The sequence below is a fragment of the Podarcis gaigeae genome, assembly GCF_964106915.1.
Source record: "Podarcis gaigeae genome assembly, chromosome: 9".
Lineage (NCBI taxonomy): Eukaryota > Metazoa > Chordata > Lepidosauria > Squamata > Lacertidae > Podarcis > Podarcis gaigeae.
The window spans coordinates 66557006-66693169 of NC_139685.1; the positions used below are offsets into that span (position 1 = coordinate 66557006).

At 44.3% G+C, this 136164-nt stretch overlaps 1 long non-coding RNA gene across 1 annotated transcript; it reads right to left on the bottom strand.

Annotated features, from left to right (window-relative positions):
* Positions 1–49828: 49828 nt before the first annotated feature.
* On the bottom strand, positions 49829–121223 carry LOC310852918. The gene is made up of 3 exons (XR_014568434.1): positions 121087–121223; positions 120797–121042; positions 49829–49912 (listed from the first exon to the last, which is right to left on the bottom strand). It is a non-coding gene; the product is annotated as an uncharacterized lncRNA (long non-coding RNA).
* Between the last annotated feature and the right edge of the window lie 14941 nt (positions 121224–136164).

Below are 136164 nucleotides of genomic sequence, written 5' to 3' on the forward strand. Positions count from 1 at the left end.
GGTCCATCCAACATGAGTCCTGCTCAGAGTAAACCCAATGTAATGAATGAACACGAGCAACCCAGGTCTATTAATCTTGGGGGTCTCGTGTGAGAAGAGCTCATTTGGATGCAACCCAATCAAGATAATGTAAACAGAAATGCATCACGCCATAGCTGGGAAGGTAGTGTGTGTGCCTCTTCAGTCTGATCTTGAGGTGCTGATGGGAGACCTCAAGAACTTTGCTCTCCTCTCTTAGAGGTTGTAAATTTAAGATGGGCTTGACCCAGACGGCTCTTCAAAGAAAGGATGTCGGACACATGGCCACCCTATTGATAGTTCAACTACAAAATCTAAGAGGCTGGGAATATCACTAAGAAACCGCTGAGATCAGAGAGAAGCTTCTGAAAATGATGCTGTTCAGAAATACAATTCAGTTCTCTTAATGCCCCTTGCTAGATGTGAGGGCCAATGATCTCACAAGTGCTGCATTACGGCATAGGTTGTTGTTTACCTCTTTCCTCTGGGTAGCCTTCGCAGTAAATATTTCCACGTAATGGAGACAAAAACCTCTCTCTGTTTTCCTGCCTGATTTCAGCACACTGGTGACTTTTCAATGTTACAATGGATGAAAAAGATCCTTATTCCTTCTTGCGATGCTCAGTTCAGCTCAATTCAGAACAAAAAGGGCATGAAAGGATTTCTGTAATTTCTCACTCACCACCATGGACATTATTTTATTGTTGAAAAAGGGATGTCCACTAGTCTAATCCAGGCTCAGTTCAGACCAGCTCCAGAGGTCAATATAGTGACATTGGTAGTTCCTGGCCACTCAACAAGCAGTTGAGCAAGCAAACAGGTGGCAGCTATAAGGAGCAACAGCCGATGAGCAGAGCACTTAACCTAAAGTACTTCTTCACTATATTCAGGCTATAGAATTTGCTCCTGTAAGAAGCAGTGATGGCCACCAATGAGGTTGGCTTCAAAGAGGATTAGACAAATTCATGGAGGATGAGAATATCAATGCAGGGTGTCGAGAAAGACAAAATGCTGGGGCTAAACAAATCATGGTCTCTGATTCCGATATATATCCTAAACCAGAGACTATGGTTTGTTTCTCCTGAGTGCTGGTGGGGAGGAGCAAACCGGTTGTGATCAGTTCACGCATGGTAAGCTATACTTCATAGTTTACTGGGATGTGCAAATGTGTCCACCATAAAACTGCCTTTTCCTGGATCATACAATATGCCCATCTTTTATTGGGTTGCCTACTCTCAAGCATCTCAGGCACATGATCCTTCACATCACCTGCTACCTAACCTAGCGTTGCCATATTTCACAAAGTGAAAATCTGGACACAAAGTTTTTGAGTTTTGCCATACGTCAGGATTTTCCCAGACGTTACAGCACTGTTTCCAAAGGCCCATTTCCAGTTATGTCCGGGAAATTACGGGCATATGGTAAGCCTAACCTAACCTTTATAAGTGAAGATGCCTGAGATTGATTCCTGGAAGGACTTTGTGTGTGCAGAGCTTCTGCCAGTGAACTATGGTGCCTCCATAGGCCTGAATGATTCCTTGGAGACCAGGTGGCTCAGCGGTTGAGCATCTGCTTTGCCTTCAGAAGGTTCCAGGTTCAATCCCCATAGCACCTCCAGGTTGGGCTAGGAGAGACTTCTGGCTGAAACCCTGGAGAGTCACTGCTGAGCTAGATGAACCAATGGTCTGAGTTGGTGTAAGGCAGCTTCCTGTGTTGCGTGGCGAGTTCTCGCCCCCACCAGTGGAAATAATGACACATGACACAATTATTAAGGTAAATAAGGCCACAACTTTATTGGTTACAGGTGAGGAGCAGTATTGGCTTAGGCATTGGCCCTAACAGACTATATCCGACTTCAGCTCATCCACTTGAAGTCCAGGAAGGGTTAACCACCAGTAGGGGGAGTCCTGCTGATGCACATCAACTAGGAACTCCCCCGGGGTCACCACTAGGGGGCATGCCTTAGGCCCTCACCTCCCCAGGCTTCGGACAGGGCCACGCCCCCTGGAATCCTTTATCGGACTACCCTTCAATATGCGTGGCAGGTGATGGCGCTACCTCCCCTCTTCCATCTACAGAACAATACCAATGCCAATACCCAGAAAGTTGTGACGATTTGCTACTAGGTAGGCAAAAACCAAGTGGCAGGTGCCAATTTGCCAAGTGGAAAAATTCCTACCTGGCCCCTCAACGGCGACCAACCAAGGTCCATAGCAAGATCAAGGAACAAAAACCTTATAGGGCAGGAGGGTGGGAAAAGCAGGAACAGCTGGGATGCGGCAAAGAGGGAGATCCCTGGTCGCGTCCTCGTTTAAATCAGGCAGGCCACACCCCCTGAGCCAGCCGATTGGCTGGCCAGGGGATGACAAGGCTGGGAATCCCCGCCAATTGCACAGCGGCTGGTTCCAGCTGCCACGCACGTGTCTGGGCCTTGATGCCTGCAACCCCACCTCCTCCGTAGGGCAGAAGTGGCTTTCCTCGGGAACAGTGAGCTAGGGAAGCCAATGGAGTAGAGAAGCCAAAAGAGATGTGGGTTGGAATCCATTTATTGACTTGGAATTAACCATCCACATATTGGGCTGCACTGCTCTAAAGGTAAAGGTAAAGGGACCCCTGACCATTAGGTCCAATCGTGGCCGACTCTGGGGTTGCAGTGCTCATCTTGCTTTATTGGCTGAGGGAGCCGGCGTACAGCTTCCGGGTCATGTGGCCGGCGTAGAGGTTCCGGGTCATGTGAACCAGAGCAGCACACGGAAATGCCTTTTACCTTCCCGCCAGAGCAGTACCTATTTATCTACTTGCACTTTGACGTGCTTTCAAACTGCTAGGTTGGCAGGAGCAGGGACCGAGCAACGGGCGCTCACCCCATCGCAGGGATTTGAACCACCGACCTTCTGATCAGCAAGTCCTAGGCTCTGTGGTTTAACCCACAGCACCAATTGGGCTGCACCGCTCTAGTATCACATAATCCTCTCTGGGGTTAACAGTGGCGTGTCTCCCTCCCCTTCCCCAGGCTTGAGCATCCTTTCCTCTTCGCCCTTCCACAGAAATTGGACAGAAATGCTGGTGGATGTCAGCCGCTGAAAGGCGAGATCGCCGGCTGCAGTGGAGGTGGCAGGGCTCTGAGCCATGCCAGGAGCAACTGATGCATAAAATCATTCAACGTGAAGGGCCGGGCAACAGTGCCTAGACTTATCTGGGAGTTTAATCAGAGAGAATAATTGCAAAAGAAAAGGATGGAGACGGCAGAAGGCTGCAAAGTTATGTGTTTGACCTTTTTATAACTCGCCCTCCCCCGCTTGCTCCATCTCTTCCCCCTGACCGGATTAAACAAAAGAGAGAGGAGAGGCAATTTCAGTGCATCAATGCAGCTGCTATCAAATGAGTATACACTTATTCCTCCCTAGCCTTACTTTATTTTCTTTTTAAAAGGCATGCAGATGAAGTCAGAGGGGCTGATGGACATGAACCTGACACTTAAATGGGATTCCTATTCCAGACAGCTGCCTGTCCCTTAGGACTTAGAAAAAAGAGAAGTGTTGCTAGACTGCAGGAGAATTCTGGCTATCCAGTAGTCAATTGAACTTCTTCTCCATCTTCTCAATTTATTTGCCACACCTTCAAACCAATAGCCTAAGCCTTTTCAGATTTAGGACCCACCTTTAGCCCAAATGTGCAATTAATATGATCTGCATGGGTCATTATTTCACCATATATTTGTGTGTCGATTAACCGCTGCTGGAACAATCACCAGGGGTTTCTGGGACATATTTATTTATTTATACCCCGCCCATCTGGCTGGGTATAATACTGTATAATGTATACATATAATATAATAAAACATCAAACATTAAAAACTTCCCTAAACAGGGCTGCCTTCAGATGTCTTCTAAAAGTCAGATAGTTGTTTATTTCCTTGACTTCTGATGGGAGGGTGTTCCACAGGGTGGGCGCCACTACCGAGAAGCCTCTCTGCCTGGTTCCCTGTAAGCTCACTTTTCGCAGTGAGGGAACCGCCAGAAGGCCCTTGGCGCTGGACCTCAGTGTCTGGGCTGAACGATGGGGATGGAAATGCTCCTTCAGGTATACTGGGCTGAGGCTGTTCAGGGCTTTAAAGGTCAGCACCAACACTTTGAATTGGGCCCAGAAACGTGGTGGGAGCCAATGTAGGTCTTTCAGGACCAGTGTTATATGGTCTTGGAGGCCATTCCCAGTCACCAGTCTAGTTGTAGTTTCCAAGTGACCTTCAAAGGTAGCATTGCAGTAGTCCAAACGGGAGATAACCAGAGCATGCACCACTCTAGCGAAACAGTCTGCGGGCAGGTTGGGTCTCAGCCTGCATACCAGATGGGGCTGGTAGACAGCTGCCCTGGACACAGAATTAACCTGTGTCTCCATGGACAGCTGCAGGTCCAAAATGACTCCCAGGTTGCGCACCTGGTGCTTCAGGGGCACAGTTACCCCATTCAGGACCAGGGAGTCCCCCACACCTGCCCATCCACAAAACAGTACTTCTGTCTTGTCAGGATTCAACCTCAATCCGTTAGCTGCCATCCATCCTCCAACTGCCTCCAGACATTCACACAGGATATTCACCGCCTTCACTGATTCTGATTTAAAAGAGAGGCAGTGACCATTTTGTGCAGAGGTTCTGTTTCTGACTAAGGAGTGCATTGGTGCCTGCACCACCCCAGTCCAGCTCACTCAGAGTGCTGGACCAAAAAATAGGACATCCAGGGATCTAATCAAAAGCTGGGATGGCTTCTGTCATTCTGGGGTGTCTGCTTAAAATGGGATGGTTGAGTAGGGTTGCCATACTTCAAAAAGTAAAAACCAAGACACCTCAAAGGTTGTTGAGCTCTTTTCTTCACAAAAAAGGGGGGGGGTTTCGGTTGTCTTGTCTAAGATCCAGGACAAAACGCCACCTTTCGGAAATTCCCCACGGACATCAATTCTGCCTTTGAAATGCCAGTAATGTCTGGGGAAATCCAGACACATGACAGCCGTATGGTTGAGAGGTATAGGACTATTGGAAACTCTAGTGGCAGCCATTGCTAGCATTGGGCAGAATGAAGCAGCCATCTCAGGTAGCGGATCCTGAAGGATGGTCATGTGGCCAGATCTGTGCCCCTTAGGAGAGCATGCTGTCCTCAGGTTCAGTGGAGAGCACTGACCCTTTGCTAGTAAGAGTCAGCTGCCAGTCTGGATTCACACCTAAAATGGGGTGGTGAGGAGGCAGTCTCTTGTCCTTAGTCACAAATAGCAAAATGTATTGGGTCAATCCTGTTACCATACCCAGAATCCCAGCGCTGACTGGAGGGCCAATATATATATAAATATATTTTTGAAGAGGGGTCCAGAGCAGGTGTCGGTAGTTGACACTGCTGGGGTACCAGGACATTAGCAGCTGCCCAACGATGCCCAGGTCTGAATATTGCACTAGTTGCCTAGTAACAGCCACCCACTTTCTGACTGTGCTTCTCGTGTTCTAAAGAGTGGTCCACAAATCTTTACAGATTAATATTTTCCTTGCTAAATCCGGGACCATATATTATTCCACCAAATCAAAAACAGTACGTTCCAAAACCCATTTAAAGGGTGACGAGCCCCTGGCTTGATCGAAGCCAGGCAATTTCTGGGGAAGGTTTTCACCTGGCTGAAGATTCAGCCATTAATAGAGAAGTTAATGAAAACATGGCCAAAAAAATAGGCCTGAGCCGTGAGTCAGCGTCAGAGAGCTTTGTACGCTGAATAATTGATCGCTTTCATCAGTCTGGGGGCATGCAAGAGAAAACACTTTAGATAACAAAAATGCATTTATTTATTTGTGTCTAAGAAGAACATTTACACAAAGTACGGGCATGAAAATAGGAACCAAGTATTTGGAATGTGGTGAAAGCTAAGAGGGAAGGAAATTTAACATGTTATCAGCTGAATACTGAGTTGCACCTGACAGACCCATCCACCACTTGCTTGCTGGGAGATTATATTTATTCATTTAAATAATTGTGACCACATACTAGTGCTAGTTTTGTGGAAGGCCCTGGCATCCATATTGAAAAGGATCAGGTAACAGGTGATGTAAATGTCTTATGTCCCAGAGACCCAGTGCCGGCCAGAGTATAGGCAATATTAAGCTAGCTAGTAAGAAAGCATCTTAAAAAGCAGAGACATCACCTTGCCAACAAAGGCCCTTATAGTTAAAGCTATGGTTTTCCCAGCAGTGATGTATGGAAGTGAGAGATGGACCATAAAGAAGGCTGATCACCAAAGAATTGATGCTTTTGAATTATGGTGCTGGAGGAGACTCTTGAGAGTCCCATGGACTGCAAGAAGAGCAAACCTCTCCATTCTGAAGGAAATCAGCCCTGAGTGCTCACTGGAAGGACAGATCCTGAAGCTGAGGCTCCAATACTTTGGCCACCTCATGAGAAGAGAAGACTCCCTGGAAAAGACCCTGATGTTGGGAAAGATGGAGGGCACAAGGAGAAGGGGACGACAGAGGATGAGATGGTTGGACAGTGTTCTTGAAGCTACCAGCATGAGTTTGACCAAACTGCGGGAGGCAGTGGAAAACAGGAGTGCCTGGCGTGCTCTGGTCCATGGGGTCACGAAGAGTCGAACACGACTAAACGACTAAACAACAACAAAGTAAAAAAGCAGTCCTCTGTTTGAAGGGCTGACTAGTCTGGTTTAAACGTAAATATAATGCATCCTAAGAAGGGGAGAGCAGAGCAGGGGCCTTGAAGATGCACATCAGCAGTTAGCAGCTGGACAACAGACTCACCTGCTCCAAGTCTTCCCTAGAGCACAGAAGCAGCTCTCCAGGTAAGGTGGGTCACAGTTGCTTACTGGGAGGGAAAGGCTGGAACGATGCAAGAGAGATGGATTGGCTGTGCCATTTTATCTGCAGCGCACAGGGCTCTCTGCTGACTTGCCCTAACAACACCCAGGCCTTAACCTACTACATTTCCCATGATTCTTTGGGGGAAGCCATGGCTGTCCAAAGTGGTATGATACTTCTGTAAGTGTATAGTGCAGATGGGGCCTATAGCTGTATAAAAACCAAACATTTTAAGTTCAGGACTTCTAAAAATAAAAATAATCATGGGAACTGTAGTGCATTAACAGTTTTGGTAGTTGTAGCTATGTGAAGGGTAAACTGCAGTTTCCAGGAATCTTTGGAGGAAAGTCACTTGCTTTAAATGCCTGGTGTGTTGTAACCTAAGTATATATTGTATATAGATGTCTTTTCTTATAAATTTAATTGCATTTATACAGATTCCACTGAGCTTTTTTGTACAAAGTTCAATAGATCACCTGCTACCTCTTATCGGCTTATTATCCAAGAACCTTTAAAATATTATTTATTGAATTCTGTAAAATAAAATAAAATCACATTTATTGAAATTTCTTTCTTTCCTTCTCCCTTTCTCTTTCTCCGTCTTTCTCTGTAACAACTTTGAAAGAGAAAAGGGGAGAAAGGAATGCTTGGAGGAATGATTAAATGCCTCTAGATTTACACAGTGAAATATGGACAGTTTAAATGTCTGAGCTATTTGCTTCTTTTCATCCCCTGGACATTTTCAAACACCCCATGCTGCTCTAAGATTAATGGAGTACCGAATGCTTTTAGCTTGCTCAGAGTACCAAGGAGAGCGGATCGCCACCGAATCTGTATTTGCCAAAGCAAAGTGAATATCTCATTAATGTATGATTAATAGCCATTTGCGAAGTGATTAATTAGTCATTTTGACAGTAAATTTAGCCATAGAACATGCCTTTGCCAGGCTACCAATTCACATTTAAAGGTAGGTTGGTGAAATGGAGGGGGGGAGTAAGGAAATTCCCCAATCAATGAAAAAAAAGAGAGAAGTCTTTACATATTCTGGTCTTGTTTGATTTCATCTGATTTGCCTTAAAGAACAAGTCACCAGAATGGAAGCTCTCTTTCATGATTGATGGCACCTCTTTCTATCTGCAAGCTGCAAATACAGAACAGGATATTTTCTTTTCTCCTTAGACCTTATTGGTACAAGAGTTATTTCCACTTTGCCGCCGAATTGATTTGCAACACAGGCATATGAGTTTGTATATATTGCTCATCCTCCCATCACAAAGTATAAGTCAGCAAGTCTCCTGGAGAGTGATGGATGTGGGGAGGGGTGGAGAAAGCCCATTGTCTGATATCATTGGCTGGCATAATGGCCATTATCTTTTGAAAATAGAGAAGAGTGTCAGGTTCAGCCAATTGTCTGTTATTGTTGTTGTTTAGTCGTTTAGTCGTGTCTGACTCTTCGTGACCCCATGGACCAGAGCACGCCAGGCACTCCTGTCTTCCACTGCCTCCCGTAGTTTGGTCAAACTCATGTTGGTAGCAGTTCAAAAGCACGTCAAAGTGCAAGTAGATAAATAGGTACTGCTCCAGCGGGAAGGTAAATGGCGTTTCCGTGCGCTGCTCTGGTTTCGCCAGAAGCGGCTTAGTCATGCTGGCTACATGACCCGGAAAAACTGTCTGTGGACAAACGCTGACTCCCTCAGCCTGTAAAGCGAGATGAGCACCGCAACCCCAGAGTCATCTGCAACTGGACTTAACTGTTAGGGGTCCTTTACCTTTAATATTGTCTAAAGGTAAAATTTGCATGTTTGTTTCTGCCCATTTTTGCCATCTGCCCCCACCACCACTGATACGTGTCGTCCCACCAAAGTTTGCCCAGATGGGAATGTGGTCCCTAGACCGAAAGTGGGCAGCAGTGATACTTTCTAGTAATTTTCAAGGAATCAATTTTTAATAGTGGCTGGGGAAACCCAGCCAGGTGGGCGGGGTATAAATAAATAAATTTATTATGATTATGATTATGATTATGATTATGATTATGATTATGATTATGATTATGATTATGATTATTATTATTATTTATTTCCAACTGAATGGATGGGCAGAGCCCCCCATGGCTCTGTGGAGAAAACTCAAATATACTGCTCGAGCTCCACTTTCCAAATTTATCCTTGCCCCTAATAACACCATGAGTTATAAATAATATGTTAATTTTGCTTAAATATCACATCCCTTACCTACTGGCTTCAAATGCCTTTTTCTCAGAGGAAAAATATATCCAGCTGGATCACGTTTCAATATTTCAAAAGAAGGTTCCTCCCCACCCCACGCCCGCCGAAAGCATATTTGGCTAAGAATGGCACAAGGCAGACAGAGCTGTGTTTCCACCGTTTGAAGTGCTCCATAATATTTATCTCAGCTGGCAGTCCTCTGGGGCACTCGGGTTGCTGTATTTCTTTTAATACACTGCAAATGGTTTATATCAGATTTCCATATTACAATATCTGCGAGATCCTGTTGAGCCCAACATGAAAACAAGCAGTTGCAGTTAATAGAGTCATAGCAGTGGTGGATGGGAAAGGCTTGGGGGGGCAAGAGAACCCCGTCACTCTCATGAAATGCTCCCTATTTTGTTTTCTGAATGCTCTATACTTTATTTATTTAGCTAGGACACAAGCCAGCCAAAGCTGAGCACTCTGAAGTTTCATTGATTTCAATTGCAGGATTGGAAGGATGTGATAGGTATTAGCAATAGGATATCTTAATTTTATTTTATCTTCTGCAGATCCATGTACCTGCGTTAACACAAAGTACAACTGTTTGTGCCTGTCTTTAAAGCTCAGGGCTTGCACATAAAGAGCCCCAGTGAAAGAGTTTAAATCCCATTGTTAGGCAGGTTTAACTGAAGCATAGGAATGACTTTTTAGACCTTTTTAATACCTTGCAGCTCCTTAAGCTGGCCCCCGTTCCCCTCTTTTCAATAAAACAGACCACAGACTGTAAGGTAAGTTTAAATGCTTTATTTACAGTATCTAGGTCTCAGACTTGCATTTTCCTTAGTAGGCATTGTTATGTACTGAAGTTCTCACCCTGGGCCAGCAGGGCGATACTGTAGATAGTTATGCAAATAAGGGATCGAAAGTGACGTTCAGTGATTGGATAGTTTTAGAAAATTGTTACAGTTACGTTGTACTGGAGCTCTATATAAGCAGGATGACTGAACCCTTCAGTTCAGTTCTGTTCCAGCTTACAAATAAAGAGCTGCTTTGGAGAAATCGCTGTGTCGTCTGCTATGTGTACCCACTATTTAACAGGCACGGCAAAATTCTGGTAAATGTTCTAAGTTGTAAAAATACATAGCAAGGCGGCCTCAGGTACATATCTAAGGCAGAGAGCTAAGTGGAATCATGACTGCCTCCATCTTCTGCAGTGCGAGAGCAGGAGACAAAGAGAAAGAGAAAGAGAAAGGGGGCAGGAATCAAATCTTACTTCCTCCCTCCTTGGGGAAGAGGGGATGTGACATCACAGAGCCTACTCTAGTAGTTTAGAACACTGCAGTCCTTAACTCCTTCACATACTAACTATCATTATTAGGTTTGACTGTGAATCTCCCATAAGATGTGCTTCATTCTCTCACTAGTGGCACCCGCCCTGTGGAACACCCTCCCACCAGATGTCAAAGGAAAAAACAACTACCAGACTTTTAGAAGACATCTGAAGGCAGCCCTGTTTAGGGAAGCTTTTAATATATGAAGGACTATTGTATTTTAATATTTTGTTGGAAGCTGCCCAGTGTGGCTGGGGAAACCCAGCAAGATGGGCGGGGTAGAAATAAGAAATAAATTATTATTATTATTATTATTATTATTAGTCAATAGGTGTTTTAGTTTATAGTAGGTGCAGGGAATTGCCAGTTTGGGAAAAGTTTGTATCCATTCCAGGTGAGATGTCGTCTTAATCAGTGCTAATCAGTGCAATCTTTCCCAAAATCAGCACCAATGGCAGTGCCATTTCTCTACCAATGTTAGATGAGGCAAGGTGCATGGTGGTGGCAGAGCAAGTGGTGGCGGGAGCAGTGGCAGGGCAAAGCAGCACTTCCTGCTTCACCCCAAGTAGCCCCTGTTGATGAGCATCCTTGTGAAAAGTCAATAGTCTTGTGAGTGCTCTGGGAAATCTGGGACCTGAATGCACACTTTGTGGGTTAGAACTGGGTAGCCTCCATTGGCTCATAGGAAGGAGAATGCTTTCCTTTCATGGCCAAAGGGAGTAATACTTCTGAATACCAGTTGCTGGAAATAATAATAATAATAATAATAATAACAACAATAATAATAATAATAATAATAATAATAATAATAATAATAATAATAATAATAATTTCTTTATACCCCACCCATCTGGCTGGACTTCCCCAGCCACTCTGGGCGGCTTCCAAAATAATATTAAAATACAGTAACGTACCAAACATTAAAAGCTTCCCTAAACATGGCTGCCTTCAGATGTCTTCTAAAAGTCTGGTAGTTGTTTTTCTCTTTGACATCTAGTGGGAGGGCGTTCCAGAGGGCGGGTGCCACTACCGAGAAGGCCCTCTGCCTGTTTCCCTGTAGCTTAGCTTCTCTCAATGAGTGAACTGCCAGAAGGCCCTCGGCGCTGGACCTCAGTGTCTGGGCTGAATGATGGGGGTGGAGACGCTCCTTCAGGTATACTGGGCCGAGGCCATTTAGGGCTTTAAAGGTCAGCACCAACACTTTGAATTGTGCTCGGAAACGTACTGGGAGCCAATGTAGGTCTTTCAAGACTGGTGTTATGTGGTCTCATCAGCCGCTCCCAGTCAAACCACAGGTTGGGTGAGGACTGTTGTGTTTAGGTCCTGGTTGCCTGTTTCCTACAGTTGGCCGCTGTGAGAATAGGATGCTGGACTAGATGGACCCTTGGCCTGATCCAGCAGACTCTTTTCTTATATTGTTAGGAGATTCATAAGCATTTAGCTTGACACATAATTTAATTTGACACATTTCCATCTTCACAGAAGCCTGTTTTGCTCCAGCTCATTGAAGCCAGCCGGATTCCATGCACACACACACACCACCCCTCATCCAAGTTTCCCTATTCAAAGAGTATCTGAGTGGGAAATTTATGGAACACTCTTAGAATGTTTTTCTTCGTCATAATTAAAATGCATCACTAAGTCTTAGCCAGCCTTCAGGGAATTTGAAGAATTAAACACCATATTTTTACTTTCTCAAGGCAGTAAACATTATATGAATTAGTACATTGTCTCAACCGTTGGCAACGTTTTGCAAAGTTCACCCTCAAAGTCCATTAATTTTTCAAATATATAATATAAGCCCCCAAATCTTAGCATATGCACCTAACATACATATGCGTAGGAAAATGTGATCAATAAAATCCAACGTTTGTAGCCAACTAAGTTCTACTCAGAGTAAACCCACTGAAATTAATGAAGCTAAGTTAAGCGTGCTTATTAATTACAATGGGTTTACTCTGAGTATGACTAGCATTGGATACAACCCCAAATATTGCCAGCCCCATACATTTAAAGCAGCCACTCAACTTCATAGTGTCAAATCCTTCAACTTATCAGTCCAGATCTTTAGGGTGCAAAGTGATAAGCTCTGCAAAAAATGAGGGGTCCCAAAACTGTTGGTAGGGTGGGAGCTTAAGGTGGACTAATATTAAACTTCAAAGTATTTGTTTATTTATGGCATTAATCCTCTGCTCTTTATTCAAAAAGTCTCTTGGTGAGACTTAATGGTATCCGTATTAAGATTGTCCCTGCCCTCAGACTTCATATCTAGAAATATATGGCATGCAAGGAAAAAGGAATGTGAGGGAGGAGGGAAAAGCAAGCTCAAGCTCTTAAAGTTACAGTTCTTACTATAATGCAGTTAAGAGCAGCAATATTCCAAAGGGTACTAACCGTACCAGCCAGAAAGTTGATGGATGTCACAGAATATTGATGGATGTTGAACCAGGCCGGCCCAAGACATTTTGGCACCTGAGGCAAACAACAAAATGATGTTCCACCCACCAGGGAAGAAGGACTGAGTGAGGACTTACACCAGGAACATGCAGCAAATGAAGATCTACTTTGGGAACAAGGGGTGGGATGCAGCAGCAGCAGAATCGGGTGATGCATTCCTTAGAGGCAGGATCTGCTGTCCATGTGGATCCTGCGGCCTGAGGCGGTCACCTCACTTTGCCTCATGGGTGGGCCAGCCCTGGTGTCAAAAAATTGTATGTCAAAGAATGGATGCCATAGAACAGTAGAAGTCTTCCACTTGCGACACTGTCTCCTGATCTCTCTCCCTCTCTGCTCACTAGCTCAACTTGGCTCCTTCATGACAAAACTCTGCTCCCAAGCCATAGCAAACAAGAAGGTGGAAACAGGTAGAATTGAACATAAGCTTGGAAAAATGAGAAACAGAGAAGAACCAAAATGGGCAGGTTCACCCATCCCTAGGTGGGGCTGTTCACCTGTCCCCTCCCAATCTGAAGGCTGCTCAGGCTCCCCCTCAACTGCTATTTGTTTAACAACAACAAAACACGTGTGTGAACTGCATTTGTGTAATTATTGCCACATCAGTGCTCAATAATGAAACAATGAAACAGCTTCTATATACCGAGCTAGTAGAATGCATGAGGGTGGATTACAACAATGCAAATAGGCAATGTTAAAATGAGCTAAGACAATTTACAATTGGAAAAACTTGGTGGGTCCTAAAATGTATGTATCTCAGGTGTCAAAGGTTCAGGTTAAAGCAGCGCATTTTAAGCACACAGCAAAACCTACACAATAAAGGTGCCAAGTGCATCTCAGCAGGGAGGGAATTCCACAGTTTAGGGGCTTCTGCAGTCAGTTGAATGTCCTGTCCAAGCCTCCACCTATTCAACTTCTGAGAGCGGTGGAGATACCAAGAGGTTCACACCCAAGAGGGTCTACAACTCTACATGGAAGAAGGTGGCCTTTCATGTTTTTGGGGAGCCAAGCCAAGCCATTTAGGGCTTTAAGCACCAAGGTGAGCCCTTTGCATGGGGTCAAGAAATGAACTGGCAACCGCTGGAGCTGCCTTATGTAGGTTCTAAAGGGCTGCTGTGTTTTGGACCATCTGAAGTAACTCTGAAAGCTGCTTAAACAAACCCAGTGGGGAAATGACACAACTGGTGGAGAGAAGCAAAAGAAGATGGGAGCGTGATATGTCTGGCCTTTGTTTTCTATCTCAATTCTCCTTCCAGAGCCATGTGAGATTAGAAGTAGAAGCTGTGGCAGGAAGCTGTCAACTAGCAAGGAAAGACATCTCTGTGCAACTGAAGGTTTCACAGAGACATTTGAGATGGGTTTCAAGAACTGGGATAAGATAGAATGAGACATCTGAGACTGAACTCCTCTGAGCTGTCTGATTACTTCTGCAATAACTGGCTGGCTTCACTTCAGAATTTCTCTAGCTGGGAGCAGACTCTGTTATATCCTTCAAGTACCACCACTATATAAATGCAATAGCATTATAAAAGTACAGACAGATAACTACACCTGTGCATATTAATGAAATGTTAACATTCCCTAGCGGTTCTGAATGCAAAATAAGCATTCTTGACTGTTCAGAGGCTGCTTAATGTTGCAACTGAGGGATATTCAGATTTACCTTGAAGTTAAGCCCTAAAAAATAAACCCACAGTATCCCAGCTGCAAAAGAAATCCATGAAGTTCTAAAGAAGGCAGTTGGTTTTCATTTAGCTTTCACATCTCTAGGCACAGCTGCATCCCTTTCTTATCCTATGCGGATAGGAAAATGTTCAATATTGAGTTCAATCTACAATTAACTACATGCTAATCTAAGAGCTAAGAGCAAATCCATAATTCAGCACACTTGGGAATTAGTAGTCAGTGAACCCTGCGTGGCATGATTTTGTCTTGCAAGTTCAAGAACAGGTATGAAATAAAATCTAAAACATTGTGTGTTCCTAATTTTTTGTGAGTATCCATGTTTTGTGAATTGAGCCCTTTCTGTGCTAGGGTGTTTTAGTGCTGCTCAGACATTTCTTTTATGCAAGCAGATAGAAGTCAAAGTCAAACTGAGATTCCACATGGTAGTAAGTATAATAGGTTGTTTTTTTCCAACCAGAACTCAGTTCTGGCACCTCCCAGGTAGGCACCATTGCCATTCTAAGGAGGTGTTCATTGTGAGTTCTGGCACCTCTTTTTCTAGAAAAATATCACTGACTATAGTCTTCATAAAAATCCTGCAGTACCCATTATCACTGGGATCATCCTTAATTTATTTGTTCAGAAGTAAATTCTATTCAATTCCAAAACACAAAGGTCTCCCATTTGAAATTGGCCTTTTAATTCCCATCATTTCCTGTTCCCATTGGACCATGTCATTATTGAAATTGGCCCTTTGATCATTCTTTTCCTGTTTCCTGTCGTCCACTGACCTTTTCCTTGCTTGTTTCCTCATTGCAGTCAAAACAATCACTCATTTATTGCATTGTATTAAAAATACAACGCAGTGTAGTTATGGTTTACCGGACTGTTTCCATTTCTACATTCAAAATTTAACACACAAAATAAATGAGATTATTAAAGGGGATGGGACTGACTATAGGGTAAGGGATAGAGATATGGCAATTCTGATTCACCCAGGGAATGAAGGGCAAAAAATACAGGAGGTTAATAGGGCATCACTCCACAGATTATACCTCCCATGAGGTGCATCAGTAGAACTTTGTCAGTCAGCATGAGACAAGCTGCCACAACAATTCCATGCAAAGTCAGAAAAATCACCCCAAACCCTCTCCACCAAACCCCAGGCCTTAAGCTCCTTCAGATCTTGTTGGATTTCAACTTCCATCACTCCCAGCTAGCATGATCAATGGTTAGGGCAATGGAAGTTGTACATCAACAACATCTGGAGGGCCACAGGTTCTCCATCTTTGCCCTAAAGCAGCCTTTCTCAACCTGTGGGTCCCCAGATGTTGTTGAACTACAACTCCCATCACCCCTAGCTAGCAAGGCCAGAGCTCAGGGATGGTGGGAGTCGTAGTCCAACAACATCTGGGGACCCACAGGTTGAGAAAGGCTGCCTAAAGAAAGCAGTGGGTTGGCAGCAATGTCACCTGGATTCTCTGCAATAACTAAGTGAGCAAATTACAGCAGTTCCAAAGCAAAAAGTGAGTGTTCCTGCAGCATTCATTGGCCACATCCATCCTTGTCATCTAGAGACCAGTGTTTCCCAAACTTGGGTCTCCAGCTGTTTTTGGACTCCCATCATCCCTAGCTAGCAGGACCATTAGTCAGGGATGATGGGAAATGTAGTTGAGAAACAGCTGGAGACCCAAGTTTGGGAAACACTGATATAGACTGAGTGCCTTAACAGGGAAAGCTGTGAATATGCTCTGCACATGCTCTCTGGCACTTTCTTTCCAGGTCTCCCCCCAGCACCGGAAAAGAAAAGCATTCCCCTCAGAGGCAAATGATGTCTACAGATGTTCAGAGGGACTGAGATCAAGCTGCCAGCGTTTTTGTAAAGACAGGAAGGAAAACCTTTAACTGCAAATAAGTGCAATCATTACCCAGAATCCCTGGGTAACTTTGACCTGAGAGAAGTGTTTTTTTTTGTTTTGTTTTGTTTTTTTGCTTAAGACAAAATGCGCCTTGAGCATGGCAAAAAGAACCATCAGAAAAGCCCCTAAGATGTGCAGGATGTCCATTCGTTGAAAACCTGCAAGACATACTGCAATCTATTCTCGATGGGAAGATTTACTGGATTGCTGCAGTGACAGCACAATAGAGTCTTTCAGTTCAAATGCAAATAATTTTGGAACAACACTATTCAGATAAAGGGCATCTCTGTATTATAAATGCAGCCATGCCAGAGGGAGATCATGTTACAACATGATTAAATTGCTCGTGCGGTTTGAGGACATTCCTCCTTCAAATGAATGTTTGCTTAATATATATTTTGAAATTCATTTAGAATTCTTACTTTTGAGGAATGGGAGAAACAACACATCGCTTAAAGATTTTGGCCAGAGTAAGGTGACCTGAAACCCATTTATTTTAATGGTGTTAAAAACACCTAGTTACAGTCTGAATTATGGTCAGTGCTTTTTTCCTGGGGGCACTCAAGGGTACACAGTACCGGAAATCCCCCCCCCCCAGAAGAAAAACACTGGTTAAAAATGTGGCACTTGGTTTAACAACTTCATGGTGAGTGCTAGCACCTCTGTTTCTAGAAGAAAAGCACTGATTAAGATCATTGTGCACCAGACAGCAAAATATCTTGGGCCTGGCCTGAGGGTTACCTTAGTGGTTTACCAGCGGCACTGCTCCAATGCCATACAAACAGTGCCGAGATCCTCTGCGCACGGCTGTAGCAACAACGGAGGGATCCCAGTGTCGGTATCTCCGCTCAGCCAAGCTCATAAAGCTCATTTTCTCCCCCCCGAGTCTTTGGAATCGCCTCCCGACATATAACGACCCGAGCCTTTGATAAGGCTCCAAGGCACGTTCTATTCAGCAGAGTTTCCAGCACAGGAAAGAGACGAGAGGTTTGGGCTACATTGTAAAGAGTTTATTTCTAAGCTACGCAGACAGAAAAGACATCCTCTCTCTATGAAAGCAGAGAGCAACTGAACAAAGGAACAAAGGAAACAGGAAACCACTAACGTCACATCCCGTCTCCCCTCCTGTGAGACTTCCAATAGCCTGGAAGGTCTCTGGAATGTAAACAGAGTCCTGTGACTCCAAGCAGCTGCAGTCATAAGAACAGAAACTAACACCCAGCACCATCCGTACGGTGCTGGAGTGCCACTGCCGGCAAACAGCTATACAGCACGTGTGCAGTGGCGCTATGTACAGCGCATGTGTGCGACGCCGCACATGCGTTGTACTTAGCAGTTTGCCGCCGGCACTGGGATCCTCTGCTCATGGCTGCAGCTGCAAACGGAGGATCCTCCACATGCGGCTGCGGTGGTGCGATGGCTGCTCACACCGCTGCGAGCCCCCGCCAGGTGACTTCTTGTCACCCCTGCAGACATGGAACCCGGGTGCACCACCCCCCTGCCCCCCTGTTGCAACACCACTGTATCTGTGCCAATGATGTCGGATGATACTGAGCACCATGTCCCAGAAACTCTGTACTTTCTGCATGCACTCCTGCGGCGAAGGAAATAATGTTGTGGAGTGAGTACAAAGGTGGTTTCTGACATTAAATCATGCAAGAGAACCAGAAGCCCAAATGGTATATTCCTCCTGTTCCTGATGAAATGCACAAGCTGTCCCCACATTCTGGTCATCCTACTGCAGCGATAGAGATGCAGTTTGGACTGTGGACATTTCAAACAAGCATACAAACATAAGAAGGTAAGTAAGAGACTGCTGTATCAGGCCAATGGCCCATCTAGTCCAGCATGCTGTTCAAGCACTGCCAGGAGTTGTTTCCTTTTGCTTTCCAATGTATTTCTTACGAATAAAAATAAAATCAGTGTGGTGCTGGCAAATTTTTATTCTGCAAGTTCAAGAAGGCCTGGAAACGATGCCTTCTGAGGAATGGCTAAGGGAGCTGGGCATGTTTAGCCTGGAGAAGAGGAGGTTAAGGGGTGATATGATAGCCATGTTCAAATATATAAAAGGATGTCACATAGAGGAGGGAGAAAGGTTGTTTTCTGCTGCTCCAGAGAAGCGGACACAGAGCAATGGATCCAAACTACAAGAAAGAAGATTCCACCTAAACATTAGGAAGAACTTCCTGACAGTTAAGAGCTGTTCGACAGTGGAATTTGCTGCCAAGGAGTGTGGTGGAGTCTCCTTCTTTGGAGGTCTTTAAGCAGAGGCTTGACAACCATATGTCAGGAGGGCTCTGATGGTGTTTCCTGCTTGGCAGGGGGTTGGACTCGATGATCCTTGTGGTCTCTTCCAACTCTATGATTCTATGATTCTAAGAACATGAGCTGAACCTGTCACCTTGGCCTGCTGACCATGAAGAAACATTTGCAGCCAGAAGAAGAAGAAGAAGAAGAAGAAGAAGAAGAATAGTTTGTTTATACCCATTTGGCTGGGCTACTCTGGGCGGCTTCCAACAAAATATTAAAATACCGTAATGCATTAAACATTAAAAGCTTCCCTAAACAGGGCTGCCTTCAGATGTCTTCTGAAAGTCCATCCAGGCCCCATTAACCCTATCCAACTTTCCCTGCTCTGAGTATCTAGTGGAAATGAAAGGAGGCTCTGCTTTCTTGCAGAAAACAGATTGCCACATTCATTCAACATTTAGCAAAGGGCCGTATCGTCTGGCCAGTGATGCTTTTCTTAAAGAGAACCTTGCAGTTATAAATACAGGCCAGCGATGCAGCTTGTTCACGAAAAAACATTACACAGCAGCAAGTTCTTTTCCAGCGTAATAAGCCGTATCTTAACCAGGTCCCTGAACTGTGCCAAAAGCCTGGACACATCCAGTAGACTTCTGGGTAGAAGCTTAAAAGAATCCTCAATAGGCAGGAATAAAACCCTGCCTGCCTGAGATTGCATGCATCCTCACAGCATCAGCAGCTGCTTTCTTCTTCAGATGGCAAAGCAGTAAATCTGGGACAGCTGCTCTCCATGCACAGTGCAAAGAGGAAGGGGCTACGCTCGAAAATGCAAGCTGAAAAGTCAGGTGCTGACCAGCACCAAATTACCATCCACCTTCAAACGTTACATCAGTATCATTCCTCTTGTTATTGTAAAAGAAATCAGCCATCCTGTCCCCGCTTCCACTGCCATGTGTTGTTTCGAAAAGATGAACATGAACTGGCAGGAGGTCCCAGGTTCAGTGACTGACATCTCCAGATACAAGAGATGGTCATCTTAAACAGTGGGCAGCTGAGCCGGTCAGTGAAGACCAGCGTTTCCCAAACTTGGGTCTCCAACTGGTTTTGGACTACAATTCCCATCATTCCTGACCACTGATCCTGCTAGCTAGGGATGATGGGAGCTGTAGTCCAAAAACAGCTGGAGACCCAAGTTTGGGAAACCCTGGTATAGGCAGTACAATGGTACCTCAGGTTACATATGCTTCAGGTTACATACACTTCGGGTTACAGACTCCACTAACCCAGAAATAGTACCTCGGGTTAAGAACTTTGCTTCAGGATGAGAAGAGAAATCATGCTCCAGTGGCACGGCGACGGCAGGAGGCCTCATTAGCTAAAGTGGTGCTTCAGGTTAAAAACAGTTTCAGGTTAAGAACGGACCTCCAGAACGAATTAAGTACTTAACCCGAGGTACCACTGTACTGAGCTTGATGGACCAGTGGAATGATTCAGGGATTCAGGAATGCTGTACATCTTTGGTTGCAAATCCTACATTGAAGAAGGAGGTCAACTGGATTACCTCCAAGTTCTTTTCCATCTCCATGATGCTGTAGCTACAGGAGGCCTTCTAGCTAGATATGCCATTACTTGGGACTCGCTTGCCATGTTCATAACTTGATCTTTGTTCCTGAGCTGCAGCTTGGTCAGGGTGAGGGCCAACAGGTCTGTCCCCAGTTACACCTCTCCCCTCGTACATTCATTTATACCGAAATCAAAGGTGGATCTAGGGGACTCTGACTGGTGCAGTTGCACCGGGCACAGAACTTTTGGGGCACCACCAGCTAACACCAAAACTATGACTTCCAACAGAAGGTGAAAGGTGGGGGTGCCAGATGTTGGTGTCACAGAGGGTGCCACTGAAATTTGAGACACCAAGGTCTACCACTGCCTAAATGAACGCATGAAAAGTATCATTATAGCAGACCTTCCAAGCGTCCCTATTTTCCAGGGACAGTCCTGGATTTATAGAAACTGTCCCGGTTTCTGATTTGATCCTGGAATATCCCACTTTTCCTTGGAATGCCCCCATTTTCATTGGAGAAATGTTGGAGGGTGTGGAGTTCTGCAACCCCGAGCCAAGGAGATAAGGAACTATACAAGCTTTAGAAGACATCTGAAGGCAGCCCTGTATAGGGAAGTTTTTTCATATTTAATGTTTTGTTGTGTTTTTATATACGTTGGAAGTTGCCCAGTGTGGTTCAGGCAACCCAATCAGATGGGCAGGGTATAAGTAATAAAATTATTACTCTTATTATGGAATAGGAAGTCCCTATTTTCATTGGAGAAATGTTAGAGAGCATATTATAGGGGTGCTGAACTTCAGACTAGGGACCTAAATGTAGCATCAGGGTCTCCCTATTCAGCCTTCCCTTGACCAGGCCCCTCCGAGTCACACCCCTCAGTGACCCTGCTCCACACCCTCTTGAGTGTTTTTGCCTAGCTGGATTATGTCTTTGCACTGGGACCATCGCTATTGTTTACCAGAGTGGAGGCTGCAAAGTATTGTGCATAGAAACCTCTGACTTTTGCAGGACTGGAATGTAGCCTACTGAGGGGGCCACTAGGTGGCGCATCGGAAGATGGCTGACAATAACATTTCTCCGACCCACACGAGGTAATTTGGAGGCTATGATGGGGGTAATTAGCCTCCTTAACCCCCCCAGGATTGTGGGGGGGGGACAGCCCTTGCCTGCTGTGCCCTATACCACCCCCGAATTTGTGGGGGTGGGCGCACTAGGCACAAAGCCCTCCTGTGGGATTCTGGCACTCCTGGACGCCGTCCCTGATTTGTGCCGCTAGTTGCAAGGATCTTCAAAAGAAACAATTTGGACGAGATTAATTGCACATGCTTCAAGGAAAAAGGGGAGTAAAGACTGCTGACAGAAGAGATCTCTGATAACAAGACAAGAATAAAATACGAGAAGATACGCCAAGATACAGTACAACAAATGACTGAGGGGGGAGGGGGGGAAAACCTGCCTTCCCTTTTTTCATGTGATTTAACAAGAATCCCCTGCCCTAATGAGTCAGAAATTAAGGACTTAAGCTGTGGATTTAAGGCTGTGTGGAGATAAACTTTCGATCCAAAGCAATGTTTCAAGATGAAGCTGGAAAGCTAAGAGTTTTGGAATGACGCAGTTAAAAATGCCGTCGCCATTTTGGGAGGTATTGTTGGAGCTCTTGGGTCTGGGAGGAGAAAGAGAGAAATAGAGTTGTTTACATATCGTGGATCAACTCCTCGGTGGGACTTAAGAGTGACAATGCCAAATTTATGATGGAAAGAGTGATGTTATCTACGAAGGAGATATATGGAAACCATCTGGACTTAGTGGAGGAACGGGAAATCCACACAGGATTATTATACTTGCTTATCGGCTTAAGGAGACTAACAGAAGAGATTGTAAAGGAAAAAGAGAAATTATATGAACAAGATATGATGTGGAAACACCAAGATAAGACTGGATAGAATTATGAACTTTGTCTGGACTGATTGGGACTGATTTGGACATTAACGCAGTAATAAGAAGATGATCTGAATCCCCCTTTGGATCTTGAAGTATGGGTTCCCCCAACAAAATTTTAAAATTTGGCTTTGTAATTTGGAATTTATGCGATGTGATTTAATTTGATGTGATTGGCCAGTTAATAAAAAAAAATTTTAAAAAAGGAATGTAGCCTACTGAAAAAAAGTAGAGTAGCCCCACCCATTGCCCCATCCTCTTTTTTTTAACCTGTAGCCCCCTGCCCATCAGTGGCCTGCAGACCCCGGAAGCCTCCTCATGAGAGAATGTGGCTCTCTGTGTGCAAAAGTTCCCCCACTCCTGTTCTTAAAAAGTTTTCATTCTATTCTGCCTTGGTCAGACCATTCCTGGAGTACAGCATTACCTCGGGTTACATACGCTTCAGGTTACATATGCTTCAGGTTACAGACTCCGCTCACCCAGAAATAGTGCTTCAGGTTAAGAACTTTGCTTCAGGATGAGAACAGAAATCGTGCTCCGGCAGCGCAGCAGCAGCAGGAGGCCCCATTAGCTAAAGTGGTGCTTTAAGTTAAGAACAGTTTCAGATTAAGTACGGACCTCTGGAACTAATTAAGTACTTAACCCGAGGTACCACTGTATTGTGTTCAGTTCTGGGCACCACAATTGGATATTGGATATTGACATGCTGCAACCTGAGCAGAGGATGGTGACCAAGATGATCAAGGGTCTGGAAACCAAGCCTTATGAGGAATGGTTGAAGGAGTTGGATATCTTTAGCCTGGAAAAGAGAGGATGTGAGAGGAGATATGATAGCCATCTTCAAATAGTTACGGACTGTCACATGGAGGATGGAGCAAGCATGTTTTCTCCTGCTCTGGAAGGTGGTACTCGAATCAATGGATTCAAGTTACAAGAAAGGAGATTCTTTTCTTTCTTTCTTTCTTTCTTCCTTCCTTCCTTCCTTCCTTCCTTCCTTCCTTCCTTCCTTCCTTCCTTCCTTCCTTGTTCCTTTTTTAGTCTTTAAGCCTCTACAAAAATTCTTTATTGCTTTTGAACTAATTTTCTTTTATATATATATATATATATATATATATATATATATATATGCAGGTTTTGGTGTCCTCGGGTGTCTTCCCGTGTAAAAGTTGGGGTGTCTAGGCGACGTTTCGACGAGGTCTCACTCGTCATCTTCAGGCTGGTGCTTTCGGCTTCTTGTTACTGGAACAGAGCGGGATCTCAATGTTTGAGTTCCTATAAATACTGTAGAGGGGGTGTGGTGTCTAGCCTCCAATGTTCTGGGCAGAGAGGAAGTTCCCAGGCTAGTGTGCCTTTTCTTCTTTTGTTCCTTAATTACTTGAGAGATACCTTGAGTGATTTCTTGAGTGATATCCTGAGTACCACTTAGGTGGGTCATTAGGTGTGGATTAGTTGCTAAAGTCTTTGTGTCTTGACCTCTTGAACTTTGTGAAGAGTTTTCCTGAGAAGATGGTTGTATTGCACTTAGTTGTGCTTTGGCTTGGCTTCGTGTATAGGGGCGAGCTGTGGTTTTGTGGCTTGTGTCAGCCAGATCTGTGTAGGGATTGCAGGGGGGTGCAGCATCCGGAGGTGCCACCATGGACTGGCTACTGGATGGTGTCAGTAATTCATCTGTGGAGAGGGTCTGGGTTTGGGTCTGGTGTGGTTGATTGGTGTTGGCGTTCTGTGTGCCTCTGGATCTGGTGTCAGTTTTTGTGGGGAGGGCTAATTTCCAGATGTCTGGCAAGCGGGATGTGTCGTCACGCTTGTTCATGTTGTGAGGGTGTTTCTCTATCTCGATGGCTTCCATGATTATTCTCTTGTGGTGATGTTCCGTATTAAAGAGCAATTTGGAATCTGCAAAATTAATTTCGTGTCCTGTTTCTTTCATGTGTTGGAAAAGAGAGGAAGTTTTTTCTTCTTTTTTGACGGCATTCTTGTGTTCTGCGATACGTGCATTTATTCGTCTGTTTGTTTGTCCAATGTACGTGGCTGGGCAGACTTTGCAGGGTATTTCATAGATCCCTTGGTTTTCCAACTGGATTTTATCCTTGGGGTTTCTGAGGATATTGGCTATTTTTTGGTTGGTGCAAAAGGCTGTTTTGATATTGTGTTTATGGAGGATTTTGCTAATTTTATCTGTAGTGCCCTTGATATAAGGAAGGAGGGCCATGCCATTGTTTTCTTCTGTGTCTTGGTTTTTGGGGGGTGTTTCCTTTTGGATTAGCTTCGTAATCCTGTTTTGCTGGTATCCATTGGCAATTAACACATTTGAGAGATTCTGTAACTCAGTTGTCAAGTGGTCTTTGTCAGCCAGGCGTTTGGTTCTGGAGATGAGAGTCTTGGCTACGGAGTTTATTTGTGCAGGGTGGTGGTGTGATTGTGCATGTAAGTAGCGGTTGGTGTGTGTTTTTTTCAGACCCAAACCCAGACCCTCTCCACAGATGAATTACTGACACCATCCAGTAGCCAGTCCATGGTGGCACCTCCGGATGCTGCACCCCCCTGCAATCCCTACACAGATCTGGCTGACACAAGCCACAAAACCACAGCTCGCCCCTATACACGAAGCCAAGCCAAAGCACAACTAAGTGCAATACAACCATCTTCTCAGGAAAACTCTTCACAAAGTTCAAGAGGTCAAGACACAAAGACTTTAGCAACTAATCCACACCTAATGACCCACCTAAGTGGTACTCAGGATATCACTCAAGAAATCACTCAAGGTATCTCTCAAGTAATTAAGGAACAAAAGAAGAAAAGGCACACTAGCCTGGGAACTTCCTCTCTGCCCAGAACATTGGAGGCTAGACACCACACCCCCTCTACAGTATTTATAGGAACTCAAACATTGAGATCCCGCTCTGTTCCAGTAACAAGAAGCCGAAAGCACCAGCCTGAAGATGACGAGTGAGACCTCGTCGAAACGTCGCCTAGACACCCCAACTTTTACACGGGAAGACACCCGAGGACACCAAAACCTGCATTCCTGTACCCGTGAAAATCTACGAAAGCAAATATATATATATATATATATATATATATATATATATATATATTTGTATTAGTTTTTAACATATCATTTTCAACAATAATTAAACATACTTTTACATCTTATACAATTTTTTTGACTTCCATCAATCACATCTGAAAATTTTCCAATCTATTCACTTAATATGCATATCTTACTTTCGCTATTACATTTAAACTCATAACTAATATCTCTCGTCTTTCTCTACTTTGTGATGTTTCATAAATTTCTCCTTACAAAACTTCTTGTAGTCCTACTAGCGTAATTTGTTGATTACAGTTGCTCTTCAAATAGTTCTTATATTTCTTCCAGTCTTCTGTGAATCTCTGGTCCCGCAGGTTTCGAATCCCTCCTGTCATTTTATCTAATTCTGCGTAGTCCATTAATTTTGTCTGTCATTCTTCTTTCGTCGGAATTTCTTCTTGCTTCGATTTCCAAGAAAGGAGATTCTGACTAAACTGAGATTCTATGACTTTGCACAACTCAGTTCCTGGCAAGGCCAGAGTTCTACTCCACCATTCCCTGTCAGATATTCCCATTGACATTCATCCCGCTCCGTGATCGTGACATATGTCTTTCCAGATGTTTAGGTTTTATCTCGCTCCTTTTAGCCATTTTTATCAGGGTCCATTGTCACAAACAGCGTCATAAATCCTTTCCCTTCTCTGCATCCAGCATCACTGAAGAAGCTCTGATAAGCATAACGCTCAAGATATATTAAGCCAGCCAAATAAATGCAACCGGAGCCCTTTTCTTCCTCCTCGCTGCTTGTAGGGGAGGCGCTATTATTTTTAATCCTGTGATTAATATGAGCCGGCACTACTGTATGGATTTATTATTGACCATATGCTCATTAATTGCCATTGCTTCCCCCCAAGTTGCCACCCTGAACATCTGCAGCCTGAGCGTGTGGCTCCTTCTTCCGTTGGCTTCGGGACGCCACACAAACCGCCTCTCCGATGGACACCGTGTCGGAGAGATGGCTGCAGAAACGTTCTCTCCAAAGGGCGATTAAAGGAAAACAAGGGGGAAAGGCATGTTCTAAACCCAAACAAGGGAGAGGGAATCGTAATCCACGATGTTTCTCATCTGTTCCAGCTGGAGTGATTTTTTAATTGCAGGCTGCTACCGAGGCACCTCAAAAACAGCAGCTGTTGACAAAGGTCTAGGAGAGAGAGGGAGAGACAGCATTAACTGTTAGGTTTCGGTACGCCATAGAGCCAGTAGACAATCCTGAAAACCATGGGGAGAAGGGCAATAGGGCTAAACCGAGCTTCTCAGAGGGGATTTGGGCCAGTATAGCTTGTCATGTCGTAAGTGTTATATGGGTGAAAACAGGTGACTTCTCTTCTCAAAACCCTTAAAGATACAGGACCGTTCCCTAAGGAGGGATAATATTATTATTATTATTATTATTATTATTATTATTATTATTATTATTATTATATTACCCCACCAATCTGACTGGGTTTCCCCAGCCACTCTGGGCGGTTCCCAACAGAATATTAAAAACATGGTAAAACATCAAACATTAAAAAACTTCCCTGAACAGGGCTGCCTTCAGATGTCTTCTAAAAGTCAGATAGTTGTTTATTTCCTTGACATCAGATGGGAGGGTGTTCCACAGGGTGGGTGCCACTACCAAGAAGGCCCTCTGCCTGGTTTCCTGTAACCTCAGTTCTCGCAGTAAGGGAACCGCCAGAAGGCCCTCGGCGCTGGACCTCAGTGTCTGGGCTGAAGGATGGGGGTGGAGACGCTCCTTCAGGTATACTAGGCCGAGGTCATTGGGGGCCTTAAGCTCAGCACCAACACAGAAAACGGGCCTTGCTTTCTGTATGGAGAATGTGGAGACCTTGCATATGAGTGTCCCCAGCCCTACCATTAGGTAATGTGAGAGGGCCATCTCAGATGGTGGATGGTAGGAGCGGCACTGGCACAGCTCCTTGGCCATCCTCGGACAGCTGCTTCCCAGCCCAACTCCATCCATATAAGTTGCAGGAACACTTGTGTGTATTTGGTGGCTCCACACACCACCAGCAGCTACTGCTTTTCTGGATTTCTGCTTTAAATTGTGACTCCCCTCCCAGATTTTTAGTAAGTGTTTGCTTCCACCCCTTGGAATTTGACCTTGCACTTTGTGGAGCCTGATTGGTCCTCTGATATAGGCCAGAGCTTAGGGCGAGGAAGCAAGCTGGGAGACGGCTTGAATGCAAGGTGAGGAAAGATCCAAATGAATGCAACCAAACACTGGTAAGGGCTTCTTACCGAGCCTACCTAGTGGCAGTGAAGGCAGCAAAGAAGGTATGCTGTACTTTGCTGCCTCCATTGCATCCTCATTTTGTTGTCCGTCAGAGCTTTCTCAGGTTCTCCAGGGCCTTTTACAGGCTGGCCCAAATGAGGTAATAGAACCAACAGTAGCTTGCTGTGACTTGTTTGCAAAGCATTATGAGGATAAAAGTGCTTGCATCCACCAAGACCTTGACTCTGCTCTTCTAGCAGATAAATCTCACGGGGTGTCCAGAGCACAATCTAGTCCTGTTGTGTTGGATGAGTTTCAATTGGTAAGGCTCAAGGATGTAGACTGGGACGCGGGTGGCTCTGTGGGTTAAACCACAGAGCCTAGGACTTGCCAATCAGAAGGTCGGCAGTTTGAATCCCCGTGACGGGGTGAGCTTGAAAGCATGTCAAAGTGCAAGTAGATAAATAGGTAACACTCCGGCGGGAAGGTAAATGGCATTTCCATGCACTGCTCTGGTTCGCCAGCAGCGGCTTAGTCATGCTGGCCACATGACTCGAAAGCTGTACGCCGGCTCCCTCAGCCAGTAAAGCAAGATGAGCGCCACAACCCCAGAGTCAGCCACAATTGGACCTAATGGTCAGGGGTCCCTTTACCTTTAAGGTTGTAGATAACGTGCTTGGATCAGTCAGGGCACCCACTTGCGCTCTAGAACCTTGCCCCTCTTGGCTTATAAAAACCAGCAGGGAAGGAACAGCTGTTAACATTTTTCTTAAGTATTTTGTGGTTTTATATCTTGATTTTATTCTGTGAACTGCCATGAGACCCCCGGGTATAGAGCGGTATATCAATTAATCAATCAATCAATCAAATAAATAAATAAATAAATAAATAAATTGGACTCCATCTCAGGTCCTAGCCTTGGTCCCTACAGAGAGTTGAAAATGAAGCAATCAGTTAAAGGAAGTATGAACAAGAATGGGCAAAAATCAAAAGGAAGGAAGAAAGGAAGAATTGTTGTTTATTATATTTTTCTTTTAAGAATTTTTTTTGCGCTGGATTACTTTTTAAAAATAAAAACCCAGATTAAAAAGTCCAGACACTCCTTGTCTTTGATTTTTGGCAACTATTCAGATGGTAACAAAGGGTGAGATTCCACTAAGCTTCACTCAGAGTAAACCCATTGAAATGAATGGCCCTAAGTCCATTAATCATGTTCATTAATTTCAGCGGGGTCTACTCCTGAGCACAACTTCGTTGAACAACACCCACTGTTCTGCTGAAAAAACAAAACCTCTAGTAAGTAGAAGCTCTTTGTGACAAGGCGGGCGGTAATTTTATATGCAGATGAGATTAATAAATTAAGGACATTTGCCTGCATATAAATGAGAAGACAGCCAATTTATATCCCTAATCATAACTTTGATCTTCTTCTCCCCACAAACTTTTGCTAGGAATATTTTTCATGCAGACAGGTTTCCTCTCCAAAAGCCTGCTTTAAAAAAAGGGGGGAGAGAATATAGATGCTTTGAATATTCGTCACCCAATTATTTATAGCCATTGTCTAAAAAAGGGCTAATCTTTTCATGCTGTCAATGAGTGAGGAGGAAAGGCTTGGTATATATACCTCTCTCCAGCTGTATTTGTTTAGCTTAACAAAAGTGGAGGTGGCGGTTTGAGGGTGGGCCAAGAAGATATTAGAATTTATGAGGTTAAAAAAGGAAAGTAATCTAAAGGGAATCGGAGGTGAGAATATCTGCTCCAAGTGGGGATATCTGGGTGGGAACGGTGATGGCAAGAATGATTTAACTTTGACATATCAGTGAACAAAGCTGAATTTCCCAGGTTTTTCCTCTTTTTCTATTCCCCCACCGCCTGCCAGGCTGCTGGTTTGGTTCAATTTTTGAATGAATTAACTTTAATTGTGTTTTTACAGGGATAGATTTGCATCCTAATCGCACATTTTCCAGCCACTCGAAAGGGTGTTCTGGTGGGAGAGTGGCCTTTATAAGTATATAAGACATATGAAATACACATGAATATGTCATAGAATCATAAAATTGGAAGGGACCCTGGGGTCATCTAGTCCAACCCCTGCAATGCATAAATCTCAGCTAAAGCATCTATGGCGATGGACCTCCACATATTTGGGGGAAAGGGAGATACCGTCAAGAAATCTCTTTACATTTTCTAATTCCTAACCAATAAAAATACTTAGCGCTGCGCAATCCTGTGCCTGCATACTTAGAAGCTGTGTGCTCCTTGAATAGATATTATATGCTGACTGGCTTTATGCCGTATTAGATTCAATGACTTGTATTGTCTTATAGTTCCCTTTTTTGTAAGCCATACCAACAGCCTTTTCTTATTGGGTGACACATCATCCAATCAATCCATAAAGTACTGTCTCTACTTAATGATAATATTAAGTAGATATTTAATTATTTCTACCACTGTGAGAAACAGGATACTGGACTAGATGGGCCTTTGGCTGGATTCAGTGAGTCTCTTTCTTATTTATATATTTTTAAAGTTCTTATTATTTATCTGCTTTTTCTTGATCTACACCACAAATCTAAATTTCATTTCAAGTCAGTTAATTGAAATTGAATTGAAATACTTTATTGTCACTTGTACAACTTGTATACAGTGAGATTACACGAGCACCCCCCACTCAGCTCTCTTAGTCTTAATTCCTCTCATTTACTGATGCACACCCACCAAACTCAAAAGTCAGTTGCCCTGTTGTTATCTTTTCATTCAGCAGCCTAACAGCCCATGGATAGAAGCTGTTCTTTACCCTGTTGGTTCAGCTAATCATGCTTCTATATCTTCTGCCTGAGGGCAGGAGATCAAGAAAGTGCCGGCCAGGGTGTGATTCATCCCTGAGAATTTTCCTCACTCTCCTGAAGCAACGTTCTTCCACTATTTCATCCAGTGGATTCATGGGACAGCCCATAATATCTTGTGCTGTATTCACCACCCTCTGTAGGCACTTCCTATCAGTTGATGTCAAACCAGCGTATCACACTGTGATGCAGTATGAAAGGACACTTTCTATTGTGGACCTTTTAATGCGTCGTAGTTTCATGGAAGAAACCCTGGGCATGGTGACTTTGTGGAAGTTGTGCATCAGAGATGCCTACACCTTCCTTGCTCTCCATTTTTCGGTTAAATTTTCCATTTTTGCCCTCAGGCAAAAATTATTGAGGCGGCTAGAAAAAGAGCAGCACAACAAAGTCCACGATGAAATTTAAAAGAGAATGAAAGGCTGCAAAGAGACAAAGCAATGTTTTCTCTATTGCACAGACAGGCAACCAATAAACACACCATATAGCTATGGGAAAAGAAAGGGAAGCTTCGGTTCTTTGGTGAAATTTGACTGGCAATGTCAGGAATGGAAGACCAGCACCATCATTTTTCTGCGCTTACGGCTCACTTTCAACAGACATTTGAGCACAGCCTGCCTCCTGCCAGACTCGTTGCATATCTGTGCTGGAAGATGCCCAAAATGATAATAAACCATTAGCCACATGTCTTCCAAATCAGAGTCACGCAGATTAATGGGATCACTCACCCTTCTTTCTTGCTTTTAATATCCTGTTCCTGTCCTTTACAGATGACTTTTAGACTCCCTCTGTATTATGTTATCTTGTGTTAATACGATAGAGCTCACCGGGATTTTGTCTCTCCCTCTTTCCCTCTAGCATTTGCAGGCAGAGACACTGAGAATGCTGTCCTTTGAGACATAGGAAACCAACACTTCACATTTCAAAGGGAAATGTAGCATGCACCACTAGCTGGGTAGTGCAGACCTTGGCAAAGAATGGGGCCCAAAGTTTATACCTTCAAGCCCCTCTGCTTGCAAGGGGGTGGGAGTTAGCATTTGTATGGCCTTAACTCTCTCGGTGAAACCGATGGAAGTTAGCATAAACATCAGGCGGTGTGGAAACTACCAGTCCTAGTGACTCCTTACACCTGGGATGCAGCACATGCGGATGACAACATCTCAGGTGTGTGAAGCAACAGGCCAGGTTTTCCTCAGTGCATCTTGGGGACAATGCTAATGTTATGTACTGAAGTTCTCACCATGGGCCAGCAGGGGGATACGGCAGATAGTTTTCACTCAGGTCCACATATGCAAATAAAGGATCAAAAGTGACGTTCAGTGATTAAATAGTTACAGAAAATGGTTACTGTTGCGTTCTAGTGGAGCTCTATATAAGCAGGCTGGCTGAACCCTTCAGTTCAGTTCTGTTCTGGCCTGTGAATAAACAAGAGCTGTTTGAAGAATTGCTGCGTTGTCTGATATGTTCACCCACAACTTAACAGCTAAGGCCTTGGCTACCCCCAGAAAACGATGTTTCCCAGGGTTCTTGATTTTGGGGATTTGAGGCACCAATGCTTAAAATCGAACAGAAAATAACATTTTGGGAGAAATGGCGCTCAGATCATAATATGACTGAGCATCACAAAATGAGCAAGTTCTGTTCGGAGCCAGTTATGTGCCATCCCAATCTCTGAGTGGTGAGAGACACCAGGGGTTACAAGTGCTTTTCTCATGGTTTGGTTTCCTTGCATTGACGGTCAGTGGAAAATATAGTTTTATTTACACAACCTGGGCATAGGGACGCGGGTGGCGCTGTGGTCTAAACCACTGAGCCGATCAGGCTTGCCGATCGGAAGCTTGGCGGTTTGAATCCCCGTGACAGGGTGAGCTCCCGTTGCTCGGTCCCAGCTCCTGCCAACCTAGCACGAAAGCACATCAAGTGCAAGTACAGTAGTACCTCGGGTTAAGAACTTACTTCGTTCTTGAGGTCCGTTCTTTACCTGAAACTGTTCTTAACCTGAAGTACCACTTTAGCTAATGGGGCCTCCTGCTGCCGCCACCACGCAATTTCTGTTCTCATCCTGAAGCAAAGTTCTCAACACGAGGTACTATTTCTGGGTTAGCGGAGTCTGTAACCTGAAGCATCTGTAACCCGAGGTACCACTGTAGATAAATAGGTACTGCTCCAGCAGTAAATAAACGGCGTTTCCGTGCGCTGCTCTGGTTTCGCCAGAAGCGGCTTAGTCATGCTGGCCACATGACCCGGTAAAACTGTCTGCGGACAAACATCGGCTCCCTTGGCCAGTAAAGCAAGATGAGCACCACAACCCCAGAGGGGTCCTTTACCTTTACCTTTTACAACCTGGGCATAAAGTGGAGGGGCACACAGCAGTAACATCCCAACAGAACTTGCTTCTCTGTTAGGTTTCCAGAGAAGCCTCCAAATCACACCTTTGGATCCAGTGCAGAAGAAGACATGTCTCTTGTCTCCAGCTTCCAACATCAGCCAACTCACACAAACATTATGCTACTGTTTTTCTATCTACCAGCCCGGTGAGGGGGTGAGCGAAAGACCATCCATTTGTTTCTATGGCAACGGAGTACGTTGTTTTAAGATGCAGGTGTTGGATACATAACTGAGTGACTAAGGGCATTGCCTTGAGAAGGATATTAGTTTGACCTGTTCACCAGGTTCTCTCCTATACATTCCAGCCTCACAGAAACAGGATTGCAGGTTTGGAAGGGGCCCAGGGTTTCATCCAGACTGATCCCCCACAAACGCATAGCAATCCTGACATCAGTGATAACCGTATGGGTAATTGAAACAGAGACACTCCTGTTCTTATAAACCTCTGTTCTCAAACTAACAGGGAAGGGAAGTTTTTAATGTCTGGTGTTTTATTGCATTTTTTATATTATGTTGGGAGCCGCCCAGAGTGGCTGGGGAAACCCAGCCAGATGGGCAGCGTATAAATAATAAATTATTATTATTATTATTATTATTATTATTATTATTATTATTATTATTGTTGTTGTTGTTGTTATTGTTATTATTATTATTATTATTATTATTATTATTATTATTATTATTATATGCCACCCTACAACTATTTCAGATCGTTAAAGGCTCCAGGAAGATTCAGGACAGACAAAAAGAAAAGGTCCCCCCCCCCCCCAAAAAAAGTACATCATTATACTATGGATTTTCTATCACAAGGTGTAATGCTAGCCACTAACTGTTAAGTGTAATTGTTTAATTGTACATTAAACATTGAAATGGAAAATAACTCTGTATTACTGCTAAATGCATAGCATGGAAACTTTCAGTGAAGCTAAACAAAGGAGTTGGAGAGAGCTTAACAGACTGGCAATTAACTTAGAATGTATCTCTGCTATTCTGTCACAAGGTGTTTAACTTTAGATCACAAGGGGAGTATTCAGTTGCAAATCTCCATTTTGTGTGAGCAGGTCTGTGTTCTCTCTCAAGCACCATAAAAGAAAGGTGTGCTAATGATCTCTCTCTCCAGGAGAGAACGCAGCCTCAGGCTGTTAGTAAAGCTTTTGAACCATATTTTTGGACTGGGCAATTTTTATTTCAACAAGACTCAGTTTTTTTGTCCATCCTATTGCTTCCAAACATGCAATGTTAATAACTGGAATACTAACTTGGATGGTTTTTAAAGAGTCTTACACAGATTCATGGAGGATAGGGCAATGAATGGCAACTAGCCACTATGACCGTTCCAGACCCACAGTTGGAGGCAGTAAGCTTCTGAATACCAGTTGTTGGTGTTAAGTTGTGGGTGAAAATATCAGACGACACAGCGATTCTTCAAACAGCTCTTCTTTATTCAGAGGCCAGAACAGAACTGAACTGAAGGGCTCAGTCAGCCTGCTTATATAGAGCTCCAGTACCTTGTTACTGTAACCACTTTCTAAAACTATCCAATCACTGAACGTCACTTTCGATCCTTCATTTGCATAACAATCTACAGTATCCATCCAATCACTGAATGTCACTTTCGATCCTTCATTTGCATAACTATCTACAGTATCCCCCTACTGGCCCAGGGTGAGAACTTCAGTACATAACAGTTGGGGATTCCAACTTTGGAGAATGCTACTGTACTCGGGTCTCACTTGCAGGATTCACACAGATATCTGGATGGCTACTGTGAGAAGGAGGGTATTGGATTAAATGAGTCTTCGGCTCAATCCAGTGGGTCTCTTCCCAGGTTCTTATTTGATGAGCGAATTTATTCCATGTTCTAAGAAACAAAAGAACAATGCAGGCAGTTAACCGTGCTGGCAGCACGACAAGATCTCCCCCGATAATTTTCATTTCCTAAGCTCTTTTGGAGCTTGAGCAATTTTTGTAACTTCATAGACTTTTGCCATTTGTCTGAAGCTATTATCTCACCTTCATGTTACCAAAAGGGGCTTTGGAGCAAAGCAAAACAGGAGGGGGAAAGAAGCCAGTAAGATCTAATCAGAATTTATTGCCATAGATATAGAATGCTCATGCATTCCTCCCTCCTCCATTCTTTTTTTATTAAATTTAAAAACTTGAGCGGTACAATGGAGATCAAAAGGTGGTCCGTTAGCAGACTGCTGCACCATAGTTCTCATATGATAAAAAGCCTTTCCTACTAATTTGTTGGGAAAATGGGTGGCTCTTCATGGCTGAAGCAGGGCAAGAAAACTTTTCTTAATATTACACTTAGGACTGTTAATCTCTTTACACGGAAGAGCGGGGAGCGTCAAGCTGTATACCTGAACCTCAGCCCCAGGCATACTGCAATCTCATTCTCTCTGCCAGAGTAATCCCATCGCTCTCACAAAGGGCAGGACTTTAAGACTGCCTAGTCAGCAGAAAGCCCAAAGTTTTTGAGGAGTTCATTTGACTAGCAGGGAAAATACCAGCGGAACAACCAACCTCACAGTCCCAGGGAGGAGCTCGCTTGAGATCAGTACAGTGGTACCTCGGGTTAAGTACTTAATTCGTTCCGGAGGTCTGTTCTTAACCTGAAACTGATCTTAACCTGAGGTACCACTTTAGTTAATGGGGCCTCCTGCTGCCGCCACACAATTTCTGTTCTCATCTGGAAGCAAAGTTCTTAACCCGAGGTACTATTTCTGGGCTAGCGGAGTCTGTAACCTGAAGCGTATGTAACCCGAGGTACCACTGTATCTGGGAGGTCTGCTTCCTGCTGGAGACCTGAGGCAACTGACCTGACTCCACCCCACTTATGAGTCACAAAAAAGCGAACAAAAGAAGGCACCGATTTGCAAAAATGAAATAAAATGCTAATTTATGTTGATAGATGCAAATTTAAACATAATAGCTGTCATTTAAATAGAAACAAAATAAATCTCACCAGTGCTTTTTTCGGGGAGGGATGCAGGGGTACGCATACCCCTAAACATTTTGTGAATCTAAGTTTGGCCTCATTGAGGGGCAGTATTTCAATATCAGTAGGAAAATGAGAGTACCCCTAAACATTATTTTAGGGGAGAAAGCACTGCATCTCACCATAGTGGTGTAGATTGGGACCAGGTAGATGAAGCTGGATAGCTCAGTTGGGAGAACATTATTATTATTATTATTATTATTATTATTATTATTATTATTTATACCCTGCCCATCTGGCTGGGTTTCCCCAGCCACTCTGGCTGGCTTACAGCACATAAAAATTGGTAAAACAAGAACATGAGACTCTTGATCCCAGGGTTGTGGATTTGAGCCCTATGTTGGGTGAAAAATTCCTGCATTGCAAGGGGCTGGACTAGATGACCCTCGTGACCCCTTCCAATCAATTCTATGATTCTATGACTTGTGTGGCATGCCCAGTCTGCAGTCCAGGCACTAACTACTTATATACAGGCTCTTCTCCTGAACTCCTTTCTTAGGTTTATTTGCCTTTAAACCAGACTTTTATATGCCTGTTGTCTTTGTCCATGGGTCCATATAGTAAAAGCTATGGTTTTCCCAGTAGTGATGTATGGAAGTGAGATCTGGACCATAAAGAAGGCTGATCACCCAAGAATTGATGCTTTTGAATTCTGGTGCTGGAGGAGACTCTTGAGAGTCCCATGGACTGCAAGAAGATCAAACCTATCCATTCTTTAGGAAATCAGCCCTGAGTGCTCACTGGAAGGACAGATCCTGAAGCTGAGGCTCCAATACTTTGGCCACCTCATGAGAAGAGAGGACTCCCTGGAAAAGACCCTGATGTTGGGAAAGATGGAGGGCACAAGGAGAAGGGGATGACAGAGGACGAGATGGTTTGATAGTGTTCTCGAAGCTACCAGCATGAGTTTAACTAAACTGTGGGAGGCAGTGGAAGACAGAAGTGCCTGGCGTGCTCTGGTCCATGGAGTCACGAAGAGTCGGACACAACTAAATGACTAAACAACAACAACAAACCAGACTTTCACTGGGCAGCTATTCAAATGGAGAACACCTTAAAAAGAGGATTGTCCTCTGCACCATCAAACACAGGAGTTTCCTCTGTAAAGTAGGACACATGGCTACACTACCCATCACCTACCATAGGGGCGTGGGTGCTGCTGTGGTCTAAACCACTGAGCCTCTTGGGCTTGCCGATCGGAATGTCGGCGGTTCGAATCCCTATGATGGCGTGAGCTCCTGTTGCTCTGTCCCAGCTTCTGCCAACCTAACAGTTCAAAAGCATATCAGTGCTTGTAGATAAATAGGAACAGTTGTGACGGAAAGGTTAACGGTATTTCCGTGCACTCTGACACTCGTCATGGTGTCCTATTGCACCAGAAGCAGTTTAGTCCTGCTGGCCACATGACCCGGAAAGCTGTCTGTGGACAAATGCCGGCTCCCTCGGCCTGAAGCAAGATGAGCGCTGCAACCCCATAGTTGCCTTTGACTGGACTTAACCATGCAGGGGTCCTTTACTTTCTTACCTTTTACCTACCATTGTCATATTCATTATAAACTGCTTTGACTCTCTTTGTGGAAATAAGGGGTTTACAAAAATCCCTTTGTTAAATGTGGTGGAACTTGCTTCCAGGTAAACTTGTAAGGAATTCAGCTGAGACAGAAGGATCTGCCCCTATTAGTTTTCTGAGCTTCTCATTTTTCTGTGGCTGCTTTTTAGTTCTCATATTATTATACATTTGGCTTCAAATGTGAATGGAATGGGATTTCTCTCCCATTTTTAAGGCCAGATGCCTCTATATGAACACATGCAGCCAGTCTTGAAAGGAGTAGATATGTCCTAATGTGCATTTCAGCAGACAGCAGAAAGTGAGGTGCATTATGGGATAATAAAGCTCACCTTGGAGGGAGCTAATGCTTAATTAAAAGGCCAAAAACTGCAATAAATGCACTAATGAGATGAAATCTCTCTAATTTCTAAACCTTATGGAGCCAAAGTGTCGGGCTGAGTTTTAATTAATAGAGTTCTATATGGGTTTCTCAGAAATAACAATAAAACATTCAAGAAATAAATCTTGTCATTTTGAATAAAATTTGTCATGCCTATATTTTGACTCCTACCTTTATTAATAAAAGCGTTTCATTGTTTGTGGCTATAAGTATGCGCTCTTTCAAGGAGAAAGATATATTCCTGCCATTGCTGCACTCCGTGTTTTACATCAATTTATTATTATTATTCATTTCTTGTAATTGGTGCATGCTCTAGTTATCTCCCACTTGGACTACTGCAATGCGCTCTACATGGGGCTACCTTTGAAGGTGACCCGGAAACTGCAATTAATCCAGAATGTGGCAGCTTGACTGGTGACTGGGAGTGGCCGCCGGGACCACATAACACCGGTTCTGAGAGATCTGCATTGGCTCCCAGTATGTTTCCAAGCACAAGTCAAAGTGTTGGTGCTGACCTTTAAAGCCCTAAACGGCCTTGGTCCTATATACCTGAAGGAGCGTCTACACCCCCATCTTTCAGCCCAGACACTGAGATCCAGCACTGAGGGCCTTCTGGCGGTTCCCTCATTGTGAGAAGTGACATTACAGGGAACCAGACAGAGGACCGTCTCAGTAGTGGCACCCACCCTGTGGAACGCCCTCCCTTCAGATGTGAACAGGTAAACTTCCTGGGGACGGACTTCCTCCGCATGTGACCAGAGGTGGGTGTGGCCTCACCTGTGCAGGTAAATGATAAAAACACAGGGCAGCCAGCCATTCTCTCTCTTGCTCTCTTGCTCTCTCTGCCATCACTTTTCGAAGAAGCAAGATGCCCTCTTGGCTCTCAGCCAAGAGAGGACAAAGGGACTATCTTCCTACAAGATAGATTCTGAATGTATGTAACCTTTTTAAAGCTGTCTGCCTTCTGGGATCATATTGTGAACAGAACGTGAGTAAACTCTTTTATACTTTTATAAAGACTGTGTCGTGTCTTGTATTTTAAGAGGGAATAAAGGGGAAATTATCAGAGTAATTATTATAGAGGTTCTGGCGAACCTGTGCACACGTTACCGTTGCGAACTTAAAGGGGAATGTTATAAACTCTGCTGATATTTTGGGAACTTGTTAGCACAAATTGGATTAGGATATAATCTCACAATATATCCTCTCCTGCACCCCTAAACATTCCCACACCAATGACTCTCAGGAGGACCCTTAACAAGCTCCAGTTCCCAGGATTCTTTGGGGGAAGCCAGTTGAATGTGGTATAAAGGTAAAGGGACCCCTGACCATTAGGTCCAGTCATGACCGACTCTTGGGTTACAGCGCTCATCTTGCTTTATTGGCCGCGGGAGCCGGCATACAGCTTCCGGGTCATGTGGCCAGCATGACTAAGCTGCTTCTGGCGAACCAGAGCAGCACATGGAAATGCCGTTTACCTTCCCGCCGGAGTGGTACCTATTTATCTACTTGCACTTTGACATGCTTTCGAACTTCTAGGTTGGCAGGAGCAGGGACTGAGCAACGGGAGCTCACCCCGTCACAGGGATTCAAACCGCCGACCTCCTGATCAGCAAGTCCTAGGCTCTGTGGTTTAACCCACAGCGCCACCCATGTCCCTTTTGAAAATGGTATAATAGTGCTTTAAACAGAAGGTGCCGGCATGGCGTCCATCCCCATTCAATGAGCACAGAGTCCTTACTAGGGGGTTTGCTGCCCAGGGCATGTTTCCCAAAGAAATGTTTGCAGACCTTGAGGTTTCCCTTGGCTTGCTGTTGAGACTTACGTCTTCTAAGTGGGTGGTGATGGTTTGACTACATATTTGTCGGCACCCACAGCCTGGACCCTGGAAACAGGGAGTGATTGAGATAATCAAACTCAGCTAAGGTCTGTTGCCACCAACCAGTCTGGATGTTTTGTTCCTGCTGCCCCTCATTCTTTGTGTTCTCAGCAAAGCAGTCTTCAGTCACTTACAGCTAGCGTGATAAGGCAGGTGCTTATGCTGTTTGGCTTTTTTTCTTTCCTTTTTTTGCAGTCCAGCCAAATCAAATGCGCCCAGACACCGCTTCCTCAGATGCCCACGTCCCATTTAAACTGGGAGAAAGCAAAGAAACCGGGATATTGTCTCATCATGCATTCTAAATCAGCCCGTGTAGAAAATAATGGGGAGTTAATCAGATCACTGAAACTCTAATTCACTCGGTATTGATTGGGCCGATTCCTAATGGGACGGCAGACCAATTTCAAATTACAGTAAGCCTACTTATCCTAGAATACCAATGACCAGCCTTGAAGAAGAGCTGGAGCAGATCATGAGGTCTGCTCGCATTAGAGAGCTGCCTCGATAGAATGCCGGGGTGCATAATATGATGCGGCATTTAGCTAATTAATAGGAGATTGATGAAAGGTGCCATTTGGAGGCTGCAATCTCCTTTGAACAAAGCATGGACGTGGGGGGGGGGGGAATCAGTGCTCACGTCAGAAACACAGGAGAGGCTTAGGGCAGGAAAAAAAGAAAGAAAATACAGTGGAAGCTAATGGAAGGTAATGCAATTAAATGGGGCTTTTAATTATATTAATCAGAGGCTTCATCACCCAACTCTAATGCATGAAGCATTTAACTCCTTTCATTTGAACCTTCCCACACAGTCTCTCTCCTTCTCTGTCTGCAGGTTTTTCGTTTGGCAGCAGAAGAAATAAATTGGACCATTTTATTAGTGGTGGAGGCAATCTATACAAATTCTTTTTCTTATTTGTGCTAAGATAGGAAAATAAAAGGCCAGTGGTGAGGGAGCAGCATAAAGAGGTTTTACTGGCCTGTTCCCAAAGCAGTTTGGCAGGATTAGAGCATCGTCTGTCCAGATCCTTCACATACCTTCTGGAACAGCAGTAGGCCAGCAATGGCCAACCTATATAGCCCTAGGGGTGCCCACAGCCCTTGACCCAGTATTTTTGTGATTCGCAAGGGGTGGAAAACTCAATCCACATTGGGCTGCAGCCCAGCCCCCCAAAAGGTAACCTTGGAAGGGATGTGGCAATAAAAGTAGTCCACCCCTTTCCTAGGAGTTGATCCAAAATCTGTTCCAAATTCTGAACACCAAGATGCAAGATTATAAATAATATGGCACCATTAAGTTAGTCGGAAGGAATATGAAGATAAGTGGAAATATAAGAAAAGATAAATTTTGGATAAATATTATGCTAAAATTAAGCTTTTAAGGTCTGGGTAAAGTTATCTAAAATTAGGGACACAATATTGGGAAATTATAAAATAAGAATTGTAACAAGGTGATAAATTGCTGGGTAAAGTTTGATAAACTTGGAACGCAGGAACGAGAGACGCGAGGAAGTCCAAAGAAGTGAAGAAAATATGGCTATTGTAAAGTTATAGGTTATTTTGTTTGTTTTTTCTATTGTATTAAGAAAATCTTTAATAAATATCTTATAAAAAAACAAATTCTGAACATCAAGTTATGGAATTCTTACTAACGTTTGAATAGCAGTTCTGATGTATACTCAGAATCAACAATGATATACAGTGGTACCTCTAGTTTAATCCATTTTGGGGTGCTGTTCGCACCCCAAAAAATCCACAACTAGAGCACCTCTTCTGCACATGTGCACGGCACAATTGAGTGCTTCTGCGCGTGCGCAAAGCACGCAGATAGCTTCTGCATATGTGCAGGTGGCAAACCTGGAAGTAAACACTTCCAAGTTTGACACGTTCGTAAGCTGAAAGTCCATAACAAGAGCAGAAAGCGACACGAAGTATGACTGTATAGGCTGTGATACACATGCAAGGGACTTACGTCATGAGATTTTCACTCCTTTCTGTTCTATCTATCTATCATCTATCTATGATCTATCTATCTATGTAGATACAAACCATGCAAATTTTTTAAAAAAGAAACAAATGCAAATTGCCTGATGTACGTCATCTGGACATTGTCCAGGCAAAATTAAGCATACCAGTCTTTCTGTCGACTTCAACAGAAGTTATTTAAGCAAATGCTTGATGCAATCCATGGGAAACTAAACGTGTTCAGCTTTGGCTTTATCACGCCCTTGCCATTTTCATAGTGATTCAAAATGCTTCACCAGGAGCGGATGAAGGGGGTGGTGGTGAGGGCAGTCCACCCCGAGTGTCACTACTGAAGGGGGTGACAAAATGCCAGGTGGCACTCACCGCGGGGTCCGCATTGAGCCCGAGCCACACATCTCTCTGCAGGCCCCAAACGGTCAGTCCGCTGCCTCTTCCCCAGCTGTAGTGGGAGGAGCCAGGCAGACTCTGGAGGCCTGCAAACGTCCTACCCTGGTTGGCCCCGCCCCTGTGGGCAGCTGGCGCCGCCCCATGTGCCTGATTGGCTTGCTCCGCCACTGCGCTTCACATACACTTGTAAACGAGGGTGCAATGAGATTAAGGGCCACTATCTGAACGATAATCTTGGCCATTTGATTGCCCCTTTTACCCATTGCTGTCTTTTTTATTTGTATATATTTTATCTGTATATATTGCTTGTTTTATGGCGCTATGGCCTTTGGTTAATGTGGCTAAAGTTTATCTTATCTATCTTACACTTGTAAAGCGAATCACCACAATGGATAAAAAGATATTATACCACGTATGCCAATTGACCTGCTGGTGCCAGGATGCCATCTCAGGATGTTATCAACACAGCTGCGTTTTGAGAATAGCCGCTGTTAATCATATAATTATCACTGCCTGGACTTTTCTGCACTTCTTTTGCTCACTATTTGCAATCTTCCTACCAAACCATGTGTGCTTGCATATATCTATACATCTACACATGTCTTAACACTTAACGCCTCTGATGAAGTAGACTGCAGTCCATGAAAAAGCTTGTGTCATAATAAATGTGGCATGTAAGGTGCCCCAAGTCTTTTTAAGTTTATTTCCTGAAAGAGATGGATGCAGCTACCTCTTAGGAAACAGATGCAGACCAGTAATTCTTGCAACAACTTGAATGACATACCATGTTTGGGGGTGGGGGCGAGGGATAAAGCTGAAAAGAATGCAGCTCAGTAGACGTTGGAACTGGAGACTCCCAGAACATGTCTCCTTATCCAGTGAGTTAAGTGCTGGAACGCACGTCTGCTAAATATGGCATGAATAGCTGAGTTTGTTTTGAATGTAATTGCAGATGGCTTAGTCATGGTGAAGAAAGCAAATGGCATCAGACAGGAAGATTGCTGAAACACCACAAGTGCAAAGGGCGCAGGTAATGTTGTGCTACGATAAGTTTCCTGCACAGCGGAGAGACTGAAGAGACTTCATAGTGATTTGCTCGCCCAGAGAAAAGATCTGATTGCTTCTGGCATAGTGGCAGGTGCCAAACATGCTTGGGAAGCAATTTTAATGGGGAGGCCACGTTCACAATAGCAGGCTGCAATTAGCGCATTTGCATGTATTACTGGGATGGCGAGTCATCAGCGAATGCACCGACAGAACTCATTGCAAGATCCCTTGTAAAATCTTTGTAAGCGTTAAGTTAATTAAGTTAAGCGTTGGGTAATTCCTTGGCAATCATGAGTAATCTTGGTGGTCTATCAATTCTCTTCCCCCACGCTTTTAGAGGACATTGTCATGGGTAGTCTCAGTCCAATTCTCTAGTTTGTACCATATGCATAGGCCTCCTTGACACACCTGCAGAAAAAAACAAAAACCTGCTGTGGGTGGAAGCACAAAATATGCTACACTGATTGTCGGGGACAACTTTGTTGCTAGAAGACTCTGAAAAACAGGACATGCTTATGCCTCGTGGTTGAAGCAAAGGCAGGGGCAGAGGAAGGGGGGTGCAGTGGGGGTGGTCCGCCCCGGGTGTCCGCCCGCGACTCCGAAGCCTACCTCGAACCGTCGGGAGAAGAGAGGAGCTGTGCCGCTTTGCCCCCCTCCCCCTCCATTTTGACACCAAATGTGCGCCATCGGTGGCTCACTCTGCCCCCGGCTGCAGGGTGTGCAGGGCGCTCCTTGCACCCAAGCAGCTATCCCACATCTGGGAGAGTGTGCTGGGCCCAGGGGTAACCTGAATAATGCGGTCCAGGTCCAGTCCCGAATCCAAGGGTTCCACTAGGAGTCAGTCCAACAGGGCCAAGGTAGGTCACGAGGCAGAAAACCAGGCAAGTTCAGGCACAGGGTCTCAGGCAGGTTCCAGCAAACAGCAATGTTGCTCCTGCAACCTGGAGTGGGGTCCGACATCCTTTTATCTCTGTTGGGGTAACGGCCGATCCTGATCCCCCGGTGACTCACCTCCCTGTTTCACCCAAAGGCGAGCACTCCTCCTGCGAGTACTCAGGTCTCTTCTTCTCTTAGTCCTTAGTCTCTGCAGCTCAGGAGACGTCGGTGGGTTACTAGACCCAGAGGCTGCCTCAGCCTCTCCTGACCCAACCGGTAGCAGAGCAGCTGTAAGTGATTGCCCGGCTGAAGGCAACGAGGTAATCCCCACATCTGGAGCCAGGGCAGGCTCAGGCCCCTGACTCGGCCCAGCTGGTGCTTGTTGCAGGGCAATCTGTGCAGACTGGGGCTCTTCAGAATCAGGCCGCAGACTTGGTTCTTGAGGCAAAGGATCCGGTGTGGACTGAGACTCCTCTGGTTCCGAGTCTGAGCCCAAGTTCCAGGCCATCACAGAGGGTAACCTCCACACCCCGAACCCCTTGGGAGTGTGCCAGCGCTGGGCAGTACGGAGGTGCATATGCTCCTCCTCTGAGCAAAGGCACAGCAAAATGTTCTTCCACATGCATCGGTGGCATGAGAAAGGTGGGGAGGGCATTTCTGAATGATGCCCACATCCCTGGCTCACATCCTTGACTGGCTACAGATTCACTTCCATTCTGCCCCACACCTCCGGAAACACTTTGCCTGACTGTTATGGGCAGCTGAGCTGTGATATTATCTCTTGCTGGTCGATATGTGTTTTGTAAGCATCTATCCCCACCCGCAATGGCTGGAATGTCATTTAAGAAAGAAGAAGAAAGAGTGACATCTGTTGCCCTGTCCACTTTTGCCCTCGGCCACTCCAAGCTTGAAGTCTTCAGAAGCCTGTTCACAAGGGATTGTAGATCTCGAGCTGTAAAAGGTATCCTGTCTTATATGAAATTTGCATTGTGCATGCAAATAGTGCTTCAAAGTTATAAACTTGAAGTGCGGTTTTTTTTAAAGGAATTCGAAAGGTATTTGAGCAAATGGAGGTGGTCTCTGAAGAGCAAATGAAAAGGCAAAGGTTCAAAATGGTACTCAGAGATATCAGAGTCTTACAGTAGCCCTTGTGAAACAATAAAATTCCCAACACATTTCATGCCTATCAAGGAGATAACCTTGTGCCCCCAAGAAAGGTTGTCATCAGTCAAAATGCATCATGTATTCTGTTGTTTCACAATGACTTTACTATTGATATTTATCTTTTAGTATCAAGTTGAAGCTTTGTTTCCTTTGGTTGGTTGTTTTTTTATTGGGGGTTGTTGTTTCGCTGTCTCTTCCCTCCCTGGCTGCTGGCTAGGGATTGCAGGTGATGGGGCCAAGAGGAAGATTTGGTCTCATCCACATTTTAATGCAAACCTACTTTGCAAATTTTGTGATGCAATCTTCCATTTTTTAAATAATAATAAACTAATTAAAGTGTGCATGACAATACAGGTATACTAGAGAAAATAATCGGGGGGAAATGCATTATATTGGGGAAAACACTTTGCAACAATGTGCATATTAGGCGAAATTGCCTACAGGTATGTGTTTATTCTGTGGGACGCGGGTGGCGCTGTGGGTTAAACCACAGAGCCTAGGACTTGCCGATCAGAAGGTCGGCGGTTCAAATCCCCGTGACGGGGTGAGCTCCCGTTGCTCGCTCCCTGCTCCTGCCAACCTAGCAGTTTGAAAGCATGTCAAAGTGCAAGTAGATAAAGAGGTACCGCTCCGCTGGGAAGGTAAACGGCATTTCCGTGCGCTGCTCTGGTTCGCCAGAAGCGGCTTAGTCATGCTGGCCACATGACCTGGAAGCTGTACGCCGGCTCCCTCAGCCAATAAAGCGAGATGAGCGCTGCAACCCCAGAGTCGGTCACGACTGGACCTAATGGTCAGGGGTCCCTTTACCTTTGCCTTTTATGTGTTTATTGGGAAATCAGAAAATGAAATTGACAGATTCACTTGCCAAAGGCACGCTTCACCAGTCTAGGGCTGGATCTGGGTGGGAAAAGAAGCAGTTGTTCATGGAGCTCTGCCCTCTTTTCATCCATCTATGAGTCTCCCTTGCCAATGTTTTTTAAGGAAACAATCCATGTACCTCCTCCACAGTGGCCACCCAAGAACTGGTCTTCTCAGTGGTGGCTCCCTGTTTATGGAATGGCATATCCTCCAATTTCCTGCTGATCATAGAATCATAGAATTGTAGAGTTGGAAGGGACCCCGAGGATCATCTAGTCCAACTCCCTGCAATGCAGGACTATGCAGCTGTCCCATATGGGGATCAAACCTGCTACCTTGGTGTTATCAGCACAATGCTCTAACCAACTGAGCCATCTGGGCTGACACTGAGCCGGATCAAAATCGGGACACTTGTCTTTTCATGTGGTGTGAGCTGGCTGATTTGTGCGAGAGCACGAGAGCACAAAACTGGGACATCCTGGGATCCAGTTAGAAGCTGGGGTGCCTTCTGTAATTCCAGGATGTCCTGCTGAAATTGGAACAGTTGAGGGGTCTGGAATATTATTGTCAGGGAAGGACACCAGCTGAAGCATCTCTGTTTTTCCCGGCCTTTGACAATTAAGCTGAAAAGAAGTGAGCTACCTGCTTGAGTGCCCATCTTTCTGTGGGGCTTTTATAAATATTATCGGATGAACATATTTGCAAGTCAATGGCTGAAGAGACACAGCCCAGCACAACTGACACAGGAGCATAAATCGTGACTGCAGACCTAGGAGCTACACCCACACACACGTACATCCAAGTTATTGATTTCCAGAGTTCCTCTGAAGGGATGCCAAAAAAGAAGCAAAACATACTGAGAAAAAACCACTTTTCCTTATGTATTAAATTATCTTTCTATGAAGTTAGAACAAATAGTGAGGTATATAGTGGGCAATAGAGACATAAATCTTCAGTCGCACAAATCGATTGCTGCCTTGTTCTTCTATTTCCAGTAAATAACGGTCTTGAGATCTTTTTTTGTGGTGACACTACAGTACAGTCTGCTAAGGGAACACTGGCGGTGCTTTGTTTTGTTTCCCCCCGATACGATCAATAGTGCTGCCACTCTTGAAATCATTTTGCACCCAGCTTATTTCCTATAGCTGAGTGGCAACCAGTAAGATCAAAGGAAATTTGTGGGCGGTGTCCCCCACTCAGAACCTCCATCCAAGCATATATATGATCAGTAACAAGACATGAAGGCTAGCAACCTCAACCCTACCATGTGGGAATCCCTTGCAGATGATCTCAGTGCCTGGAGGAAGACAGTCAGATCACGTATCCACAGAAGTGGCCAGAGGAGGAATGACCACTGGGAGAAGCACAGAGAGAAGAAACGCCATGGTGCATCTGCAGCAGCACAACTGGATGCTTTCATTTGCCCCAGCTGCAACAGAACATGTCTCTCCCATATCAGTCTCTACAGCCACAGCAGGCGCTGTAACTCTCTCCCCAAAAGGCATATCCATTGTCTCCCTTAACTGAAGATGCTGGAGGCTGACTGGAAAACTTCTGAACTGTTCTGCTATTTTTTGAGTGGCCTAGTTTACAGAGGACTGCCCTCCATCTAGACAGCATCTTAAAAAGCAGCGACATCACCTTGCCAACAAAGGTCCATATAGTTAAAGCTATGGTTTTCCCAGTAGTGATGTATGGAAGTGAGAGCTGGACCATAAAGAAGGCTGATCGCCGAAGAATTGATGCTTTTGAATTATGGTGCTGGAGGAGACTCTTGAGAGTCCCATGGACTGCAAGAAGAACAAACCTATCCATTCTGAAGGAAATCAGCCCTGAGTGCTCACTGGAAGGACAGATCCTGAAGCTGAGGCTCCAATACTTTGGCCACCTCATGAGAAGAGAAGACTCCCTAGAAAAGACCCTGATGTTGGGAAAGATGGAGGGCACAAGGAGAAAGGGGACGACAGAGGATGAGATGGTTGGACAGTGTTCTCGAAGCTACCAGCATGAATTTGACCAAACTGCGGGAGGCAGTGGAAAACAGGAGTGCCTGGCATGCTCTGGTCCATGGGGTCACAAAGAGTCGGACACGACTAAATGACTAAACAACAACAGCAAGCCCTCCATCTGAAGATGCCTTCAATTGTTGTTGTTGTTAATTTGATTGTACGAAGAAACCTCAAAGCAATTGAAAGCACACACACACCAAGAATCCTGAGAACTGTAGTTTGCCCCTTCACAAAGCTACAATTCACAATAGCCTTAATAAACTAAAGTTCCCAGGATTCTTGAGGGGGGTTGCGTTAAATGTATGGTGTATCCACAGCCCAAGTTTCCACCTAAATATATAAATCAGCATTTGCAGATTTTATGCGACATCAGTGTATTTGTTCATCCTTTGTTATAATGATACATTCCCCACCCACCCCTTTTTTGGTGATGCCTAAGTGGTCAGCTTTGTTGCTGTTTTCCTATATTTTACTGTTTCTAGGGACTTTGGTGATTGGCTTCTTGTGACACAGTCATGGCATTTCCTCCTCTCCAGATTCAGCAACAGGTGACTTTGCAAGGGAGATGACATCAGTGGCAATTCGATTTGTTCCCCCCAAGAATTTGCAAATGCGGGCAATAGTGACCAGGAATGATGCATGCCGAATGCAACTTTTGCATTAAGGGAAAGGGAACTTTATTAGATTAGCATTGTAGAGACAGACCCACTAAAAACTAAAAGTGCCATGTTAGCTAATCATTACCCTGACAATAATTGTCACAAACAGAATTTCTTTATAGATTTTGGATGTTTCTTTTCAAACAAAAAGGCTTAGCAATTGTGAGCTAAAAGGATTTAAAAATTTAATCTTAAGGAGGAGATGTCCCCGAGTTCTGGGCTAAACAGCTTATAAAGGTCATAAAGAATTAACTTATCTTGCTGAATAAAGCCATTTTAATGCACTCTAAGCTACAAAGGAATCACTGCAGAAACCTTTAGGCCAGTGGTCCACTATATTTTTCTCTCATTAGTAAGGGCAGCAAATTTCTACATTTGGATTTTAACACTACAATTGTCTCTGATTCATTATTCTTCATGATTAAATAGAAGGAGAGCACGGAGCCAGCTGGGCAAGAATATTCTGTCCTTATTTCATTGAGTCATTTTGCAACTAAAATAGGAATGGGGAATGTGGAGAGCAGGAATAGAGTTGTTACTTCAAGCAATTCCACTGAGGAGGTGGTCAGGGGACGGTGGGACGGGGACCAAGCTGGCTCCAGGCCACAGGACTGGATTAACCCTTAGACTAAGTGCACAGTCTAAGTGCACAGACTTAGCACAGTTTTGCCCAGTTCTCCTACCTGAGATCTTCTTTAATGGCAAAAGTGAGCGCCAGGGCATCCCATCTTATACCAGGGCAGTTCTTGTGAGGCAATACTTCTTCCTCAAGTGGAAGAGTAGTGTTGGCAGCATATTTATGGAGGTAACTCCTGTTTGTCCAGGGTGATCCCATGTCCTGCTTTACAGAGTCTTCTGTTTGAAGGCATCCTCTGTTTGAAGGACTACCTGCTCTGAGATAGCTCCGTTGCTTTGAGCATGGCACTGATAACGCCAAGTTCACAGGTTCGATCCCCGCATGGGACAGCTGCATATTCCTGCATTTCAGGGGGTAGACTAGATGATATGGGAAGCGGGTGGCGCTGTGGTCTAAACCACTGAGCCTCTTGGGCTTGCCAATCAGAAGGTCAGCGGTTTGAATCCTTGTGACAGTGTGAGCTCCCATTGCTCTGTCCCAGCTCCTGCCGACCTAGCAGTTTGAAAGCACACCAGTGCAAGTAGATAAATAGGTACCACTGTGGCGGGAAGGTAAATGGTATTTCCATGCGCTCTGGTGTTCCATTGTGCTAGAAGCTGTTTAGTTCTTCTTCTATGACCCAGAAAGCTGTTTGTGGACAAATGGCAGCTCCCTCAGCCTGAAAGTGAGATGAGTGCCGCAACCCCATAGTCTCCTTTGACTGGACTTAACTGTCCAGGGGTCCTTTACCTTACCTAGTAGATGATCCTCAGATACCCTTCTGACTCTATGATGCTATGATAAGGAAGCCTAAGAATGGAGAGCAGAGCAGGGGCCTTGAAACTATTCAGTTAGCAATTGAATAGCAGACTGAGCAGACTCAGTGAGCATCTAAGTGGTGGTAGGATTTTTAATTTTTGCCCAAATGTTCACCACTATACATTTGTGGATGCTGATGTTCTTTCTTGGGAGCAAGAGGAAGAGCCTCCCAGCGGCCTTAGTGTTGGCCTGCAAAGGGTCGCAAGGCCAGCTGGCTAGCCCCAGCTGGGTCATCTCCTTCCAGCCGTCCTGTTGCGAAGACCCATCAGCCTCTGCTCCAATGTACATCAGTGACCCAGGTTTCAAAGCTATTTCAGCAGAGCAAACTGCGCACACAGAATAGGCGTGAGGCTTGTGGAAGCATACTACAACTATGGATTTATTCATCATAAATCAGGACAAAGAAACATGTCGTCTCTCTCTTTTTCTTCTCAGAGAGAAGCAAAAGCAATAGACAACGGAAGTTCCCAGCAAGCTGTGCTGGAATGTAAACAGACATGTGACACGCAACAGTTCCATGCCTGCTCCTTAAGGTGGAATGGAAATCTCAACACTTAGATCACCTGGCTTACGACATTGGTCAGAGTGTGTTTCTGTTCAGCTCTGGCGTCCCAAGTAATGGGCAGTTGGAGCGAAATATTCTTTCATGCAGAGAAGGGAGAAGCAAGCTGCCTACAGTTCCTCCTTACCTAGCCGAACGATGGAGCAAGGTTGGACTTTCTCTTGCCATGATTTTCTTTCTGGGGAATGTGGGGCAGTAGCAGAGCTAGTGTAGGGCTCCCAGTTAGGATATGCTTCCCAGTTGGAGCAAAGACTATTGTTTTTTGTATTTGTATTTGGCCACTGAGAGGCTACTCTCCCTGCTTCCCAGGCAAATGAGAGACCAGCCTAACTAGTAAAGAAAAGTAACATTTGCTTTCCTCTTTCCTCCTCATACTTTTTTTCTTTTTATATTGTGTTATCGTAGGGTGTGGGGTTGGGCTTTTTTCCTTACTACTAAGGGTGGAACATCAATGTGTAAAATCAACAATAATGCTTTGAAACAAGCAACAAACACAGAAAAAGGAAGAGTTGAATGGGGGGAGGGGGAATAGTATCTGAGCTTCCATTGCCTGGAACAAAATATAGATATTCAAACTTGCCTTTTGAAACTGAAGGCAAATGTTAGAATTCCAAAACATTCAATGTTAGATTTGGGTGGGTGAATCACTACATTGACCAAAAGTTTTTTTCTGAGTTTCCCAATTTAGTGGAAAGTTATTCCACATGTTAAAGATTCCTTTTTAAAATCCAAATATGTTCAGGAAATCTTATTATTAAGAGGAGGTTTGAAGTCAATTGCATTATTCCTACTTAGTATTCCTAGTATAAGAAAAGGCTTACAGCACTGGATAGCAGATTAAAAAAGAGAGAAAGAGGAAACTTTGGGATGGATATATCCTCTTATGGTTGCAATTTCTCCTCATTTTGATTAGAACAGCCTCACACCAACCATATTATTTATTGCAGATTAAATCAAGGGGAGGGCTCATCCTTCATGTCCTCTCTTAATCACAATGATGACAATACGAATTTGACATGGTGCTGATCTCCATGCAATGGAATCTTTGATCAAGCTTTAATTTCCTAAGATCTGGACATTTTAATCTCCATCTTTAAAACATGTCATTAAGACCTAAAATGAAAGGGGCAATTCAACCTTAGAGGTAAAAGCTCAATAAGTAGCACCTTAGGGCTGGCCCCCACACTTTTCCTAGGGGGGAAGTGCCAGCAAAATTGCACAAATTGCTGTCAGTCATCTTTTTTAGTCATCCAGCTCATGAGTCAGGCTAGCCCAGGCAGCTAACAGGACCAGTGGTCAGGGATGATGGGAGTTGTAGTCCCAAAACATCTGGAGGGCTGAATTTGCCTATGCCTGGGCTATCCCATGCAAATTCATACTCAAGGATGGGTCAAGAATGCTTATATAGATGGAAAAGTCCTAGGCCTGGGAAGAAATGGCCTTAGCTGCACTGATACAAGCAGAGAATATCCCAGGGGTTGCCAACTTTTTGAGGGCACATTTGCAAAATGGATAAACTATTGTGGGCACCACACAACACATCCACCTAACGCAACCTATCGTCCACGACTGGACCTAATGGTCAGGGGTCCCTTTACCTTTACCTAAGCCCCATTTAGTGGGACTTACACAAGCAAGCATCCTCCTAATAAGATGCAGTTACCAGCTTTCCAGGCTGGTAAAGGGACCCCTGACCATTAGGTCCAGTCGTGGCCGACTCTGGGGTTGCGGCGCTCATCTCGCTTTACTGGCCGAGGGAGCCAGGGTACAGCTTCCGGGTCATGTGGCCAGCATGACTAAGCTGCTTGATGACACGGTGAACCAGAGCAGCGCACCAAAACGCCGTTTACCTTCCCAACGGAGCGGTACCTATTTATCTACTTGCACTTTGACGTGCTTTTGAACTGCTAGGTTGGCAGGACCAGGGACTGGGCAATGGGAGCTCACCCTGTCACGGGGATTCGAACCGCCGACCTTCTGATCGGCAAGTCCTAGGCTCTGTGGTTTATTTTTTTAAAAAAAAATATTTTTTATTCATTTTCACAAATATAACAAAATAAAAACATAACATAACATACAATGACATAACATAACATACTAAAACATAACATACAATAACATACATAACACGACTTCCCCTAGCCTTCCCTTCACTGCACCCTTATTTTTTTAAGACAGCATTTCTAGCAATCCTTCATTCCAATTCATAACTGATTCTCTTTATATTTTATTTAAATTTAAGATTTAACAGCTATAATTCTCTATCTTATATCCCTTGACATTTTAGCATTCCGAAATTTTACAACAGTTCCTAAGATAAACTTTAAATTTTCTCCAGTCCTCTTCCACCGTCTCTCTCCTCTGGTCACGGATTCTGCCGGTCATCTCTGCCAATCCCATAAATTCTGTCACCTTGGTCTGCCATTCTTCCAGAGTGGGTAGTTCTTGCTTCTTCCAATATTTTGCTAGTAGAATTCTTGCTGCTGTGGTTGCATACATGAAGAATGTTCTGTCTTCCTTTGGTACCATTTGGTCGACCATGCCCAGGAGAAAAGCCTCTGGTTTTTTAGCAAATGTCCGCTTAAGAATTTTCTTCATTTCATTATAGATCATTTCCCAGTAGGCCTTAATCTTTGGGCAGGTCCACCAAAGGTGATAAAAAGTTCCTTCACGTTCATTACACTTCCAGCAATTATTATTGGGCAAATGATATATCTTTGCTAGCCTGGCTGGGGTCATGTACCACCTATAGATCATTTTCATTATATTCTCTTTTAAGGCAGTGCATGCCGTAAATTTAATGCCTGTGGTCCATAACCTTTCCCAGTCCGCAAACATAATGTCATGACCAATATCTTGTGCCCATTTAATCATCGCTGATTTAACTGTTTCATCTTGGGTGTTCCATTTCAGCAGCAAATTATACATTCTAGACAAATTCTTAGTATTGGGCTCCAATAGTTCCGTTTCTAACTTTGACCTCTCCTTCTGAAATCCTACTTTCCTGTCTTGCTTAAACGTTTCATTAATCTGCTGGTGATGTAACCAGTCTCTGACTTTAGGTTTTAATTTCTCCAAGCTCTGTAATTTGAGCTTTTCACCATCATATTCCAAAATTTCACTGTATTTTGGCCAGTCTGAATCCATATTAAGTTTTTTTACCGCTTTAGCTTCCAGGGGTGACAACCACCTGGGGGTTTTATTTTCCAACAAATCTTTATAACGATTCCATACATTAAACAATGCTTTCCTGACAATATGGTTTTTAAAGCCTCTATGCACTTTTACCTTGTCATACCATAAATATGCATGCCAACCGAAGTTGTTATCATATCCTTCTAGATCTAAAATGTCTGTATTCTCAAGAAGTAGCCATTGCTTCAGCCAGCAAAAAGCTGCTGCTTCATAATAAAGTCTTAAGTCCGGCAGGGCAAAGCCCCCTCTATCCTTTGCATCAGTTAGAATCTTAAATTTTATTCTGGGCTTTTTGCCCTGCCAGACAAAATTAGATATATCTTTCTGCCACTTCTTGAAACAGTCCATTTTGTCCAAAATTTGTAATGTCTGAAATAAAAACAACACTCTCGGCAATACATTCATCTTAATAACAGCAATTCGGCCTAACAAGGAGAGTCTTAACCTAGACCATATGTCGAGATCTTTCTTCACCTCCAACCAACATTTCTCATAGTTATCTTTAAATAGGTTCACATTTTTTGATGTTAAGTTCACCCCCAGGTATTTCACCTTTTTTGTTATTTCTAAACCGGTTTCTTTTTGAAAGCTATCTTTTTCCTCGATCGTTAAATTTTTCCCCAGCACCTTCGTCTTTTGTTTGTTTAATTTAAAACCTGCCACTTGACCAAATATTTCAATAAGTTCTAAAGCTCTTTTCGTACTGGCTTCTGGTTGTTGCAGAGTTAAAACTAGATCATCTGCAAAAGCTCTTAACTTATAATGTTTAGTTCCGAGTCTTATCCCTTCTACCAGCTGGTCCCTTCTGATCATGTTCAATAATACCTCCAGGACAGATATAAATAATAGAGGGGATATTGGGCATCCCTGTCGTGTCCCTTTTTCTATTGGAATCTCATCCATAACCATACCGTTCACAATTAATTTAGCCTTTTGTTCAGAGTATATTGCACTTATACCATTTTCAAAGTTATGGCCTACCCCCATCCCATGGAGATTCCTCTTTAGAAAGGTCCAACAAATATTGTCAAAGGCTTTCTCCGCATCCACAAAGATCAGCACTGCTTTTCTGTTTATCTCCATCTCCAGGAGTTCTAATATATCTATAATATTTCTCACATTGTCTGACATATATCTCCCTGGGAGAAAGCCTGTTTGGTCTTTATGAATCTCCTCTGATAACACTTTTTTAAATCTTTTTGCTAAAATTTCTGCAAAAATTTTATAATCCACATTTAAAAGTGATATAGGGCGGTAGTTCTTAACTTGGTGTTTCTCAGTTTCTGACTTTGGTATAAGTGAGATGAATGCCTCTTTCCACGATTCGGGAGCCTTTTTCCCCTCTAAGATTTGGTTGCATACTTCCTTCAATGGTTGTATTAACCATTCCTTCAATGCTTTGTAGTATCTGGCCGTCAGTCCATCTGGTCCTGGTGATTTTCCCAGTTGCATTTTTTGGATGGCACCCTCTATTTCTTGGTCTGTAATTTTCTCATTTAAAGTCCTCTTGCTTTTTTCAGAAATCTTTGAAAGTCCATATTTTTTAATGAATTCTTCAATCTCTTGTTCTTTCTTTGGCCCTTGAGCATATAACTTTTTGAAATAACTTTGGAAACAATTGCTAATCTCGTTTGGTTTATTGATAAATTTACCATCCACTTCTAGGGATGTCACGGTGTTCAGCTTTTGTCTCTTTTTCAGTTGCCATGATAGCAATTTCCCACATTTATCTGCTGATTCAAATGATTTTTGCCTCATTTGTTTTATTTTCCATTCTATCTCCTCGTTCACCAGTTCCATATATTGAGTCTGATAGTACTTTATTTCTCTTAGAATCTCCTGAGATTTAGGTTTAGACCTCAATTTCTTCTCTCCTTCTTTTATTTGATTCCAGATTTTTTCCTTCTTCTCATTCTGTTGTTTCTTCTTTATGGAGTTTTGCTGAATCAGGAAGCCTCGCATCACGGCCTTGCTTGCATCCCATATTATTCTTCTTTCCACCTCTGATCTTAAATTTATCTCGAAATAGTCCTTCAATGTCTTTTGGGCCTTTTTGTAGATTGTTTCATCTTTAAACAGGGTGTCATTCATTCTCCATCTGAAGGTTCCAGTTGTTGTCAGCTTCATTTCCATCTTTACTGCATTATGATCGGAACAAGTTTTTGGGCAGATTTCTGTCTTTTTAACCCTTGGTGCCAGATTACTGGAAATCCATATTTGGTCAATCCTGGTCCATGTCATTTTTGCTTCAGAGAAGAAGGTCCCCTCTCTTTCTAGAGGGTTCCTTGTTCTCCAGATATCAATCAAGTCCATGGTGTCAGTCAGTTCAAAAAAGGTCTTTGGCAGTCTCCCATCCTTGGAAATCGTTTGTCTCTGCACTTTATCCATGTTTGTGGAGACTACTCCGTTCATATCGCCCATAAATATTATTTTAAAGTCCATAAAATCCATTAACGTCTCATGCAACTTCTTAAAGAACATATATATATGATCAGTAACAAGACATGAAGGCTAGCAATCTCAACCCTACCATGTGGGAATCCCTTGCAGATGATCTCAGTGCCTGGAGGAAGACAGTCAGATCACGTATCCACAGAAGTGGCCAGAGGAGGAATGACCACTGGGAGAAACACAGAGAGAAGAAACACCATGGTGCATCTGCAGCAGCACAACTGGATGCTTTCATTTGCCCCAGCTGCAACAGAACATGTCTCTCCCATATCAGTCTCTACAGCCACAGCAGGCGCTGTAACTCTCTCCCCAAAAGGCATATCCATTGTCTCCCTTAACTGAAGATGCTGGAGGCTGACTGGAAAACTTCTGAACTGTTCTGCTAACCCACAGTGCCACCCGCGTAGTTGTAACCAAATCAGAGTGCTCAGCTGATTGCCAGAAGTAGCAACATGATGCAAATAAATGGATCTTAAGGTATCATAGATCTGAGCATCGCATTATTTCATCAGTGTATCTTAATATCTGTTTCCAAAACCAGATGGTAAGTCAACAATGACCCTTCTGTTCTCCCAAGTTGGCATCAATTAATGAAGTCAATGAATGCATGGTTTCAAAGGGAAATGGCGCTGAAAGTGAATTTCATGTGACTCAGCCTGAAATGCACACACACACACAAAAAAAAATACTTTCATCCAGATACCCACATGCGCTCATATGCACATTTACATTGCAAGTAAATAGGGGGACCATTCTGGGGGCTGGCAAATTCTGTATACATTCCTGAGATCCCATACCTTGAACGGATTAAAGTGTTGTGGTGAAAATGTTTGTTTTTCAAACAGCGCTCCCATATCTCAAGTTCATCTTGCAGAATATTAACATAAATATTATGCTAAAAATAACACTGAGCAGTACAACGAGTGGTTAGCTAATGAATTCGTAACCCGTAGCAAAACATCATTTAAAAATACTATGAGTAATACTTAACATGAATCCTTTCCAGAGCCATTTGCAAGATATGAACAATTTTCTAAAATAATGGTAGAACTGGCTGGTTTCCAGATTGTACATCTGTTCCAAGATTTAAAAGGAAATAGGTTTTGTAGCACAGAGAAAGCTGAATTCATTTTGTAGGGATAATATAGAGTTTTTTTCAGATAACCTGAGAAATAATTCATATGTAAAGAAGCTGAAGAACCTTCCCTGTAATTCCAGCGCCCCATGAAATTTTGCAGGAAGATTAGCAGAATTGAGGTGTCTTTTTATTTTTAGTTAAATATTTATAAACCACACACTTACAGGAAAATATAACAAGCTGGTATGCAAGGTAAAATGCAATACTACAATAACATCAGTAAAAATAAAATCAAAAACATACAGTATCCATAAAAAACTGGGTGGTGGAAAACAGCACATTCCAAAGCCTGGCTGAACAATACAGTTTTCAAAAGCTGTCAAAAGAAAGCGGGGTGACTTCTGCTGTTGGCAAGGAGCAGGGATGACTTCCATTGGCAAGGAGTTCCACAGGATTGGGGCTACCTCACTAAATCCCCAGTCCCTGGTAACGGAAGCTCAGGGGCACAAGGGACCCGCAAAAGAGCCCAGTCAGAAGATCTCAGTGATCTAGATGATGATGATGATGATAGATATTTATATCCTACCTTCTTCCCAGACAGGGACTGAAGGCAGCTTACAGATAAAAATGTTGTTGTTTAGTCGTGTCCGACTCTTCGTGACCCCATGGACCAGAGCACGCCAGGCACTCCTGTCTTCCACCGCCTCCCGCAGCTTGGTCAAACTCATGCTGGTAGCTTCGAGAACACTGTCCAACCATCTCATCCTCTGTTGTCCCCTTCTCCTTGTGCCCTCCATCTTTCCCAACATCAGGGTCTTTCCCAGGGAGTCTTCTCTTCTCATGAGGTGGCCAAAGTATTGGAGCCTCAGCTTCAGGATCTGTCCTTCCAGTGAGCACTCAGGGCTGATTTCCTTCAGAATGGATAGGTTTGATCTTCTTGCAGTCCATGGGACTCTCAAGAGTCTCCTCCAGCACCATAACTCAAAAGCATCAATTCTTCGGAGAACAGCCTTCTTTATGGTCCAGCTCTCACTTCCATACAGATAAAAATAAGAACAGCTTAAAACATAGGGGTGGGAACAATCATTAAAATAAACAATTAAACGCTGAAAGAATTAGTAATGTCTTGGATTAAGGGAGAAGAACAAGAAGCAGGAAGGAGGAAGTGCGGCAGATAACATGCCCTCTAGCACTGGAGTGAGGGAAATCGGAAAATGACCTCGATAGAGGCTGCGCTCCCTCTCACTTGCACCTTCACCCACTGCTTTCAGCCACTGCTACTGCAGCCTCCACCACAGTCACCAATGTACTTCCAGAAGTTGGCGCCACTTCTGGAAGTGCAGTGCCAGCTTCTGGAAGTATGCCAATGTGGTGTAGTGGTTAAGAGCAGTGGACTCGTAGTCTGGTGAATCGGGTTCGCTTCCCTGCTCCTCCACATGCAGCTGTTGGGTGACCTTGGGCTAGTCACACTTCTTTGAAGTCTCTCAGCTTCACTCACCTCACAGTGTTTGTTGTGGCGGAGGAAGGGAAAGGAGAATGTTAGCTGCTTTGAGACTCCTTAGGGTAGTGATAAAGTGGGATATCAAATCCAAACTACACTTCTTCTTCTTCTTCAGCTAGAAAGCCACAATGGAGTTTGGAAGAAGAGTGGCAACACATGAAGCAAGGTAAGTTTCACTTCCATTTTTCATTTCTGCGCTCTGCTGTGAGCCAACTAACTTGCTCCACAGGGTAAGATGAAAAAACGCATGTCGTTTGGTCCTGTGTTCTGGCATGGCCAGAGCACAGGGGCCAAAATGGGGTTGGGATCAGAAGCCAGGGCAGCTTCTGTAAATCCAGAATGTCCTGCTTAAAACGGGAGACTTGCCCAGTATGAGATAAAGGGTCTTCCTACTGTGTCCATTAGCACCTCATTTCCCCAGACCCTTCCCTCCTTTTACCACAAGAAGACATCTTCACAGTGTTTCAAAGATGACTGGAGAACAGCATTTCAAATTTCGGAGAAGTGCAAATTTCAAAGGCTGGTTGTGTTTCGGTGCACATCTTGTTTCATAAAGTGTGAATTTGGTAGCTCTGCTTTGAAATGTAAATTGATCCAATTTTTCCCATCCCTACCTGTCTGTGTGCCTGCTCAGTCTGCTCTCCAGGTAAAATCTGTCAAAGGGCATCTTCAAAGCCTCTGTTACTCTCCCTCGCTAGGCTTCCTCCATGCTTTTGTTTCTGAAGGCACCTTTTTTTCTGCAAGAAAAGCGCTGGTTAAACATGTGGCACTTACTGTAACAACTTCATGATGTTACAGCTTTAGCCAGGGAGGGCAGGATACAAATAATTTAGTAGTAGTAGTAGTAGTAGTAGTAGTAGTAGTAGTAGTACCAGCACCATTTTTTCTAGAACAAAAGCACTGGGCTTTCTTATCTTCAAACCAAACTTGGGTCAGCCCATCAAACAGGGGACTGTCCTCTGTAAAGTAGGACACAGCACACACACACCCCCTGTTTCCAGCAGCTTCTTAAAAGTCACTTTTTAGATTTGCCTGCCCTGGTCCAAATGAGCCTGCCACCTCCGAGGCAAAGCACCTCTGAGCAAAACCACTTAATCTTTTCAAATGAATTTCTCTGATCAGATCCGCTGTCCTCCACCCCACCCCCTTTTATTTAAATTATCATATAGGCCATGCTATAGCTCTGCTGTGTAAACAGGAGAAACAATTCTCTCTCAGCTCCCCTTAAGAGACACCAGTATATAAATAGTACTGGTGTTGGGCACCAGGTTTTTTTTTTCCTTCTTCTTCCCCCTCCTCAGAATACAAGAAGGTCAGGGAAAACATTTTCCTTTGAAATGAAAAAGGAGGCCAAAACAAGAATTTTAATAACAGACTTGACACAAGAGCAGCGTAATACCGGCATGAATTACACTTGGTACTAAGCTTTTATTGGCAGCCTTAGATTGCTTTGTTCCTGTCCCTGACATAATATTCAAGGCAAGGGTTTATGTTTGCCCAGAACTGGGTTGTTCACCAGAGTCCATGCAAATCAAACACTTGATTTATGCACCGTTCCATTGGAGGGTGTAACATTAAATTTAATTTTGTAAGGGATGCCTGAGGCTCCACAATGCCCCGGGCTGACATTGTGAACTAGGCAGAGAGGTGCAGGGGAATTCATTACTGTTTCCAATATGCGAAAATGCTGCATTTGAATGAAACATTTGTCTCTTGTCAGAAGGGAGTAATGTCTGTTCTTTGTGCGCACACATGCGCACGCACACTCACAAAACTTCTCTCACTTCCACTTTTGGCTTTATTGCTAGTTCAGCAAACTGGGGACTGGGATGATGGGTGTAGCTTCTTGGGGAAACGAGGAAAGGGTTATATCATCTTCTTAAGGGTGGGTTGGCAACATGGAATGTGGCTCTCTGGAATACAGGTGTATGGGACTGCCTGGTATTCAGGGCTGGCTCCAGTGGGCGCCATGTTTGGACATTTTCCAGGCCCCAAAACCAACACAGACTCACTACCCTAAGAGGGCTACCACTACTTTTCCACTTTAAAGTCCTCTGTTAATCCAAGTTGAATTTAAAGCTAAGCAACCCTAAGAAGATGGGATGCGGGTGGCGCTGTGGGTTAGACCACAGAGCCTAGGACTTGCTGATCAGAAGGTCGGTGGTTCGAATCCCTGGGACGGAGTGAGCTCCCGTTGCTCGGTCCCTGCTGCTGCCAACATAGCAGTTCAAAAGCATGTCAAAGTGCAAGTAGATAAATAGGTACCGCTCCAGCGGGAAGGTAAACAGCATTTCTGTGCGCTGCTCTGGTTCGCCAGAAGTGGCTTAGTCATGCTGGCCACATGACCTGGAAGCTGTACACCAGCTCCCTCAGCCAGTAAAGTGAGATGAGCGCCGCAACCCCAGAGTCGGTCACAACTGGACCTAATGGTCAGGGGTCCCTTTACCTTTACCTAACCCTAAGAAGGGAGAGCAGAAGGGGTGAGAAAGTTGCCTATCAACAGTGAGCACCTAAGCAGGAGACTAAGCAGGCACACACAGATAACCTGGCAGTCTTCCCCAATATGGCATGGAATGTAGTATTTCTATTTAAGTTAGAGCAACTATTTCTCCAATCGCAACTATGCATTTAAATTAGCACGTGCACATTTTACGCAGATCGATGTCTTGTTCTTCTTTTTGGTAAAGCCATTTCCCATTCCCTGGGAGATGTCATCGTAGGCTGGGAGCAAGCCCTCCCCACACGTGCAGGGCGGGATCGCCCCAGCGCCATTAAATGGTCCTCAGCCACATCACCCTTAGGCCGTCCAATTCGGATGGTCCAGGGGCGTGGCGCAGTCTATTTAAACTGCCCACGGCTGAGGACTCACCCCTGTTTTTCTCCCTGCTCGGTGACCCTGGAGGAGTCCCTAGTTGATGTGCATCAGCAGGGCTCCCCCCAATGGTGGTTAACCCTTCCAAGACTCCTGCAGATGGGCAGGAGTCAGATATAGTCATGTGGTTTCCAATGCCTAAGCCAATAGCACTCACATTCTGTAACCAATAAAATTGTGGCCTTTTTCACCCATTAACCAAAAATACTGTTTCATGTGTCTTCATTCCATTCCCCTAGAGGGTTTGGGACCTTACCACGCAATGTAAGTGTAAAGGTAAAGGTAAAGGGATCCCTGACCATTAGATCCAGTCACAAACGACTCTGGGGTTGTGGCACTCATCTCGCTTTATTGGCCGAGGGAGCTGGCATAGAGCTTCCGGGTCATGTGGGCAGCATGACTAAGACGCTTCTGGCGAGTCAGAGCAGTGCACGGAAACGCCGTTTACCTTCCCACTGGAGCGGTACTTATTTATCTAATTGCTCTTTGATGTGCTTTCAAACTGCTAAGTTGGCAGGAACAGGGACCGAGCGACGGGATGTCACCCCGTTGTGGGGATTCAAACTGCCGACCTTCTGATCAGCAAGTCCCAGGGTCTGTGGTTTAACCCACAGCGCCACCCGCGTCCCTCAGTGTAAGTGTACGCAATGCCAATTTAATATCTAATAAAGATTGGCCATCTAAGAAGGCTTTGGGTTGTTCTGTCTCCCCAGATGAGCGCTGGAAATATATAAATACTGCAAGAAGGCAGGTACTGGTCACCCTGTTGCAGAATTTCACAAGCCCCTGGAGAATCACAAAAAAAAACTTTAACAGAAGGGTATCAAGGTCACTCTGGAGTATAGACTCCCACGAAGCAGCCTAATAATGCACTTCAAATCTGAGCCTTTTGTCTTGCCAAACCCTGATAGACTCTTGATCTGAAATGTTGAAGCTATTTTCTTTGTTCAGCTAATGAATGGTATGGTGATGAATACACATAAGGTAAAATTGATCCACTTAATTCATCATTTGTACATATGTATGGATCCGAGCCCTTATAAATGGATCCTGGGATTAAAGACCCACGTCTGCTCTCCTGAGCTGCTCAGGAAAAACGTAAATGCACTGTGGGGAATTGTGTCCCTTGGCTGTCTTAATTTTAAAAGATTGACCTGTACCTTGTGTTCTTTTTGGAAGAGAAAAAAAAAAGAGGCAAGAGGTGCCTACGCGCACACACAGCCTGTTCACACTATGTTTTAGGTCAGTGGTTCTCAAACAGTGTGAAACACACATTGGTGTGACAGGAGAGGATGGCAAGTGTGGCAGGAAGATTCAAGGACAATCAAAGAAACATTTAAACATTTCATTATTATTATTATTATTATTATTATTATTAGTGGTAGTGGTAGTATTAGTATTAGCTGCCCATTTGACTGGGTCGCCCCATCCACTCTGGGTGACTTCCAACAAAATATTAACACACAAAAGACTTCAAACTTTAAAAAACCTCCCTGCACAGGGCTGCCTTCAGATGTCTTCTAAAAGTCAGATAGATGTTTATTTCCTTGACATCTGATGGGATAGTATGGTATTTTATAGTTGTTGTTTTTAAATTTGCAGAATATGGATAGGTATAGAGTTTGTTTGCCTCAAATTAGACCTAATATAAATGAGATTATCTGGCAAAAGCGACCTCACACCTCTCATTGAGTTTTTATACATACTTAAGAGGCTCATTTATAATTATATTTTGGGAATGATTCATGTTCTCACGTAACTGCATTGTTTTACAATTTCTGGATGTCCCGTGATCATATTATAAAGTAGTTGTGTTCTAAGTTATAGACCAAGCACTGCTGGGTGTTGTTACTTTTTGTTTTCCGAAGTCTTGCTTATCATTAAAAAAAAAAAAATGGTGCGGTGCGAGCAAATTTTTATTCTGAAAGTGTGGCCCAGAGGAAAAAAAAGTTTGAGAACCACTGTTTAAGGTGCATGGCTGTGATATTACTGTATGGAGAAGACATGCCATTTACATGGGGTTTATTTAGGCTTATTAAGAATACATCTTTCTATAACAGTTAGCTGATTTTAACATTTTTATATGATTTTTACTGTATGTTTTTGTTTTAAAACACTTGTGTGTGTATGTGAGTCCGTGAGTGTGATCAGATCCATGTGTGCAAATTTTCCCTCTTAAATGACAGAGGCAAATAAATCATGCCAATTGTACATTGAAGTCGTGAAATGGACTACAATGCTTTATTTATTTATTTAAAGTTTGACATATGGAAAGAAACTGGAGATTTGGTCTTGATCCAGCTCAACTACCTTCTCCTTTGGCTCCCCCCCCCCAAAAAAAATCACTCCATCATGTTTGCCATACACTTTGCCATATATGCAAAGGCCCTTCATTCATATCATTAGCTAGGATCCTTAATGACAGAGCTGACTTTTCTCCACGTCGTTCCTCTCATAATCTAATCCATTTACATCTTGCCTGCCTAATCCATATTTCCTGTCCAAATATTCACCCAGTACGGTGTGTCAGTTTTCTCAGAGCTTAAGGCACCATCTAATCAAAGACACACACACACCCCACAGCCTCTTTAAAATGCATAGGGTGAAGGGACTGAGCACTAAAGGTTCCAGAACATCCTTGACTTTGAATCATCTGGCTTCCCCAGGTCTATCACAGACCTTTTACACTTCCATTAACATAGCACAACCCCCACTTCTTCCTCTCCCACCTCGACCCCCTCTTTGAATTCACGGCAAATACATGGGTCACAACTGCTTCAAACCTCATTATATAAATATTGATTTCAATAAGGAAATCAATAGGCTCACAGAAGCAGCATTTCTTAAAAATGTTTTTAAAAGCTCTATATTTCACAGCTGCTTTTGAGCTTTTTTTTAAACAGGGGGCAGCTCGAACTCCCATGCAATATAGTGCAGTTTAATAGCAATGGCAGCACTTGTGAGTCTATGGCCTTCAATGGAGTTTGCTAGCCCATGGGTTTTATGGGAGAGAGTTCTAAGCATATCTGTGTCACTAGGGGTGGGGGTTTTTTTTTGGGGGGGGGAGAAATTCAATTCAGTTCACATTTAAAGGCAAACCTACCCAATCTGAGAACCGAAAAACAGCCATCCTTCAAAATTCACCACTCTCCGAATTTTGCGAGGCAATTCTCCAGCCAAATTTTGTGCGCAGAAATGTAGACCTGAGGGTTACATGTGCATGTAGATTCATATATGGATGGAAATAACACCCAAAAATGCATTTGACCAAGAGGGGGAATGGCTTTGCAAGAATCAGTGTATTGGGCAAAATTGCATACGAAGAGAAAAGGCTCTTAGGAGAAATTCACACTAAAATCTTGCTGAATTTTCCTGAGATCTTCTTTAAAAAGATTGCAGGTTAATGTGGAGAACTGAACTTTGACAGGGATTATAGCATCCTCCTTCGGAGTCTGAGTGTAGCCCTTGTAGAACTCAGCAGGGAGGAAGATGCAGACAAAGTTAGCGTAAGTTGGATCTGCCTTTCATTGTCTCTGCCTCCACCTGACTATTGGGCTTTCAATGGGCACCAGTCGCCGCTTGACTCTATTAATACTGTCTTTTGAGACACCTACAACAGTCACATCCACACATCAAGAATATTTTTTTAAAAACCCACACACTTTCGTGGTGCCAAACGCCTTTCGTTTCCTTTCCATGCTTTAATTGCATTACATAAACTTAAACCATGTTCTCAATTTTCATTCTCTGATTATTATGCACGCCGCCTCTGGCACAGAGCTGAGCAGGAAGAGGCAGTAAATCTCTGCGGCTGAAACTTGGTTGAAAATGCACATAATTACACATATTAAAACAAGACCTAAGTCGTTCCCAGCGTCTGCTCCGTACATCCTCCTCCGTTGGCTACCCTGAGGCAATGGTGGCCAGAAAAACACTGCATAGGAAGAAACAAACTTCTTCTAAATATAGGGCATCTCGTAAAACAGCCACACAAGTAGTTTGATGAACAGCACTTGAAAGCCACAAGTGTGGTGTGCTGCTAGGGTACCAATGGCTGTTGTATGCCAACACAAGTTCAGATCCTTGCAGTAAAACAATGGGCCGCATCTAACAGGAGCAAGGTCCATCCGTGACTCTGTGCCAAGGGTGCACTCAAGCTTTATGCCAACCTTCGACTGGATGAAGCCTGACTAGATTTTGGAAGTAGTTGGCGCTGTGGGTTAAACCACAGCCTAGGACTTGCCGATCAGAAGGTCGGTGGTTTGAATCCCCGTGATGGGGTGAGCTCCCGTTGCTCAGTCCTTGCTCCTGCCAACCTAGCAGTTCGAAAGCACGTCAAAGTGCAAGTAGATAAATAGGTACCGCTCCGGCAGGAAGGTAAACAGCATTTCCGTGCGCTGCTCTGGTTCACCAGAAGAGGCTTAGTCATGCTGGCCACATGACCCGGAAGCTGTACGCCAGCTCCCTTGGCCAATAAAGCAAGCTGAGCACCGCAACCCCAGAGTCAGTCACGACTGGACCTAATGGTCAGGGTCCATCATTACGTTTACCTTTATCACACACGCAGGGCCTCTCCACTAAGTGCTGAGATGCACAAAGGATGGTCGTGGATGGTGGGAGGTGGAGTCCAACAACTTTTGTAGGGCAACAGACTCCCCAGCCCCAATCCAACCCATTAGACATCTTCCTCTGAAGATCCAATACAGTGGTACCTCGGTTTTTGAACATAATCCATTCCAGAAGTCCGTTCGAGTTCCAAAATGTTCAAAAACTGAAAACTGTAAGCGGATGCCTCAAAACGGAAGCCTCAATAGAGAAGCCATGTTTCCTGTTCGACTTCCAAGGCGCATTTGAAAACTGAGGCATTTACTTCCGGGTTTTCGGCATTTGAGTTCTGAAGCGTTCAACTACGGAGGCGTTCGAAACCTGAGGTACTACTGTACAGTCATACCTCGGGTTGAAGTAGCTTCGGGATGAATATTTTTGCATTGCACTCCGTGGCGACCCAGAAGTAATGGAGCGCGTTACTTCCGGGTTTCGCTGCTCACACATGCGCAGAAGCTCAAAATGGCATCACGCGCATGCGCAGAAGCAGCAAAACATGACCCGCGCATGCGCAGACACACAGTCACGTATTATGTTTACTTTGGGATGCAAACAGGGCTCTGGAACAGATCCCGTTCATATCCAGAGGTACCACTGTATGCCTTTTCCTCTGTTGACCATAAGCTTATCTGCCACTAGGGATGGGTGAAGCTGTCAGTCCTGGTTTCTCTCAGTTTCTCATTTTTCCAAGTTCAGACACTGGCCATGGAATGCTGGCCCCATTTGGGGGAAGGGGGGATTGAAAACCAGGGAGGGATGAGATAGAGTGTGATGGAAGAGTTGCGACTGGATGACTGGAAACATGAGCTGGAATACTAGAAACCTACACCACAGTCCCTCTTGTTATTCCTGCTGGTAAATGTATATAGTACAGTGGTACCTTGGGTTACGGACATTTCAGGTTACAGACGCTTCAGGTTACAGACTCTGCTAACCCAGAAATAGTACCTCAGGTTAAGAACTTTGCTTCAGGATGAGAACAGAAATCGCGCAGCGGTGGTGCAGCAGCAGCAGGAGGCCCCATTAGCTAAAGTGGTACCTCAGGTTAAGAACAGTTTCAGGTTAAGAACGGACCTCCAGAACAAATTAAGTTCTTAACCCAAGGTACCACTGTAGTGGGGTCAGTTTTACACCCAGAGAGACGCATCAGTCCACATAATGAGAGAAAGATCACACTGCAGAACAGCCTTCCAAGCAGAACTTCATGCTTTTTTGCTGTAGAAAGCTGACGCCTACCATTGTTTTGTGGAGCGGACCAGTATTAAAACTCTCTGCGTGTACCATCTGGAACCTACCCCAATAGTGGAATGCAATGCTCCATTAACAAAGTTCCCAGTTCCTTCCAGTGTAAATATACTGGAATGTTTCTTCAAAACTAGCATTTTTCCTGCTGCTCTCTCAAACAGAATTATAATGAAAACACAGGCATCTTGCCGACAGTTCCAGCCAGAAAACAATGAGAACTGAGCTTATTCTTTCAGATTTATGGAAGACCTAGCTGCCTTCTTACATTAGTTGGACAGACATTTGCAACAGATTTTTTTGAAAGGCCATCTTCTTTGCACTGAAAGAGCAGCGTGTCTTAGCCTGGTCCAAGGTCATTTGTTACATTACAAGCTTGGTCACTTTCAGCCTGAATCCCATCTTATTGGTGCCGCATGTTTACCAACAATAACCACTTAGGTGTGGTAGAAGCTCTCAGGGCCGCCACATCAACTTTAGTGTTACAATGTGCTCTACAAGGGGGAAGAGAGGGCTATTGATGGCTACTAGCTATGTTCTGCTTCCATGGTTGGAAGCTATAAAGCTTCTGAATATCAGTTTCTGGAAATCACAGGATGGGAAACCCTCTTTGCTCAGGTCCTTATGGAGGGTTTCCAACAGGTATCTGGTTGTCCTATGTGAGAACAGGGTGCTGGACTGGGTGGGCCCTTGGCCTGACCCAACAGGTTCTACTTAGGTTTTTAGCTATAGGGCTGTGGGTGGCACTGTGGTTTAAACCGCAAGGCCTAGGACTTGCCGATCAGAAGGTCGGTGGTTCGAAACCCCGTGACAGGGTGAGCTACGTCTGTGACTGGACCTAATGGTCAGGAGTCCCTTTACCTTTACTGTTGGACTCAATCCTTTAATAAAGTGATGCCATTTTCCTTAGCTCAAGTTTGGGGGAAACCGTTTCAACTCTTTGGAGAAACTTTCTGGGGCCCACATGCTAGTAGTAGGTGGGCCAAAAGAGCAACAAATGGTGATTTTTTTCATTATGCAATAGTTTCTGCACACACACACACTGCTCTCTGTTCTTCATCCAGGCAAGCAAGAAGCTAATCAGAGATCAAAAAACACTCAAGGCAAAAACACTCAAGGAGGGTGCAGGTTAGGGCTGGTGAGAAATATGGCCTGGGGAGAGAGAGGTTGTGGCTGGGAAGAGTCCTGAAGGCCAGAGAGGTCAGATCCCTGGAAGGCCATATTTGATCCCTGGACCTGAAGTTCTCCATCCTTGTTTCAGCACCTTAATACAGCTGGATTCTCATGGCAAGCTGTTCCTCACTGCATGGACCTTCCACTTAGGACTCCTGCCGTCCCTAATTTGCTTTTGGGGAAGCTTGTTTCCATAATCCCCTTGGACTGGCCTCAAGAGCCTGTTTGGAGCAATGCTGTGAGGCAAAATGACCAGACATAATGACTTTCCAAGGTCCTTGTGATACCTTATTAACATTCTGTTAGCATAAGTCCTGACTTTATTATTGACTACATTGAATACACAATGCACTGACCTCTGCCTCCTGCAACTAAATCTCTTCCTGCAGATCTATCAAACTGATTTCATACCCAGAGGAAGTGGGGTGGATGGAGGAGGAGGAGGAGGAGGGAAAGAACCAGTGCTAACTGGCCATTATTTGGTCCTGGGAAACTTTGAGCACTCGATGGGAAAGGTTGCCTGTTCATTTGATGCTAATTAGCATTATCAGGAGGACATTATTATACTGCAATTTCAAATGCAGAGATGTAGCCCTAAGGAAACGAAACATGTTGAAACTAAAAGCATCGTGATTTTTAAAAGGAACATAATAAAAGCCTTGCTAGATCAGACCAAAGGTCCATCTAACCCAACTTTCTAGTAGCAAGGCAGATGTTCAGAAGCAGAATTTGCAGATGATAGCCTTCCATGGGCATAGCCAGGATTTTTGTTGGGGCTAGGACAGAACCTCAGTTAGCAGACGAACCTCAGTTAGAACCTTTACACCACCAAAATCTCAAGAAATAGGAATGGATTCATTTGTAAAGTACTAATATTCTGGCTAATTCCAAAGCGATAGCCATGTTCCTCTGTTGCAGCAAACACAACCACAATCTGTTGGTTGCTTAAAGTGGCCTTCATGAACCTGATGACCTCCAAATATTTTGGACTACAATTCCCATCAGCCTCCGTGATTATAGCCGTATGATGCAAGACCAGATGGGAGAAGTGTCTGTAGCTAATGGCAGTTGCCGTCCGAAACATCTGGAGAGTACCAGGTTGGCAAAGGCTGCTCAAACCACTACACCACAGTGCTTGTAGCAAGGCATAAAATTGGCTGCTCATTCCCTAAGAACATGCCAAAGAGAAGCAGAATGCTTTGTACCTATAGCAGCATCCTCCAACCTGGTTCCTTCCTTATGTTTTAGACTGCTACTTCCATCATCCCCAGTAAGCACCAGGGCACCAGGCTGGACAAGTCTGTCTTAAGACTATTAAATATATTATGGCATTTGTTTTCATAGTGCCCACTTTATCAGATGCAAGGTGTGATCTTCAGCTGGGACATTTGTGCTTACAAGAGAACATACAGAAAATCAGGAGAGGGGATATTATTACAAAGTGAGGCTAGAAGACCCAGCAGCCTTGTAGCAATATTAAAATAAAGCCATTTATCAAGGTTTGCTGTTCAACTACCCTCGTTCCAATAGTTCTTGGGCAAGAGCTTCTGATGAACAGCACCCAAGTGCAGGAACTTAATTTTGGCTTTAAGTCCTCTCCATTTTTGGTTTACATAGGTGTCTCTCTCATTCTTATGAACTTTTTATTTAAAACAGAATAATTAAAAGCGTACCTTTCACCATCTCCATTAACTCCCCAGGCGGTGGGGGGGGAGGGGGAAAGTAAGAACTTGTATTTCATTGACTGTAGTTTATGCAAATGAGGTCAGAGGAATTAACATATTGGAAGGAGCTGACATTTGTCCTGATATATTGAATCGTTAGCATGACAGAATCACTTAAGCTGGATCCACTAACATCAGGTTTCCTCTCATTATTGACCCCTGCAGAGTGGGCCTGACAAGTAGAACTGCCACAAAGTTCATTAATAATGTGAAATAAATCAGCCGTTCGGGAAATACTGAAAACAGATGACACCGAACTCACACTTTTTGCAACTTCAGCACAAATTGTTCTTCGCCAAGGACACTGGTGGGCAACGCTGTCCTTTCCTGACCTAGATTCAGGTGCAACACTTATTAGCAGGTGCCTCTGGAGGATGTGGTTTCAGCTGTTGAGACGTTTTCTCTCCCTCTCTCATAACAATAGAACTTGGGATATCCAAGGAAGCTAAATGCTGGAAGACTCGGGACAACGGGAAATACTTCTTCACACACAATGGTTCATAGTTAAACTACAGAATTCACATCCTCAAGAGGTAGTAATGACACCAATTTGGGTAGCTTTATAAAAGGATTGGACAAATTAATGGAGGGTAAGGTTATCAGTGGTTACTAGCCATGTTCTGCTTCCACTGTTGTGCCTTGAACTACTGCAATGCGCTCCCCGTGGGGCTCTACATGAGGCTACCTTTGAGGGTGACCCAGAAACTGCAACTAATCCAGAATGCGGAGCGAGACTGGTGACTGGGAGTGGCCGCTGAGACCATATAGACTCTTATAAAACTGCAGGTTATTACAATAACCCTGCCAGTGTTCTTACCTATTTACAGTTTGTTTATAAATATTCAATAAACCATTTCCATTATTTTATATATATTAAAAAATTATCTTGATTTTGTTAATTTTCTGGTAAGTTTTGCAATGAGACAGATTTTCTAGAACCATTTCCATAGGGATTCAGGCCTGGTTTTGGTTTGGAAACTGTTTTGGTCATAAGAGAAAAAGCATGTGTGACTCTATTGATCTCTCAGCAACTTTTGATACCATTGACTATGGTATCCTTCTGAGGTGATTGTCTGAGTTGGACATGGTGGGCCCAGCATTGCTGATTCCCTATACCTGAGCAGGTATAGAATTAACAGAAATGGGAGAGAGTTCAGTTTTAGCTGAAGTAACAAACTCCAGAGATAGTTTTACCAGCTCAGCTCAGCGAGAACTGGCCAGGCCCTGTGGCAGCACTTGGCATACTCGGGCAACAATTGGGAGCATGTAACCCAGAAGAGTAAACTAGGGCTCATGTTTACCTCAGTAACCATTGAGCCCTTGCCTGGCAATGTTGCGACCACTGCCATCTGCTACCACCTCACGTCTCCAGCAACACTGCAGCTGCAACTCTGCAGTTTATAACAAATTGAAAAAATGTTAAAAATAACCTTTGTTTAAAAACCGAAGCATTTTTAATAGGTATAATTGGAACAGATATACCGAAAGAATATAAAAGTTTATTTATGTATGCAACAACAGCTGCATGGACATTGATAGCCCAACAGTGGAAAGAAGAACGAGTCCCAACTAAAGAAGGTTGGCAATGTAAATTAATGGAATATGCTGATATGGCCAAATTAACTGGAAGACTAAGAAATCAAGAGGACAGCAAATATAAAAAAAATGGAAAATGTTTATTGAATATTTACAAAAGAACTTAACACAATGGCAGGGTTTTTTTAAAAAAAAACTTGTAATATTGAGGACAATGTTTGAAATTGGAAATATTTAAAGATAAGAAAACTATAGACATATAGTTTAAAGATAGAAAACTATAAAACAACAGAAAAGAACCAGGGGAGGGAATGGAGGGAAGTCAAGGGATTGGAGGAATCCCAAAATATGGTATTAAAATGTCTTGTTTTTTATTTGTTTTTTATTGCATTTGTTTATTAAGGTATGTGAAGATAATGTTTGATTGTGAAAAATAATTTTTAAAACTATTTTAAAAACCCCACTGCAGTGCTGCTACCCTCCCAGAAGCTTACTCAGTGTGGAGTGGGGAAGCAGTTCTTTTTCATGGGGGTCAAGCATTTGCTCAGATTTGGCCTGGGACAGGTGGCCCTGCCACCAGGTGAACATGCTTGGGAGGGGCATTACCTGTCAGCTGCAGTGCCGTTGGGTGTGTGTGGAGTGGCTGCTATGGTCAGCAGAAGCCCAGCAGTAGCACCACCCTGACAGGAACAGGGTCAGTCAGTAACTCTATGCCAAGGGCTCATTCATGCTTAATGGCAGCCTGCAACTGGGCCGAAGCCTAGCTAGATTTTGAAGGCGGTTACCAGCCACTAATGCTTGAAAAGACACCCTCCCTCCCGCTTCGTGCGGAGAAAATGCTAGAAGGGATTTCTGGCCCTTTCCTGTTTAACCTTACCACTTTGCAAGGTTTAAAATATTGATCGTGTTATTTTGGCGCTTATGCTCTCACAGGCCATTTCGCTTCAAAACAATAATTAGGACACCGCCTGTTGCGGCGGTTGTTGTGTTCCCTGCAGCGGCCTTTCAGGCAGACTCATTTCATTGGTTCATCATTCTTTGCTCTATTGATTACCGCTGTCAACATCTCTACTCCAGATTGTAGAGGCTTGATGAGGACAGGTACCTAGCAAACACTGCACTGCAGAGTCAGCTGTTTGCTTGCAGATCTGAAAGGCAAAGTGTTCCAGAAAGGTGCATTGAGTGCTCAGCCAAGTGCATAATCTTTGCCAGTATATGATATAGAGCACACTGAACTATCTTATATCCCTTGTGGCAAACAGGGCTGTGAAATCCAGCTGAAATCTTTGCCTGGTTCTCCTCCTCATGGGCTCACAGAATACAGTGGTACCTCGGGTTACATATGCTTCAGGTTACAGACGCTTCAGGTTACAGACTCCGCTAACCCAGAAATATTACCTCGGGTTAAGAACTTTGCTTCAGGATGAGAACAGAAATCGTGCAGCGGTTAGCTAAAGTGGTGCTTCAGGTTAAGAACAGACCTCCAGAACAAATTAAGTTCTTAACCCAAGGTACCACTGTACAAGACTCGACATAGGGAAATCCCTAGACCAGATTTAGGGCTGTAGGCGGGGAGAGTAAGTTCCATTCATCTGTATCCTGTTTCAGGTTTGGTACCAAGGAGGTGAGTTAGCTAAACTCAGGAGGAGTTCAAGCAAAAGAGCAGGAGATCAGGACCACGGTCAGCTCACTGTGGTTACAAAGGTTACAGGGCAAACCAACAAGCAAAGAGCTCAGAATGTTGCCCCAGCAATAGCCCGGACCCACCTGCGAGCTTAAGCAGTTCTGCAGTGAGGTGGGTGTTATGACCCTGACCTCTTTTAGGAAAAGTGCTTTGACTGAAAGGAGCCATGTACAAACCCACAAGCTTTGGTTCTGATGGGCCTGAGGATCCTCCTACTGCCCTGGATTTGACCTGAGTGGGCTGGTGCTCTCCCATAGCTTGCCTCATTTGTTCTGCCTTGTACTTTTTGCATTCTGATGGACCTTTTTCAAATGGACTCCTCTGGAGGAAAGCCAAGTAGTGTGGCACTCAACTAAGTTTTATTCAGCGCTCACCCATTGAAATTAATGAACAGAACTAAGTGAGAGCCATTCATTTCAGTAGGTCTACTCTTAGTTTGGGGATGCAGGTGGTGCTGTGGTCTAAACCACAGAGCCTAGGGCTTGCTGATCAGAAGGTTGGCGGTTCAAATCCTCGCAACGGGGTGAGCTCCCGTTGCTCGGTCCCTGCTCCTGCCAACCTAGCAGTTTGAAAGCATGTCAAAGTGCAAGTAGATAAATAGGTACCGCTCTGGTGGGAAGGTAAACGGTGTTTCCGTGCGCTGCTCTGGTTTGTCAGAAGCGGCTTTGTCATGTTGGACACATGACCTGGAAGTTGTCTGCAGACAAACACCAGCTCCCTTGGCCAGTAAAACGAGATGAGCACCGCAACCCCAGAGTCGTCCGCGACTGGACCTAACAGTCAGGGGTCCCTTTACCTTTACCTTTACTCTTAGTTTATCAATAGAATTTACCTTAATATAGACTAGCATAAATGTTACAGGTGAAATATTCTCTAGTCACTAGAGACTATTTTACCTGTGACATTTATGCCGGACTGTATTAGAGTAAATTCTGTTTGCATTTCCACTCATCTCCACTTGGGCATGGCTAAAACTTATATGCTTATTTAGCATTGTTCGTTGAGGGCTTTTGCTGCTAATTGTGGAGCTGCTTGTGGGCTTGGGCTTTGTGACTGTTTGTTTAACTTTGCTTTAATGTTGCCTGTTCACCGAGAAGCTGAAGTTTGTTCAGGTTTTTTGGCTGTTCACTGGCAAGCTGCAGGATTTATTTAAGACAGAGTTTTAATTTATTGTAGCTTATTGTGTTTACCTGCCAGTTTTGGCTGTGTTTGTGTGTTTTAATCTTGTCTGTGCACTGAAAAACTGCAATATTATTTTTTTTTTAAGCTGTTCACTGGGAAGCTGCAGGATCATCATTCTTTTAGGCATATTCTATTAAAGAACTTAATTTATCTAGTTGACTCTCTGAAAGCCCTTCTCACTTAGCTGAACCCACTTAGTCTATGGGCTCTGCCAATTTGGCTCTTGGAAGGGTGACCAGGTATGAATAAGACCCTTGGCTTGAAAGAGATTTCCTACCCTGTTATAGACCATCAAAGATTATGCTCAGATAAACCTGTAAGGTGCCCAAAGACTCTTTGCTGGCTTTGCTACAACAAACTAAAAATCACATTTCACATTTTGAGATAGGTAGGCTTATGTGTTACACAGCAGCAGTGGGGAGAAAGAAGATTTTGGTCTACTGGTGGACCACTGAACCAGTTTGTAGTGCAGTTCTTGCACAGAATGCTAGCCTGGGTGAAATTTGGACTGATCTAGTAATGTGTCTTTCAGGCTCTTAAGCAAGACTCGGAATCATGATGACACTCTGGATTTTAGTTACAGATAGGTAGCCGTGTTGGTCTGCCATAAATTCCTTCCAGTAGCACCTTAAAATTCCTTCCAGTAGCACCTTAAAGACCAACTAAGTCAGTTCTTGGTATGAGCTTTCGTGTGCATGCACACTTCTTCAGATACACTGGATTTTGTCATGGCCAGTATGAAAGAACGATGGCTTCTATTTCCAAATCAGATGGAAGTTGGTTTAAGGGAAAGCACATCAAATAGGAGTATTTTTTTAAGAAGCTGCATGAGACCTTGTGTACACAGCTTCAAACACCAGCAGTCAGAGCACACTAGAGCCAGAGTAAGTGGTAAGATGTACACAGCCCAAGATTCTTGGCAACTCAAAATGGGTTAGTTATGTCTTAACTGTTAAGAGATCCAGACTATGGAGTCTTGCTTTGTAAAAACTACATCAGACGATCATGGAGATTATGGGAGGAGGCCAGACCACCACGAGAGAAGACAGCTCTGCTTTAAAGCACAACACGTATAATGCACAGCTGAATCTTGTGTGTTGAAAACTGCCTGCCATGTCTTTAGGAACGCAGCCAGACTATGTCATCACCTCACCCTCACTGTTGCTGGGGTATTTTGTTCCTGCATTGTTTCATTCAATTTGGCCTGTTGTTAATGCCTTTTTCTGCTGGTATCCCTGAACACACCATTTAACAGGCTGCAGCTGGCATAAAATGTTGCTACTGGGAGATTTTCGCTGGCAACAGATGGCATCAACATATAATTCCTGCTCTGTTTCAGTTGCACGGTTAGTGGGGTTCTTATTTATTAATTTATCATTACTAGCCCTTTTTTTTTTCTTTAGGGCAAAGCCCTAACAAGGCGGCTTACGTAAAAAGCAACCATTACCAGAACACACAAAATCCTAGCTCGATATATAAATAAAAAAGTCATTTAAAGCAACAGTCTGAACACAGCACAGGCTAGCAAAATTGCATTATAAATGAAATGCAAACAAATTAAACAAATCAACGTTGCTGTACATATTTATGTATTTGGCTAGCTAGCTGCGTTTTTATACTAGCTTTCCTCAAAATTGAATTTACCTAGGTCAATGAGTAAAATGAAAACACTTAACCACCCAATAGGCATACACACACACACACACACACACACACACACACACACACTACCCATAGGTGTCTGCAGGGAGAAGCAAGGGACATTTGTTCACCGCAGGCCCCTGGTTATACCACAATTCCCAGATTTCATTTTATTTAAAAGAAATTTCTAGCACTTGTAGAACCTGAGATTTGTAGCAAAATGAATAGCCACTTTTCTTTTCACATGTTTGTGTGCTCCCTACTCCCTGCTCACATTGACTGCTCCCTACTCACATTGACTAAGTTTGCCTTCCTCCTGCTCCAGAATTCTTGTGGGTGCCTATGCACTTACTTAAAACAAAACCAGCAAATTAAAAAAAAAATGAATCTTAGTCACAGCCATTGATGCTCTAAGCATGAAAATATATTCACCCTCCATGCACTTGGGTAAACAAACGCATCTTCAATTGGCACCTGAATATCAAAAGCCACCTCAAATGAATGAGTTTTCAAAGCTTATTTTAGAGGCTACCCTATACTCTCTGGAAGTGCAGCTAACAGGATGTAAGGTGCTGTGTAACTCCTGCTCCATGATCAAAGGAGGAGGTCTGTGATCAGAGAAGGAGGTCCACAGTTGGAGGTCTCGTCCTCATTGTGGCTCTGCTGCCATAGCTCTTCCACTGCTAGTAGTGCTCAGATGCTGGTGGTGCTCAACTTCGTTGGACTGGTCATGTTGTTCAGATGATCTTCCAAAGCAACTACTCTATTCCAAACTTAAAAATCGAAAGCTTAATGCTGGTGTCCAACAAAAGAGGTTCAAAGACTCTCTCAAGGGAAATCTTTAAAAATGTAGTATAAATACCGACAACTGGGAAACACTAGCCTGCAAGCGCTCCAATTGGAGAACAGTCTTTACCAAAGGTGTCATGGGCTTTGAATTCAGGTAGGTAGCCGTGTTGGTCTGACACAGTCTAAATATATAAAAAAATTAGGAAAATTGTCCAGTAGCACCTTAGATACCAACTATGTTTGTTCTTGATATAAGCTTTCGTGTGCATGCACACTTCTTCAGATACTCAAACTCAGGACGCAAGGGAGAAACATGCTAAGAGGAAGGGATGCTTGGCAAACCCTCACCATGATCAACTCACACCCAGAAACCTCTGTCCCCACTGTGGAAGGATGTGTGGATCCAGAATTGGCCTCCGCAGTCACTTACGGACTCACTGTAAAAACCGTGTTTATGGAATACAGTCTTACTCTGCTATGAGTGATCGCCAAAAAAAAGGAAAGAAGACTGGGGAGGGAGTTCCAAACCACGTTAGCTTCAAGACATTGCTATGATCCAAAATGCACCAAGCAGGTACATATGGAAATCATGTTGGGATTCATAATTGTCTTCTAGATGATGACAATACTGAGAGCTGGTGAAGTCTATTGGGAATGAGAGCAAGTTAATGCAAGGATGACATTACTGGGGCTGTTGAAGTCTGTTTGGAGTGAGAGCAAGTCAGTGAAACATATTCCAGGATCCTCACTATAATGTGAGAGCAAGAAATTACTTTATACGTGGATTAAAAGCTCAGGTGAATCCACTGCATTTTAAGCATAATTCAATTTGGCTGAATCTATAATGAAATCTGGGTTTTCACTCAAAACTCATTTTGTTATCTCAAAAAACAAAACGAAAAACCACCATCTGCTTCTACTTTGGGGAGGTCGCTTGTGCATCACCAGGGAAGGAAGGTAAAAGAGGACACCGATTTTCATTACATTTGTACATTCACATTTAGATAACTAGACCCAAATCGAGAAACAATTGTAATTCAAATGGAAAGTCTGTCTCTCTATACAGAGAAACAAGACTATGGCCAAATGATTGTTGTGCCGACTAGGTCTGCTATCTAGGTAGTAACTGCTTTGATGCAATTTGAGACCCCTGTTCCCCCTTCTTAGAGTTCTTTATTTTTTTAAATGTAATCGTTTTTATTGGTTTTATAAATCCAAAGTACAAATAAACACAAACTAGTAAAAACATATCTGTATAAAGATCGCCGAAGAATTGATGCTTTTGAATTATGGTGCTGGAGGAGACTCTTGAGAGTCCCATGTACTGCAAGAAGATCAAACCTCTCCATTCTTAAGGAAATCAGCCCTGAGTGCTCACTGGAAGGACAGATTGTGAAGCTGAGGCTCCAATACTTTTCATGAGAAGAGAAGACTCCCTGGAAAAGACCCTGATGTTGGGAAAGATGGAGGGCACAAGGAGAAGGAGACGACAGAGGACGAGATGGTTGGGCACTGTTCTCAAAGCTACAAACATGAGTCTGACCAAACTGCTGGAGGCAGTGGAAGACAGGAGTGCCTGGCGTGTTCTGGTCCATGGGGTCACAAAGAGTCAGACACGACTAAATGACTAAGCAACAACAACAATAAAGAGATTCTCCCAATCTCGAGACTTCCCCCCATCCGCTCCATGGGGTCTTCTTTTAAACATCTACAACTGCATATTCATCTGTACTCCTATTTTTATATCAAACCATATTGTCCATTGTAATTTATACACGACAAGTGAATCTAAATCTTGCTCTTGTTTCCATCTGCTTACAGTGGTGTAGAGTTCTTTATCTTTAAACAGGACTTGGACCAGACAGCCCTTCACATAGAGACTGTTCTCTGATAATCTGTCAAGGATTTGTCTCTTGCGAAGCAGGAGAAATGGCCAACCTACTCTAATTTTCATTTTAATCATCAGTGTATGCTTGAGATTCCAGGCTATCATTTCCACACTCCAGGAGGTTTCATTTCGCCATCAGCTCCTTTCCGCTGTTCTGTTTAAGGAAAATTTACTTTCGCACACACAAAGCTACCAGCTCATTGTTGTCTGGCAAGACTGTCCTATCGGTAAAAACCCAAATAACAAATCCATCCTTTGTGCCTCTACAATAGACTTGTCATCTAGTTTCACAGCTGATTAGCTCTTTAGCAAAAGATGTCAGGAGTCATAGGTCACCCAATAGCTGATTCTGCTAAATTGACCATAAATATATCCTTCCATTTGCATTCAGTTTCCAGAGGCCACTAACTGATGCCTTCTCAATGAGTGGTGGATGTTTTGATTAGTTCCACAGGCATGAGAGGGGAAATTGCATTGTGCTTCAAGCTGATAATTTGCCATATTTTTCCCCCACTGCAGAAGCACGCAAGCATTTTTGTGTATAAAGCACTCTGAAAACAGCCTTTCTTTGACTACTGAATTTCTGTATTCCTCTTTTAAAAGATTAGCGGCTATGCACTAGACAAAAACAAGTGGAGGCTGCAACAAAATGTTGCAGTGTAGAGTGTTCTGTTTTGGTGTTTCAGTCAGCTTGTCCACCATTCACAATTCTCCATTCCATTCTGCCCAGTTTTGTTGGATATAGACAAGCTTGCATCCTTCAGGTCAGTAGAGTGCAGGGTTGAGACAGATAGGTTGTGGTTTCCCACTAAACACCTAGATTCTGCCCCTTCCTCCTGCTGCCTGCCTGCCTGCCTGCCTGCCTGTCTATCCACCCTTTTCTTTTGCACAAAGCAGCCATGAAAACCTCTCACAATGTAGACTTAGAATCCAAGCACATAAGAGGCATTATCAGATTTCCAGGACATATTCCAGCTAGGCAAAAACAATCATGGTGTGAGGCAGAGACACTGAAGAAGGGTTTACTTGAGGAGAAGGGGTGTGGTTTGGGGAGAGGGCCAGACAGACTGCTCACAGCTGCAAGGCAGGCAGAAATCCAACAGGTGAGGTTCCCATCTCCGTGCTGGTGGAAACTGCACCAGCTGAATTTCTGCCCATCACTCAACTTGTTAAAAGCTGTCAGGAAAAAGAAGGGGGCATCCATATTTGTTATTTACCTCACCGTTTCTCCCCACCCCAAGCTAACATTCAACTTTGGTGTATCATGTCGAGAAGGAAAACAACCCTCTCCGTTGACTCAGGGGAAGACGATAAGTCTGTGAAGCTGGTAGCTTGCATTCTGTTTCCACAAGCTGCTGTGTGTGTGCTGAGCAGAAGTTTTCGTTTAATCAAATGTTGCTGTCATCTCCAAAAACCCCAGCTGCAGCTGGGCCCCAGCGAAGAACCAGGCTCTCCTGGGAGGCTTTTACTGATGTTGTGTACTCCAGTGGAAACATCAGAAATGCATCTGGGTCGTTTGCCAAGGTGCTGTACCTGGAATTTTCTCGGAGCAATATGGAGGCATGAACTGCGGAGAATGAAGAAACACAGAAAGAGGGTTGCACTGGACTAAACATGCACCGCTCGGGGAATTCTAGCTAGCGGCAAATAAATTGCAAACACCCGCTTCCTGCTAATGAAAAATTAGTATGAGACCGTGAAATGACAGGGCGAGGGGAAGGAGCGTAAAGAAAGTACGAGCACTGCAATGCTATGCAGCAGGAAGCAGGAACCCAAAGCCCTTCAGACGCTGTTAGACTCCAAATCCCATCAGCTCCAATTAGCACAGCCAGTGGTCATGGATGATGGGAGCTATCATGTCACATCAGATTCCCCATTCCTGCTGTATAGGGGGAAATGGGGAGGCAACACTTGTACAGTGGGCATTAGTTACACAACAGAGTTAAACCAGTTTCAAACTGGTTTATTTATTTATTAGTTATTTATTGAATTCATACACTGCCCGTCATAGATCGCAAGGTGGTTCATGGCATAAAAATATACAAAATGGAAACACAAAATACGTAAGAAAACATAAGCCAAGCGAACCAACAACCCCTCCTCCCGCAAACACATTTTAAAGGACATAGAATGTTAATCAGCCAAGGAGGAAAGTTTTCCCTTGGGAGAGCATTCCACAAACGGGGACCCACCACCAAAAAGGCCCATTCTCATGTTGCTGCCCTCTAGACGTCTTGTGGAGATGCAAACGAAGAAGGACTTCGAATGATGATCATAGGATCCAGGGTCTGAGGTTCCCTACCCCAGAGCTTATGTTGACAGGCGGGTGAGAAATCAGATAGATAGATAGGATTATTTGCAAGTATCCAGTAGTAGAGCTGGAAGGGACTTTGAAAGTAATCTGGTTTTGAACAGTGACGTCTCTCTGTTTGTCGGGTTTAACCTGCTTTGCATTGATGCCCTCCTTTTCATTTATATAGTTATATTTATATCACACCTTCCTTCCTTCATGGAAGTCAAAGCATACTCTGTGGGGTTTCCAAAGGGTTCTCCCATCCTGCACTCTTAGTGTCTTAGAAGCATGCCAGTCAGTAACTACACAGTTCTAAATTCAGGTAGGTAGCCGTGTTGGTCTGACGCAGTCGAAATAAATTTAAAAATTGTCCATTAGCACCTTAGAGACCAACTAAGTATGTTCTGGGCATAAGCTTTCGTGTGCATGCACACATCAGAACATACAGTGGTGCCTCGCAAGACGAAAAGAATCCGTTCCGAGAGTCTCTTCATCTAGCGGTTTTTTCGTCTTGCGAAGCAAGCCCATTGACAGCTTAGCGGATTAGCGCTATTAGCGGTCTAGCGGCTTTTAGCGATCAGCTGTTAAGTGGCTTAGCGGCTTAGGAAAAGGGGGGAAAGCGGGGGGGAAACCCGCAGGAACTCGCAAGATTTTTTGTCTTGCGAAGCAACCCCATTGGGAAATTCGTTTTGCGAAGCGCCACCAAAACGGAAAACCCTTTCGTCTAGCGGGCTTTCTGTCTTGCGAGGCGTTCGTCTTGTGGGGCACCACTGTACTTAGTTGGTCTCTAAGGTGCTAATGGACAATTTATTTATTTATTTTGGGGTATCTGAAGAAGTGTGCATGCACACGAAAGCTTATACCCTGAACATACTTAGTTGGTCTCTAAGGTGCAACTGGGCAATTTTTTTATTTATTACACAGTTCTTAGATGGAGTGAGAGATTTTACTTTCTTGGGCTCCATGATCACTGCAGATGGTGACAGCAGTCACGAAATTAAAAGACGCCTGCTTCTTGGGAGAAAAGCAATGACAAACCTAGACAGCATCTTAAAAAGCAGAGACATCACCTTGCCAACAAAGGTCCGAATAGTTAAAGCTATGGTTTTTCCAGTAGTGATGTATGGAAGTGAGAGCTGGACCATAAAGAAGGCTGATCGCTGAAGAATTGATGCTTTCGAATTATGGTGCTGGAGGAGACTCTTGAGAGTCCCATGGACTGCAAGAAAATCAAACCTATCCATTCTGAAGGAAATCAGCCATGAGTGATCACTGGAAGGACAGATCCTGAAGCTGAGGCTCCAATACTTTGGCCACCTCATGAGAAGAGAAGACTCCCTGGAAAAGACCCTGATGTTGGGAAAGATGGAGGGCACAAGGAGAAGGGGACGACAGAGGACGAGATGGTTGGACAGTGTTCTCAAAGCTACCAGCATGAGTTTGACCAAACTGTGGGAGGCAGTGGAAGACAGGAGTGCCTGGCGTGCTCTGGTCCATGGGGTCACAAAGAGTCAGACACGACTAAACGACGAAACAACAACAAAGATGGAGTTAACTCTTTATTAGCCAAAACACGAATTCCACAGACTTGGTGGTCTAATAAGCAGAGCACCTCATTCCTGGTGGTCTTCCTCCACAAAAACCAACTACCCACCACCACTGCCTGGTCTCTGAGCCTTCTTCTCTTGGTAGTTCCCTAGCTGGTTCCTCCCACTATTCCTCTGCAGCCAACCAGTCCATCACATCTAGCATCCTCAAGGCTGCTGCATCACGGATCCTCATACTGTGCTCAGACTGCTCCTGACAATCAGTTCATTGTGTGCCCGAAAATACACAGTCTCACCCATTTGGAGGGAAAGCTGCTACACCTAGGTGTTGTAAAGTTAAACCTGGGCAGGAGGTGGTGTGGGCTTCTGTTTTTATAAGCAGCATAAGAGAACGGCATCTGCTTTCTCTGCGCCGCCAGGCCTGCTGGGCTTCATTTGTGTATATACGGCAGTGGGGAGGGGAAGGGACGGGAGAGAGAAGCTTCGGGCATTTTTGACATTTCAACCAGCAGTGGCTTGGCTGTGCTATCAAAGCCAGCCTGGCAGATACACAGGATGGAGGGTCCAAGACCCACCGCAGCCATTGCGTGTCCAAATGATCTAATAGGGCAGACACTGCTGGGCCGCAGCAAGGAGGCCAGGGGAAAAATAAAATCCCATGGAGACGGGGCTAGGCCAGGGCTATAAAGAATCTGCTTTTCTTAGCAGGTGCTTTAAGTTCCAACATCTGCTGGCTGTTTAAATCAAAACAGCTGCGAGGGCCTTTTACGCAAATGAATGACGTTAACATATAAATACACTGTTAAAGATTTTTTTCCCCTTTCCCCCCTTCCTGACTACTATTCTTGGCTTGAGCGTAGATAGAAGGCTCAATTTATAAAATAATAATAATAAAAAGTCGAGTATGTCGAGGAAATAGAGGAGGGAGGTACAAAGTCTAACAATTCAGAGTTTCTTTTCTTACCTTGTTTTGTGCTGCAGATAATTCCAGGCGACTGTTTCTCTATAAAGACTCTTTAAAAATTGCTCTGAAGTTTTTAAACCCAAGAAATCTCAGAGCAGTTAACACAAACTGTGGTTGCTCAGGAGTTGATGCATTGCATCTCTCTCTTATTTGCATACCAAGGGACGCGGGTGGCGCTGTGGTCTAAACCACTGAGCCTCTTGGGCTTGCCGATCAGAAGGTCAGCGGTTCGAATCCCCAAACAGAGTGAGCTCCTGTCGCTATGTCCCAGCTCCTGCCAACCTAGAAGTTTGCAAGCACGCCAGTGCAAGTAGATAAATAGGTACTGCTGTGATGGGAAGGTAAATGGCGTTTCCGTGTGCTTTGGCTTCCGTCATGGTGTCCCGTTGCACCAGAAGCAGTTTTGTCATGCTGGCCACATGACCCGGAAAGCTTTCTGTGTACAGTGTTACCTTGGGTTACAGACACTACAGGTTACATACGCTTCAGGTTACAGACTCTGCTAACTCAGAAATAGTACCTCAGGTTAAGAACTTTGCTTCAGGTTGAGAACAGAAATCGTGCAGCGGTGGTGCAGCAGCAGCAGGAGGCCCCATTAGCTAAAGTGGTGCTTCAGGTTAAGAACAGTTTCAGGTTAAGAACGGACCTCCGGAACGAATTAAGTACTTAACCTGAGGTACCACTGTACAAACACCGGCTCCCTCAGCCTGAAGTCAGATGAACATCATACCCCATAGTTGCCCTTGACTGGACTCAACCATCCAGGGGTCCTTTACTTTTTACCTTTTACCTTATATTCCACTATAGTTCCAGAATTGGCTTTTACATCATGTGAAAGATCAAACATAATGTGGAAATCGACAGTTAAGGAAATACATGAAAATTGAATAAACTACTGAAAACTTCTTATGGACTTTCTGCGTGAAAGAGAAAATGAACTTGAAATATCTGGATTTGAAGATTGAAAAAATATTGATTTATAGAATAGCTGGGTGCCAGTTGGAGTGAATACTTTCAACAAGTTATTATATTTAGCTGGCAGGCAGAGAACTGGAAGTCTTTTTTTTTTCCTTTTTCCTTCTTGTGTTTCTTTTTTTCTTCTTCTTCCTTTTCTTTGCTGTTTTGCAACTGCTAAGCAGCATGTGGGCAATACATGGGAGAAATTGGAACAGACTCCCCCAAGCTGGTGGCTTTCCACTGTTTTGGAAGACAACTCCAAGCTGGCACCTCTGGCCCAAACTGTTCCCCTGCAAAAAAAAAATCCCTGCATGCCACTGCAAACTTAGATTCCATAAGCAAGAGTTTGAATGCTGGTGGCAGTTTGCCACCACAAGCAACCTAGCCTCTGCCTTCTGCACTAGCTGCAGCCTCTGGAGTAACCTCAAGAGTAGCACCACACAAAGAGAATTAGAGAGAGAGAGAGAAACAGAAGTCCTGGAATAAATAGGCTAATATATTCACACTTCACTTTGACTCTTAAGTGTGTACAAGTACAACTTGTGTTAAGTTGTGGGTGAACATAACAGACGACACAGCGATTCTTCAACCAGTTCTTGTTTATTCACAGGCCAGAACAGAACTGAACTGAAGGGTTCAGCTAGCCTGCTTATATAGAGCTCCACTAGAACGCAACAGTAACCATTTTCTGTAACTATCCAATCACTGAACGTCAATTTCGATCCCTTATTTGCATATGTGTACCTGAGTGAAAACTGTCTACAGTATCCCCCTGCTGGCCCAGGGTGAGAACTTCAGTACATAACAACTCCATCTTCCCACACCATGATTTCTGCTGTTGTTTGTAGACTCCACTTTTGGCTACCACATAGCCTTTCTCTTGACATAGGTAAAGGTAAAGGACCCCTGACCATTAGGTCCAGTTGTGGCCGACTATGGGGATGTGGCGCTCATCTCGCTTTATTGGCCGAGGGAGCCGGCGTACAGCTTCTGGGTCATGTGGCCAGCATGACTAAGCCACTTCTGGTGAACCAGAGCAATGCACGGAAACGCCGTTTACCTTCCCGCCAGACAAGAACCTATTTACCTACTTGTACATTGACGTGCTTTCGAACTGCTAGGTTGGCAGGAGCAACGGGGATTCGGGAGCAACGGGAGCTCACCCTGTCACAGAGATTCGAACCACCGATCTTCTGATCGGCAAGTCCTAGGCTCTGTGGTTTAACCCACAGTGCCACCCGCGTCCCCTCTCTTGACATAGCTCACAGTGATTCCCTTTCCAATGTACCTTGGCATCAAAAGCTCACAGTCCTGGAATTAAGGCTTATCTCTGGCTTTGAAATGTGCCCTCCATGTGTCTCCCGCCGCCACCCGCTCCGCAGCCTTGACTCCCATTTGACATGCACAACAGCATTTTACACCCGAGTCGTTTCCCTGAGCCATAAGGCTGTGGTTGACAGCCTGCCCCAGACTAAAAGCTACAGTAAGCTGCTCACTTGAGCTCTCGATTCCAGCCAATAAGCTCGTCCAAGTTCACATGATTCTGGCTGTTTGGTCTTGAGCTATTATGTCCAGCAGAGAGGCTGCTTACCCAGTGAACACCAAGCCTTTGTGTCAGATTCTGCTGTTCCTTTGCCAGAGGAACTCCTTCTCCAGCTTAAGTCAGCACAGGAGTAAACGAAATGCCGCTTCTTAAGCAGCGAATGCATGCTAATAATAAGTATTTGAAGGACAGAGACAGGTTCTGATCTGGGTCCAACTTCTAGATCACCAAGGGTGGCCCTACTGTAAGGCAGAGTGAAGTGGACACTTACAGACTGCCAAAAATGAAAGAAGAAGAAAGAAATGCATTGCAAAAAAGAAGGGTAGCAAAAGAGTGTCCTAGGAGATTGCATGGGAGGTGGCTCCTGGGTGAGGGTCACTGCTTACTTGGGAGTGAATGCCGTTGAACTTAATGGGACTTATATCTGAGTAGACGTGCAAAGGATTATGATTATATTTCTTAAATTTGTACACTGCCATACACTGGCAGGTATACAACATAAAAATTACAATATAAAAACACAAAATACATTTCCTTTTTTTATTTATTAAAGAATTTCTTGATTTACAAAGAAAACAAAAAGAAAAGAAAACGATGATGAACCACGTATGAATTATGTAATTCATTCAGTCAGAACTGAAGATAAACAGTGTTGGATTATCTCCGTTTTAAAGTAATCTGCAAAGACTAAATAACTTCTCCATAGATATTTACATCAGATTTAAGATTTGACTCTTTTACGCAAATCGAAAAAGCTTTTCCCCCCACCCCACTAATGAATGAATGAATAAATAACAAAAATAATTGTAATAAAACAGAAAATACATAACAACCCAATAAACTCCCCCTTCCCAACACATTTTAAAAGGGCATTGGATGTCAGTCAACCCAAGGCCTGGTTAAACAGGAATGTTTTTGCCTGGCATCTAAAGGTGTATTATGAACGCACTAGCTGAACCTCCCTGGGGAGAGCATTCCACAAACAGGGAGCCACCTGTTCTTACACTTAGGACTCATATAACATACTGAAGAACCAGTGTGGTGTAATAGAGTGTTGGACTAGGACCTAGGAAACAAGGGTTCAAATCCCCATTCAGCCATGAAGCATATTGGGTGACTGTTATGTACTGAAATTCTCACCCTGGGCCAGCAGCAGGGGGATACTGTAGGACAGTTTTCACTCAGGTCCACATATGCAAATAAGGGATTGAAAGTGACGTTCAGTGATTGGATAGTTACAGAAAATAGTTCCTGTTGCATTCTAGTGGAGCTCTATATAAGCAGACTGGCTGAACCCTTCAGTTCAGTTCTGTTCTGGCCGGTGAATAAACAAGAGCTGTTTGAATAATCGCTGTGTCATCTGATATGTTCTCCCACAACATAACACTGACCGTGGGCCAGTCACTGTCTCATGGCCTAACCTACCTCACAGGATTGTTGTGAGGATAAAATAGGGAGCAGAGAACCATTTTTACTGCTTCAAGATTCTTGCAGGAAAAGGTGGTGTAAATGAAATGAGCTAATACAATAAATCAATAAACCTGGCACCTTCCTGAAGTTTTGGACTACAACGTCCTTCCACCCCAGTCAGCACAGCTGTACCTGATGGGATCTATAGTCTTGAGGGCACTAGGTTGCAAAAGATGGTGTGACACTTCAGAAATGTCCAAAAGCATTTGGACATTGGGCTTGTCTACACTTGTCCTGCCCTGCTGATTCCCCCCAGGGGAAAACACTCTTTAGTCTCAGCCGGAGGAAACGGCAATTTGGGTTTTCTCTGGATTGACATTTGCTCCCAGGTTTTCCCTGGGAAACGAGCAGTGCAAGGGGGAAAGTGCTTGAACCCATAACTGGAAAGTGTGGGTCAAGCAGAAAACCACTCGGACCCACGGAAGTGTGGAGGAGCCCGTTGTCTCCATACACCTCGTGAAAACCACGCTGCTCTTTTTAGAGCGCAGTGAAGGACGGAGTGGGGGCGATTTGCCCGCCTTGTGTCTTCACCACACAAGTGGGACAGCCTCTCTGTCCCAGAGATACTCCACAACATTTATGAAGACCTGCGGTGCCTACTTTAGTCTTTGTGCCCTTGAAGAAACTCTACCCATTTCCTAGCTTTGAACTTCGCTCTTTTTTCCCTTTCTATTTTGGGGCCTGCCAGGGATCCCGTCTGCTAATTCACAGTTCTGCCTCTTTGAAGTGCCATTGATATCCCAAACTTGTGAAGTCTCCAAAACGAAATGGAGCCCTCCAGTGCGGCTGGAGCTACACTACAAATAAACTTGCTCTGGTGAACCTGCCCAGTTTCCCTTCAGTACAGTAACGTCAGCCTATCTCTGAGAAAAGGCCTTCTGAGGGATAAGCATTGCGAAGGAAAATAAAATCCACAGCAGGTCACCCTGGCAAAGAAAAACAGTGAGATATTTAAACCTCTCCTTTTTTTCTTCTTCTCAAATGCTTGGGTGTTCTTCGTAGAGCGAGCTTCTCCCTCCCTTCGTCTCCCCGATCGGTAGTGTCCAAAGTGTTACTCATATTGTTGACAGAGCTTTGATGTTTGCCTCCAAGAGTTTTCGTTCAGCCGTCAGGAATGCGGAGGTCAGATCGTTCTCCCTCACAGATGAAACCAAGGCTGCAAAATTTAATACTGAAGTTTATTCAGAGCAAGGGAAGTCCGTCCAGTCATTCTGTGATTAAGACAAAGCTGTGAAGAGTCAAAAACGTTGCGGCGATCGGGTGGCTTTTGTTTTCCTTTTCGTCTGCACGCCCCCCCCCCCCCCCGATGTGCATTTGCTCACTGGGTGGCACATGGCTACTTCTGAGCAACTTGGGGGGGGGTGAATTATGCTTTATTGGGTTTCGGAAAATACACAGGACAAACAAAAGGTAAATTTGTCCAGTGCTTGATATGGTATTGCTATCACTCGGAAAAGATAGGTGGATATCAACAGTTGTGAACTGTTGGGCCTATGGAGGAATAAAACAGTTGGGGAAAAATTAACGGTGCAATCCTAACTATGTCTGCTCAGAAGTCCTATGGAGCTTACTTCTAAGTAAGTGGGGCTAGGATCGCAGCCATGGCCTGGTTGTTTCACTCACCCTCTTCATAAAAAGATGTGTTGAATTGGACCAGGGGAGCAAACTGGTATGGTCCTATTGCTAGATGAAAGGAAGAGGATCCAAACAAAATAGTCCTTCAGATTTGATTATGTTTGAACACCTTTTTAAAACACATACACTCACAAACTACGATTTAAAAATGTTTGAACCAAGAACTATTGATTCAAAACGTTTGAGAGTGGTGTCTTCTTAAGACAGGATTAAAACTGTCGGCTGTTCAAAGAATTTGTAGTTTATGAAGAATCTGCATTCTAGCTGATGAATTACTCAATCACAGCAACTGTCAGATGACGGGGAGTCTATATTTAATAAATAATAATAATAATAATAATAATAATAATAATAATAATAATAATAATACAACAGGGGTAGAGAATCTCCAGCACACAGGCCTAATCCAGCACCCATGAGCCAATTTTTTGTAACGTGCCAGCCTATACTTAAGAAGGTGGTGAAAATTTGAATCAGTTCACATTTAAAGGCAAATCTAATTCACCCTTTCTAAAACAATACTCAAAATCAACACTGAGACCTCCTGGTACAGGGCGGTATATAAATTCAATAAATAATAATAATAATCCCAGACCCTCTAAGTGTCGCTATTTTCCAGGGACGTCCCTGATTTAGTGAAGCAGTCCTGGTTTCTGATTTGATCCCCAAATGTCCCACTTTTACTTAGGATGTCCCTATTTTCATTGGGAAAATGTTGGGAGGGTATGGAGTTCTCGATCCCTGAACCGTCTGAAGGCAGCCCTGTATAGGGAAGGTTTTTTTAGATGTTTGATTTTTAAAATGTTTTATATATGTTGGAAGCTGCCCAGAGCGATTGGGACAACCCAATAAGATATGTGGGGTATAAATAGTAAAATCATCATTATGGAGTAGGACTTCCCTATTTTCATGGGAGAAATGTTGGAGACTATGAATTTTGCAGGGCATTTTTTTCTGCCAAATAATATATACCAAAATGCATATACTGGGTTAAAGTGTTCATAAAAATGCATGCATTGGCAAAAATAACACTAAAATGCTTTGCAAAAATGGGGGGATTAGGCAAAATTAGGTATCCATTCATGTAGATTAGAAGAAATTCAACAATGAATTTTCATGAGGACTTAAAAAAACAACCTGCAAACTGATGTGGAAATGTGGATATCAGAATCTAAGAACAATAAATTGAGAGAACCTGAAATTGACAAAATCATCATTCCTACCTATACCTGACATTAGATTCAGGTAAAAACACAGCAAAGTGCAAATATACAATTACCTAGGAGTAAGTTCCATTGAACTTAATGGTACTTACTTCTGGATAGCCAGGCAAAGGATTGCACTGTAAATATAAATGCAGTTTTATACCATGCAAACCTATAGGTGCCTTTTCTTTCTTCTTTTTTTGGAAATGTAAAGAAGTGTAAAAACATATCCTGATCTTTAAAAAAAATAAATTAATAAATCTACTGCTCATTGCTAAAAGGAAAGACTATCTTGATTTTATTTTTTACCACATTAGAACAAAACAATGCTAAAACAAAAAACCAAGTCTGACATTAATTCTCTACGCCCAATTAAAATTGCCTCATTGGCTTCCAATTGCCCCCCCCCCCCCCAATGCTTCAGCCGATTAATTTTCTGATTGAAAATTTGCAGCCCTAGTCGGGAACTGTTACGGAAAAAGCAGCAAGCATCAAAGCATCGTGCTTAATGCTAAGCAAAGTTGTGAGTTGAGAAAATTCCCTGCCTGACAGTGCTAGACATCAAAATTGATCTTCCTGATGAGCTGCCTTTTTGAGCGTGTTTTGTAAAGCCGTCGGAATCTGTGCCAAGTCTCATTTGGCAGTGACTTCAGATCATATGAAGTTAAATACCCTGTTCATGACAAGTTTAAATAATGCAGTAAAAACAAATGTGGTGTAATAGTCAGATGCTATAAATTCAAGGTGAACTTTGAGAGACGCCTTGTATATCCAAGCTCATTAAAACCGATGGCAGTGGAGACGTACGATTCTCCCTCTTGGTATATTCTCAATAATAACATACAACAGGGTGGATAACTACTGGCCCTCTAGATATTGCTACACACCATCTCCCAGCATCACTGAGAATTGGACATGCTGGCTGGGGCTGATGGGAGTTGGAGTCCAACAACTAATGGAAGGCCGAGGTTCCCCACCCCTGGTATGCAGCAAAAGTGTGCCACACACCTTTCTGCATATACATGCTTCTGCTCCTCCATGATTTCCCCATGAAAACAGCAGGGAAATATACTCGGAGTCGAGTGTGGATTTCATGCTCTTTATTCAGCTCATAGTAGTGAGGATTGAAAGTTTCCCCAAAATATCTGCTTTATATACATTATTTACAGAATGGGCCGCACGTGATTGGCTAATTCCGGGATTCCCCTGTGGGCCAATCAGGTTGCAGATTCACTTCCACCTGGAGTTGGTTGGGTGGCTCCTGTGGACCAATCATACTGCTGCACTGTTCTAGGACCAATCAGACTGCTGCATTCTGAATCCTATTGTTCTAGGACCAATCAGACTGCTGCATTTTGGATCCTATTCAACTCAGTACATAACAAGCAGGAAATGACTGTTGTATGCCACCCCAAATCCATGCATGCAAGTTATTCAGTGCTCTATTATGTTAGTTTTTCCCAGTGGCGTAGCGTGGGTTGTTAGCACCTGGGGCAAGGCAAGTAATTTGTGCCCCCTAACCCGTGGATTGCGCCCCCTAACCCGTGGATTTGCGCCCCCTAACCCCCAGATGTTGCGCCCAGTGCGGCCGGCCCCCCCCCGGGGCCCCCCCCACGCTATGCCACTGGTTTTTCCAAAAGTGGTGTTTACGTTGTGTGAAAGCTCAAATACCTCTTTCCGCAGGGCCTGCAAGACAGAGCTGTTCCACCAGGCCTTTGGCCAAGGCACAGTCTGACCCCCGCCTTTGGTAATCCTCACAGAGCTCTAGCCCAATAGTTGCCATTAATGTGATTCTGAATTGATTTTAGAATATATTTCAATTAATTGATTGTGATTTTATGTAAACTGTGTTACTGTTACTGTTGTTAGTCGCTCTGAGCCCGGCTTTGGCTGGGGAGGGCGGGATATAAATACAATTTTATTTTTATTATTATTATTATTATTATACGATGCTGAAATCAACACTGAGAAAATTGAAGAAACTGCTGTGTGGATACAGTACCCATCTCTCAAAGCACTAGAACCCAATGAAGGGGGTCAGAAGGAGTTTCAGGACAGGCAAAAGCAGGCATGCCAATTCCAGGGGGCCAAAGCCCCTCAATGTTTGTTGGGAGGCGGCCAGGCCCCCTCAATGTTGAGGGGGCGGAGGAAACTGAGTGCGGAGCCAAGCATGGAACAGTTTCAGTGGTCATGCACACGTGTATCGCGCACATGTGCTGCACCCCAAGCCCCCTGAGTCTTGGGGGCAACTTAGAATCATAGAATCGTAGAGCTGGAAGGTACTCAAGAGTCATCTAGTCCAACCCCTTGCAACGCACCTCTGGGCACCCCTGGGCAAAAGGAAGTCTTTTTTCCTCACAGCACACAGGTAAACTTGATAAATCACTGCCACAAGATGCAGTGATGGCTAATCAGACAGCTGTAAAAGAGGGTTAGATGCATTTCATGGAGGTTGGTTATTATTTTTAACATTGATATTTTTAACAGGTTGACCTGTTGTTTATTATTTATTTATTTATTTATTTATTTATTTATTTATTTTCCCATTCTTTATGATCACACTTTCATCCAGGGATGTCGAATAACTTACAAAAAGAAAATCATTCGGTCAAAAATCTAACAATAACATGCATCAAAACCATCCTCCTATTAGTTATACATAACAGTATATACTTTTTTCCCTACTTATTTATCCTATTTTTTTTTTCTTCCTCCCTCCCCCCAAAACTTGTTCTCTCTTCAGATCTTTAACCATGTGCACAGATTATTCATTCTAATTTGGATGCTTGGGTTGGCTTCCCCCCGTGCTATCCAATTCCCATAACTTGTCCATTTATTCAAAATCTTTTGACATTTGTTTTCCCATGTATCTTCCATCCTTACCTGTTCAAATATATCAGATGGTATATATTCAAAAACATAGTCATTCCATTTTTCCGTTGTCCATTTATCCTTTTCTTTCCATCCTGATGCAAGCATACCAGCTAAGATCATAATTTTATACCAATCTTGCTCTTTTCTTTCTATTTTACTATTCCCCAATATTTCTGAGATAAGCATTTCTCTATTGACTTCTATCTTAACCTGAAATACATCAGAAATAACCTTTATAATCTTTCGCCAATATTCCTTTACACAAATGCACTCCCACCACATATGTGCATATACCTAACTCTCAACCACAGTGCCAACACTCAGGACTCAATCCTTTAATTAAATATGCCAGTTGCACTGGGGTTCTATATCATGGAGGATAAGCTATCAGTAGCTACTGGATATGGTAAGTCTATGCTATCTTCAATTGCCGAAGGTGGTATTCAACTCTGTTTGACTCGGAGGAGTAAAGATAAGAGAAATCAATGAACATGATTAAGCGGAGTCCGTTAATTTCAATGGGTCTAACGTGGAGACATCACCTTGCCAACAAAGGTCCGTATAGTAAAAGCTATGGTTTTCCCAGTAGTGATGTATGGAAGTGAAAGCTGGACCATAAAGAAGGCTGACTGCCAAAGAATTGATGCTTTTAAATTATGGTGCTGGAGGAGACTCTTGAGAGTCCCATGGACTGCAAGAAGAGCAAACCTCTCCATTCTGAAGGAAATCAGCCCTGAGTGCTCACTGGAAGGACAGATCGTGAAGCTGAGGCTCCACTACTTTGGCCACCTCATGAGAAGAGAAGACTCCCTGGAAAAGACCCTGATGTTGGGAAAGATGGAGGCCACAGGGAGAAGGGGACAACAGAGGACGAGATGGTTGGATAGTGTTCTCGAAGTTACCAGCATGAGTTTGACCAAACTGCGGGAGGCAGTGGAAGACAGGAGTGCCTGGCATGCTCTGGTCCATGGGGTCACGAAGAGTCAGACACGACTAAATGACTAAACAACAACAACTTGGAGTAAAACTTACTTGAATAACAATTTCAGGGGATTGCAAACAGCAGCGAGCTATTACAGCCCTGCTGTTGAGTTTCCCAACAAACAACTCATTGGCCACTGTGGGAGGGTCAGTGCTGGACTCAAAAGGCCTTCATTTGATCCCGCTGGAATCCTCGTTGGTTCTTATTTAAGACAGCTGCTGTGCTGCTTTTTTGACTTCATGCTGAAGGTTCCTAATAAGACTCTCAGAAAGACTCCCTGGATTACCCCACAGCGTCGGACCTCACAGTTACAGCATCTTATTATCTGCAGAGAAACCAACGCCTGTGTACTAAAATACTGTTTTAGGATCTCCTATAAACATTTCGAAGTCAGCCGAAAAGACACATTTCCCCAGCTGGAAAAAAAAGATAGCTTTGTGAAAGTGCGTCTGCTGGACAATTTCGGTGAAGATTCCAACTTAGGATATTGCAGAAGAGTCCCCTGGAAGCCTCTGAGAATTGTAATATAATAAAGCCTTTGAAGTCGCCGTGACACCTCGGCGCTGAATCCCATATGGAACATGAATTGCCAGTCTTATAAATGTACAACATAAAATCAATTACAATATGTCACAAGCGGTTAGCTTGTTTTTTTCTCCCAGCCAAACCTCTACATCTTGTGGAAATAAAGGCTTTTCCACTCCAGCTGTAGCCAAATGTGAGTCTAATGGATATTGCTTTTTAAGACACTAAAATCAGTTTTATCTCTTGTTCTCTGACAGTACAAGGTAGCCCGTCATTAATCTGGCACAATTTCCCCCACCCTTGATACTTTTTTCTTCCCCCACCGTCAGAAATACCCTACCAGCAATTTCAACCCCTGTTGATTCAAGGAATTCATCTTACATATGAATAGGGGGAGTTGGGATTATTATTTAAAATTCAATATTATTTTCAGTATTTGCATAGTGATCCAATCTCAATGGTATTTAAATGGTTAATCTGGTGGGCTTCTTTCTTTGCAACACGTGCTGGCAGTTTTCATATAATTATTTCCTAGAAGTCCAGATACAGCAGTTTAAAGGGGCGGTAAGGAGGGACGCGGGTGGCGCTGTGGGTTAAACCACAGAGCCCAGGACTTGCCAATCAGAAGGTCAGCAGTTCGAATCCCCGTGACAGGGTGAGCTCCCGTTGCTCGGTCCCTGCTCCTGCCAACCTAGCAGTTTGAAAGCACGCCAGCGCAAGTAGATAAATAGGTACCGCTTCTGCGGGAAGGTAAACGGCATTTACGTGTGCTGCTCTGGTTCACCAGAAGCAGCTTAGTCATGCTGGCCACATGACCCGGAAGCTGTCTGCGGACAAACGCCAGCTCCCTCGGCCTATAGAGCGAGATGAGCGTGCAACCCCAGAGTCAGTCACGACTGGGCCTAATGGTCAGGGGTCCCTTTACCTTTACGTTTAAGGATATCTGTAGGGAGCAATTGTGCAACAGGTACCAGCAAGGCTAATCTCCACGGGAGCTTATAGAAAGAAGTGTGCCTATGTTTTCTCCCCGACATTCAGAACGGACTATCAATTTTAGCCTAGGTCACTGCCACACTGGGCACTGTGAGCTTCTTTTTCAACCTTGGGTTTTTGGGCACCTTGCCAGTAATGAAGATGTATTAATGCTTAATGCAGCTTAATGTAATAGGTGTCATGTTCATAATTTACAGAGGCTCTTTCTAAAGCATTAAATTCATTTATACTCCTTAAAAGCTACTCAATCCTGAGCGCTAAGTTAGTTTGGTTGTGCAGGGAGGGGGGAGGGCTGGAGGAGGAAGAGGAGGGCTTCTTTGTAGGATCAAAATGATATATAAATTGTTAACATATCCAAACTCATCCATTAGTGCATGTGAAAGCGATAAATGTGCCAAAGCAGCAATAAGATGATCGAGGAAAGTCATTGTGGTCATTAGGGCTGAAAGGGTTTCATTTATGGCCCCGGCAAAGAGAAGGAAAGCTATAAAATCGTCTCCTACCTATGCCTCCCCTCGCCCACCACTTGCCCACCCCCTAAAAAAAGCTCTGCAAAACTTAAACCTATAGTAAGGGGCATTGATTTTTTTAATAGTCGTGTTTTTGAGCCGCACAGTCAAGATGGGTGCAATCGGTTGCGAAAAATGGTTGGGTCTCTTTGCTGACTGTTACCCACCCAGGTAGGTTGGGCATTTGGCAAGGAATGAGCATTAGGCTTATGTCACATCTGTGCAGAAACAGCCTGTCCAACACATTTTGTTCTTTGTTTAGTTTTGGGAAACGATTTCATTTATAGTTTTCAATTTTACAACAAATACATAATTATTTAAATCATCTCGTTATCCACAACTTCCCTTCCCCGCCTTCTGTGGTTCATTAAAATTTGGCCCTCAGAGATCAATACACAGGTCAGGACATAATTCTCCTTCAGATTTTTGACTACTCTGAATTTTGCAATATAATTCTAGATGCAAACAAGTACCAAACTATATTTTTAATGCATATTTGAGAATCGATATATTTAGAAATACATACACTGGGTTTTTTGAAATACGAATTTCATGCAGATTTTTCTAAAAATAAAATCACAGATTAATGTGGAAATGAGAAGGAGTGGACTTGTGAAGGGAAATGTTTAAAATTGGCATGGAACAAAACTAAATAAACCTGCCCATTGCTAGTTTTAGGTCACTCTTCTTCCCTAATTGAGTAGGTTTGTCAATCACAATTCTCCTGGAGCATTCAGTTTTCTTCTGTAATGCTTTCCAGAAGAAACAGGATCTCTCATTCAAGATTGGGGATGGAGGAGATGGCATTTGCAAGATAGTAAATAGGTGATGAGAACCTTATTTATTTACTTGTGTACACCATCCTTCATTCAAAGATCACAGCGCAGTTCATTTTCTGGGAGAAAGAGAGACAAAGCTGTCTTTCCACATTCTTAGAACTTCTCCCCCAAACTTCTGCTGCATGGTATGCATGAGATTTCCAGATTGCTTCCCATCCTCCCATTGGCTATACTTAAACCTCAATGGTTTCAAAAATGGAACAACAGCTGGTATCTTCAGACCTCATTCAGATATTAGCAGAAATCAGATGCACACATCTGATTTCTCTGTTTACCAGCATGCAGTGCTATTTTTCTAGGAAAAGTGGTGCCGGAACTCACCATGAACTCACCTTGTCTCTAAGAATGGTAATGGCACTCACCTGAGAGGTGCCAGAACTGAGTTATGGTGAGTTCCAGCTGAAAAAAAGCCCTGCCAGCATGGATTATCTCATTTACTCTGCATGCATGTAGGCTTAGGGGCATGCATAGAACATTCGGTCCAGTATACCTGAAGGAGCGTCTCCTCCTCCATCGTTCTGCCCGGACACTGAGGTCCAGCGCCGAGGGCCTTCTAGCAGTTCCCTCGCTGAGAGAAGCCAAGTTACAGGGAACCAGGCAGAGGGCCTTCTTGGTAGTGGCACCCGCCCTGTGGAACGCCCTCCCACCAGATGTCAAAGAGAAAAATAACTACCAAACTTTTAGAAGACATCTGAAGGCAGCCCTGTTTAGGGAAGCTTTTAATGTTTAATAGGTTATTGTATTTTAGTGTTTTGTTGGAAGCCACCCAGAGTGGCTGGGGAAACCCAGCCAGATGGCGGGGTATAAATAATAAATTATTATTATTATTATTATTATTATTATTCAACGGCACTGATGCAACAAAGCTCTTGTTCATAGCTTCATGCGCATCAGGGTTTGGGGTCTTGGCCAAGACCTGAAACATAACCAATGAAAACAAGGCTACATGGCACACAGGATAATATAAAAGGATTTCAAAACACTGTCTTTCCACCCCTTCCTTTCTTATTTAGAAGTTGGTCAAGCAAAGCCGTCTGATCTGAGGGGGAAACTGGGTCTTTTGCATTTACGTTGATTGTTACAAAAATCAGGCTGACCTTCATGCTAGGTTAAATGGATCAGCATGCATGGCACTGCTGCACACATCGCTCACATTCTCCAGAAACTGTAACATCCACCCAGATCCCATCCCTGAAAGATCAGGGAGTAAGTGTATCTAACAACCTGTAATTAAGTCATGTCATGTAGCCCGATTCAACTTGGAGGGTTGTGGTGGGGGGGGGGGGAGAGATGGAGAAATGCCTACAGTAATTGCATTTAGTTCATCTTGTATCGTGCTCCCAATCATAACCGCTAATTCAATTGTGCACTCGTTCTGCCAGCTCATTGCCATTAAGCACACATTTAATTACTTCAATAAAGGATTAATATGCAGCGCACAAAAGGAAGGACATTGCGCCGTGCCAAAGCACACAGCTGCCCGGCCATTTAGCTCGCAGATAAAGAAAGAATATCGTCGGGCAGCAAATCCTGTTACAAATACATCATTATTAGATGAACATTTGAGACTTTTATTTTCGTGCTCAGCACACATATATTTCCCTGGCTAGCGCCAGAAAGAGCTGTAGCGAGCGATTGACAGCTCTGCCATTGTTATCTCAATAATACCACTAACCAGGCTGGGGGGGTTAGGCCTCTTTACTCCCCTCCCCAATCCTTGTAAGGTTCCTCTTATCTTGCACCCAGGCAAGAGCCTGCAGCTTGCTACATTACAACATCCTGAGATAAGGAGCCTGTCCTGACATTATTCCAGCTTCTGCTGCAAGCCTCTGACAAGCATAACAAGTGTAAGTTTAAAAAAAAGGAGGGCGAGAGAGAGAGAAAAGACAATAAAGCCATTGTGCCCCCCCCAACGCTGCCGCCCCAGTCCCTTCTAGCCTCCAAAGACAGCCCATCAATTCTCGAGGTTGTACACAATCATTATTGCAAGGGAAACAAAGGCCCGTGTCAATTGTGCAGTGTTAGAAAGCAGTCCCTCAAATTAAAACCATGTACCTAACTGGATCTGATGGCAGAAGCTATTTAGCAGTGATATTTTACGGAAGGGCAATGAAAAGCAATAACGGCTTTATTTAATGTATCTGTTCAATCCAGCTGCCTCGCGCAGGCCTTAATAGAAGCTGTCGATCAATGTCGGCGCCTTTGGAATAACTATGGCAGACTGCAATAAACACAAAGGGAAAGATAACTAAAACTACTGATCAGCCCCTCGTTACTTTCTCGCGCTCCCGAGATTTGTCACTTGTTTGTGCTGCTATAATAGCGGCGGGCGATACTTATCGTGGCAGGAGTGTGCGAAGCCGCAGGCAAGGGGAGGCACAGATTGGCACTTGGGGCACATAATCCGTGCAGAGGAGAACAAAGTGGAGCAAATCAGTCTCGGAGATCCCAGACATGGCCTCAGACAAACCTTTGTTAATATTCATGTCTCCTCTTGCTGGCTTGTCTAGCCAATCTCTCTCTTCTAGCTGACTAGTGCAGCAGGGGTAGTCAACAACATGGCACCCTCCCGATGTGGCCAGACTACAGCTCCCATCACCCCTGACCATTGGTCATGATGCCTGGGGCTGATGGGAGTTGGAGTCCGGCAACATCTCCGGAAATTCACTATTTGCATTAGAAGTACAGTCATACCTCAGGTTAAAGACACTTTGGGTTAAATCTTTTCAGGTTGCGTCCCACAGCGACCCGGAAGTACTGGAAAGGGTTACTTCCGGGTTTCGTCGCTCACTCATGCGCAGATGCTCAAAATGACATCATGCACATGCGCAGACACAAGTTGCGTTCTGCTCATGTTGAGAACAGGGCTCCGGAACGAATCCTGTTCGCAACCAGAGGTACCACTGTAAATGGAAGAAGGCATGGTTGAAGGTTTCTTGTGATACTCCACTGCTGGTAAGCTGTGAGTAAGGTCTAGCACAGAGGTGGGCAACCCTTTCCAGCCACATTCCCTCATGGGTGGGGCCAGAAGCAACAGTGTGCAGAGAAATAGGTCTGACTCTTTTGTACAACATGCTACATTCAAGGCCCACAAAGGTCAGAGGTTTCTGCACTCATTCACACACGCATACACATGCATACACTGCCAGTGCTTTTCTTTTTATTCTTAAAAAAATGTTTAGGGGTGCTCTCGTTCTGACTCAAGAAAACCGCCATTTTATAGTTCAAGTCAGGGAAAATAAATACAGTAAAGGGACAAAAGTACAAAGAACATGCATTACTCATATTGAAATAATGCCCCCCCAATGAGGCCAAACTTTCATCAGTAAAACACCACACATCCACATTCCACACTGCTTCACACATTAAATGCTCGCTTCTGCCTGAGACTCAGGAAACACCATGACAGGAAATGAAGCCGCCATTGGAGATAGTAACAACAAAACTGACGATTGACCTTACTAGAGAAGAAACTAAAAAAATTAATACTTTTAGTTTCTTCTCCCGTTAGATTCACAAAATGTTTAGGGGTATGCATACCCCTGCCCCCCCAAAAAAAGCACTGCACATGGCTTTAAATCCTCCTTCCTGGCAAGTAAGAGACATTATAACAGTTGTTGTTGTTGGCTATTTGCAGTATGGTAGCGCTGCAGAGAGCTTGCTGGGGAGACCATGCATTAAAAAGAAAGGGACTCAAAAATAACTTAAACAAGGTTTTAATTACAAAAACTCCTTATACACTAAATACATTAACAACAAACCAGACCCAACCACCAACCCATCCCCCAGGGTAATGGGAAAGCTAGGTGCTGCTCCTTATATATAGAGAGAGCCAGTGTGGTGTAGTGGTTAAGAGCGGTAGATTCGTAATCTGGGGAACCAGGTTCGCGTCTCCGCTCCTCCACATGCAGCTGCTGGGTGACCTTGGGCCAGTCACACTTCTCTGAAGTCTCTCAGCCCCACTCACCTCACAGAGTGTTTGTTGTGGGGGAGGAAGGGAAAGGAGAATGTTAGCCGCTTTGAGACTCCTTTGGGTAGTGATAAAGCGGGATATCAAATCCAAACTACTCTTCTTATATACTACATCCAAATGCTGACACACCTTAATCAATGCAACTCAGCAGCACCTGCTATGTTTCACAGCTGTAAAGCTGGGTCTCGTTATCTTGCTCTGGCCCTTGCTCTGGTCCCTTAAAGACATACACATCAGGTGGAACAATGATGAACCTTTACATTTAAAGAAACCATTCAACAGTTGTTGTTGTTGTTGTTGTTGTTGTTGTTGTTACCCTACCTTTTTCCCTGACAGGGACTCAAGGTGCTTATAAATAAAACAGGAACAGCTAAAAACATTGGGCGGTAGGAACAATCATTAGAAAACAATTAAACAGTAATATAATTAAAGCTATATATAAATATGAAAGAATCATTAAAAACCTACAGATAATAAAATAAAAAAACTAAGTTCAGTGCTGATACTGCAAAATATAAATTGATCCGTATTCTTTATTTTATCTATCTATTTGCCTACCTATCTCCTTTCGTATAAATTTCATTGTGCTTTGCAACCATACAATAAAAGGTAAAGGTAAAGGTACCCCTGCCCGTACGGGCCAGTCTTGACAGACTCTGGGGTTGTGCGCCCATCTCACTCAAGAGGCCAGGGGCCAGCGCTGTCCGGAGACACTTCCGTGGCCAGCGTGACATCGCTGCTCTGGTGAGCCAGAGCCGCACACGGAAACGCCGTTTACCTTCCTGCTGGTAAGCGGTCCCTATTTATCTACTTGCACCCAGAGGTGCTTTCGAACTGCTAGGTTGGCAGGCGCTGGGACCGAGCAGTGGGAGCGCACCCCGCCACAGGGATTCGAACCGCCGACCTTTCCATCGGCAAGCCCTAGGCGCTGAGGCTTTAACCCACAGCGCCACCTGCGTCAACCATACAATACTACCATTAAAAACAGAGTGTGTTGTTTTTTTTAAAAAAAGACAACATACATAAATATCCAAGTAAGAGAATTAAAAAGAAATGTTGGAACAAGAACATCTTGAAATAACAGTTGCCTGTCATATCTCAACAGAGATGTTATTCCAATGAAAACAAGGGCAGCAGCTTGAAAGCCCTGATCGGATTTGCATCTGACATTTTAGGAGCCGTGATGAGAGACTCTTCTGTAAAACTAAGTGATCTACTGGGCGTGGAAAGGTAAGACAGTCTCTCAGCTAACCCAGTCCCAAGGCTCTTATATGTTAGTACCAAAACCTTGAACTTAGCCTGGGAGCATATTATTAGTAGTGCATTAAAATCCGCAGATGAAATCCCATTTCTAGTTCTCTTTTCTGAGTCCCAGCCAGCTGGTTTTCTATGGAATATCTACATGTGCCCTTGCAGGGAGGGTGTGCTTTTGTACTGCTGTTCCTTCAATGTTGTAAATTGCTTGCTCCTTTAAATACCTTGTATGCGTTTGTAGATATGCATGTTACTTTATCAGGGTCAGGAATCAGTATGCTAGGGTACCTGCTGAAATCCAGCAAGGGATGCACTGCTTGTCCCCAGATCCCTCTGGCCCTGTCTATTGCACCTAGTTTAGCTGCCTTCTCCGAGTGCATGAACATCAGTTAAGGAAAAGCAGCAAACTCTTACCATGGTTTCTCATTCTGGGCAGTTGTGCAGATTGGGCACAGAAGTGGTGCAGGAAAGGACAATGAATGGGCTGTGTCCACAGTAGAGTAGCAAGAAGGTGATCCTCACAAGGGGCATATTGCCTTAGGGGCTTGCAAAATCTGGAGTCGACTCTGTACTTTCTTACTTGCACTGCAATATGGGTTTTGTAGTCTTGAGGCTGCCCAAACAGGTACAGTCTTACTTTGGTTTTTGAACAGCTTAGTTCTCGAACGTTTTGGCTCCCGAACGCTGCAAACCCAGAAGCCTGCAGCCAATCAGAAGCCGCACTTTGGTTTTCGAACATTTTGGAAGTCGAACGGACTTCCGGAATGGATTCTGTTCAACTTCCAAGGTACGACTGTAGTCTTGTGCATGTTCATTCTGCTCACAAGGATGAATATAATTTGGTGTGAAATAGCAGAAGAACACAGAGAAGTGTTAAAAAACTGAATATGAAAATGTGTGGTGGTTGTTTAGACAAGCATGTAGGTTACCAGCATTTTTGAACCAGATATCAGCAGTGATGGATCTGTGCTATGTTGCTCAGAACTGGGATGCTGCAAATATGAAACAACAAGTGGTTATTTGTTATGTTTGTGTTCTGACTTTCTTCCAGCTTGCTCAGAGCAAGTGACATGGGATCGTCCCATTTTATCCTCACGGCAACTCTGAGAGGTCACTTAGGCCGAGAGACGGCAACCGATCCAAGACCACCTGCTGTGCTTTGCACTAGGTGGGGGAACTGAACCCATATCTCCCTGATCCAAGTCTCACCTGCCATCCATGATGGCTGTATCACAGTGAGAGCAAAATCATCTTTTGCTTGGGCAATGAAATGGTACCACTGTCCGACATCACAGTGCATATCCCTACCTGTTGCCTAAAGCTCTTCGGAGACCCATCACACTTTTGATTTTGTGCTGGTCCCTTGGGTTAACCGTGAGGCAAGGTTCGAGTCCAGTCCAAGGTCAAGGGTGCAGTATGGAGGCAATCCATCAAAGCTGAAGCTGGGTCCAAAGCATGGAGTCAGGTGAGGTCGGGAGCTCCAGCAGGACAGGGTGCAGGCAGGAACAGGCTACCAACAACGTTGCTCCTGCAACCTGGGACTGGGTCTGGCTGGCTTTTATCTGCCCCGAGGCATAGGGCGGCCCCAGTCCACAGGTGCCTCGCCTCTCCTGGCCTGGAGGCGAGCGTTCCTCCTGCAGGAACTTAGTTCCCTCCGCCTCTCTGCCCTGAGCCTCTGCAGCTCAGGAGAGGCTGGAGGGTTACTGGGCCCAGAGGCAACCTCAGCTTCCCCTGGCGGGGCTGAGAGTGGAGCACCTGCAGGCAATGGGTCCTCCATCACTTCAGGAGCCAGAGCAGACTCAGCTGGTGCCTGCACCTGAGGATCCAGCACAGGTGAGGACCCTTCAGGCTCAAGCCCCAGCCCCGGCTCAGCTGATTGTGGAGGCGGAGAATCCTGTGCAGGCTGGAATTCCTCAGGTTCAGCCTCCGAGTCCGAATCCCAGGCCATCACAGATTTCTTATAGAGACATGCATTTCCATTCGTAGGAATCGGCAGTTTTTACATGTGATTAACCCGACTGTGACTAGAGGTAGATCAGGACCTTTGCCCCTGCTCTTTCGTCTCTGTTGATTTGTATCGAAGACATCTTTTGTGAAAGCACCCACCTTTCTATTCCCAAATCTCTTTTCGAGTATCATGCCTTCTCATGAAGCCTTTTAGTAGCAATCCATCATTTGCAGAAGCGTTATCACTTAACGCTCGGCCGAGGACAGAAAATTCACACTTCGGGCCGGCATGGCACCAAGTCAGCGTTTGTGCCCGTGGCGTACTTGATCACCTTCGGCAAGTACTGACTTTTTAATGTTGCAATATTAATCAGTGTTATTATTTTAATTGCGTAGAGCGCCCTCGGATCAATAGAGGCAGGCTTTTATCTTCATAATTGATCCCTTATTCATAACTATGCAGATTTCAACCTCATGCTTGTATGTTTTCCCCCAACCGAATAGAAAAGAAATACAGTTATTTCACCATACCTAAGGCTGAGACGACATTTATTCTATTGCTATTACTAGAATACTGTTGTTTGTACTTATGGAAGATAGCAGGAGGCAAGGTCGTGTGTCCTGTTTTGCAGAGGACAAAGGACTCTGTTTGAAGACCTGCCCTAGTCCAGTTTAAGAGCCGTTCTGCACTTAACTTTTATACTGGAGTAGTTGCCAGTGGGTGGGTTGGGGTGAGATTTTTTGGCAAGTTGCCAACAATTTGAGCATCATTTTTCTTGTTTATTTGTTTATGTTATTTATTTTGTTTCCTAAAACCAATTATTGTAAAATCAAAACAAGAAACCTCAGAGCAGTTTACCTAAATATTAATATTATTAATAATAATAATAATCCATAGGAAAAATTAACAACAGTACACACACACACAAACACACACACACACACCAATTAAATGGGAGTTACATTCGGGGACCCCACACACATAAACAAAAAGCATGTAAAAGTGGGGAGCTCCCTCTAAGCACCCTTTAAATGCCCACTCTGCCACTCTCTCTCCTATCCATACCAAAAATACTGTGTCCAAAAATATCCACAACTAGAATTGAAGCTCTGGGGCTGGCAGGAGGCTGGAGGATGTGTGGTAATGTGGCTGCGCTACCACGAGCCTCAGCTGTTAGGCGGGGAGGCTGAGCAGTGTCAATAAAGCTCCACTGTTCCTCCAGTCCTTTGGAGGCTCCCTCTGCCCTCACTGATGTCCTCTTTGGGCTCCAAGGAGGGTCTGCTCACGAGCCACAAAGACTCTCCAGCTCTCTCCCGCCATTAAATTCTTTATCTATTTCCTGGTGCCACACATATACGCGGCCATGCACAAGTCGGTCTCATGCAAGTGGGGAGATGCCTGTTATCTGAGACTTTAGAAAAGTTCAAGCACCAATAGATTAAAAACAGACTAAATCTCGCAGCAACTTCTGGGTAGGCTTGTCTAAACATCCAAACAAACAAAATTCAGCAGGTGCTGAAAAGAGTACAGTGCCCGATATTAATAGGCAAGGAGTCCCAAAGTCTTATGATTATTATGGGGCACCTGTATCACTGCCACTTCTGCCAGCCTAAGTGGTTGAGACAGTGTACATGCAAGTAAGGCCATCTCGTAGGTAAATCATTTGGCTAGTATTCCAAAATAATGTACAGTCATACCTCAGGTTACAGAAGCTTCAGGTTGTGTTTTTTCAGGTTACGGACCACCGAAACCCGGAAGTACCGGAACGGGTTACTTCCGGGTTTCGGCAGTCACGCATGCGCAGAAGCGCGAAATCAAGCTTTGTGCATGTGCAGACGTGCAGACATGGGTTGCGGATGCTGCAAGTTTTAAACGTGCATCCTGCACAGCTCATGTTCGCAACCAGAGTGTCCATTGTACTCAAATAACTTGCTTTCCTTATACCACAAAAAAAATCCAACTTCGGTAATTGATCCAGAATGGATCTTCAATGTTTTCCAGCATGTGTACCAGCATCCTACCTCTTCCTAGATAGAGGGGGGTCCATGTTGCTGGGCATGGTTTGGGAACCATGTGCACCACCACCTTCTGACCGGCACATACCGTCAGTTCACAAGCTCAGTTCAGAGGAGAGATATGGCAGACAGAGACTATGGAACTGAGTCAAAGCCCTGCCCATGACAGCAATCATTAGCTGCATATAAAATTTTATGAGAAGAACGAGGTTGTTGAGGTCGGCCATAGCTCAGGAAGACACACAGTTCCCATTCTAATTTCCTATATTCTCACAAGATTAGTATTCCGGAATACTAGGCATTAAATACATATATTTTGAAAACTCTGGAAGGGCTTTCCCCATTCTCACGCACAGAACTCTGACATTTACTGGCTGGGGGAATGTTAAGGTCTTTTAGTACTGTGACCTCAGCCATGGAACTTTTCTCAATCTGGGCACAGCCCACAATTAGCATGGAGAGGAAAAAACCCACAATCATGCTCTAAGAATTAGCAACATGTGAGCAAAGGTGCAGAAAGCTACAAATTTGCTCTTAAAAACACCGGTTCAAACAGAAACTAAAGGTAAAGGGAACCCTGACCATTAGGTCCAGTCGTGACCGACTCTCGGGTTGTGGCATTCATCTCACTTTATTGGCCGAGGGAGCTGGCGTACAGCTTCCGGGTCATGTGGCCAGCATGACCAGAGCAGCGCACGGAAACACCGTCTACCTTCCCGCCGGAGCGGTACCTATTTATCTACTTGCACTTTGACGTGCTTTCAAACTGCTAGGTTGGCAGGAGCAGGGACCGAGCAATGAGAGCTCACCCCGTCGCAGGGAATCGAACCGCCGACCTTCTGATCGGCAAGTCCTAGGCTCTATGGTTTAACCTACAGCGCCACCTGCGTCCTCTCCAAACAGAAACTAGGGCACTATAAATGGTAAGCATGGGAAATCCCTAATTTGTTTTTGTTTTGTTTTTTAGCAGCAGGGCCTTGAAATAGTTAGCAGCACACTATCCAAGCACCTTCAAGGACAGTGCCTGGTTTATCTCCAGCAAAAGATCCTCTCTCCTCGCTAGGATGTGTGTGTAAAAGAGGCCCATAGGTGGCAGGCCCACACTGGCCTCCACTGGGAGGCACTGCCATCAAATGAGGCCCACAATACTGAGTACATGGCTTGGGGTGAAAAGAAGCTGTGCATTTAAGCTGTGAGGGGCCACAAACGTTACTTCTCCAAAGACCTCTGTGCTTAGGCAGGGATATAAGGAATTAGGTGGTCCAGGAGGTATCCTGAACCCAAGGAGTAAATGAATGCAAGAACCTTGAACCTCGTCATGAGGGCACAAAGCTTGCAGCCACTGCTCATCGACTAAGTTTAGCCAGTCGCACCTGGAATATTGTGTCCAATTCTGGACAACACAATTTATGACAGGCAATGACAAACTGGAATGTGTGCAGAGGAGGGTAACCAAGATGATCAAAGGTCTGGAGAGAATGAAGAATGTTTGAAAGAGCTGGGTATGTTTAGCCTGGAAAAGAGTAGACAAAGAGGAGATATGATAGCCATCTTCAAATATCTCAAGGGTTGTCACATGGAACAAGGAGCAAGCTTCTCTCCTCCTGCTCTGGAGGGTATGACTCAAACTAATGGCTTCAAGAAAGGAGATTCCAACAAAACATCAGGAAGAACTTTCTGAGAGTGAGAGCTGTTTGACGGAGGAATGGACTTGTGCACTCTCCATCCTTGGAGGCTTTTTAGCAGAGGTTGGATGGCCATTTGCCATGGATGCTGTAGCTGAGGTTCTTGCACTGCAGAGGTTCCTTCCAACTCCATAATTCTGTGATTCTATGACCAATCCAGAAGAGCCTTGCTAAAGCTGGTGCCCTCAAGATGTTTCCAACCACAACTCCATCATAAAAGGGCTGTAGCTCAGTGGCAGAGGATCTGCTCTGAATACAAAAGGTCACAGATTTAATTCCTGGCCCTGGCCTTTCCAGAGAGGGTATGGAATGTCCTCTGTTTGATACCCTTGAGGGCTACTGTATTGCCAGCCAGTGTAGACAAGACTGAGCTAGATTGACCAATGGACAATGGATAAGGTAGCTTTCTGTGTTCCTATCCTCCCTGTCCATATAGTAAAAGCTATGGTTTTCCCAGTAGTGATGTATGGAAGTGAGAGCTAGACCATAAAGAAGGCTGATCACCAAAGAATTGATGCTTTTGAATCATGGTGCTGGAGGAGACTCTTGAGAGTCCCATGGACTGCAAGAAGATCAAGCCTCTCCATTCTGAAGGAAATCAGCCCTGAGTGCTCACTGGAAGGACAGATCCTGAAGCTGAGGCTCCAAGACTTTGGCCACCTCATGAGAAGAGAAGACTCCCTGGAAAAGACCCTGATGTTGGGAAAGATGGAGGGCACAAGGAGAAGGGGACGACAGAGGATGAGATGGTTGGATAGTGTTCTCGAAGCTACCAGCATGAGTTTGACCAAACTGCGGGAGACAGTGGAAGACAGGAGTGCCTGGCGTGCTCTGGTCCATGGGGTCACGAAGAGTCGGACATGACTAAACGACTAAACAACAACAACATCCTCCCTGACCATTGGCTGTGCTGGGATACATCTGGAGGGCACCAGATTGGTGGACGCTGCTCAAGACAAACATCTTCAGCAGGCAAACTCCTCCACAAATTTAATGTTGTTTGAGGCACGGCAGGGAAACCTCTCTGAAGCAAATCATTGGTCTGCCCTCCTGGGGTCCTATATTTCCTGCCCTGCTGGGGCATTTCAGTTGTCCCCATGGTGCTGAACCACTAAGGAGGTTATATGCCGGGAGGATAATGTAGCAGGCAAGCAATGGCTTGGGTTAAGTGGTGCGTTAGGTCATCAGCGTTTGTGGTCATTTGGATGATCTTCCAGGCCACTGTATACTCTTGGGATGCGGGGAGAGTTTACATTTTAATGGAATCAAAGGGGCAGGGAAGGAGCAATTTAACACAGCGGCAAACACTTCCCTCTAGGCGGGACTGCTCTCTGCTTTCTTGCTGAAGGACAATGTGCTCCTGCTAAGTAGCTAATGAAAGGGAAAGCTCCAGGAAGAGTGGATGGCAGCAGCAGGTGGATGCAGAAGAAAAACAAAGAAGGCTTACCAAGAAGGAGACATCAAGCAGTACCATAAAGGTGAGATTGTGAGATTTAAGAAGCCCCATAGAAGAACAGTGAAAAGAGGATGGCACATTGAGCTATTATTGTTGCTATTATTATTATTATTGTTATTATTATTATTATTATTATCTCAGAAATTCATAAATAGAATCATAGAATCATAGAGTTGGAAGAGACCACAAGGGCCATCGAGTCCAACCCCCTGCCAAGCAGGAAACACCATCAGAGCACTCCTGACATATGGTTGTCAAGCCTCTGCTTAAAGACCTCCAAAGGAGACTCCACCACACTCCTTGGCAGCAAATTCCACTGTTGAACAGCTCTTACTGTCAGGAAGTTCTTCCTAATGTTTAGGTGGAATCTTCTTTCTTGTAGTTTGGATCCATTGCTCCGTGTCCGCTTCTCTGGAGCAGCAGAAAACAACCTTTCTCCCTCCTCTATGTGACATCCTTTTATATATTTGAACATGGCTATCATATCACCCCTTAACCTCCTCTTCTCCAGGCTAAACACGCCCAGCTCCCTTAGCCGTTCATCATAAGGCATCGTTTCCAGGCCTTTGACCATTTTGGTTGCCGTCCTCTGGACATGTTCCAGTTTGTCAGTGTCCTTCTTGAACTGTGGTGCCCAGAATTCATTTTTAAGCAACTCTCTTCTTTATGAGTAAAAGCTCTCATTACTTCCCTTAACTGGGGAAACATTGTAGTTGTGCTGGGCCCGGGGGTTAACCCGAGCAACACGGTCCAGGTCTGGTCCCGAATCCAAGGATTCCACGAGGAGTCAGTCCAATAGTACCAAGGCAGGAAACCAGGCTAGGTCAGGCACAGGGTCTCAGGCAGGTTCCAGCAAGCAGCAATGTTGCTCCCGCAACCTGGGGCGGGGTCCGGCAGCCTTTTATCTCTGACAGGGTAACGGCCAGTCCTGATCCCCCTTTGACTCACCTCCCTGTCTCGCCCGACGGCGAGCACTCCTCCTGCGAGTACTCAGGTCTCTTCTTCTCTCAGGCCTGAGTCTCTGCAGCTCGGGAGATGTTGGTGGGTTACTAGACCCAGAAGACACCTCAGCCTCTCCTGACCCAACTGGTAGTGGAGCAGCTGCACGTGATTGCCCAGCAGAGGGCAACAAGGTAATCCCCGCATCTGGAGCCAGGGCAGGCTCAGGCCCCTGACTTGGCTCAGCTGGTGCTTGTTGCAGGGGAACCTGTGCAGACTGGGGCTCTTCAGAATCAGGCCCCAGACTCAGTACAGACGCCACCTGAGGCAGAGGATCCGGTGTGGACCGAGACTCCTCTGGTTCCGAGTCCGAGTCCCAGGCCATCACACCAGTCAATGACATTTTTATTCCAGGTATTTCTAGTAACAGATTCACAGAAACATTGATAAGGCAGGTTTTACGTATTTGTTTTCCAGGCCATAAATCAAATATCTGCTTGTCTTCCATCCATCCTCTTTACTTCCCTGATTCCAGGGCTGGTACCTGCAGCCAGCCTCTTTGGGGGCACTTCACCCAGGGTCCATTCAACCCAGGAGATGGTCCTCCCTGGTTCCTTGTCACGTAAGAACGCGTCACCATTTTTCGTGCTGATTCACACTTGGCCACTCTCCACTTAGGACGAAAGCCTAGCCCTAACCACTCCCTAGCAGAGTTTAACAGAGTGATGGGCCCACTGCCAAGCATACCAGCTTGAAAACGGGGGGGGGGGGGGACAGCCAAATTGCTGCATGTCATCAGTGAGGCTGGCTCAGGATCTAACACAGGCTTCCTCAACCTTGGCCCTCCAGCTGTTTTTGGCCTACAACTCCCATCATCCCTAGCTAGCAGGACCAGTGGTCAAGGATGATGGGAACTGTAGTCTCAAAACATCTGAAGGGCCGAGGTTGAGGGAGCCTGATCTAACAGATTCCTGCTTAGATCAACCTAGAATTTCAGGGCTTTGTGCTGTTAAATCTTTAAAATATCCCCTTCTAATTCCCCCCCCCCCCAAAGTTCCCCACTTCCCCTAGAACAGAAAGAGACTGCATGTTTGGTAAGTTAAACATGGTTTACTTACAAACTCTTCAAAGGATTCGTGTGCTTTTCCATACAGCAGTAAGAAAACATAGGCAGTAAGATTTAGATCCCAAAGTGGTGAGAGCTTTGAAATTATTTGTATAGAAACACAAGACAAGATGGCTTGCTCAAGCCACACGGTCTAAAAAGATGCTGCAAGTGATTTGATTAATTAATAAATCAGCAGCAGCATCTTATTCTTATTACCCACCACACATCAAAAGGTCCTAGAGTGGATCACAGCAATTTAAAATACAGCATTAAACACTGTTTAAATGAATTACGGTGGTGAAAGAGAGACAGAGTCCAGGGTAAAAAAGGTGTGTGATGCCAATGAAATCAGGTGACCTAGTTCCCAAGCAATGCAGACATAAAAGGTAAAGGGACTCCTGACCATTAGGTCCAGCCGTGACCGACTCTGGGGTTGCAGCGCTCATCTCGCTTTATTGGCCAAGGGAGCCAGTGTACAGCTTCCAGGTCATGTGACCAGCATGACTAAGCCGCTTCTGGCGAACCAGAGCAGTGCACGGAAACGCCGTTTACCTTCCCGCCGGAGCGGTACCTATTTATCTGCTTGCACTTTGATGTGCTTTCAAACTGCTAGGTTGGCAGGAGCTGGGACCGAGCAACGGGAGCTCACTCCATCGCGGGGATTCAAACCGCCGACCTTCTGATTGGCAAGTCCAAGGCTCTGTGGTTTAACCCACAGCGCCACCCGCGTCCCTAATGCAGACATATACTGCATCAATTATTTTTAAAAGCATTTTCATACACAACGTTCCAGAAATTGTCTCAACAACAACTCTTCATTTCAAGCCTACACCCAATTCAGCTCTGACAGATCTTCTTTTTTAAGATCTTTTACACATTATGTGTATATGAACAAACAATAGATTTATATAGTCACACTGATATTCTGCCATGGCTTTCTCCATCTCCCCTTTAATAGTTCTTAATGCTGTTTGCCTTGCTACTGCGCTGAACTCAGCTGACATCCTCAGTGAACTGTCCGCATTGACTGCAAAATTCTTTTCCTTGGTGGCAAAAACCAATTTAGAACTGTAAACACAGACTTCACTCAGTTTACCTTTCTTTAACAGTTGCTTTCTCCTGTTAATACAGGGGATGCTAAAATAGGAAATCGGCATGAAACTTAAATCTCCCACCCTCAGTATATTTACTTTAAACTAAATCTTGTGGAATACGGTTTAGTTTGATGTTTGTGGGGTAAATAAATGTCTCGTTCTATTACTATAATTATGCCAATCCAGACTAAAGCTCCATCTGTACTCTACATTTAAGGCAGTATCATAGAATCATAGAATTGTAGTTAGAAGGGACCCCAAGGGACATCTAGTCCAACCCCCTGAAATGCAGGAATCTCAGCTAAAGCATCCATGACAGATGGGTGAAAGGTGGGTTTGTGAGTAAAAGAAATAAATGCAGTGGTACCTTGGTTCTCAAACTTAATCCGTTCCAGAAGTCAGTTCCAAAACCAAAGCGTTCCAAAACCAAGGAGCGCTTTCCCATAGAAAGTAATGCAAAACAGATTAATCCATTCCAGACTTTCAAAAACAACCCTTAAAATAGCAATTTAACATGGATTTTACTATCGAACGAGACCAACTGATCCATAAAATGAAAGCAAGAATCAATGTACTGTACTATGAAATAAATAAGACAGTATTGTAAATGATAAAAATTGAAATTATTATTTTTTCTTACCTGCAGTGATGAGAGTCACTGTTTGGATGGGGGGCTTTTATCTCTTTCCGCAGGCACACAATCAATCAATCAATCAATCAATCAGGCAGTAGCTGAACTGGGTTTTCGGTATTTGAGAACCAAGGCATTTAAGCACCAAGGCACCACTATAAAAGAAATACCTTCCCATTAGCTATTACACAATCAGCTATTCTCAGGTGTGAAAAAAATATGCCCACTGGATGTGAATGCTATTCAAATTCAGAATGCTGTTTTCCTATGTTTCAGATGGTATCAGGAATTTGGGGATCTACGGCCTTCATTAGGCCTAGTTTTCTATTTTAAAAGGTAAAGGTAAAGAACCCCTGACATTTAAGTCCAATCGCAGACAACTCTGGGGTTGCGGCGCTCATCTTGCTTTATAAGCCATGGGAGCCAGCGTTTGTTTTTCTGCCGCAACAGAACACCGAAACCAGAGCAGCATACGGAAACACCATTTACCTTCCCGCCGGAGCAGTACCTATTTATCTACTTGCACTTTTTGGCATGCTTTCGAACTGCTAGGTTGGCAGGAGCTGGGACCGAGCGATGGGTGCTCACCCTGTCACAGGGATGAACCACTGACCTTCTGATCGGCAAGCCCAAGAGGCTCAGTGGTTTAGACCACAGCGCCACCCGCATCCCTAGTTTTCTACTTACAGCCTTTATATGTCTGAGATCATCCTTCTATGGATCTCTTCACCTAGAGTTAATGGTGAAAGTACTAACAAGAGATGACAAATCAAGAATATTAGACAAGAGATGGTTATATAAATTTACCATGTCTTCGGGCAATGTAAGGAGAGAGTAGTCCCCAGGGAGGAACTATGGATGTTATCAAAGAGCTAAGCTAGTGTTATTGTCTTTAATGGAAAGAAGTGGCATTGATCTCCAGGATCCCCTGCAGCTAATGGCCAAAGTAAATTCTTTTAAAGCCAATGACACGGTCAAAATTGCAGGAACCAATTTAGCAATAGAAAAAGTGCTGGCCACCATGCTCTGTTATGGCTTGCACCATTCAGTTCTGCTTTGTAGGAACCTGCCCCGGCATTGACATCTACCACAAAGGTCCAGCTCATGCCTTAGCAGAGAGGCCTGGAGGGACACATTTGGCCTGCAGGCCCGAGGTTCCTCACCCCTATGTTAACCAGAAACCCACATCTGGTCCTAACAGGAGGCAGAGTGAATCAGCTGCCTCAGGCAACAAACAATGTGGGCCAAAGCTGAGTGTGCCACATGGTCTAGCCTGTAGAACATGGGTAGGCAAACTAAGGCCCGGGGGCCGTATCCGGCACAATTGCCTTCTAAATCCGGCCCACGGGTGGTCCGGGAATCAGCGTGTTTTTACATGAGTAGAATGTGTCCTTTTATTTAAAATGCATCTCTGGGTTATTTGCGGCCCCTGCCTGGTGTTTTGACATGAGTAGAATGTGTGCTTTTATTTCAAAATGCATCTCTGGGTTATTTGTGGGGCATAGGAATTCGTTCACTATTATTATTTTCAAAATATAGTCCGCCCCCCCACAAGGTCTGAGGAACAGTGGACCGGCCCTCTGCTGAAAAAGTTTGCTGACCCCTGCTCTAGCCCCAAGCTATCCTGCTGCCCTCGGGTACCGTGGAGGACGTTCTCCCACAGAATTAAGATTCAGGACAGATTTTTCTGCATGGAATTGTGGGTGGGTGCGGCGCCATCTTGTCCTTTGCCTCAGGCAGCGGAATGTCTTGGGCCGGCCCTACAGAGAGACTCCCCAGCTGCAAACTATTCCTTTCCAGCATTTATAATATCTGCTGAATCCCCACTTACCCAATCACCTTGGAAAGCCATTTAACGGCGCACAAAGGAAGTAGGAGCCGGCAGCGCCGCATTATAATCTCTAATACCTTGTCGCCGTGATTCCAGCCTCCCAGGAATGAAGCTGGTGTCAAAGATTTAATGCGTTTTCACATTAGTGATGTCAGCACAAAATGGGCCATCTTCCCTGAATAATTTATCTTCCCTGTGCATAATATTCTAACTTTCTCTCTCCTCTCCTCTCCCCCCCCCCCCCCGCCCCTCTGTTCTTTTGGTTTTTCCACTATGCAGTAGCTGGGAGGTAACTGTCTGTTAGACCTCAAAAGGGGGGAGCGGGGAGAAAAACCCTGCAGAGCATCCTTCCCATCAATCAATTAAAAAACACTTACCTTACACTCAACATGATTTATTTTTTGTTAATACAATTGTCTCACTATACTCTTCTATTATTATACCCTTAATTCCATTAGCCGCTTGCTTTAATGCTGTCTTGAAAGTTGACCCCCGAGTAAGAGAAAGGAAGTTGGCTTAAGAGCAAGGGGAAAATGCCAATACTGTTCTGGAAGCACTTATCTTCAAAGACTTGTAGGTCGGTTTTTTAAATCATCATCATCATCATCATTTATAGCTAATAATAATAAGAATAATAATAATAGACAGGCTGCATCCCAGAAAATGTTGCACTTGGGGGGCATGTTTAGATTCCATGCATTTGCCATTAAATATCTTGCTGGCTCCCAGTTGCACGCATTGCCAGATATAATGATCTGTCATTCGACAGGTGAGTGAATCTAACGTTTCCCCGCCAGAACTTGGCAAAGTCGAGGGAGCCTCCTGCCTCCATCTTAACAAATGGAATGTTGATCTGCACCGAGGTGAGCCTAATGCAGGCTCTCATAAGTGCTTTTAATGGATGATGGGAGCCTGATGGCAGCACTCCACCCCGAGCCAAAACCCTCATTAACGTCATTGGGAGATTTGGCTGAGTAAGGTGGTTGGAGCCCGATTCGCAGGTAGCATTAGTGGCGCTTGGCCATATCCAATAACCTTAGAACAAGCAGCAATGAGATTATTAGCAATGAGAGCCAGTGTGGTGTAGTGGTTAACAGCAGTAGACTCGTAATCTGGGGAACCGGGTTCGATTCCCCACTCCTCCACATGCAGCTGCTGGGCGACCTTGGGCCAGTAACACTTCTCTGAAGTCTCTCAGCCGCACTCACCTCACAGAGGTGGTGGAGGAGTTGTGGTGTTGTTGTGGTGGAGGAAAGGAGAATGTTAGCCACTTCAAGACTCCTTCGGGTAGTGATAAAGCAGGATATCAAATCCAAACTTTTATTATTTTGTTGGTGCCCACAAGTGAAAGAGTGGCTGTCATGGGCACACAGAGGAATGGTGGGATGAAATTAGCTGGAGGACCACCAAGGGAAGAAGGTTCAGAGCTTGGCCATTGGTGGTGGGACAATAGCTGGAAAGAGGAGGTAGCTGGAAAGGTAACAGAGCTTAAATCTCTAAATCTCAAGAGATTTAGGACATAATATAATGTTTGAGGACTGGGAAAGATTGTGGAAGAAAGGGGTTAAGTTCACCGCATGTACTTTGTTAAAGGAAAATATTATGAAGATGATGTATAGATGGTATTTGACTCCTGTAAAATTAGCAAAGATGTATCATAATTGTGATGATACATGTTGGAAATGTAAAGAAAAGGAAGGAACATTCTTTCATATGTGGTGGACCTGCCCCAAGTTGAAAGACATCTGGGAAAAGATTTATAATGAATTTAAAAAATGTTGAAATATACATTTATAAAGAAACCAGAGTCCTTTCTTCTTGGAATAACAGGTTTGGAATTGCCCAAGAAAGATGCTAATCTATTTTTGTATGCCACAAAAATATGTACGCGGCTCGTATTTTGTGTTTTTGTTTGTCGTTGATATTGTAAAAACTAATAATTTTTTTGCAAAAAAGAAAAGAAAAGGTAATAGAGCTTAGTGGGGCGAGGGTCGTCTGTAGCAGAGGGAACCAGAGGAAGAAGCTGAAGCAGAAAAGTAGGAGGAGAGAGGCCAAGAGGCAGAGATAAGTCAGGCTGGTGAAGAGCCATGGATATCTTCGCCTCCTACTGTGACAAGCTCCCCTCCCCCTTGTCTCCCAGAACCAGAAGAGGCATAAAGACCAGGGGGAAGGTCAGCTGGTTATGAGGGGGAGATACCCAAGCTTCTTCACCAGCCTGTGCTGGGCCCGGGGCCAACCCAAGCAACGCGGTCCAGGTCCGGTCCCAAATCCAAGGGTTCCACTAGGAGTCAGTACGACAGGGCCAAGGCAGGAAACCAGGCAGGGTCTAGCATACAGCAATGTTGCTCCCACAACCTGGGGTGGGGTCCGACAGTCGGGATAACGGCCGATCCTGATCCCCCGGTGACTCACCTCCCTGTTTTGCCCAAAGGCAAGCACTCCTCCTGTGCGTACTCAGGTCTCTCCCTCTCTCAGACCTCAGTCTCTGCAGCTCAGGAGATGTCTGTTGGTTACTAGACCCAGGGGCCACCTCAGCCTCCCCTGACCAAACCGGTAGTGGAGCAGCTGTAAGTGATTGCCCAGTGAAGGCAACAAGGTAATCCCCGCATCTGAAGCCAGGGCAGGCTCAGGCCTCTGACTTGGCCCAGCTGGTGCTTGTTGCAGGGGAACCTTTGCAGACTGGGGCTCTTCAGAATCAGGCCCAGACTTGGTTCAGCTGCTGCCTGAGGCAAAGGATCTGGTGCGGGCTGAGACTTCTCTGGTTCCGAGTCCGAGCCGGAGTCCCAGGCCAGCACACAGCCTAACTCATCTCTGCTTCTTGCCTTCTTTCTTCTGCTGCTTCCATTTCTGGTTCTTATTCTGGATTTCTCTCTGCCACAGACTCTTCCTGCTCACTAAACCCTTTTACCTCTTCATCTTCCAACACCACCTCCCTCTTCTAATTCTGACCACTCATCATCGTCCCATCGCTACTCCCTGGGCTCTGAGCCTTTATCCCTTGGGGGTTTCTCAGCTGGTGCCTCCCACCATTCCAGCCAGTCCATGACATGTTTTCTCAATGTAAATCCCCACCCATTCAGAGGTTTCCATTTGCCCTGTTAGAGAAAATGTATAGTTACCCATATGTTTTCCCTAGTGGGACAAATGACAGCTTTTTGGAGGGGGGGAGGTTACATTGGAAAACAGCAAAGGGAGAAAGGGTAAAATGTTCACCCAACACCAGAATCCTGACCCAATTTAAAATAAATAATAAAAATTTAAAGACACAGGAAATTAACTCACCTCTCTCCTGTGTATAATTTAGCTATGGTTTTCCCAGTAGTGATGTATGGAAGTGAGAGCTGGACCATAAAGAAGGCTGGTCGCCGAAGAATTGATGCTTTTGAATTATGGTGCTGGAGGAGACTCTTGAGAGTCCCATGGACTGCAAGAAGATCAAACCTCTCCATTCTGAAGGAAATCAGCCCTGAGTGCTCACTGGAAGGACAGATCCTGAAGCTGAGACTCCAATACTTTGGCCACCTCATGAGAAGAGAAGACTCCCTGGAAAAGACCCTGATGTTGGGAAAGATGGAGGGCACAAGGAGAAGGGGTTGACAGAGGACGAGGTGGTTGGACAGTGTTCTCGAAGCTACCAGCATGAGTCTGACCAATCTGTGGGAGGCAGTGGAAGACAGGAGTGCCTGGCGTGCTCTGGTCCATGGGGTCATGAAGAGTCAGACACAACTAAATGACTAAACAATCATATTTGCAAAAGTGAAAATCCGGATAGAGTTGTTGAGTTTTATTTGGGGAGTGGACCTTGGCCTGCCTGATTTTGAGAAGATGGCATAAGGGCACTTAGATGCTTCCGCAGCCTTGGCACTGCTTTTCCAAAGCGAGACCTGCCTGCATCTCCCTTCCCCTCATTCCAGAGTCAGCTGCCTGAAGGAGCTCCAGAAACCCTCGGAGGGACGAGGGACTTTGGGAAGCGGAGAACAGGAGAGAATCCCAGAAAAAGGAAAGAGGGAGAAGGAAAGGAAGAGGGGAGTGCTGTGGAGGCGTCCAGACAGGAGGCGGGAGGCAAAGGGCTGAAAAAACCATGCAATGGTTGCCTTGCTCTTCCCGGTACGGGGCAGTGGAAGCAGCCCAGGTGGCGCTGCAAAGTCCTCTTGGCCTGGAGGGTGAAGAGGCTGGTGGAGGAGCGGTGACAGCAGTATCAGCATGCCCCGCATGGCAGCCCCTTCGCTGAGCCAGAGCTCCCTGGAGCCCAACAGCCGTGACGGTGGTGACCCCTCTGTCAGGTCTTGCTCCTGCCAGTGTCCTGCTGGGCAGCAGCGCCATGCCACTTTTGGACCACTTTTGAGCCGCTCAAGAAACAACAACCTGTTTTTCAGCTTTTGGGACATTTTAAGCAAGGAATCACCCCCATTGCCATACGTCTAGGTCAGCCCTTCTCAATCTGTGGGTCCCCAGGTGTTGTTGAACTACAACTCCCATCACCCTTAGCTAGCAAGGCCAGAACTCAGGGATGATGAGAGTTGTAGTCCAACAACATCTGGGGACCCACAGGTTGAGAACCGCTGGTCTAGGTTTTCCCTGACATTTAGCCAATTTCGGGAAATTCCCCTTGGGCGCCATTTTCATCATTTGAATTCTGGGCATGTCCAGGAAAATCTGGGTGAGTGGCAACCCTAGTATAATTTAGCCCTAAACTATGGATCCTGGGTAATCTCCAGATTCATATCAACACCCTACAAATGGGTTCCATCTGTCAGTGATTCATAAGTTGTCTTATCCATAGGGTTGTGGTCCAGCTAAAAACTTTGGCGATTAATCAAAATGTGTGTATTACCAAAACTTCATGACAGGACCTTTTTTTAGATATAAAAGTAAGGGTGATATAATATGACTTCGAATAAGCAAAAGCTACCACTCATGGGAAGAAAGGAAGGCCAACTTTAATATTTACTTTTTTCTTTCCCTCATATGGTAACCGACTGGAACTAAAATAGCCTCAAACCAGGGGCTGGGGGCTGGAAGGAAACGTACCCTGCACTCTCAGCCTCATCAATTAAAATTGAGATTGCCAATTAAAGCTTGCAGTACTGCTAATTAGTGACTAGGTAGAAAATAAAATGAACCTTGTTTTCCTTTTTCAGCAAATAACCTAACATCGGCATATGTGCAGAGAGAGGCCGATTGGCTTGTGATTGCCAGAGGACCACAATCATCATGTTCCTTTCGATAGCAGACTTGGGGGTGAGTGCTGACAAGACTGGAGCCAAAATACAGACACTGAGAAACAAAGAGGAGGTCTTGCCATACTTGTGTGAACCCCAAGTGTGGCGTTCACACACAGGGCCCCCGGATGTTTGACGGTCTATTGACCCTGTGCCGCCACTGCGATTGCTTTTTCCGCTGCCACCACCCCGTATCTCACGGAGACACATGGAGTCCAGTCAGTTGTTAACATAAACAAATAATCAAGTTTATTTTTAAATGCAGGAACAAGCTTATGGTTTCAGTTAATTTTTCTCTTGTCAGTTTCTTTCTTAGTTCCTAACAACTTCAAACTGATTTTTCCAACTATCTATCTGACTCCACCTAACAATTCCTCTCACTCTCTCACAATACAACTCTACCAACCCACACCTAAACCTCCCTCTTCCTTCTTCAACTCCCAAACCTCAACTTCAGCTCCCAAACCTCAGCCCAACTCAACTCCCAAACCTCAACTGACTTTCAAAACCTCCCACTCTAACTTTTATTCCCCCCTTGCATTCTCAGTGGCCAATCACATCACACCTATTTTCACCCTTTCCTTATGACCCATCCTAGGAGGCAAACGCCACACCAAGTTATATAGAAGTAGAAAGCAATATATTAAAAAATGGAAAAGCAAATGCAGCCACAATAGAAGATCCAAAATAAACTTAGTGAGGTGTGAGCATGCTCAGTGGCTTCCAGAATCTATGGAATATTAAGTATCAGTTCGAAAAGAAAAATAGAAAATCCAAAGGCGGGTGAGAATTGGCCTGGTTAAAACTGTTACAGCTTATAGTAACATGGAGAAGGGAGCATGGCTGAGGTGGAGCTTGAACACATGTACTTCTGCTAGGTGTGAGGAGTAGCAGTGGGGGGGGGGTTGATTTGGTTCATATTTAAAGGTGAGCCCACTTAAACTGCCACCTTTTGAAATTTTGCAGTTCTCTGAATTTTGCAGTGCAGTTCTCCAACCAAGTGATATGTACAAAAATGCATATACTAAGGTTAAGCTAGAAAGCATCTTAAAAAGCAGAGACATCACCTTGCCGACAAAGGTCCATATAGTTAAAGCTATGGTTTTCCCAGTAGTGATGTATGGAAGTGAGAGCTGGACCATAAAGAAGGCTGATCGCCCAAGAATTGATGCTTTTGAATTCTGGTGCTGGAGGAGACTCTTGAGAGTCCCATGGACTACAAGAAGATCAAACCTCTCCATTCTGAAGGAAATCAGCCCTGAGTGCTCAATGGAAGGACAGATCCTGAAGCTGAGGCTCCAATACTTTGGCCACCTCGTGAGAAGAGAAGACTCCCTGGAAAAGACCCTGATGTTGGGAAAGATGGAGGGCACAAGGAGAAGGGGACGACAGAGGACGAGATGGTTGGACAGTGTTCTCGAAGCTACCAACATGAGTTTGACCAAACTGCGGGAGGCAGTGGAAGACAGGAGTGCCTGGCATGCTCTGGTCCATGGGGTCATGAAGAGTCAGACATGACTAAACAACTAAACAACAACAAGGTAAGGTGGGCCTAAAATGTATATTTTAGTAAAAAAAATAAATAATGCATTGTATTCAGGGAAACTGTGCTGCAAAAAAAATGTATATTGGGACAAATTCACCCTAAAATGCTGGTGAATGTTCACTATTAATAAATAAACAGAATTGCAAACTAACATGGAAATGTGAAGAACTCTACTTAAGATTGGGATAATGAGAAACTGAGAGGAACCAACTTTGACAGATACACTCATCCCTTGATGCGCCGCAACATTTTGTTGTCAAATGCCTTTTTCCTGAAAGAAATGTAGTAGCTCCTCCCCGGGTAAGACATCTGAAGAATTTCAGGGAAAGGGGAAAAATAAAGTTTTGATAGGACTAGTCAGATGTCTTGTGGGAAAGATGGGTTTACACTAAAGTGGCCAAATTGGTGCTTCTTCCTCCAGTAAAACATCTGAGAACTTTTTAAGGGAGGCGGGGGAGGGAGAGGGAGAGAGATTTAATAAAAGTTGCAAGATGGCAAGCACATCCCTAATTAACAACACATGTATTCTAGAAAGCACCCTCTACAGAGCGCAGTTAGGAGAGGAGGCGTTTAATTTCCCAGCATGCCTCTAGACCTTTTCCAGGTGGTCCTACCTTAGAGCGTGACTTAGGGTGTCATGGAGCTTACAACAATACTTTGCGCAGTGTCGTATTTACACAGATTGTAACCAGCTCCTTGAAGCCGACAGAGCCGGGCCTGTCCACATGGTTCACTTGCCATTACAAAGCCGCTTGAAATCTGAACAGAGAGCATTAGCAAGGTCTGCATCCAAGTATCCCTGGCAGGCCTTGAGAAACATTTTGCTCGGCTTGGCTGGCACTCGGCGCAGCAGCAAGTGTGTCCACTAAAAGAAACGGCATTCCAATTTGCTATTGATTTACTTTCAAATGGTATATATAAATGGCCCTTTGCAAAGATAATTACCAACATTTCTGTCCAAATAAAACCCCAGCACTTCATAAATATCAAATTGTCCTAGATCTACATATGTACCACTTGCCCTGGCTTTTATAAATATTATACCTTGAAGACTGAATCTTCTGTTAGCGAATGCCTTTCGTGGCCCTACCCAGATGTCTGGTTTTAAACATCAATCTTTCCTGCTAAGAGTAATTCAAACAAACTTCCCTCTTACTCTTGGCCCCACGCATAAACAAAGCCGTGCCACACGCAGTCTCCAAGGAACCAGGGGAAATGTTGAAACCAAAGATGGAAAAGGCCTTTCGTTTGGTACGCAATCAAATGTCAGTCCCTAAACTGGAGAAGAGAAGGTGACGCGTTGCCATCAGTGGTGCATCTCTCCCAAAACCACTTGTGTATTGTTAGTTATGTCTATCAGCGGTACAGTGGTACCTTGGTTCTCAAACTTAATCCATTCCAGAAGTCCTTTCCTAAACCAAAGCGTTCCAAAACCGAGGCGCGCTTTCCCATATAAAGTAATGCAAAATGGATTAATCCGTTCCAGACTTTTAAAAACATCCCCTAAAACAGCAATTTAACATGAATTTTACTATCTAACAAGACCATTGATCCATAAAATGAAAGCAATAAACAATGTACTGCAGTCACACAATCAATCAATCAGTAACTGAACTGCGTTCCACACAGTCACGAAAAAAAGAGCCGCAAAAACAAAAATGCAAAATAAATAGCAAAAACAGACAGACCTCAGCATAACACTCAAAACAGAAGTGTGGCACTCAAATCAGAAGCGTGACACTCAGAACGGAAGTGTAACTCTCAAAACAGAGCATGTTTGGCTTCTGAAAAAAGTTCACAAACCAGAACACTTACTTCTGGGTTTGCAGTGTTTGGGTTCCAAGTTGTGTGAGTACCAAGGTTTGAGAACCAAAGTACCACTGTACAGAGTTTCAGTTTTTAATGGGGAAACAGATCTCTTTGGGTAATGTAATGGTTCTAGGGGTTGCTCGTGCGTAAATCGTCGCCACACCTGGCTGGGCTACCTGGGTGAACCCTTTCTGTCTGGACAGCCACTCACACGTGGCTGTCTCAATCGCTGGCAGAATCCGTCAGTGGGCGTTTCTTGAACTTCTTCCAGCAAAGAAGTTCTTTGACACCAAGTCTCCTCCTACTCTCCATGCACGGAAGTCTTCTGCGCAGGGAGGGTGTGGGCAGCGGGGGACCCGTGCTCTCCCCGCTGGTCTCCGACGAGGAGTCCTGGAGCCCCCTCGCCGATTCCCCCTTCTGCCCCCCTTCCCCACTGGTGCTACGCTGATTTCCTTCCCCAGCAGATGGGCTGCCGCTCTCCCTACTGGGACCCTCTCTGGCATCTCTCTGGAGCCTTCCCTTCGCCTCTGGATCCGATGGCAGTTCCCTGACAGGTAAGGATGCAGGAGACTGAACTTCTTGTCCAAGCAAAGGAAGTACTCTGTCACTGACGTGCAGCCTCTTTTCCCAAAAGTTGGCCTTGCTGCTTATGGGTGCAGGAACAGCCTTTCACAAAGTCAGGCTTTTGGTCCATCAAGCCCAAGGTTTCCTCGGCCCCTTCCAAAGAGGTGCTGTTCAGCCATTGCTGCCACTTCTTCCTTGCAGTTACTACAGTATCCTATCCTGAATCAACATCTGTTCCAGCTTCGAGCTAGAGCTTGGTTTAATTATATAGATTTGCTGCTGGAATTGCATATTGCTTTAAATTACGTTGTGAACTGCCTGGAGGCAGGTGTGAAGGACCAAAAGGCAGGAAGCAAATATTGTGAATAAATAAATGAGGCAGGGAACAGAAGTCTTTGCCTTCCATATTTTTTCAAAGAATTTTGTACATCCCTACTTCGAACAATGATTGTTGGTAGCAAGAATGATAAAGTTACCAGTAGTGGCATTTGCAGGCAGGAAAAACGCAATGGCTGAACCAAAATGGGACTCAAATATCTTATTTCTGATTGTTTATGTCTCTCCTCTCCACCACTGCACACCGCAGTCCCTCTAACAGAAACAAAGCTGTTTCGATTGTCTTTTATCTCCTTATTTCATTTCGTTTTCAAAGGAACCTTCTGCTAAGTAACCTAACAGCTCTTCCATGCTAATAAATGCAGAGACCAAAAATGATTTTTACTTTATTTCTTTTACCTCAGGCTGCATGGAGGGGGGGCACTTTATGACTCTGACCTATTTTCACAGTAGGAGAAAAATGTCTTAGATGGACAGATGTGTTTTTTCGAAGGGGGGCGTAATAGAGGAGGAGGACGGGAAGAAAAAGTAAGAGAGAGAAATAGAGAGAGAGTGTTCGTGTGTGTAGCATTTTTTCCACACCCTAGGACTCTTCCGGTGCAACCTCAGCTAAATGAAAAGGCATTTCTTCTGCTGCTGATCAGTCATAACATTGAAGCCAAGGGGCTAGCCATGAAATTGTATGCATCATTTAGGGCTTTGATGCTGAACTGACTTAATAGTAAAAAATGTCTTGGCCAGGCTGTAGCCCCTGCTGTCAGAATGGAATACTGATTAAAAGGTCTCTTTCAAGGGGACTTCTCCTTGTTCACTTTTACAAAGCTGGGCAAAGATCATCCTGAGTTTTAAAAAGAAAGGGAAGAAGTAGGACTAAATATTCCTGTTATGCGGTCTAAGCATCCCACCTCCAGAATCCCAGCAAAGTGTCGCCATTTCTTCCCAGTCACTGATGCTCACAATGGCACATCTATGTATGCAGTCCATAAAGCCTTCCCTTCATGCTGGCAGCACTTACTCCTTTTCGATATGGCCAAAAGTTCAGCTTGCAGTGCCAAAGATTGGGGGGGAGCATTAAAAAGAGAGAGAGACTTGTGATATGTATTTTATGAAGACTGCACCTGTTTATATCGGCAGTCCCTTGATCTGTCGACAGAACTCTCCGGTTTTCATTGCAGTGTTATCCTGATGGGGATTGGTTTATTGTGTGTTTTGATTATGGATGCTTATATCTATATTTATAATATTTATTTATTAGCTGCCCTTCACTCTAAGGTCCCAGGGTGGGTTACGATATTAAAACACAATATTTAAAGCAATCATAAACATAAGGTGGGTCCTTAAAACATACACCTCAAGTGTCAAGACATTAATGTTTGTTGGTTTTTATGTACAGGAGTACCTTCGGTTACGTAATCCTCTGGTTACGTAAACTTTGGGATGTGAAAGCGGCAAACCCGGAAGTATTTTACAGGGTTTTGCCACGTGTGCATGCGCAGAAGCGGTCCTCAGGTTGCGGAAACCTTGGGATCCGACTGGATCTCTGGAACGGATCCTGTCCGCAACCGGAGGTACCACTGTACTTTATAAGCCACTACTTTGTAAGCCCATTTTGACATTAATCAGTAGATGATGATGAAGAAGAATGTACAGTGAAACCTCATGTTACGGATGGGATCCGTCCCAGAGGCCTGTTCGTAACACGGAACTGAAGCAAGCCGAAGTGTCATGTCTGCGCACGCGTACGGCACAATTTAGTCCTTCTGTGAATGCGTGAGCAGCGAAACCCGGAAGTAACCCGTTCCAGTACTTCCGGGTTGCCGTGGACGCAACACGAAAACATGTAACCTGAAGCGGACACAACATGAGGTATGACTGTATTATATTTATGTATATCCTACCTTTCACAATTGCCTTAAGGAGGCTAACAATAGACGCACGTGCATTGCAAAAAAAAAAAGCCTATTTAGGTGCTCTAAATTATGATATTAATATCATGCGGGGCAAGAGGGGGAACAACAACTACTGGCCTCACATCCCAAGTGACCATCCATCCACACATTGAGGGGGGAGGTCTGAACAGTGAAGGTCTGCCCTACAGGCTCCTCCTGTGATTGAGAACCCCCTGTGATAGGCTCCCCACTTCATCCCACCCCCTAACTCATGGGCAGCAGTAGTAGGGTTGACAGGGGACATATGGCTGGGGTCATTGGGATGGCCCTACTTTCCCAGTCCATGTGATGTTAATTGAGTGGTTTAGGCTGTCTGGACAGGGCTAATAAAATGAGCACAATATCAAGCTATCAACTGCAAATTTGAAAGGCAGCAGTCGAAAGAGAGGAACAGATTCCACAGAGGACATCTAATGCCATTATAAGGCCATGAGTGATATATTCTGCTTTCTCATAAACTGCTGGTATCCACACTTAAGCTCCAACATTGGACCCACCTGGGCACCGGAATTTTTTTATCTCAAGTGTTCGCAACCCTGATTTAGTACAGTGTGCATTATCTGCCATTCCCGATCCATTAATGAAAGAGAAAATTCTGCTTGAGGAATGGAACTTCCCCATTTTCTCCTCTTTCCTGGAGCCTCTTTCTTGCCCTCAAAAAGAGGAATTAGGAGCAGATTTGCAGGGGAGTTCAGAGGAAAGTGAGGAAGGGGGAATCCAGTTGCGCGAGCAGAAATATCACCCACTGCTTCAGAATTTTGTGAGTTGCAAACCACAGACCTAGAGTCAACCCCTGTGAGTATCATCTGGCTGCTGGCTCCAACACAGGGATCATTGCAGCAGTGGTTCGGGACTTCGTAGATGGTTTAGAGTTGCATAAGATTCCCTGATCTATAGCATAACCAGAATCTCCCATGAGAAAATTTTGGCAGTGCTGTGGCTCCAGCCAATCTATCTAGTGTTGAGTTGTCAGTCTAGAGATGGAGGAGAAATCTGATCAGTTTGGATTTAAAGGCAAACTCACATTTCCCAAAACAATGCATAAATATAGACATAGCCATTGTTCAAAATTCGCACGTCTCTGAATTTTGCAATGGAGTTTCCAGCCAAGTAATGTGTACAAAAATGCACACACTGGTGCAAATTGTGCATTCCAATGCAAGTATTAGTGAAAATAACATAGACAGGTGCATTATATTAGGGGTTTTTCTGCAAAAAAAAGTGTGTATCGGGCAAAATTGCATACAAAAATGAGAATATTAGGAGAAATTCACACTAAAATGATGATGAATTTTCACAAGCCCTTTTCTTAAAGCAAAATGATGTGGCAATGTGAAGAATTGAAGACTGGAAAATTGAGGAATGGAGAGCAGCACAAATTGGCATATTCACCCATCCTAGTTGTCACTAGCACAGTGTAAGATTAATTGGCTCAAATCCTCAACAATAGCCAAACAAATTAAAGCAGTTTAAATCCAAGTAGGTCATCTTAACTCAGGCATGTCCAAAGTCCATGTTTCAGGGGCCCAATCTGGCCCACCGGCCTATTTAATCCGGCCCCTGTGGCAGTTTACTTCCTGGGGTAAAATCATAAAAAAGCTTAACAACTTCAATCCTAGAAAAAGGTCAGCAATTATGGTCAGCCCTCTGGTTGGCCCTCACGGCCCTTCACTTCATCAAATCTGGCCCTCTTTGAAAAAAGTTTGGACACGACTGTCTTAACTGATGGACACAGTTCAGATTGCCAACTAGGAAAAGTCTACTAAACATCTAACAGCTCAAACCTATGTATGTCTACTCAGAAGTAAGTCTGGTTCAGTTCAGCAGACTTATTCTCAGGAAAATGTGCATAGGGTTGAAGTTCAATCGAACTACCCAGTAGTTATAAAAAAAAACCAGAAGCTTTTCTTTTAGGAATTATAGGGACAGAACTACCTAAAATGTATAGAAACTTATTCGTGTACATTCGTCTACAGCAGCAAGAATGTTAATTGCCAAAAAAAATGGAAATATGGATACAAAAACTTATGGAATATGCAGAAAAGGCAAAACTTACCAGAATAATAAGAAATCAAGATAACTTTTTTTTTGTTTACAACAGAATGGAAATGGTTTATTGAATATTTACCCCTGTGAGTATCATCTGGCTGCTGGCTCCAACACAGGGATCATTGCAGCAGTGGTTCGGGACTTCGTAGATGGTTTAGAGTTGCATAAGATTCCCTGATCTATAGCATAACCAGAATCTCCCATGAGAAAATTTTGGCAGTGCTGTGGCTCCAGCCAATCTATCTAGTGTTGAGTTGTCAGTCTAGAGATGGAGGAGAAATCTGATCAGTTTGGATTTAAAGGCAAACTCACATTTCCCAAAACAATGCATAAATATAAACATAGCCATTGTTCAAAATTCGCAAAACTTACCAGAATAATAAGAAATCAAGATAACTTTTTTTTTGTTTACAACAGAATGGAAATGGTTTATTGAATATTTACAGATAAAGTATGAACAGATAAAAACATTGCCAGGATTATTGTAATAAGCTGCAGTTTCATAAGAGTATATATTTAAAGATGAATAAATGAGCAAATTAAGTTAATCTGGATATGCAAAAGATATTAAAAACAAATTTAAGGAACTGCGGAAAGAGGGGAAAGGAAGTCAAGTTCTGAAATGTCAAAATGATTGTAAAATTAGTTAAATGTATAAACTTGAAAAGTATAAACAAACAAACAAATAAATCCAAAAGTCAGAACCCAGGTTGTTATTTTATTTTCATACTTATCACATCCTTCCTTGGGAACAGCCTTCAAGTGGCTTGCATAGGAATCTCAGAGGTCTCCCATTGAACACGTCCACATCCCTCAACTCAGGGATGGGGAAACTGTGGCCCTCCAGGTGCTGCTGGACTCCAGCTCCCATCAGCCCCATCCAGCATGGTCAATGATCAGGGATGATGGGACGCATAGTCCAGCGACCTCGCAAGTCTCCAACCCTCCTGCCTTTCCTCAAGCAGTTTGTGGATCTCAAGTTCTTTAAGGGCAAAAGTGGGTGGGCCAATGAAGGTAAGGATTGTCTTCGTATGGTGCAACGGTTTCTACACATACCTCCAACCAGGCAAGCAAAAAGGAATTTCCAGGTGATGTGATAGGTAGATATAGATATAGTCACAGTTGCAGTCGAAATTATTTAACCCACAATTCAAATCAAGTTTATTATCAAAATTTACAGACTTTCCCTTGGGGATTCCACTGCCTCAGTCTGCCTCATGGATGGGCCGGTACTGCTACTGTGGCTTGGGCCTTGGCATGGGCCAGTGGTGCACCTTGGGGTCTCAAATTTCAGCAGCACCCTGTGCGATACCAGCACCCCCACCTCTCTCTCTCTTTTGCTTTAAAAAAAATATATTACCTTTATTCCAAACCGTACAACACAAACAGACAAAAACAATACCACAAAGACAACTAAACCTTAATTCACTACACATCATCTAACATCACACACATTTTTGACTTCCGATTCACCTCATTGTGCTTTCTAAATATTCTTAGCCCATACGCACTTCCTTTTATATCCATTACATATCAAGAAAAAAAAACGTTTCTAATTTTCTTTAATATTCAAGATTCAATCTATACCTGTCAGGAGATTTCCATTTTCACAATATTGCTTTAAATATTCTTTAAATATTGTCCATTCTTTGCTCACTTTCTGATTTGAGCTTCCTCTTATTCTCCCAGTCATTTTCGCAAGTTCCAGGTATTCTATCATCTTCACCTACCGGTCAAGCTTTGTAAGAATTAAGTCGCCTTTCCGATTTTTTGCTACCAGAATTCTGGCTGCCATTCTTGCATACATAAAGATGGTTCTAAAGTTGTTGTTTTTATTTCAGTGGACATAATGCCTAACAGAAAGGCTTCTGGTGTTTTGTTTGTTTTTTTTAAAAAAAGAGAATTTAAAGATCCTTTTGAGTTTGTTGTATATTATGTCCCAAAACTCTCGTATCCTCACACAGTCCCACCACATATGCATTAAGCACCCCCACCTCTTGCCTTCCATCATAGCTGCAGCGCCCCCTGCAGCACCCCTGAGGCTCCACACCCAGTGCAAGTGAACCAGTTGCGCTCCCCTAAGTCCGTCTCTACATGAGCCTAATGATACCACTGGCCCTAGTCTGTACAAATAAAATGGGGAAGAAGGCCAGAGGGAAGAAAATAATAATAATAATAATAATAATAATAATAATAATAATAATAATAATAATTTATTATTTATACCCCACCCATCTAGCTGGGTTTCCCCAGCTTCCAACTGAAGATTAAAAACAATACAGCATCAGACATTAAAAACTTCCCTAAACAGGGCGGCCTTCAGTTGTCTTTTAAAAGTAAAATAGTTGTTTTTCTCTTTGACATCTGGTGGGAGGGCGTTCCACAGGGCGGGTGCCACTACCGAGAAGGCCTGGTTCCCTGTAACCTCAGTTCTCACAGGGAGGGAACCACCAGAAGGCCCTCGGAGCTGGACCTCAGTATCCGGGCAGAACAATGGGGGTGGAGATGCTCCTTCAGGTATACTGGACTGAGGCCGTTTAGGGCTTTAAAGGTCAGCACCAACACTTTGAATTGTGCTGGGAAACGTGCTGGGAAACTGGGAAAGCACAACAGAGAACCCCAGAGGTGAGAAATCACATGTTGATTTGAAATAAAAGAGCCTGGCTTTTACCTCTCCAAACACACCCCTCCACACACACCAACTTGCTTTTATCCTAAGGGGTTTTTTTGCTTAATGCATCATTTTCTTCAGTGGCAGTGAAGTTTAGATTAGATTGAGCTAAAACCTGACAAAGTCCGCTCATAGGAAACACCCAGACTCTTTGCAGATACTGTCTTGCTTTCTGTCCCCAAAGTCGCTCTGAGCAGCGGGAGCTGCAAGGCAGATCGCATTCAACCACCAGTTTGGCAGGTGCCATAGTGGCCTCTAGTGGCCACTGGGTGTAAGCGCAGCCCACAAGCGCATGGGAGGCACATATCTCCGAATGTGCCAATGGTGTCTACGGTGTAGTGCTCAGGCAGCATATGGGAGCATACATTAGGAAGTTGGCCGCATCCTGTCTCAGCATTTTAGCCCATGCCTTTGTCATTCTCTGTGTACTGATTGGATTTGTTAAGTTACATACCACTTGGTTGCAATAAAACTTCTAAGCAGACATTGTGCATACCCAGGGCCGTCGGAGTGCAAAGATCTGCCCAGCGCCCAAAATTTAGTTTAAAGGTAAAGGTAAAGGGACCCCTGACCATTAGTCCAGTCATGGCTGACCCTGGGGTTGCGGCACTCATCTCGCCTTATTGGCCGAGGGAGCCGGCGTCCAGCTTCTGGGTCATGTGGCCAGCATGACTAAGCCGCTTCTGGCGAACCAGAGCAGTCCACGGAAACGCCATTTACCTTCCCGCTGGAGCAGTACCTATTTATCTACTTGCATTCTGACGTGCTTTCGAACTGCTAGGTTGGCAGGAGCAGGGACCGAGCAACGGGAGCTCACCCCGTTGCGGGGATTCGAACCGCTGACCTTCTGATCGGCAAGTCCTAGTTTAGTTTAGCTGCCCCCAAATTAACTTTTATTGAGCTTTTTTTTAGGGGGGAGCAAACTCAAAGTTGTTGAGCTTTTTTAGGGGAGGAGTTGCTCACCTATAACGACGACTCGTCGGGAGTATTTGATGCTACAGAGTAACAGAGGAGGAGGGGGCGGGGACTTTCACTCCATTGCTTTTCACATACAGCAAGTATGCATTTGGTGCCCTCCAAAATTCGGCACCCGGGTGCCCCCATACCGCTTGCACCCCCGGGTAAAGATGGCCCTGTGTATACCTCTTGAATGTAAGCCAGTATGCTTTGCATTTGTGTACTGCAAGCTATACTTCTTGGGTTGGTTATTTGCGCTCCCCTTTCACCCTTCCGCACTGACCTTTTGGGAACTGACTATCACATCATTGTGCAGTGAATCTGGATTTGTGATACACAAGTTTGCACGTTTATTGCTAGAAGAAAACGTGTTTTCTTGGCTGACTGAGAGAATGGTATGAATAATGAGTAGAAGGAGTAATCGCAGTGTCCTTCAAAGATACCAGTTTTTTTATTCATCCCCCCCCCCCCAATCAAGATGGCTGTATCATGTGGCCACAGACCTACACTGGGGCAGAGACTAGGCAGTCATGAACTGCTATAAACTCCACCCACTTTGGCTCTGGCTCTGTCCATCATTGGCCGCAGACCTGGGTTGACTTTCCCTGTGGGTCAATGGCCCTTCAAAGGAAAAAGATGCTAAACCTTTCCTGATGTGCTCCCCCAAAACCCTCCCTCCCCACTCAAGAAACAGGATGTGTTCATCTTTCTCCCTTAAGCAAATGGAGCAGGGATACTATCTTCTGAGAGTATTCTAAATTGATATCTAGTAATTTCTAAGGCAATTCAAAATGCCTAATGAAAAGTCACTTCGGGCCACTGGGAAAAAAATAAATACATTGTTATTGATCATGCAATAAGGTATTAGGCTAATTTAATAAGCCTCTCTTGGAGATGTACTTAATTCACCAATATTGTCATTTCTGTGCAGTGGGAAAGGTTGCTGGTTAAATGGGTGTTCTGGAAGCTGAGTGAAGTGCTTTGTAATTACTGGAGTTCAATACTGCTGCCTAGACATTGCGTTGTTTTCCCTGGCCTTGGTTTCCCCCACACCCTATATGGTGTATACTTAGATTCTTAATACTGCCTGTTTTAAGCTTCATCAATCCTGAAATTACCATTTTCTTCTGTATTCTCCCCCTTAGTCAGAAAAGCACTGCTGTAAAGTTTTTTGAGAGCACATCAGGAAAGGTTTAGCATCGGCATTGGTCAAAGCAGATTGTACTTGGGGGAACTCAACAACGTGAAATTGCTCAGCTTTTGTGAATTAGAATACAGATGCAGAATAATCCCGAGGTATCCTTGCAAGAGGGCTGTGGGTTAAACCACAGAGCCTAGGACTTGCTGATCAGAAGGTCAGTGGTTCGAATCCCCGCAACGGGGTGAGCTCCCGTTGCTCAGTCCCTGCTCCTGCCAACCTAGCAGTTCGAAAGTACGTCAAAGTGCAAGTAGATAAATAGGTACTGCTCTGGCGGGAAGGTAAACGGCATTTCCGTGTGCTGCTCTGGTTCGCCAGAAGTGGCTTAGTCATGCTAGCCACATGACCCGGAAGCTGTACACCGGCTCCCTCGGCCAATAAAGCGAGATGAGCGCCGCAACCCCAGAGTCGGCCACGACTGGACCTAACGGTCAGGGGTCCCTTTACCTTTATCCTTGCAAGAGGCATCAAAGGAACATCATCTCATTCTATCCAATAGTGCTTCTAACCCTGATGGATATGTTCTACCTCCCCTGTCAGAGGCAGTAATGCTTCTGAATACCAGTTGCTGGAAACCACAGGACAGGAGAGTACTGCTGTGCTGAGGTCCTGCTTCTGGGTTTCCCATAGGCAACTGGCTAGCCACTGTGAGAACAGGATGGTGGGCTAGATGAGCCATTTGCCTGATCTATCTGACTCTTCTGCTTTTGAATTATGGTGCTGGAGGAGACTCTTGAGAGGAGACTCTCCTCCTGGACTGCAAGAAAATCAAACCTCTCCATTCTGAAGGAAATCAGCCCTGAGTGCTCACTGGAAGGACAGATCCTGAAGCTGAGGCTCCAATACTTTGGCCACCTCATGAGAAGAGAAGACTCCCTTGGAAAGACCCTGATGTTGGGAAGGATTGAGGGCACAAGGAGAAGAGGGCAACAGAGGATGAGATGGTTGGACAGTGTTCTCGAAGCTACTAACATGAGTTTGACCAAACTGTGGGAGGGAGTGGAAGACAGGAGTGCCTGGCGTGCTCTGGTCCATGGGGTCACGAAGAGTCGGACACAACTAAATGACTAAACAACAACAAATCAGACACTTCTTATGTTCTCATGTTCTTGAATTAAAAGGGTTGACTGTCTACTTTTTCCCCAATTTTTTTATTCATTTTATAACACAAATAAAGAACACAAAAAACACAATACAAACAAATTCTTGTCATATTCTTATTTTTCTAAATCTTGTTAAGTGGGCTTCCCCAGGTCCCACCTATTTGATTTTCATTTCACTTCATCTTTAGCAGTTTACATATATCATAGTTTCTAACCATCTTTTTTTTAATCACACTTAAAATAACTTCACATTTTCTCACTTACAAATAATACTATTGTAAAACACACTATCTTCTACTTCTAACCCTATGGCCTATATCCACTTCCAAAGCTATTCTAAGATTTAAATATTAACATATTTTTTTCAAATATTCCTTAAACTTCTTCCACTGTCTCTTCTCTCTGGTCTTGGAGTCTCCCGGTCAGTTCGGCAAATTCTGTATAGTCCATCATCTTCATCTGCCGTTCTTCGATAGGTGGTAAATCTTGTTTCTTCCAATTCTTTGCTAGCAATATTCTCACAGCTGTTGTGGCATACAGAAAAAAAATAGCATCTTTTTTTGGGATTTCACTCCCCACTATACCAAGTAAAAAGGCTTCTGGTTTTTTAATAAATGTGTTTTTCAACACTTTTTTAAAAGGGTTGACATTCTAAAGGCAGCTGGTCCACGATGTTCTCATGCTGACCCAGCTAACTCTTGCTGGCGTCAGGATTGTGTTGCTGGAACAATGATCCCACTTCTCTTCATCCCCTTCCCATACCCGGCAGGGCCACGCCATGCCTAACAACGTAAGATCCCTTTTGGATCAGACCAAAGCTCCATCCAGCCCAAGCATCTTGTCTTCAACCAGATGCTTATGGGAAGCCAACAAGCAGGACCTGAGGGCAACAGTTCTTCCCAATTCTGATTGTGTGGTGAGTTCCTGCCTCCCCCGGTGGAAATAAAGACACGTGACACAATCATTTGTGGCCACAACTTTATTGGTTACAGGTAATGAGCGGTATTGGCTTAGGCATTGGTCCTAATTGACTATCCGGCTTCAGCCTGTTTGCTTGAAGTCCGGTAAGGGTTAACCACCAGTAGGGGGAGACCTGCTGATGCACATCAACTAGGGACTCCCCCGGAGTCACCTCTTGGGGATGTGCCTTGGACCCTTGCCTCCATAGGTTTCGGACAAGGCCATGCCCCCCGAAATCCTTTACCGGACTACCCTTCAACATGTGCTGAGGCAGCAAAAGAAGGCGCTCCCCGGCCACGCCAGTGTATTATAGTATAAGCCACGCCCCTGAGGCCAGCTGATTGGCTGGCTTGGGTATGATGCGACCGGGGATTCCCTCAATCCCCTGAGAGCCAGCCCCTGCACACGTGGAGGGGGCGTGAAGCC